The 144,179-nt window shown below is 43.2% G+C and overlaps 1 protein-coding gene across 2 annotated transcripts; it reads right to left on the bottom strand.

Annotated features, from left to right (window-relative positions):
• Positions 1–24,946: 24,946 nt before the first annotated feature.
• TH (tyrosine hydroxylase) lies at positions 24,947–100,421 on the bottom strand. Of its 2 annotated transcripts, XM_063438492.1 has the most exons (13): positions 100,319–100,421; positions 77,761–77,964; positions 75,894–76,068; positions 70,119–70,207; positions 67,646–67,713; positions 64,794–64,844; positions 61,816–61,961; positions 50,084–50,219; positions 47,968–48,037; positions 40,103–40,159; positions 28,937–29,032; positions 25,654–25,787; positions 24,947–25,205 (listed from the first exon to the last, which is right to left on the bottom strand). In XM_063438492.1, exons 1-13 carry the CDS (start codon positions 100,406–100,408, stop codon positions 25,046–25,048), a joined length of 1,476 nt encoding a protein of 491 aa, XP_063294562.1. In that variant the 5' UTR covers positions 100,409–100,421; the 3' UTR covers positions 24,947–25,045. The 2 variants fall into 2 exon arrangements, with proteins under 2 accessions (XP_063294562.1, XP_063294563.1); XM_063438493.1 differs by lacking the exon at positions 77,761–77,964.
• Between the last annotated feature and the right edge of the window lie 43,758 nt (positions 100,422–144,179).

Below are 144,179 nucleotides of genomic sequence, written 5' to 3'. Positions count from 1 at the left end.
GAAAATTCCTATTGGATATAAATGAGTCTGACTTTGTATAAATAGACTGTGTGACTGTAAATGGCAGATTTGTCGTGAGCCTCTAGTGATCTGATGCCGAGTGCCTCTTCGTGACCTGCCAGGATTTGTGCCTCAGTCCTGCTTTTTCCAACCACTGGTAGGATTTTGTAATGTGAGTCACATCTACTATCTGCCGGTTGTACACCCCGTGAAAATGGAACCTCCTCATTTTCTGCATTCTCTATCTGTTGTTTCAGGCCGCAGCCTGCTGCACATGTCAGCTTGTGGCAACTTGCCGTTATATATAATATTTAATCCTAGCTAAACGTGTTCTGTGATTAGAGGCGTTTATTGTTGTTATTATCAAACAGCCATGTAAGTTGTTTTTTTATTGTTATTAAACTTTGCTCTGTTTATTTGCCTACCTAACAATTTATGATGGGCTTGCTTAAGGCTTTTCTAAAAATAAATCTTTATTTCTTAATACATTGATTCCAGCATGGCTTCAACCTCGTTTCAACAAAAAACAGAACCCAAAAAAAGAAAACAAAAAAAGAAAAATTGCGGATGAAAGAAGAGTATTCAACAAAAAATGGATGGATGAATACTTTTTTGTCGAGACAAATACTAAGGCTCTATGTTTAATTTGCAGGGAAAATGTGTCCGTGTTCAAAGAATACAATTTGAAGAGGCATTATACAGAAAAACATGCTGCCAAATTCGAAGCTTATCAAGGAATGTGTCGTAAAGACAAATTAGCGGAATTGAAAAAAAGTCTGACATCCCAACAAGTTCTTTTTTTAAAGGTTAGCACTCAAAATGACTCTGTTATAAAAGCTAGTCATGTGGTAGCGAATCTGATTGCCAAAAAATCAAAACCTTTTACCGATGGTGAGTTTTTTTAAGCAATGTATGGAAAGCGTGGCAGATATTATTTGCCCAGATAAAAAAAAAAAGATTTTTCAAAAATCAGTTTGTCTCACCAGATTGTATCCAGGCAAATTGAAGAAATAGGAAAATCTATTGAAAGAGATTTGAAGACTAAAGCTGCAGATTTCAAATTTTATACTTTGGTGATAGATGAAAGTACTGATGCTACAGATACAGCTCAACTTGCCATTTTTATTCAAGGTATTGATAACAGAAATAATCTCACGAAAGAAATGGCTTCATTGGTGCCATTAAAAGACACAACTAAATCTCTTGATTTGTACGAAGTGGTAAAAATGATATTAAACCGATTTTCTGTAGCCCTTGTCAACATTTCCAGTATATCTACTAATGGCGCCCCGGCGATGGTTGGTAAAAGGGAGGGACTTACAAAATTGATAGAAGATGATGCGATTGCCGAGGGCAACTCACATTTGATGAAGTATCACTTCATTGTACATCAAGAAAAGTTAATGGGCAAAGGCATTAAAAATGGATAATGTCATGCAAATTGTCTTTAAAACTGGGCCAAGGGATTGAATTATCACCAATTCCAGGAGTTGCTTTAAAGTATGGATGCGGATTATGGGGACATCATTTATTTTTCTAAAGAAAGGTGGCTAAGTCGGGGTAACATGTTAAAAAGATTTTATGATTTGTGAAATGAAATCAAATCATTTATGGAATCAAACAGAAAAATTGTACCAGAACTCGAAGATGAAAAATGGCTCACAGATTTAGCATTTTTGGTGGATTTAACCGCTCATTAAAATGAGTTAAACATGTGTCTTCAAGGTGAAAACCAACTTATTACTGCAATGTTTCAAACCATAACAGCGCTTGAAATGAAACTTAAAGTATATGTGGCGAAACCAACCTCGCCACTATGAGCTGGAGAAGCCTGGTTGCTCGCCTGCTTCCTTTGGACTATGGACCAGACTTTAAAAAGCTTTATTATACCTGCAGAAAGGCATATTCGTGCCTTTCAGCCGGGGTGTTCGGTAGATTCCAGCTACCGAACAAACTACCGTATGAGGGACCACCTAGGAGATGGAGTGTGCCGTCAATTAACCGCCCAGAAGCTGCGGTTAACCGCAGCTTAATTGATGAACGCTGGGTGGCCTTTGTTCGTTTGCCGACCACGAGGTAGCGGCCATTTTAATCATGCAAAGGACCAGCGGTGTTCGGCGAGGATTCTATGGAACTATAAACGGACACTTAATTGCACGAACACCGCTGAGCCGTCTGTCGCCTGGGTCCTAATCGTACAAGGTTAACCGAACACTGGAATTCGGTATTTCTATGGGAATTGTAGTAACCCAGATAGCTATACCATGGAGCCTATTTGTGTGATTAAAGACTTTGGCTCCATGGCGATTAAACTGTATTTGTGTAGTCTGGGTGCCATTCACCTAACAATGTGCACCCAGACCTGAGCTATCTGGGGATATGTAACATGTCTGTGTTGGGTGGAATAAAAGTGACTTTATATATTTTAAAGCATAATACTGTATTTAGATCCCCACATGTGTAATGGAGTCTTGTCTTTGTCCTGGGAGATAATTGGATTACCTCTACAATTATCTCCAGGGCAGAAGGGAGGAAACCAGGATGCATTGTGTGAATGTTTACTGCTGTGTGTCTGTAATTGGTTTATGTCTGTCCTTTGTTACAGTCTTCCATTTGGTCCCCTAGGGGAGTGTCCACCAGGTGGGAGATCTGCATAAATACTGGGCAGGTAGCCCTGAGTAAATGAGTTGCTGTTTAACCCTGAAGCTGGAGTGTGTCTCTTTCTTGGGGGGAAAGGGGACTGTATGCCGACTGCCAGGAGTGTAAGCTGTTCGTATTGCTTTTCCTGTTCGGCTGCTTCCAGGGTTCGTGTGTCTGCTGGTCGAGAGTTGGTGAATTCATGCAGTTTGGGAGTTCGGGAAGTTGGTGCTTATAGTAGCTGCTGGTCTATGGAAAAGGGGATTATCGCCTAAACGGATTTTTCCCCTTTTATGCTGAAACGGTCCGTTACAATTGGTGGCAAGCGGCGGGATCGTTCCTACAACCAGAGGGACAGCTACAGACAACACCATTCCTGGATTACAAAGTGAGGGCAACGCCAGTACCCGTACAGCGCCCCTATCTACAAGGAACCAACTGCAGCAGAGCAAGCATGGCACCCAGCTACACTCAAGAGGCGTATGACAGAGAGGTCACCGCGGTACTGGCTCTATGCGGACCCAACCTCTCAGAGGATCTAATACAGCGTGTGAAGAAAGCAGTGCGAGAGTACTTGCCGTGGGAATCAGAGCGGGCCAGGGGGTTTGCAGACCTCCCTCCCCAGTGGCAATGTGTGGCCCAGGGAGCTGATGGTGTCGTCCATCCTCCCCAGCAGCCGTGTGTGTCCCAGGGAGCCGAAGGTGCAGTCCTTCCTCCCCAGCGGCAGGCTGAGTTACAGGGGGCAGAGGTTGTTGTTCCTGCCCCCCAGCAGCAAAGTGATATGCCAAGAAGGCAGTGTGAAGTGAAGGGAGAGGAGAGCAGCGTCCTCCCTCCCCAGCGGCAATGTGTGCCCCAGGGAGCTGATGGTGTCGTCCATCCTCCCCAGCAGCCGTGTGTGTCCAAGGGAGCCGAAGGTGCAGTCCTTCCTCCCCAGCGGCAGGCTGAGTTACAGGGGGCAGAGGTTGTTGTTCCTGCCCCCCAGCGGCAAAGTGATATGCCAAGAAGGCAGTGTGAAGTGAAGGGAGAGGAGAACAGCGTCCTCCCTCCCCAGCGGCAGTGTGTACCCCAGGGAGCTGATGGTGTCGTACATCCTCCCCAGCGGCCGTGTGTGTTCCAGGGAGCCGAAGGTGCAGTCCTTCCTCCCCAGCGGCAGTGTGTCCTGCAGGGAGCAGGGACAGTCAGTCTCGCACCCCAGCAGCCGGACAAGAGAATGAAAGGGGAGACAGCTGGTTCCCCTTTCCACCAGCAGAGAGAGTGCCAGGGAGAGGAACCTGCTAACCCCTCTCCCCAGCGGCAGTTTACCATCCAGAGAGAGGAGCTTGTTACACCCTCTCTCCAGCGGCAGCCTAACCCACCAAGGGGAGATGTTAAGCCCCACGACTGTGCAGATGGGACCGTAGTCTCTGTACTTACAGCCCAAGGGGTAGGGACGGTCGGTCCTGTCCCCCAGCCACAGAGCGATGTATCCAAAGGGGAGACAGTCGGTCTCCCCCTCCGGCAGCCGAGCTATGCACCTAAAGGGGAGACAGTCAGTCTCCAGCAACCAGGCTCCAACCAGACTACTTCCGTGGTAGTGCTGGCACCAGGACAGAATACCGCTGGTCTCTGCCCCCTCAGCAACCCACCAAGGCAGCCTAACTGTTCCCCACACAGTCATGGTGAGACACCTGGACCTGGACAAGTTTGTAATTTTTTCAGGTGTAGTACCCAGTTATTGTGGGGGGGCTGTACTAATAGTTGTGTTTTGTGGGTGGATTGCTGGACTAACCAGGGCACTGACCGGCAGGAGGTCAGGTACCCTGTTAGTCTAATTGGTAAAGGGGAGAAGTGTGGCGAAACCAACCTCGCCACTATGAGCTGGAGAAGCCTGGTTGCTCGCCTGCTTCCTTTGGACTATGGACCAGACTTTAAAAAGCTTTATTATACCTGCAGAAAGGCATATTCGTGCCTTTCAGCCGGGGTGTTCGGTAGATTCCAGCTACCGAACAAACTACCGTATGAGGGACCACCTAGGAGATGGAGTGTGCCGTCAATTAACCGCCCAGAAGCTGCGGTTAACCGCAGCTTAATTGATGAACGCTGGGTGGCCTTTGTTCGTTTGCCGACCACGAGGTAGCGGCCATTTTAATCATGCAAAGGACCAGCGGTGTTCGGCGAGGATTCTATGGAACTATAAACGGACACTTAATTGCACGAACACCGCTGAGCCGTCTGTCGCCTGGGTCCTAATCGTACAAGGTTAACCGAACACTGGAATTCGGTATTTCTATGGGAATTGTAGTAACCCAGATAGCTATACCATGGAGCCTATTTGTGTGATTAAAGACTTTGGCTCCATGGCGATTAAACTGTATTCGTGTAGTCTGGGTGCCATTCACCTAACAATGTGCACCCAGACCTGAGCTATCTGGGGATATGTAACATGTCTGTGTTGGGTGGAATAAAAGTGACTTTATATATTTTAAAGCATAATACTGTATTTAGATCCCCACATGTGTAATGGAGTCTTGTCTTTGTCCTGGGAGATAATTGGATTACCTCTACAATTATCTCCAGGGCAGAAGGGAGGAAACCAGGATGCATTGTGGGAATGTTTACTGCTGTGTGTCTGTAATTGGTTTATGTCTGTCCTTTGTTACAGTCTTCCATTTGGTCCCCTAGGGGAGTGTCCACCAGGTGGGAGATCTGCATAAATACTGGGCAGGTAGCCCTGAGTAAATGAGTTGCTGTTTAACCCTGAAGCTGGAGTGTGTCTCTTTCTTGGGGGGAAAGGGGACTGTATGCCGACTGCCAGGAGTGTAAGCTGTTCGTATTGCTTTTCCTGTTCGGCTGCTTCCAGGGTTCGTGTGTCTGCTGGTCGAGAGTTGGTGAATTCATGCAGTTTGGGAGTTCGGGAAGTTGGTGCTTATAGTAGCTGCTGGTCTATGGAAAAGGGGATTATCGCCTAAACGGATTTTTCCCCTTTTATGCTGAAACGGTCCGTTACAGTATAGCAAGCTCAGGTTCTGGAAAATAATTGTATACATTTTAATACGCTGGCTAAACACATGTATGGACGTAGCGGGGAATGTGAAGCAAATAAGAATAACAGAGCCTACCCCAAATATCCCCTGTCACAGATCACCCTGTCCCATTAATACTGCATTTCCATCAACTGATCGGTATACGAACCTAACCGAACAAGATTACCTAATTTGGTTCATATACCGAACTAGGTTCCCGAGCAACCAGACCCCCCAGAACTGTTGTGTGCCGCTTGTTGACCCACTTGACCTCTTTAACACCTTCCTTTTTTTTTTTTTTTTTTTTTCTTCTCTTAACACCTTCCTAAACTGCAAACACTTGAACATTCTAAGTGGTTGGCTGGGTGGCCGCCGTTCGTATGGCCGAACACGAGGTGGCGGCAATCTTGTTTTGTCGAACGCGTTCAGTGGGGTTTGGTCGTCGAGTGCATGGAACTATTATCGGACACTCGACAGCACAAACACCACTGAGACTTACCCTCATCCCTACGTTTGACTCTATTCGTCTTTGGAAAGCGGCATTTGGTGAAAACAAGCTCCTGAACAAGAGACACTGGGTGAACATACACACGAACAGTTTATTCATCTATGTAATTGGATTTTGGTACTCCGTTGGCGTGTCCAATACGTATGTGAGATCTGAGTGATTTCGACATATGTGGGGCGCTCAGAACCAGGCTAACCGGGGATATAGGACTTGAAGGGGTACGTCATTGTTAACTGTATATTTTGGGGTAATTGTTGTTATGCATGTCCTGGACCTGAGAGATAATGTAATGATGTGTGTGCTTATGTTCCTGTCCCCTCTCAGGTCCAGTGGGGAATGATCCTAGAATATGTCACCAGAAACCCCTTGCATGTGGACCTGCATAAAAAGCCAGCTGTGGCTCCATTAAAATCAGTTCTACTTTATTCTCAACACAGCGCCTCGTCTCGTGTTTGTAGGGACCAGCTATACAAGCTATACCTGCTTCTGTACTGCTTGGATTTATACCTTGGAATGCCTCAGCACTCTTATACTAGGGAGAAGGACATCTCTGGCGACAGAAACCCCTCCACTCACGGGGTGGCCGTTACATCCCTCAATAACGGCAGACACCGAATTTGGATAAAACAGGCCACAGCATTTATTAAACATAAGATTGTAGGACTCATGCAACCTTTATTAACTTTATCATTTAATTACAACCAGAGATAAATATATAAATAATCCATAACTTAACATATAATTATTAACACCTAGGCCCTTCACAAACTTCACATAAACATCCTTGTTAATGAATGAGACCACGTGCCTATGCACCAACTTGCCCACTGGGCTCTCATCTCCCCCCTCGTCCAAACCAAATTCCCTTTTCCTTTTAATGCTTACCACCAGCCGGCTTTCAGCTCATTGAGCACTTACAAGTTGGTAACTGAAAAGTTTACCCTACAGAGCAGGGGAGGTTGAGACCCAACCTTGTCCATATCCTGATCCTCAATGTAATAGCCCCCCAACACCTATTGGCAAGGAAATGCCCCCACCCCTAGCTGTGACATAGACAATAACAAACAGAAAAGAGGGTGGGTGGGTGGGAGGGAGGTTGTTTGCTGGCCCGTCTCACAAGAGGCACTGGGGTAAGATGATCCCTACACCACTCCCAAACACATAACCACTCCCATACACACATACAACAAATCACAAGTATCCATCCTCACACTCATAGCTGTGCTATCTCCCCAGGGCCTTGTATGGACATAGCAGGGAATGTGATGCAAAAAAGAATAACATAGCCTATCTGACCCTATCCTGACCCTCAACGTAATAACCCCCAACACCTATTAGCAAGGATTCAAGCCCAGCCAAACCACTCAAGGCCACCACTTCCTGAATAGCAAGATTAAAAAGGTTGAGCTCGACCTCTGTGAGGCACACGCCATCACCTTGAAATAAATTAGCCGCCTCCCGTTCGAACATCCTGTGGTGAACTGGGATCCCTTTTACACCAGAGACAAACTTAGAGACCGTCCTGTGACGAAGTGCCCTTCGCCACTTGTGCCTGGAGGGGACTACTGTCTAGCCTCCTGCCTTCCGACTATGGCCCCTGTGCTGATAGCTGTATTTTCTCCTGCAGAAAGGTTTATTTGTGTATTTCTGCTGGGACGTTCGGGACTTTCAGTATGTGAGTAGTGCTACCCCAGATATCTATGCAATGGAGCCTATTTGTGTAACAAAAGACTATGGAAAAGACTTTTGCTCCATGGCGATTGAACTGTATGTAGGTGATCTGAGCGCCATTTGGTAATAATGTGCGCTCAGATCTAAGCTATCTGGGGATATGTTGCATGTATATGTTTTATGTAGTAATTGTAACATTGTGTAATTTTATGTCTTTTTGTAACCATGTGGTTAATGGAGCCTTGCCTCTGTCCTGGGAGATAATTTGATTACTTCCCAATCATCTCCAGGATAGAGAGGAGGGATTGTGATGTCACGGTGGGAGTGTTTTGTTTGTATTGTCTGTGATTGGCTAATATCCAATATGTGTCCCATTGTTCCATCAGGTCCCCTAGGGGAGTGTCCACCTGGTGGACACTTACATAAATACCAGGCAGGTAGCCCTCAATAAACCAGACCTACTTGCACCTTTCTTGAACCCTTGGCTCATGCTTGGGGGAAAGGGATACCTACACTCTGGGGGTTGCTATAATCACTTACTCCCCAGAGTAAGCTCTTGTAAGAGCTTGATTTGTTCCTGCTACGGTCTCTGGATTTAGGAGAGGTTCACCCACTGGGAGCTGGATCCTGGTCGTGGATACAGGGTGGGTGAGAGACGGCGAGACCCCGGCGCAGCTGCATCGCTGGAAGTGGGGTCCGCAGTAATGATAGTGTTGGTTGGAGTGCTCAGAGTCCTCGGCAAGCGCTAGGAGCATCGATTGGCGGAGGTACTCGGTCGGAGTGCCAGCGGTCCGTCACACCTCCTATTTAATTTAATACTGCAGCGTCCCATGGCTCTCTGACTATGGGCCTGCTGCCAATAATTTCAGGAAATGACCTCTGAACACATGAGTCGCATGTCAAGAAACAGAACTAAGATGCGTGCCAAGTCCCTCATTATAGCATCCGACAACCCCCCATATAGGCATTGTTCCAAGATCATTACCCCCCCAGTTGTATAACTAGGGCGCTCGGTGAACCCAGAAGGTGGGAGAGTTAAACCAGCTCCGGGAGGAGCCAAACCCATTTCATACCTCGGGCTAAACCAACTAACCTCCGCTTCATGAGGCGTAAAACCCAAGAGCTCACCTCCCGGATGGAAGCTGCACATCTCCTGGCCCAGAATACAAATGAGTGCCCGATCTCCCAGACCCTGGGGGCAGTTGCACCTGCGGAGAGAAACATCAATTCAGGAGATGGGAAGGCCGGACATATGAAACAAAACGCCCAGATGCCCACCTCCCTATCCTCTGAACCGCTTGTGCCGGCATATCCAGCTTAGAAGCCTCCGTGACAGTGCCAATCTGAAAGGAATGCCCACAATATTCCTTGCTGTCAATCCCCATGCCCTCCAGCCCCAAGCAAAAGACCCAAACAAATTGGAAATGAAAAAGAAAGCTCCCATCCTCATGTACCAAAGGTGAAAAACAACTTATTACTGCAATGTTTCAAGCCATAACAGCGCTTGAAATGAAACTTAAAGTATAGCAAGCTCAAGTTCTGGAAAATAATTGTATACATTTTAATACGCTGGCTAAACACATGTATGGACGTAGCGGGGAATGTGAAGCAAATAAGAGGGCCCATGGATACCAGGCACATCTTAAAGTACTACCTAAGAGACGCCAAACCTGGGAGAGCACTCAAGCAAACGCATTTACCCTTCCTGAGGACATCCATCTTTGAGCGTTGGATCTTAAATGTAATTTGATCTGCAGCGCACTGGACATCGGCAAACAACACCCCACCACTGCAGTGTCTACTAGGGCTCACCAATTCCCCAATCCATAGAGCCCCAAAGAATGCCAGGGAATAGGCTAACACAAATAGACTGGCCTCAAAAACAGAGTAACAGACCCGAGGAAGCACTCCACACAATCTTGTCAAGAGCACAGCGGAGACTGGCCTTCTCACATCCGACGCCTCAAAAGCCCTGCCAGATGGGCAGCCGGGGTACCAAAACCACCCTGTTCATGCTCCCATGTGTCACATTCACACCACACCTTAGTGTATAGAGTCCACATGGCTCTGGAGACTGATCCACAGACCAATTCCATGAATCTCCCAGACCAAGCGACCACATCTCCACCTGGCATGGAGTCCTCTTCAGATCCGCACGCAGGGTGACCGCCCAAAATTCCAACCACTGCGAACGATAGAGAGAATCTGCCATTACATTGTAAAAGCCAGGTATATGCTCTATGGTTTTCAATACTATAACCCTGTTTTGTAAGCTTGTCTTACAATCTCCATGACTAGCTAATCTTCCTCATCTACGAATATAGTATCTGTTCTCTGTTCCATGTATGTACGTAGTGGGGAATCGCGATGCAGCATAATACATAAACCAACCCAAATCACCCCTCCCAAATAATGACAGACAACATAGTATGGATGAAACAGGCCACAGCATTTATTATAACATATGATAAATACTGTATAACACATCCATAATTTATTTAATATTCTCTTCTTTCTGTAAACAAAACGTTAAACATAAATAACCATAACTCAAGATATATATATATACTGTATATAACTTAACACACAGTGTCATACAGTGAACCCAACCATCCTTGCCAATAAACTGACCATGCTCCTATGTCTACTTCCTCTCACCTTCCCCCACGGCATAAAATCACTTCCTTCCAATGCTAACCACAAGCCGACCTTATCCACGCTCGATGGGCACGACATCCCAGGTAACCTAAGGTTAACCCTTTAGAGCAGGAGAGGTTGAGACCTGAAAACCTGTTCATTTCATTCCATATAATTAACCTAACCACCTCAAACTTATTTGGCAAGGACATACCCCCGGCTAGCTGGGACTAAATATACCACTGGGGTGGGTGGTAGGGAAGCTGTTTGCTGGCCCAAGTCCCAAGTAGCACTGAGGTAAGACCTCCCCCACACTAACTTACACAGAACATAATCCCACCCACACACTCTTTCCCAACCAATCCCATGCATCTATCCCCACACTCCTACATGTGCCCTTGTCCGCTTAGCTGCGCTATCTCCCCAGGGACTGACATGCCAGTCTAGCCTGTTTACTTAGCCTGTTATTATTTTTTTTTAAAAGAGAGATATTACTATCATCTTTCAATTGTAGTAATATACATTGTGTACATTGTGTTTTTGATCCATACATTACATGTTACGTCAATATTATTGCCGCAATAAAGAGATTGATATATAAAAAAATATATCCCAATAGTTTTATGTTGCCCTTTTTTAAAAATTTTATAATAAAAAATATTAAAAAATAAATTGCGTTTTATTTTTTGTATACATTAACTATCTCTTACATATTTTATATATAATAAAATGGCCCCGGGAAGCCAAAAGGTTGGACACCCATGATTTTTCTAAGGTATAAACATGTACCATTTTAATGTTAGCACACAGGGAGAGAGACAGAAACGCTGCTCCGTCTTATAATGACTGAGAGAGGTTGAGAAATTCAGGAGGGTATGTGATTCGATTTTAATGAAACTGCAAGTATATACTTTAATCTTATAAACTCTGCTATAAATTATTGTAATGCATTTTATATGTCTATATTTATATTTTTAGTTAATAAAAAAATCTAAAAAGACAAAACGTTATTGCTTCCAGGACAATCCTTATTTTATATTGAATTCTCAATTATTTATATATTTTAAATAGAGGAACTCTTACTAACCATATAATATTATGGCTAAGATATCTGTATGGTTAGCCCTGCTAAGTTCTATGCTTTAAGACATTATAATGGTAAATAGGGGAACTTAATAATGCAGAACAGCATTGGGGATAGCGCATCACCTTGGTATATGCCACATTTGATGTCCACTTGTGTTATTGTCCTGGAATTGGGTCCTAGAGTTGTTTTCCACTTGCCCATCGAGCTCTTGATGAAGGCTCTTACTGTCTTGTTGACCTTGTATAGAGCCAATCATTCCAGTATTCATGTGTGTGGCATTGTGTCATAGGCTTTCTTGTAGTCAATCCAGGCCGTGCACAGATTGGTCTGTCTGGTCTTACAATCCCTTGTGACTGCTTGATCTATCAGTAGTTGGTGTTCCTCTGGTGTTGTTTCCAGTCATCTTCTGAGCATTGCTCATGAACTGACACAGATGCGCATCGATCTTGGAGACTATGATGCCTGGCAGGACCTTCCATGTTGTGGGGAGGTAGGTGGGGATTAAATAATGTTGATTACCAACTGTATATAGAAATGCAGTGTTACTTGTGAGGTTATTCCCAAATATATAAATTCTCAAAAGCTTTTAAGTGGCATCCCATTATTATTGTTGGATATTTTAAATTTGCTCCACTGAAGTTGGATAATGTCTATTTTAGATCATTTTGTTAGTGCAGCCTAATAAACATTTTCCTTATTTATCTGCATTCTCTCTATTGTACTGTAAAAATATTAAATAATAATAAAAATAATAATCCTGTGCAAAGTTACAAACAGTTGGTCAATTCAAAAACAAGACCTGTTGCGCTTCATCATTGAAGCAGAGTACAGAGCGGCAGTACAAGCCTATCAGGAAGAAATCTGGATATTCCAGCTACGTCTAGACACGGACAGTACATGTGCAGTCCCATACTCATTCTTGACGCATGATATTGTCATTAAATATGAGGACCAGTCTATGGACTAGTGACCTTGAGCATCTTTTCATCATAGCACGTCCCTGACTTGCATGGGCAAGGATCTAGCTGCCTCCAGTATGGTAGATCAGAAGAAATGCCAATTGATGCCTACTAAAAACATTCTTCAAGTGACACTCCACTGCCCAAAATAAAAGAAAAATCACTATTTAATGGATACACCCTCAATGAAAACATGCATTCATGTAATTATGCATTTATACTTTTTTGGCATATCTAAAACTAGCTTGTAAAATCTGCATATCTCTTGTCTACAGCCTTTGCAAGCCCTCCCCTTCTAACCCCGCCCACACTTTCTGTGTCTCTCCAATCACAGACTTCCCAAAGCAGCTCAATGAGAAGTCTTTGCACGGCAGGTGCTCTGGGCAATAGCTGCCTCTTGAGTTTATTTCCCCTGAGCTAACCGAACAAGGAAGTAACAGGACTATTTCTATTGAAATCTGCCCTTTTTTTAATGATTATCTGCTACCAATAACGTCTGACTTACTGTTTGTTTGAATCGTATTTAAGTTCTGAGGAACCATGGCAAACAATTTAGACTTGGAGAAAATATTATTTTGCCAATATGCTACCGAGGAAGCTTTCTTTACAGTAGGAAGATTAAAGACTTATCTGTAGTGGTGGATTATTGGCTTCAGGGGCCGGGTGATGAATGTATTCTGGTACTAATGACATACGTACATTAAATAGAAATTGCAGACATTTACAAAACTACTTTTATGTTCATTCATAAGACAATCTGCACATGCATTTATAAGCTGATCTTGGCAGACATATATAAAGCCATCTCCCCACACATAAAATAAAAATCACATTTATGCTTTGGAGATAAATTTATTTTTCTTGCATGTGGTTAAGTTCCCAGAGCAATGATTTAGTTAGGAGGAACGTCATTCGGCAATAAATGTATCATAGATGGCAATCAAAGTAGGAAGTAAATGGGTATTGAAGGTTTGTACAAAGTAATTGGATTCTGGAGCCCTGTATAAAATAATCTCCTGGAGATATGCCATCGCTCCCTCTATTCATGTGTATATGTATTATGAAGTATGTTGACATGGATTAAGTGAATGCAATGCATGTGTCATGTGTGTGATATTAAACATATTTATTCGTGCACCGTGTGTCACTACTCCATTTAGGTGCCAACGTGGCACATCGCCCTGCTGTCATTCTGGCATCTTTTCTTAATGGACTTCTCCAGTCTGGTGGCTTCTGACTTGCATCATTTTGTGGATTCATTTTGACAATATCAGACACGGCCAGTTGGGTGTCCTAATTTGATATCTGCAATAGCATTTGTTCTGGGGCTATTTAAGATCCACAGTCTAGTCAGTGTCCTGTCAAGGCCTTACCTACCCAACAGTGTATCTTGATAGTTCTGCTGGGTTTTGACTTGGCAGTGTTTCGTTTATCGATTATCCTGACTTGTTTTCCTCAAACTCTGCCTTTTTATTTTAGTTTTGTGCATTTCTGTAAGCCTTGGCTTCAAGTTTACTCTCACTGTCTTTTGCCTTTATACATTAAGGCCAACCACTGTAAGAACCGATAATATGATAATTTGCACTGTTTGTCCTGGGTTGGTGTATTAGGTTATACACAGCTGTTTGACAGCAACATTTACGATACATGCATGTGTGAGTAAATGGGATACATACACACACACAGCGTACATTACACAAACATAATGTATGTTATTCGTGTATATGTACATATTTACACTGAGTTCTATGTTTGGAAGAAAATATAACTGCTGGGTTCTCTCCCAGTTGTCAACCTGCTTTGCGTGTAAGATCCCTTCAACCCAGGTTATTCAACATGAGAAGCAGGCAAGTGGTGGTCTCCTGGCTTCCTCCATCACCTCTTCATTATGTGAAGTATATTATTTCTGTGGAGAACGGACTCTGTTAGGTGTAAATAGACTCCGAGTAGTGTTTATAACATTGAAAGACTGGGAGGACAGGTGAATCTAGCTCTGTCTGTCAAACACAGCTATCCAAGGTTGATAGGCTTTGGATGGACAGTGCTAATCGTATAATCAATGGAACAACAGTGCTGGAAAACCTGAGATCCCCTAAAGACTGTAGTACCTTAACCACTTTGTTAATCTGCAGTGTTAACGGGGCCTTGAGTTTGCCCTTTGAATGAATGAATGGCAGAAGAAGCACTCCCTGACAGGATTACTATTGATCCAGCACGCAGAAATAGTATCACACCTAGGACTAAGGATAACGTATTACCGGACCTTAGAATGTCCGGACTTAACGTATCCAAGAAACCCGCGGCACCGTGACACTCCCAACAACTATATATTATAAAAGTACAGTACAAACAATCTGAGACTATCATAGTGATGTGGGTCTACAGCTGCTTATCTGTCTAGGCTGGCTATTTAAATGAAGCAGATGGCTTTATAGGGTCCGGTATGTGATTGTAAGCAAAGCAGGATATTCAGCGCTGTAGTAATTGATATGGTTGTTATTAAAAGCTGGATCAAAAGGAATATCTGATTGTCACTTTACAACAGAGAAGGGATATTTTAGGCAGGACATTTGGAATTTACACCCAGTAGTATCTTATCCTGACTTTTGGACCAAGCGCAGACATGGAGATGTGGGAAGCATTGAAATTGATGGACGTGCGTCTTTTTTGAACCTGACTGGTTGTTGGTGTTATTACCTAAATTAGGAATTGTTCAAAACTTGAAAACGGTATAGAACATTTTCAAGCAAAAATTGAAAGAGAACCTTTTCAGATGTTTTTCCAACGCACCTGTATTTACTTTAAATTTGTTGTTCTATTGTCTATTGTCATTCTTTAGAACTCTCTGTTTCGCGATAGCACAATTTGTAACATTAGACTGGTTTATATTGCTGACTGGCTACTGGGTACTGTGCTATATTCCCATGTATTTCGCATCCAATACCTGCATCTATATTACATTTTCATTTTTAACTATTTCTTCCCTCATGCAGAAAATTTGCAGAATTTTTTTGAAAACTGGTTGAAACCCTTTGAAACCAGCAGCACACAAACCGCCAAACATTTCAAGGACGTCCTGAGACCACAAGAAAGATGACCACGTATAAAGCAAGTAAGCCGTGAGCTCCACGCGCTCTCACTCATTGGGTTTGCTTGAGGATAAGTAGTTTTTTTCCCGTGAAGGAAAGGCAGCACACATCACTCTGAAAATAAAAGGTGATTTCCTGTTGCAAAATCGTAAATCCTATCCTAACACATTATAAAGATTTCCTATTGTGAGAAGGTAGGTGGGATTTCTAACAGATCCGCTCTCTGGAGGTAGACTGATTAACCACCTTAGGGATAGAGCAGCTCGGATTTTTCTTTTTAGACTCTAAACAAAGTTAATGACGCTTTAAGTAAACGTTTATGTTGTCAGGTGAACAGATTCTCCAAACTGCAATGTTGCAGGATTCTCTTTTTCTTAAATGAACCGGATTAATGAGAAATGGAAAACTAATATTTGCCTTGACGTCTGGAACTGAACCTACCAGAACGTTAAATCCTAAACACTTGTACAGTGTTAGTTATTATGGGATATAGGTTTGGCTCAGCTTTCAGTTTGGGGACTTCAACCAGGGCCACCTGTAGAGCATGTTAGTAAATAGCTATAGTTATATGGAGCTTACCGTTAAACTCTTACAGACCAATATTAATAGAAAGCAACTCGCGTGACTTCAGCTAATCTCAGGTGTCTGTGTGGTACCTACAGGTGCTGCAGTGAAGTTGGGAAGAAGTAAACACTAGTTACCTGAACTCTTTAGAACCAGAATATAGAGCGCCACCCGCCCAGTGAGGGCCTGCAAGGTAAACATGGTGAGTACCAAGAGTTGGGAAATGTAAGGGTTAACAAATCTCATTTTAATCATGATCCCAAATGTAATACTACCTTTAACACTAAACGTTATTCTAACTTTCACTAAGACCCCAAGAGTCATGAATCATCTGCATTCAAATCCGTAAGCCTAACCCTAAACTGAACCCCCGACCTGTACCTAATTAAAGCTTGCTAGAGCTGAAATGTCAAACTTGTGGGGTTTTAATGCTGTCCTTAATAGAAATATCCTCACTGTTGAATACTTCTCTCGTTGCCATCTGGGAATTAGTTAGAATGTGTAGATTTAGTCTATATTTCAAATAAGGTTTGATTGCAATTTGGTTTTGCAGAATGTTTGTAACAGCATATATTTTCTATATATTATATTTTTTAAATACTGTAACCACGTTATAAATATTAAAGGATCACTATAGGGTCAGGAACACAAACATGTATTCCTGACCCTATAGTGTTAATACCACCATCAAGCCCCCCTGGGCCCCTCATGCCTCCATAAATATAGCAAAATCTTACTGTATTCAAGCCTAAAGCTGTAGATTTGTATGCTGTTTGCCTCAGAAAAACAAGCAGTCTGCTGACTTCATCAGAAGTCGTAGCCTGATTCAATCACAGTGCTTCCCCATAGGATTGGCTGAGACTGACAAAGAGGCAGGTCAAGGGCAGAGCCAGCAAAATTCAAACACAGCCCTGGCCAATCAGCATCTCCTCATAGAGATAAATTGAATCAATGAATCTCTATGAGGAAAGTTCAGTGTCTGCATGCAGAGGGAGGAGATACTGAATGTTTGGATGCATTTTAGGCAGCCATGACCCAGGAAGGATCTCTAACAGCCATCTGAGGAGTGGCCAGTGAAACTATCACTAGGCTGTAATGTAAACACTGCATTTTCTCTGAAAAGACAGTGTTTACAGCAAAAAGCCTGAAGGTAATGATTCTACTCACCAGAACAAATTCAATAAGCTGTAGCTGTTCTGGTGACTATAGTGTCCCTTTAAGGTTGAATTGTACATTGTTATAATTACAATGACAGTTTTCTGTCTTTAATATAATGATGGGATAGAGCTCATTCTTTTTAATGTGTTTTCTAATCAGGGTTATTTACTAAGGTGGGAACTGCAGGGAATTTTACGTAAATTCAATGAGGATTTCAAATTCAAGACTGAATTAGCTGAACTGGAAGCAACAGTGATTTGGAAAGGGGTTCGGTTACTTGGCCTTATATTTGGAATTCCCTTTGAATTCCCAACAAATATCCTCTTAGTGAATATATCTGAATAAATGTGATATCATCGTCATTTGCAGCACTGTTAGGAATAGAACCAGGATGACGGTGGACCCCCTACAGGGGAAATGCCAGTAATGCAGCTAGTGTCACTGGCAGGGCTTTTACCAGAACTGTTGGAGCCTGTTGCACTATTGCACACATACATACACATGCACACACTACCACACATAGCTACACACATACACAGATATGCACTAACACATAAACACACCCATACACACACAAACTCTGGTCCACACATGAATATATCAATTTCTGGTTTAAACACTGTAACAGATGCCCTGTTACTGGACATTATTTTTATTTGTTTCGCCTAAATCAGTATACGAACCCAACCGAACAGATTTTGCCCCAGGTGGTTCATATGCAGAATGTTGTACCGAACCCTTGGACCACCCAAAGCAGTCGTGTGCCGCCAATTGACCCAAATGACCTTATTGACACTTGCTCTAACTACAACTCGGAATGTTCTAGGTGGTTCACTGGGTGGATGTCGATTCTTATGCACGAACACGTGGAGGAGGCTATCTTGTTTGGTTGAACGCGTCCAGTGGTGTTTGGTCATCGAGTGTATGGAACTATTTTCAGACACTCAACCACCCGAACACCGCTGAGACTTCCAGGATCACTTCGTTTTCCAGGATCACTTAGTTTCGTTCCAATTCATCCAAAAGAGGCGGCGTTCATTGAAAACCAGCTCCTGAACAAGCTTCCTCACGAACAGCTATTTGAGACATTTTCATTACATTTTGAAGTCCACGAAAGAGACCGGCCGCACAGCCTGATTTTATGGAACTATTCTGGGCAGGAGTCGCGTGTGCGGTCGGTCAGAAATAAGACTTCCATTTGAATCCCGAACCCCCGATCCGATCAGGGGATATACTTTTTATGGGGTTCATGTGTGATTTTAGGGTATTTTTAGAATGTCTAAATTCAGTATTTGACTCAATTATCTCCCAGGCAGAGGGGAAGGATTATATGCCATGTGTGGGAGTGCATTATATTGTAACTCTGTTATTATTGGTTTGTAAGTTTGTTTCACAGTCCCCAAAAAGGTCCATGTGGGTGTCACCCTTGCATGGGGACTTGCATAAAAGGCCAGTGTGTCTACCATTAAACCAGTTCACTTAACCCTTAACATACAGCCTCGTCTCGTGATTGTAGGGAACCGCTATACTGCTATAACCACTAGCTCTTATAAGAGCTCTACAGCTATATCTACAGCTATATCGAATTCATGGTCTGATGGGAAATCAACTGGAGAACATTGCACCGCTACTCAGACTAGGGGAAAAGGGCATCTCTGGTGGTAGATACCCCTGCTCACTCGGGCTGACCATCACAAACACCTTCTTGGCCTACCTGTGTGTTGGAGGAGATTAGTTTCCCTGGAGCCCAGTGGACCTGAAGGCACTGCTGGGATTTTATTATCCTCCTACACAGCTTCCTTCTCGAGCTGGGCAGAAGTTATATAATTTGCTGCCAGCGCTGCAGCGCAGGTGAGCAATGTGTTTTTTTTTTACATATCTTGATGGTCCACCTCAGAACTGGAATGTGCTCCAACTAGGAAGATACACATATCTCCCCAACCGGACCACAAACAACCAACAGCCCCATAACTAAGCTTACTGCACAATGCACTGGCCAATCCCACGCAAGGAAGCACGTGTTCATTGGCTGAATGTCCTCATTGCAGTTTAAGCACATTAAATGATGCTCTCATGGTGTACATTGTGTGGATTTGTTCTCTGGTATTCCCAGATGTAGGCCAACAGAGAGTAAACCCATCTCCAGTCACGCTGAACTCAAGACCACTGGAACGTATCTTGTCACTATTGTACAGACTGGAGACCATGCGTTCACCTTGATTGTGTACAGGCAGAGTAACAGTGTTCCCAAGTGTCCCTGTGCAGGAAGAACAGTATCCATCTGGGCCGTAATCCTTCTGTCGCTCCTTTCTTTCCTAATGTAACTTTTTTCGAAGACCTCCATATTGTTGGGTCTGAGTGTTTACCAACACTTCACAGCTATTTTTGTTTAAACTACAATAAATATGTTTAGAAATCAGTGTAAATAAGAGGCGTTGTTTTTTGTTCTGAATTACATTTTAATTGTGACTTTTTTTTACTTGTTACTCACCTAAATCTTCACTCACACCGCCGATCAAACCTCCACTCACACATTAAAACTATCCACCTGAAATGTTGGAAGGTATGTTACTCTGGTACATCAACTGTCCAAAAGGGGTTAGATCAACCATTTAATGAAGAAATTTTCATCAACTTCTTGCAAAGACATAGGAGAGACACAAAAAAGGCTCCATGTGGATCTCGTTCGCTTATGGGCCTCCTTTCTGCTGTTGGGCAAATAAAACCGAGAATATTTTTGCAATAACCTTAAACGATCCATCTCTTGAAACAATTTATAGCTCTATTAAGGCAGATCTGGTTACTATCCAGAAGCAGCATAAAATCAAGCTTCTGTTTTTTTCTATTTCTAATTTGTTCAGCAATATGCGACCTTTGCTCATGTTCTGCATGATCTAGAATCGGACGTCTTTTTTACTTGTCAATAGCAAATGCTCCAGCACCGCACCAATGTCTTAAATTCTCTGTAGCCATAAATCAAATTCTTCTAATCCCCAAAGGCATCGTAATAAGACCATCTCTCTTTTAGAGAGTTTTGAGCAAGAACGTTGAAAAATGAAAATGGTATTAAGGACTTAGTTTTTCCTAGAAAGCTCACCCTCCTCGTTGCCTGGGGGTGGGAATGACTTCCCCAACTTCTAAAATCGAGTGAGCTGAGAAGGACAGATTAGCGATAGATTCCCTTTTACTAAGCCTCTGGAAAGTTACTGATTCCCTCAAAGGTTACTTGGGAGCCACATCTAATTAGTGACCCTTCCTTCACCCCAATTCAGTGCTTCAACATGGAACTCTAAGAAGAAAACTTTTTGAAGATTATTTAGTCTTTGGGCTGGATGGAGATTGTAACCAGCTGTCAGGGATGAACGGCAAACAAAGGGTTTAAAACACAATTTGTTTTATAGTTAACATTGGCTTTGTTTTCCAGAGATCTTTCTAGTATTTTTTAAGTTTATCATCATTGGAGTGAAAGGTTGGTTTTTAATTGTGCCGTGTCACAGCCAACTAGAACACTAGCTGGGTTTGTGGAATTGGCTCACGACCCGTCAAACAACACCCCTCTTATTGGTCAGTGCCAGAACAGCCATTTTGTTGGGATAATTCTATTACTAAAGCAAATGATTGATATTAATGTGTTACAAAAGAAAAAGGCAACCAGTTGGTGCCGAAACGTTGGGGGAGTTGGTGACTTGTGTTTCTGCCTTGGGGCTTGTAAGATTTTTTTTTTTTGGTATAGTACTATTGTATTACAGTTTGCCTCTATTTCTGTTACATTGTCTATTTTTGTTTTTTGTCTGATGTTGTGATTTTTATTCTACTTAATAAAGGCGTATTGTACTTTATATATTGTAATGATTGAAGTTGTTATATACAAAAGGAAAAGCGACCACAAATACTAATACACACACACACTATCCTATTCTAAATCGGGCCAAAGATGGGTTGCAATCAGGGTCGGCGCGTCCTATAAGCCAACTAGGCGGCCGCTATTCTGGCACCCTCTATGAGGGACTAATTCTGTATTGCATGCCGCAGGTCATGGCACTGGGCGCTAGGGAGCACTTACATAGTTGCAGACTAGCATCCAGTGGCATGAACCTCCGCACGCAAAGACCACAGAGAACCGCCCCCCGCCCGTGTGTGTGAGCACGCGGAAGGGACAATGTGTGTCTGTGTCTGCTGGGGTCAGTGTGTATGTGTGTGTGTCTGTGTCTTTTTGGGTCAGTGTGTGTGTGTCTTTTTGGGTCAGTGTGTGTGTCAGTCTACACAAGTCATTTTATGTCTGCATGAGTCAGTGAATGTGTGTGTGCATTGGTCACTAATTGTGATTGTGTGGACCACTGAGTGTGAGTGAGTGAGTGAGTGAATGAGTGTGTGCGTGAGAGTGTGTATGAATGTATCAGTGATTACATTTTTAAATAATCAATACTTTTAAAAGAACACTATATTGTTAGAAATATATAAATATGTATTCCAAAAAACTATAGTGCATACCCTAAAATTATTTAAAAAAAAAAAAATGAAGGGGGGATTTACTTTTATTTATGTTTTTCAAGCAAGCACCAAGACTCCCTCTGCACGGATTGCCTACTTACCTCACTTAATGTCACTGATGGGACCACACTGGTCCAATCCAACGTTTCTCATACAGGAGCACTGAGGATCTGATGCGCATAAATGGAAAGCTCCATGCACTTCCACAGCGGAGGTGCCTCTGGTGTGACAGCTACTAGAGACATGTTTAACCCTTCAAGGTAAAGCCATGATTTATCTTGTGTGGTTAAACCTACAGGACTACTGCAGAGTGAATAGGGCAGCAAAAACCCTTCCCCCGGCCCTGGTTGCAATGTGGAGGAGACAGGGAATGGCTAGTATACACGGGTTGTTATAAGCAGGTGCTCTATAGCATTTCTAAATATTCAACATAGCTAACTTGAAATGATTCCATGTAATTCCACTGTGACAATATATTATGGCATAAAATGGTACGCCGTTAGCCATTAGGGGCTTTCCCTGTACGTATGGTTACAGAAATCAAGCATAACTTTTATTTTTTAACAAAAATGTGTCAAAATGAGTTTTAGTTCTGACACTGAAGATACTGTACATCTCCAAATGTAGAGCTAATACTCCCTCTAGTGGCTATTTTCTAAATCACAATGTAGCACCAATAGCGTGTTCAAATGGGAATCGTAAATAAAAAGCAATCCTAATATGAAAGCTGTTAAACTGTCTGGCTCCGATTATAGAAATTGATCCGGAAAAATACACCATCTGGAGGATGCTTTTCTAGACAAAATAGGTTTCTGTGTGTTTGGGTTCTGTTAGCATAATGCCACGTGTGTCTATAGTTTTTTCCCAAACATTTTAATCTTAATTTATTTTGAATATGAATATATAAAGCTACATTGGTTTCTATGCAGTATTATAGGTTTATGTCCCAGTTTATTACCCAGAATCTCGATATATATAGCACAGGGCATTGTGGTGGTGTGGAGCCTTCTTGGGATTTGTAAAGGTCACGGGTGAGAACGACAGCACAGAAAGGGTCCGAATATCAGATAATATTGCAGTTATTTGCTTTTAATTTTATAGATTGCCTTTTATTACTTACAGGGGAACACACACTTCCCATAATGTTTAGGTATATTCTAATATTAACAAATATGTGTTTCTGATATGAGAAAAAATAACATTAAATGTGAAAACCCATAGGAGTGCATTTAACTCTGTCTTGGAAATGAGTGAATAACCTCATAATAAAAGTGTCAGTTAACATTTAGAGAGCTTAGCAGGAGGAGGAACAGCAAGAGAGACAATGTTTCTACTCCGATGTAATGTGTGCCCACGACTGGACTGCCATATCGATTGGTAACTCACTAATATAAATTTAAAAGAATATAGAGCATTACATGGAAAAAGATTAACATTTGCAGTGATTATTTCCCTTAACTGAAGTGTGTCCATCACATATTTGTGGGTAATTCGTTTACCTTAAAGACCTTTTATAAAATACGTATTTTCCCATTTCCTATAAGTATAAATACTAGATTAACAAAATGGCACATTGAGTCATAAAATGATGGCTATAAAAATAAACCCTTTCACTTCTGTAGGGACAGGCGGAGGCTTTCATCTCAAAGTGTATATTTAAAATGGACAACACACGTGTCTACATTTGTCATCAGTTGCACCAATCTTTACAGAAAATGTTGCCATTACAGAAAAAGTATGGCACTACGCCACAACCGGCACTCGATGCCCTTTAAGTAGAAATGGTGCACCTCCCTTCAAGCATAATCATTAATAATTCATATTTTTCAGTAAATGACGGTCAGATACAACAATCATTTCAGAAACTGGATTATGATGTTATCTGTTTCACTGGTGCAAATATAGCTTCACAGTATGTAGCTTTCATTTGGTTGATGCTGATGACATGGCTGGGTCTGGTAGGAGATGATGCCAATGACATGGCCGGGTCTGGTAGGAAATTATGAAGATGGCATGGCTAGGTCTAGTAAGAGGTGACAATGGCATGGTTTGGTCTGGAAGGAGAAGATGCTCATGGCATGTGTGAGACACATAGGAGATGATTCTGATAACATGGTTTGATTTGGTAGGAGATGATGTTCAATGTATTGTTGTATCTAGGAGGTGGTGACACGGAGACTAGCAGGGTCCTATAGAAACAAAACAAGGTCATATTTTATTATTTAAAGAATATTCCTATACAATTCCAGACATTGTTGTTGGCTCAGTTTTTTTTTGGTTTTTTTTATTAGACCATCTTTGCAAAAGACAGTTTATGCTTAAAACTACATTACTTTTTCAGATTTAGACATACATCCACAGAAGATTTGGAGTTCATGAATGGAAAAGCGAGGATGGGATGCTAGGCATCTTGTGAGGGGTGGACAATACATGTTTAACTGTTTGTGGACAAAGACCGGTGTTTGTGAATTTTGTGCAGATATAAAATAAAGACAATTGTATGTCTAGAAGAGGCAATGTGTGTTTCAATCACGTTGTTTAAACGGTGCTGGGATGATACAGTGTATTTGTGTTTATACAGCATGTTAAGCGGGAACTATCACTTCCCATGAACTTTAATATTATCTCTACTTATCCATATGTTTAATAAATATTTATGTGTGAAAAATAAAATTAAATCCACACCTCTATGTCCTGGGCATCTCCATCTTAGCTCCCTGTCAATCATAGTTATAAGCTCTGTCCTTCACTGTTGACTGTCAACATAGAGAAAAGGAGAAATTAAACCATGTTTCTATTCCATTTGCAATGTTTGTCCTGGCTTTGCCTTGTCTGAACTGGATTATGAAGCAATGTGCTAAATATTTAATATAATACAATTTCATAAATATACATTTTGTTCAGTGGTACACACTCCACGGAAGGGACAGTTCTCCGTTGATAATCATAGTAAATTAATGAGAATCCTGGAGGTGTTAGAAAGCGGTGTGCTCAGTCATAGTGTTAACAGAAAATATGCAACAAGTGGTGGTGGTGGTGGTGCCATAGATAGGAATTCATTAGATGGTGGTGCCATAGATAGGAATTCATTAGATGGTGGTGCCATAGATAGGAATTCATTAGATGGTGGTGCCATAGATAGGAATTCATTAGATGGTGGTGCCATAGATAGGAATTCATTAGATGGTGGTGCCATAGATAGAATGTGTAAGGCGTTGATGCTGGAAGACTTATGAGGTATGTTAGGAAAGTATAGCAAGTGCATTGCTGAGAGTCTGTAACTCATCTCTCAGATCTTCCACAGAGTTTTGAATCCGTCCAGGAGAGTCCAGAATCTCGATGCTCACAGTGTATGGATCATAACGTACAGCAAATGGACGTTTAATGCGGGAAGCATAACTCCTGTCACAAAAAGAAATTACTTTTATTAGTCCATGGAACAAGCTAAGATATACTCATTGAAAAAGACCTCATTGAGGTCGAAACGTTGCAATAAATCTGCTTGAAGAACAATCACAGTGAGTGCCTGGGATTCTTTCCATTTGTATATATTTCTTGGGGCTTTTTTTGCTGACCCATGCTCAGTAGCACCCTGTGTTTAATTGATGTGACTGAGTGCGACCCTATTCCCTTTTTTAAGATATACTCACCAAACCCGAAGAAATGGACACTAAATTACCCGCAGTGAATACCACAACAAGCCCAAGCTATGCACATAATGTCCGGATTATCAATGATATTTCTCTAAAGGATTGACTTTGAAAAGTCCCATTTTAACCAACATCCAATACCATGTCATACTTATGTTTTCTACTATCATTAATTGCAGTTTCCATCACTTTCCCCCTACCTTAGCTTCTCTCTGGCATCTGCAAAACTTTCTGACACAAAATAAACTGGCTGGTAGTTCTGGTCCTGGTATGGCTGAACCGCTGCTTCATCTGGGGTGAAAGGCCGAACCTCTGGTTCATCAGACAAGGAGTGCTGTACAAAGGTGGAAACACATAAATTTACCTGTCAATACAGTACATTTAGATCATGAATGTCTAAACCGTTGGCCACAAACGTGAGTACACCCCTAAGTGGAAATGTCCAAATTGGACCCCAAGTGTCAAAATTTTGTGTGGCCACCTTTATTTTCCAGCACTGCCTTAACCCTCATGGGTATGGAGTTCACAGAGCTTCACAGGTTGCCACTGGAGTCCTCTTCCACTCCTCCATGACGACATCACGGAGCTGGTGGATGTTAGAGACCTTGCGCTTCCATTTGAGGATGCCCCACAGATGCTCAATAGGGTTTAGGTCTGCAGACATGCCTGGCCAGTCCATCACCTTTACCTTCAGCTTCTTTAGCAAGGCAGTGGTCATCTTGGAGGTGTGTTTGGGGTCGTTATCATGTTTGAATACTACCCTGTGGCCCAGTCTCCAAAGGGAGGGGATCATGCTCTGCTTCAGTATGTCACAGAACATGTTGGCATTCATGGTTCCCTCAATAAACTGTAGCTACCCAATGCCGGCAGCACTCATGCAGGCCCAGACCATGACACTCCCACCACCATGCTTGATTGTAGGCAAGACACACTTATCTTTGTACTCCTCACCAGGGTGCCACTACTCACGCTCGACGCCATCTGAACCAAATAAGTTTATAATGGTCTCATCGGACCACAGCACATGGTTCCAGTAATCCATGTCCTTAGTCTGCTTGTCTTCAGCAAACTGTCTGCAGGCTTTCTTGGTCATCATCTTTAGAAGAGGCTTCCTTCTGGGACGACAGCCACACAGACCAATTTGATGCAGTGTGCGACGTATGGTCTGAGCACTGACAGGATGACCCCTTTAACCTCTGCAGCAATGCTGGTAGCACTCATACATCTATTTCCCAAAGACAACCTCTGGATATGACGCTGAGCAAGTGCACTCAATGTCTTTAGTCGAACAAGGTGAGGCCTGTTCTGAGTAGAACCTGTCCTGTGAAACCGCTATATAGTCTTGCCCACCGTGCTGCAGCTCAGTTTCAGGGTCTTAGCAATCTTCTTATAGCATAGGACATCTTTATGTAGAGCAACAATTATTTTTTGGGATCCTCAGAGTTCTTTGCCATGAGGTGCCATGTTGAACTTCCAGTGACCAGTATGAGAGAGTGTGAGAGTGATAACACCAACTTTAACACACCTTCTCCCCATTCACACTTGAGACCCTGTAACACAAACGAGTCACATGACACCAGGGGGAGAAAATGGCTAATTGGGCCCGATTTGGACATTTCCACTTAGGGGTGTACTCACTTTTGTTGCAATCGGTTTAGACATTAAAGGGACACTATAGTCACCAGGACAGCTACAGCTTATTGCATTTGTTCTGGTGAGTAGAATCATTACCTTCAGGCTTCTTGCTGTAAACACTGTCTTTTCAGAGAAAATGCAGTGTTTACATTACAGCCCTAGGGATAACTTCCCTGGCCACTCCTCAGATAGCTGTTAGAGATCCTTCCTGGGTCATGGCTGCCTAAAATGCATCCAAACATTCAGTATCTCCTCCCTCTGCATGCAGACACTGAACTTTCCTCATAGAGATTCATTGATTCAATTCATCTCTATGAGGAGATGCTGATTGGCCAGGGCTGTGTTTGAATCATGCTGGCTCTGCCCCTGATCTGCCTCCTTGTCAGTCTCAGCCAATCCTATGGGGAAGCATTGTGATTGGATCAGGCCACCACTTCTGATGATGTCAGCAAACAGCTTGTTTTTTTTTTTTAGGCCAACAGCATGCAGATCTACAGCTTATGGCTTGAATACAATAAGATTTTTACTAGATTTAGGGAGGCATAAGGGGCCCAAGGGGGGGAGGGGGGCAGGGGGGGGGGCGGGAAAGCTAGATGGTGGTTTTAACCCTATAGGGACAGGAATGTATGTTTGTGTTCCTGAACCTATAGTGATCCTTTAATGGCTGTGTGTTGAGTTATTTTGAGGGGACAGCAAATTTACCCTGTTATACAGGCTGTACACATACTACTTTACATTGTAGCAGAGTGTCATTTCTTCAGTGTTACATAGTTACAGAGCTGAAAAGAGACTGGCGTCCATCAAGTTCAGCCTTCCTCACGTTTTGTTTTTGCTGTTGATCCAAAAGAAGGAGAAAAAAAAAACCCAGTTTGATGCAAAAAAATTCCTTCTTGACCCCAGAATGGCAGTCAGATTTATCCTTGGATCAAGCAGTTATTACCCTACATTGAAAGATTATATCCTTGAATATTATGGTTTTGCAAGTATGCATCTGTGTTGTCACATGAAAAGATATAATAAAATATTTACAAAAATGTGAGGGGTGTACTCACTATTGGGAGATACTGTATATATATTGTAATAGTAATTCTAATCTGTTTCTAATTTAGGCCCCAATTTATATTTTTGGCTAAGCTTAAAAAAAAAAACACTTAATATTTAAAAATATTTTTAATATTGTGATATATGTTTTGCATATGATAACTTTTTTTGCTATTTTAAATCATTTGAAAATCGTATCCAACAATATTAAAGTTGGCCCTTAGACCCAGATTTAATATTGTTCGCTAAGCTTTCCAAATGATTTAATATTTTTGAATAAACGTTTTAATATTATAAAAATATTTAAGTTTGTAATATTTTGATATATATATATATTTAAATTCATGATTAGAAAGGGGTTGTGCTCACAGTCAATAGGAAACTGGAATTGACCAACACATTTTAGAAATGCTTGGGGACCAACGAAGGAAGGAGAGTAGGACGGAGCATTATAGAGATTTGGAGAGCTGATTTAATGTGAGCGGATTGAAGTATTCCAAGCTAACCACAATGAATGGGCAGGCAAAATCTATAACCAGGAGGCAGATAAATGCCATGTAATATTTTAAAAATGACTTAGATTACTTATATATAAAATCATTTGTTTTGTTTTGTATTTTTCATTGAATTATGTCCCTTTACATAGTAAAAAGGCATCTATTTGGGTTTACATACAACCACACATTCAATGGAATGGTCTCACTAATGGTCGAGGGTATATATGAAGAAATGCATGGTGTATGTTAAATAACAATAATACATGTGGCTTCCGATGTATAAATGATAATTGCTCAGAGATGATCATACCAGCAGTTCTCCATATGATGACAGTAGACCAGCTCCGTAGGCTTTCAGTTCCCCATCCTGTTTACAGAGGCCGAATTCGACCGTGAACCAATACAGCTGCAACAACATGCATGGAACACATCACAATATATAAAACAATAGCTAAATATAAAACATCACAATATATCAAACAATAGCTCAATATAAAACATCACAATATATGAAACAATAGCTAAATATAAAAAATCACAATATATGAAACAATAGCTAAATATAAAAAATCACAATATATGAAACAATAGCTAAATATAAAACATCACAATATATCAAACAATAGCTAAATATAAAACATCACAATAAATGAAACAATAGCTCAATATAAAACATCACTATATATCACACAATAGCTAAATATAAAACATCACAATATATGAAAGAATAGCTAAATATAAAACATCACAATATATGAAACAATAGCTAAATATAAAACATCACAATATATGAAACAATAGCTAAATATAAAACATCACAATATATCAAACAATAGCTAAATATAAAACATCACAATAAATGAAACAATAGCTCAATATAAAACATCACTATATATCACACAATAGCTAAATATAAAACATCACAATATATGAAAGAATAGCTAAATATAAAACATCACAATAAATGAAACAATAGCTCAATATAAAACATCACAATATATGAAAGAATAGCTAAATATAAAACATCACAATATATGAAACAATAGCTCAATATAAAACATCACAATATATGAAAGAATAGCTTTATATAAAACATCACAATATATCACACAATAGCTAAATATAAAACATCACAATATATGAAAGAATAGCTAAATATAAAACATCACAATAAATGAAACAATAGCTCAATATAAAACATCACAATATATGAAAGAATAGCTAAATATAAAACATCACAATATATCAAACAATAGCTCAATATAAAACATCACAATATATGAAACAATAGCTAAATATAAAAAATCACAATATATGAAACAATAGCTAAATATAAAACATCACAATATATCAAACAATAGCTAAATATAAAACATCACAATAAATGAAACAATAGCTCAATATAAAACATCACTATATATCACACAATAGCTAAATATAAAACATCCCAATATATGAAACAATAGCTCAATATAAAACATCACAATATATGAAAGAATAGCTAAATATAAAACATCACAATATATGAAACAATAGCTCAATATAAAACATCACAATATATGAAAGAATAGCTTTATATAAAACATCACAATATATCAAACAATAGCTAAATATAAAACATCACAATATATGAAACAATAGCTCAATATAAAACATCACAATATATGAAAGAATAGCTTTATATAAAACATCACAATATATGAAACAATAGCTAAATATAAAAAATCACAATATATGAAACAATAGCTCAATATAAAACATCACAATATATGAAACAATAGCTCAATATAAAACATCACAATATATCAAACAATAGCTCAATATAAAACATCACAATATATGAAAGAATAGCTATATATAAAACATCACAATATATGAAACAATAGCTCAATATAAAACATCACAATATATGAAACAATAGCTCAATATAAAACATCACAATATATGAAACAATAGCTCAATATAAAACATCACAATATATGAAACAATAGCTAAATATAAAACATCACAATATATGAAACAATAGCTCAATATAAAACATCACAATATATGAAACAATAGCTAAATATAAAACATCACAATATATCAAACAATAGCTAAATATAAAACATCACAATATATGAAACAATAGCTCAATATAAAACATCACAATATATGAAACAATAGCTAAATATAAAACATCACAATATATGAAACAAAAGCTTAATATAAAACATCACAATATATGAAACAATAGCTCAATATAAAACATCACAATATATAAAACAATAGCTATATATAAAACATCACAATATATCAAACAATAGCTCAATATAAAACATCACAATATATCAAACAATAGCTCAATATAAAACATCACAATATATGAAACAATAGCTATATATAAAACATCACTATATATCAAACAATAGCTATATATAAACCATCACAATATATCAAACAATAGCTCAATATAAACCATCACAATATATAAAGCAATAGCTAGCTATATATAAAACATCACAATATATAAAACAAAAGCTATATATAAAACATCACAATATATAAAACAAAAGCTATATATATAAAACATCACAATATATGAAACAATAGCAATATATAAACCGATATATACACACATACACACACATATATACAAAGAAAAAAGTAATACTGTTCTCCTTGCAAAATATTTTCACGCCTGGTGCATGTCAGCATTAATTTAGAAAATAGCAAGAGGATAGCACTCCAAGATCTTCGTGGACAAAATTTAATTTTATCTTTATTAGCTCAAAGGTAAAACTTTTCAGTCTGTAGCCTCAGACTTTCATCAGGATAAAAGTGATAAAATGTTGATTTTTCACCTTTGAGCGAATAAAACATATATTTTTTTTTTCCACGTAAACTTTGGAGTGCTATCCTCTTGCTATTATATATATATATATATATATATATGAAGGCTTGGCCTGAAGTTGTGGGAGGGGCGTATGGACATTTAAAAGGGACTCCCCCCATTCCTAAATTACCGTGATTGGTCCGACGATCTGCTGCATCACAGACCGCCATTTCCCGCCAAGTAAGCTCTGGTATCCCGCTATTCTGGTAACCGTGGTGGTTTCTGCTAGCTAGTCGCCCTGCATGGAGAAAGAGGACCATAGGAGGGTACACTGAGTGGCGGAAAGAAGGGACAAATGGACTGGGGTTACGGATCCGTTATATGACCCCTGGGAGGGGGATGACCATGGGAGGGGACATTGTCGTTATGTGTGATCCACTCCTTGCATGGGGAAAACTATAAAGCCGAGTGTGGCCAAATAAAGTTGTTGTTGTACCCCTGGAACTGTGTGTCGTCCAGTTACTGGGGGCAAATGGGTCTCTTTATTTAGTAATAGCAGAGGTAACCAGCCGGATTACCCAGGGTCTGCTACATTATATATCAAACTATATACAATTCGTGAAGGTTCCTGACTCCTGCTTTGCTGGTTATTCCTTGCTTGGTGCTCGGCTGCACAACATACAAAACGATGAAACAAGGCCAGCACTTAAGGACTTGTAGAAAAAAAATAATCTTACAGTTTCTTCCAGTAAATCAACGTTTCAGTTCATTCATGAACTTTCCTCAGGACATAAAATTATTATCAATGATGTCCTGAGGAAAGTTGATGAATGAACTGAAACGTTGACTTACTGGAATAAACTGTAATATACATTTTTTTCTACAAGTCCTTGAGTGCTGGCCTTGTTTCATCGATTTTTATAAAACTTTATATATATATATACACACACACGATACCAGTAGAGAGCACTCAGGAGTTTTTCAAAGTAAATTTCATCTCTTGCTTTATTGAGCAATTACAAATTCACACAACGTTCCAGTCTGTAAAAGGTCTTGGAAAAAACTATTTTACAGACTGAAACGTTGACTGGAACGTTGTGTGAATTTGTAATTGGTGCTCTCTACTGGTATCCTATACAATTTGGTTTGAGACAGCACCAGAGCATTAAAAGAGCATTGAGTGCTGGGACGTATATATATATATATACCGTATATACTCGAGTATAAGCCGAGTTTTTCAGCACATTTTTTGTGCTGAAAAACCCCAACTCGGCTTATACTCGAGTCAATAGTCTGTATTATGGCAATTTGCATTGCCATAATACAGACTGGGGCTGCAGAGATGTAACTTACCTCTCCTGCAGCTCGTGTCAGCTCCCTCCTCCTCTGCGCCGTCCGTTCAGCACCTCGGTCAGCTCCCAGGGTAAATCTCGCGAGAGACGCGGCTCTCGCGAGACTTACAGTGGAAGCTGACAGAGGGAGCTGAACGGACGGCGCGGAGGAGGAGGGAGCTGACACGAGCTGCAGGAGAGGTAAGTTACAGCTCTGACAGCCCCCTCTCCCCCCACTGAACTGCCAATGCCACTGGACCACCAGGGAAGGAGAGCCCCCCTCCCTGCCATGTATCAAGCAGGGAGGGGGGAAGAAAAAAAATATAATAATAATAAAAAAAATAATATTAATTAAATGTAATAATAAGAAATAATAATAAAAAAATATATTAAAATAATTAAAAATAAAAATAAAATTGCTCATCCCCCACCAAGGCTCTGAAACACACACACACACACACACTACACTCATACACACACACACACTGCATTCATACACACACTGCACTCATACACACACTGCACTCATACACACACACACTGCACTCATACACACACACACTGCATTCATACACACACTGCACTCATACAAACACACTGCATTCATAGAGACACTGCATTCATACAGACACTGCACTCATACACACACACTGCACTCATACACACACACTGCACTCATACACACACACTGCACTCATACACACACACTGCACTCATACACACACACTGCACTCATATACACACACGCTGCACTCATATACACACTGCACTCATATACACACTGCACTCATATACACACACTGCACTCATATACACACACTGCACTCATACACACACTGCACTCATACACACACTGCACTCATACACACACACTGCATTCATACAGACACTGCACTCACACACACTGCACTCATACACACACTGCACTCATATACACACACTGCATTCATACACACACTGCACTCATACACACACACTGCATTCATACACACACTGCACTCATACACACAGACACTGCATTCATACAGACACTGCATTCATACAGACACTCATACACACACACTGCACTCCTACACACACTGCACTCATACACACACACTGCACTCATATTCACGCTGCACTCATATTCACGCTGCACTCATATTCACACTGCACTCATATTCACACTGCACTCATATACACACTGCACTCATATACACACTGCACTCATATACACACTGCACTCATACACACACGCTGCATTCATACACACACGCTGCACTCATACACACACACTGCACTCATATACACACATGCTGCACTCATACACACACTGCATTCATACACACACACTACATTCATTCTATACACACACTGCATACACACACACTGCATTCATACACACACAGTAAATAAATATTCTATTAATATACGGTAATTTTTTTAGGATCTAATTTTATTTAGAAATTTACCAGTAGCTGCTGCATTTCCCACCCTAGTCTTATACTCGAGTCAATAAGTTTTCCCAGTTTTTTGGGGTAAAATTAGGGGCCTCGGCTTATATTCGGGTCGGCTTATACTCGAGTATATACGGTATATATTTGTGGTCAGGGAAATAAGCCGTATTGATGATAGACCTTATGATTAACTAAAGTCGGTTGTGGTGTGCCGAAACCGATGTATGGGCGGGCCTGTAAATAAAGAGGGCCCACCAAGGTATAACTGAATAGAGGGAGTGGTGGGTGGGGTGACCAGCCGACGTCAGCCCAGTATAGAGGTAGGTATGAGTGTATATATAGGCCGGCTCAACCCCTCCCACAACTCCAGGCTCCGCCTTCCGATTTGTGGTCAGGGAAATAAGCCGTATTGATGTTAGGCCTTATGAGTAACTAAAGTCAGTTGTGGTGTGCCGAAACCGATGTACTGGCGGGCCTGTAAATAAAGAGGGCAAAAAGGATATTTAACCAAGCCACTTTGATACGTGACAAACCGTTACAATATACATCTAATCGCGATTGTATACTTAATTGGCTAATTCTAGAAAGGCTTGTCTTAGCTCTTTCATAATGTGTACCGGTACATTTACGCTTGAGGCAGCCGTTGCTGCTCTAAAGCGAAATGAATGGCCTGTGGAGGCTGATGGATCGCTCCCTATTTTTGAAGATTTGGGTTTTATGTCTGACATGAATTTAGACGTCAGTGGGTTGCCATGTAAGCGTAGCAGAAGAGTGGGCTTCTCTTGACCGTGAATTGCCAGAAACAGTGGTTTTGATGGTGTTGGTAGTTTCTGTTACGAGAGGTTGTGAGTTTAATGTGTCGGATAAGGCTCTGAACCTTTCCCCATCTATCGGATTGTCGTTTTGTAGTTTTGGGGCCTTTTAACCATAGCATGCCTTTAAAAATGTTTTAATTGGTTCGATGATAGGAAGTTACTGTGGCTGGGGTATGTGTTAGTGACATGGTATTGCATGCCTGTTAGATAAGATTTTATGGTATTGTGTGCGAGTTTTAGATTTAGGTGGCAAAAAGAGGTAAAAGCCATGGTATCTAATGTGAACGGGTTTTGTATCTAATATTCTGTGGTAAATCTGCTAAATAAAGTGTGTGCTCGATTGTAACAACATCTAATGGTTGCTGATAGTGCTGTTTGTGCCAGCATTCACCGGTGTGCCATTGGTGTTCTTACTCCAGGATGAGTTCCTGGAATAGCGGTGATCTGATTGGGATTTACTTGGCTGTAGGATGTTCTTGATAGAAACCCTGTAGATTGCAACGAGGAAGGGCGTGGGTTGCTGTGTTGTGCCTGCCTGGTATGTGTTCACAGACAGGTGGAAATGTTGTGCTACTGCTTATAATGTGAGCCTTCTAACTAGACTCATTATTGTCAGGGAAGAAGACCAGCCTTTGTTAATGATATCGCATGCTGTTGTGTTTGTCAGTGAGGCATTTTATGGCCTTCTCTGTGATAGCCACTTAGTCATGAACGCTGGCCAAAGTTATTGTTCATATTGTTTTGTATTTTTTAAACGAAACTGCAATTTACCCTGGTGATGTCATCGTTGTGATAAGTTTTATCGTTTTGACAAACTCATATTGGTGTTCAGCGAAGTCTCCCGAGTATGACACCGCCCGTGCAGTGGTTCTATGGTGTTTATGCTGCCACTATTGGGTATATTTCGAAAAGTGACGAAATACCATTAAACGATGGCAGAGTTGTAGTTTCTATAGGCCATGTAATGAGGGTAAATGACTAGCACTAATCCGGTGTCATATATACATTTAACAGCATATACGAGATAAACCCATAAACCCATATATACATTTAACAGCATATACGAGATATAACAGCCTTATAACATACATACAATTCTAATAATGATAACCTATATATTGTATGTGAAATGTGAGCCTGTTACGAGATCGTATAGTTGGCAGGTAATTACCTGAAACGTGGGCCCGTGTTGGTCTAGCGTTCATTTGGATAGCACGGAGGCAGATAAGGGAATAGTGACGTTGGAGAAGACAGATATTTTAGGTAATCAAAGCGATTTTAATGATAAGCTAAGATGAGAGTGTTTACTTGGAACGTAACGTGTGTTGATAATACCGGCATTGTTGTGACCTGTTCCAAACGCATTGGAAGTAAGCAACGCCAATGACCATTATGTAACAATATAATTAAAACAACATTTGTACTAGTTAAGATTAACGTTGTTTAAGCGAGTGTATATCCCCGATTTTGAGAATGATGATACTTAATCCAGTTTGTTGCGACACCTGGCCATATGGGGAACTACTATGATTTGTATGGTGAAAAATCAAAATGCTTAGGGAAGATTGAATGTGGGAAATTATGCTATGGCTGACTGACATTGACTGATTATTATAATGAGTTTACTGGACTACTGGCGTATGTCGTTCTAGGGCATGAACAACTTGTTTGGGGTATATGTAGTCTTTCAGCCGTGGCCAGGATGATAGTGCCTCCGCACTTTACGCTCAACCGTCAAACTAAAGCAAGGTCCAAGGCCTTGGAGGTGTTGGGGACAGAGGCTTCAACTGGGGACCTGGGATGACAGGGTTGGAGTATCTAGAGCGCTTGTAAGGGAATTTATGATGAGTGACTTATGCAAAGTTTGATGCGAATTGAATAACATGCCTTGTTTAGAGCTGGGTTGCTTACTAGTGCCGATAGCGAAAGTATTAACTACGTAGTGACTGGTGAGGCCCTGCCAGTGGCGGTGAGAGGCTCTACCTATGATTTGGGCCGTGTGGGCTAGTGGCTACAATGCATTGCAGCGGGTTGTTGGCCTCTCTGGGGCTGTAAAAGTGTCAATACGAGTGGCCATGACATGTGAGGCCCTGACTGTAACCCTGTAGAAGAGTATGCGAGGCACTAACTATGAGTTGGGCCATTGGACAAACCTCTGTGTAGAGGTGGGAAGTTGGCCTTGTAGAATGGTTGTAAAGGTAATCATGTGTGCATGAACCACCTGAATAGAATTGGAGAGAGAAGGACTGGAAAAAGATACCTGATGACACTACTGATTGTGCTCTGGCCCGAAAGAATTTAGAAGGGAAATGCAGTTATTATCAGAAGGGAAAATGTGCACTTTACGAACTGAAAGTGAAGAGGAGTGTCCGATTTTGATTCGACTTACAAATTGTATGAGTCGGTATTATAAAACGTTATAAATGTTAGGCTTTGGATCGCAAATATAACGTGTCCTAATATGCCTACAGGTATAACACTTCAAAACAAAAAAAGCATAAGAGTCAATATTCCGATGGATAGCTTGACACGTAAAGTAACTTGTCATAACTATGTCACTAAAATAGCGTTACATATGACTGAATTCTCATGGAGGACCTTGTGAGGTTCCAGCGTGCGGCGGTAAGTCCTTAGCAATTGACAAAGGTTTGAATTAGTATGCGGCGGTTGTAGTGTAGGTGCGGTGAGTATTTAGTAGACATGTTAATGGCTGCCCTGACTCGCATTTGTATTGATTACGTAGACGTGTTTGATTGGTAGTCGATGTACTTAGAACTTGCCAAATGTGAGTTTGACATCACCTGACGTTTGAAACATAATATTACTGTGACAGAAGGATGATCAGTACTACTGCTTGTATTTCACCCTTAATTAAAGAAAGAGTTAACCTGAGCGGTTTGAGCTGGAAGATACAATATTTGAGCTGGTAAATCTCACCGCATGGTATAAGTAGCACTGAGTACTTCTTCCAATGACAACTAACATGATGTAACATGGATATATAGTCGGTACTCCCCCTACTGGCGTAGACTTAGTGGTTGGTAAATTGTAAAACATAAATGTGTTCAGTTCTCTGTGATGAATGGTATTGTAAGCGTTCAGAATTCCGTATGTTTGTGTATGTCCCAGGGTGAGGTTAAATAGATATGATCCCGCAGCATGGTCATACTACCTGACAAATTGGGGACTAAGGAGATACCACTTGGGGAAATTAGCCAGAGTAATTTGCTAAAGTAATTAACGGCCTATTATAAGTTATATATGGAATGAATATTATTGAAGTAAACTACATAACTGGCTTGCAGCTACGAAATTGAATTATAGTGTGAAAATATGAGACCCATCGTGCCATTGTGAATTGCCGTTATCAAGGCTGACTAAGGTTGTTGGGACTGTGGGCCCAGTCACTGAGCGAGTGCCATAGTCTAACAAGTCCCCTGGTGCCGTACCGGATTGAGGAGTTATTCCCCATGAATTTAGAAGGACGAGAGCGTGTTGGTTTGAATAGGGACTGAAAAAATAAAATGGAGTTCTGCCTGGAATTGTATCATAACATTTTCCGCAATGACAAGAAGTAATTCAGGGGAGTATTGTTTTGTATTCTGGAATACATAATGCCGTGTGAGCATAGTTTAGATAATGCATTGCATTTCTGCTCGTTACCCCAGAATCCTCACAGTAACAGAAAAACTTGGTTAATCCTACTACTCTGTTACAGTGTGTAGGGAGTATCACTGACAGACTAAGTACATCCTGCTTATAACTACTTGTTAGCAATTTTATAGGTATAATTTGTAAACACGGATAAACAGCGACTCTTTAATATATAGGAACATCGAATGGAAGGGAAACCAGTATTATTATCCTGTGTACAGAACATTTAAACATGTAATTTGAGCTGCCCATGTGAGAGAGAAAAAAATTTTTTTTAGGTGTAATTTGGCCGTTTGAACAGTAGATGGCGGTGTTTGTGCAGGTTTGACTGATCGTTCGTTTGCATTAAGCCAACCTGGATCTGTTTGTTTCGTTTTGGTGAGAGTAAGTGGATACATTGGTTTGAATTAATGGTGTATGTGCTGGGGGAGAAAGGTTTGTGTCTTAGTTCGTGCGGTTTCCCGTTCGTTTGAAATCTAGTTTCCTAGAGTTCGTATTCCCTGAGTTCGTATGGGCGCGTGGGTCCCCTGTTCGGTAAAATTAGTGCGTTCGTATGTTTTAATTCGTGAATTAAGCAATTTCGTGTAAGAGTATTTCATTCAGTTTCCCGTTCGATTGTATGACTAGACGTATTAAGTGAGTATAGTATAGCCGTACGTAATTAGAGGCGTTCGTATGGGTTGATACGGTTCGTGCGTTTAGGACGTGTCACGTGTAATTCTATTACTCACTGTTTCCGGTTGCCTGGCGGCTAACCCGGAAGTGCGGCAGAAGTACCAGGAATGCGGCAGTGAGGTAGCCTGTGCAGTTGCGGACCGGCGGTAGTGTTTTGACTTGGTCAAGGAAGCTGGGAGCATGAAAGGAATCCGGTAAGCGCAAGGGAGATAGACCACGAGGGAGACTGTCTTCAGGAAACCGGAAGCGGAAGTGACCAGCCGACATCAGCCCAGTATAGAGGTAGGGATGAGTGTATATATAGGCCAGCTCAACCCCTCCCACAACTCCGGGCTCCGCTTTCCCATATATAAATAAAACATCACAATATATAAAACAGATGCATATGATGAGATGTCAGCGTAGAGATAGTTTTTCCATTGTAGAAAGTACATGATCACACCCACTGTAATGCACATATAACACTTTAGGTGCTGTGTACACTTCAATGTATACTGCAATTATACGGTACTTTACTTAACAGCTGCTTTCTACACAAATACACACAATGAAACTACACACTGTATCACTCTCTCTCAAAACCAAGACAATAGCTCTTCTGCTACCACATCGAAATATCCTAATCAGTTGCCTCTCATTAACACAAGTGTCTTATAAGAACACTCCAAACACAAACCAAGAACCCTCACAATGCAACGTTCTAATACAACAATTATGGAAATGTCTACAGATACATTACTTGTTTCTTACCGTCGCCAGTTTCTCGATCTCTTCGTCTGTAGCTCCAAGAGATGCCAAGCCTATATCCTGCAAAGAACATAAACGTTGACACTCACATTGAATTAACACTAAATTCTTGAACATTCACAAATAAGCCTGAAATCTACAGTTTTGGAATCAACAAAATTTAGACAGAGAGGTTTATTCAGTAAGTTGACTTTTGTAATTTTCCACAATTTCCAGTTTAGTGAATAAATCTCTGAGAATAATAAGGTGATCATAATGATAGAATGGGGTTTACTCACCAAATAGCAAAGTGTGGGGAGATGGCAGACAGTTTACCTACTTTTGGACAAAATTGGCTATATGGAAACATTCACTGTCTCAGTTATGTTGTTCTACATTTTACGACTCATTGCTTAAAGGGACACTCCAGGCACCCAGACCACTTCTGCCCATTGGAGTGGTCTGGGTGCCAACTCCCACTACTCCTAACCCTGCAAGTGTAATTATTGCAGTTTTTTATAAACTGCAATAATTACCTTGCAGGGTTAAGTCCTCCCCTAGTGGCTGTCTATTAGACAGCCACTAGAGGGAACTTCCTGCTTCATAGCACAGGAAACCTGTGCTAGAGCGTCGCTGGACGTCCTCACGCTGTGTGAGGACCTCCAGCGTCGCTTAAATCCCCATAGGAAAGCATTGAAATTCGTTTTCAATGCTTTCCTATGGGGAGACGTAATGCTCATGCGCGGCACTGCCGCGCATGCGCATTAGGTCTCCTCGGCCGGTGGGCGGGATCAGTCTCGCCCACTGGCCGACGGAAGAACAGGGAGGAGCGTCGCGGAGGAGACAGCGGCGAGGGACATCGCCGCTGCCTCAGGTAAGTGACTGAAGGGGTTTTCACTCCTTCAGTAACCGGGGATTGGGGGGTGGGAGGGAGAGGGACCCTCCAGTGCCAGGAAAACGGATCGTTTTCCTGGCACTGGAGTTTCCCTTTAATAAATAAATCCTCAATTCATATATTCAGTTTGAGAAGCACTGAAAAGGAATTGAGCATTTCTGTAAAGAGATGTGATTTCTTTTGCAGCTTGGTTGTCATGATTAACCTACATCCCAACAGTCCTGGCTTTGAACTCCAGTGCCAGGTTTATTCCCTTGTACCCCTTTCTGGGGTCACTAGAGAAAGATCCCCAATAAGCACAGTGCAAGCACCTTGTTAGTTAAATTGCACAAACTGATCGCATGGCGTTCAGCCCATATCAGAGCATTCAACAGCACTCTGTGCAAGAATGACCATGAAGGGAGCTGGCCACTATGTATTCAAGTCAGTCTTCCATATACCTCAGGCTGACTGCCCCACTTTGGAAAGATCCAACACATTCCCATGTGACTTGACATTGGCCATGGTGTGTGGCCAAAACATTGTCATGACGCCTTGATATTACTACTAAAGTATGCATTTTGAAGAACCTTGTGAGCCTGGACTTTGTATATATGGTTTCAGTGACTGTCTGGAGGATCTTCACCTCAGAGTCCTGGAGCACCAATTTATTACTGGGATTAAGCAATTTGGCATGAGTACAGTCCCCTATGCCTGTGATATTCATGGTATAATTAGAAAAAACTCTGAACTCCAAACTGTAACAGTCAGCCTTCAAAATTTTTATTTACAAAAATTTGTGAGGCACGGTTTAACAAAAATATGTACTACATATCAGCCTACTAGTTATATACCAGAGAATACCAAAAATATAACATCATGTCATTATCAAAATAGAATTTGAGACACATCCCATAAACCATAACTAGCCAGTTTCTTATATCAGGGCACCTTTCCTAGTCTTGGGGTACCATGGACACAAACACTAAAAATACCCAAAATAAGTTGAGAAAACACACTCTGAAGCAGAATATAATGGTTCCCCACAGAAGGAAAACCAAAATGGCGATACAATAGTATAGGTGGATCAATGTACAAATGAATATAAAACCGTGCAACTACAAGTACTCACAAAGATGGAGCCAGTATATAAACATGGCTCAAGTGTCGGGATTATTATTGATAAGGGTTGCCCCAGCCTTCCTCCTTCTGAGGTAGATAAAATGAATACCATTAAATTGGTTAATAGTAACAACCCCTGGACGTTGGGCTAAGGTAACATCCCTAGGATGTATTTGAAAACCAGAGTAATCTGAATGTACCTTTCCTGGTTAAATACTGTGTTATTATTATTAAAAATAATATCCGGAAGTATTACTTTACTGAGAGGGTAGTGGATGCATGGAATAGCCTTCCAGCTGAAGTGGTAGAGGTTAACACAGTAAAGGAGTTTAAGCATGCGTGGGATAGGCATAAGGCTATCCTAACTATAAGATAAGGCCAGGGACTAATGAAAGTATTTAGAAAACTGGGCAGACTAGATGGGCCGAATGGTTCTTATCTGCCGTCACATTCTATGTTTCTATTCTATTCTAATTTAAAGCAAATGGGAGAAAAGCGCCATAGCGTAATATTGAATGGCTACAAAACGTATAACTGAATGCACCCACGTGGTTTGGGGTTTACTACAGCCCCACACATAGGCATGGCTGTTTCCAAAGAATGTTAATTCCACTTGATACAATTAAAAAATCTAAATAAAATAGTAAATATAAGCAGTAAAGCCCAAAATGCGTTGGCCCGATCAGGCTTCCTCAGTTGAAATAATTTTGACTCTTCTGGTTTATATTCCCCTTCTAATTGCCACAGTTGTGTTCTCTCTCAGTGACTTCCAGACCACCTCTCATTTGTATTTGGAACGCAAACGTCATTCCCCTGATCAGATATGGATTGGATATTTTACTTCCTGGTTCACAAACCGATCAGCGAATTTCCTTTTCGCCTCTATGTGTCCTTGGAATGTATTGTGCGTCCCATCTATTCAATTTGGAAGTCCCAAATTACTGTATGTGACCACAACCATAGGGTGTGGTGGCAGCTTGTTTTTTCTATGTAGCTATTTGTATCAACTGATTTAAAACTATATATATTTTCATATTACCCTCTTGAATATAAATATTCACATCTAAAAAGTAATTTCTGAGGGCCTAAAAGTAGATGTAATGCCCTAACAATTGTTGTTATTAAGATGTCTCAAAAAAAGGTCCAAATCTCTAATGTGGTCTATAAAACATCGATAGGATGCAAGTTCATGTACCAAGCATGTCCTTAGAAAACATATATATCTTCCTAGTAAGCCATAAATAAATTGGCATAACATGGTGCTAACTTGCCTATCATTAATCAGCTTTTCTGAATATAAAAAGTGTCCTTAAATCAAAAATAGTTATTTAATTCTTACCATGTGCTCCTTTCTAAATTAAGATTTGGTTAAAAAGTGTTTAACTGCTTCGATATGTTGTGAGATATAATGCTGTATAAAGGACAGACATCACATCTCAGGAGGAAACAACTAGCTTCCCAATTAGTTTCTTCAAATACAAATGTGGGTGTTGTTATTTAGATATGCTGGGTCCTGAATAGCTCAATATCTATGTATTCAGAAATTTGAGATGACACGCAATTTATTTTAGATATGTTGGGCCTATCTGGAGAGTTATTTACAACTTTATCAAACTTAGGTAGGTAGCAAAATAAAGGAATCTCCGGGTTGAGGCCAAATCAATATTTTCCTCCTTTAAAATACCCATTGTTAACTTTTGCTTATATATATTCTTTACAATTCTTTTTAATATGTTCTGTAGGGTTTGTTAAAAGGTAATAAATGGCAACCTACCCCTCCTACACAGAGGAAACAGACCTCAACAATTGAGCAACATTAGATACCCCCACAAGGGAAGACAAAAACCGCACCCTTTTCTTTACCCTAAGATGGAGAGAGAGGAACCTCCCTACACCACCGGCTCATTGACGCCCGAAAGTAACTCCACATGAAACTCACCCGAACTCAACAATCTCGAGGTACCTACCTTACTTTTCCATTTCCAGTTGCATTAGCCCTCCTCTCCCAATAGAGCTCAACCATGCTCACTTTGACACAGCACTCTACAATTATAGGACAGTTACGAAGCCTGACCCTGCCCAACCACAATGGCACTACCCAAGTGAAACCGTAGTTCACGACCTCTACCATCAAGAAACCCTAAAGAGGACGCAGGTCCACCCAGAACTACAACACACAAACTCTGATTAGCCCTAGAATAGAACACGTACACAATTAAGGTCAAAACTACCACTAGGGGACAGGTCCCACCTCGCTCAATACACGCTGCACAATTTGAAACCTGCTTAAAGATTCAGTAATGGAATGCTGTATATACCTGCTGTACTGTCATCAACTGCACGCTCACTGTTGAGCACAGACTGTTATATGTTTTATACTTTGTGATTCACATTGCATTGCCCCATTATGTACTTCTGTTTCTTAGGAGAAAAAAATATCTAAAAATAAAGAATTGGAAAAATTGAAAAAAATGTGTAATAAAATGGTATTATCTAGAAGATATCGTTTATATATTTTTTTGTAAGGACAACTACTCCTCCCCCTTTCTCTGCTGGTTTTATTATATTTAATATTTTGTAAATCTTTGAGGGGCTTATTCTCACTCAGACAGATTCTGTTGCAATGGATTTTGTTTTTATTTCTTTTAATTACCATGGTTTCAGCTGTTTTCATTTCACCTGAAGTCCTACTTCTCAGGAGGAAGCTAAATTTCACTTTTAGATTTGTATGAATGGACGGACTAGGTTCCTTCACTAGTTGCGGAACTACCGCGGTCGCAGAGGTCGAAGCTGTGTATCTGTCTGTCTGTGTGTGTGTAGGGGGGGGCAGCGGGCAGTTTTTGCACCGGGGCCCCGTGGTTTCTAGTTACACCTCTGTCATTCATAGTTGCTTGTTTTCTTAAACACAGATGCCTTTTGAAATGGTTTTAGTCAATAAAGAATTTAAAAACATTTAAACATAAGGTTGGGGCAAATGTAAGGCCTTTTTGAAGGATTTCCACCAGAGCTTTTTCAAGTGGGTGATCAGTTAACTTGTTCCTTTCCCTCTTTTTCCAGCTGTCTGTGTTATTCTACTTCTCCTTCTTCCAAGGATCTTTGATGCATGATTGTGGTTTCTGTAAAAATCTCAAAAGATTTTAGGTGCAGCCCCTCTGAAACAAATTGACCTTGTTCTGTATTTTCCCGACTTTGAAATCGATTCCTAATAGGAATGGCTGGAGGTTTCAAGTTTTTTTCTCTAATTGAGCATCTGTGTGGAATGGTGGTCCAATCTTCATCTCTTTCTCTTTGGGAGACATAATCTAACTACCTCCCTGTAACGTATGGATGTCCTTACCCTTGGAACCTTTCTAGTGGCCGTTTGGTTGCCATCCAGAAAGTTGACTTCCAAACTCATTTGTGTAGTGGGTTTATTTATTTATTTTATTTATTATTGCCATTTATATAGCGCCAACAGATTCCGTAGCGCTTTACAATATTATGAGAGGGGGATTTAACTATAAATAGGACAATTACAAATAAACTTACAGGAACAATAGGTTGAAGAGGACCCTGCTCAAACGAGCTTACATTCTATAGGAGGTGGGGTGTAAAACACATTAGGACAGGAATTTACAATCAAATAAGGTGGGCTGCCCTTTAGGAGAGGGCAAGAGACAGGTATGTGAGGTAAGGGTTAGTCTTGGAGGCCATAAGCTTTCCTAAAGAGATGGGTTTTAAGGCACTTCTTAAAAGATGCAAGACTAGGGGAGAGTCTGATGGCGGTAGGCAGGCTATTCCATAGGAAGGGAGCCGCCCGTGAGAAGTCCTGCAAGCGCGAGTTGGCCGTACGAGTGCGGACAACGGACAGGAGGTGGTCACGGGCAGAACGGAGAGACCGAGAAGGGACATACCTATGGATCTGTGAGGAGATATAAGAGGGGCTAGAGTTGTTCAGTGCTTTATAGGTGTGAGTTAGTACCTTGAATTGACTCCTATAGCATACAGGAAGCCAATGTAAGGACTGGCAGAGGGGTGAGGTGTGAGAGAAACGACTAGAGAGGAAAATCAATCTAGCAGCAGCATTCATTACGGACTGTAAGGGTGCAGTACGGCTATTGGGGAGACCAATCAGGAGAGGGTTACAATAATCCATGCGGGAAATTACTAGAGCATGGACAAGCTCCTTGGTAGTATCTGGTGCGAGAAAGGGGCGGATGCGGGCTATGTTTTTAAGATGGAATCTACAGGATTTGGCAACATGCTGGATGTGAGGCTCAAAGGTGAGACCAGAGTCAAGTATGACGCCAAGACAGCGCGCTTGCAAGGATGGACTGATGTTGGTACCACAAACTTGGAGGGAGAGCGAAAGAGGAGGATCAGTATTAGGAGGAGGAAAGACAAGGAGCTCAGTTTTTGAGAGATTGAGTTTCAGAAAGCGGGAGGACATCCAGTCAGAGATGGAAGAAAGGCAAGCAGTGACACGTTGCAGGACGGCAGGGGAGAGGTCCGGGGAGGAGAGATATAGCTGGGTGTCATCAGCATACAGGTGGTAGTGAAATCCAAAAGAGGTAATAAGTTTGCCAAGAGAGGCAGTATAAAGAGAAAATAGAAGGGGACCAAGGACGGAGCCTTGGGGAACTCCAACTGAGACAGGGCAAGGGGAGGAGGTATCATTAGAAAAGGAGACACTGAATGAGCGTTGGGAGAGATAAGAGGAAAACCATGAGAGGACAGAGTCACAGAGACCAAGCGATTGAAGAGTTTGAAGAAGGAGAGCATGATCAACGGTGTCAAAGGCCGCTGAGAGGTCAAGAAGAATTAGTATGGAGTAGCGGCCTTTGGATTTAGCTGCGATTAGGTCGTTAGTAACTTTGATAAGGGCAGTCTCTGTAGAGTGGAGAGGGCGGAAGCCAGATTGAAGAGGGTCAAGGAGAGAGTTGGAATTGAGGAAATGAGACACACGGGTAAAGACAAGTCTTTCCAGAAGCTTTGAGGAAAAAGGGAGCAGGGATATGGGACGGTAGTTAGAGGGGGTGGATGGGTCGAGGGATGGTTTTTTTAGTATAGGTACTACAGTGGCATGTTTAAGGTCAGCAGGGACGATGCCAGAGGAGAGCGAGCAGTTGAAGATGTGTGTTAGAGAAGGCATGAGACAAGTGGAGAGAGATCTAATAAGGTGAGATGGGACAGGATCGAGCGGGCAAGTGGTGGGGCGAGAGGAGCAAAGAAGAGCAGCCACCTCTTGGTCAGTAGCTGGGGAGAATGTCTGAAGGGTAGGAAAGGCATGATCTATGTGTGATTGAGAAACAGGAAGGCAAGGAGGGGAGAATTCTTTCCTTAGCTGTTCAATCTTGTCAGTGAAGTAACATGCGAAGTTATCAGCAGTAAGGTTAGTTTTGGGGGTGGCCACAGCAGGGCGAAGAAGAGAATTAAAGGTGTGAAAGAGACGCCTGGGGTTGCGGGAACATGAACTAATGAGAGTGGAAAAATAGGACTGTTTGGCAAGGGCAAGGGCTGCACTGTATGAACACAATATGAATCTATAATGGAGAAAGTCTGATTGTGTACGAGACTTCCTCCATGAGCGTTCAGCACAACGGGAGCATCTTTGCAGGTAGCGCGTTGATTTAGTATGCCATGGTTGGGGGCGGGTCCTCCTCGAGGTGCTTGTTTGGAGTGGCGCTGCAGTGTTCAAGGCAGATGTAAGAGGGTTCATTTCTTTTTATAGATTTCATATTAGCAGAATGACCATTATATGTTTACTTTTTATTTTCTCCAGACATTTTTCTGTTCTGTAATATTTCTGTCCTTGGGTATGGACAAAAACACGTTTGGATTCTATACGAGTAAGCATAAAAATAAAAGCACTTTTCTTCATTTTGCACCTTCACACATTGTTAATTTGCATTACCTGAGAGAACTGAGCAAATGTTTTATCAGCCAACATAGGGACATGGCCAAGCAGCTCATGACAGCAATCCCTGCAGAAGAAAAAAAACAAAAATAAGAAATTTAGTGCATGGTTTATTAACGGCTAAGCAGGAGTAAAGAGTCTTAAGTTTACAAACTCCCAGCACACCTTCTTGCTTTCTAGATCTTGGGAAGATAACAGTGGAAGATTTGAAGATTGTACTTTGTTTATCAAGCATGCTTACTGAATGGGAATAGAAAAGTCAAAGCAAGGCGTACCTCGGGTGAGCAGGCAGACTATGGTTTGGCAAATGATATGGATTAAAAATTTTACTAACAAACTCCTGCCTTTGGCCCTGGGATACTGTTGCAGACCTGGGGTAACCCAACTGGTTACGTCCGCTATTAGTAAGTGAAGAGACCCATTTTCCCCTAGTAACTGGACGACACACAGTCCGGGGGTACAACAACAAGCTTTATTGGTCACACTCAGCTTTATACTCTCCCCATGCAAGGGGTGGAACACAAGTAAAAGACAATGTCCCCTCCCAAGGTCCTCCCCCTCCCAGAAGTCCGGAACCCTAGTCGCTTTGTCCCCTGTTCCCGCCAATTCATGTCCCCTCCCTTCTTGTGCGTGTGACAGGAACTCCAGTCCCTTTGTCCCGCCACCCAAATACAGGGTTTCCGTTCTACCCAGGATTCTCGGTACCTGGGAGTCCCAGCACGGGAAAAATTCCTGCCTCCTGGGCTCCCAGACACAAAAAGCCAGCCAAACCGTCATTGTCCCTACAGAATGTCCCCACCAATCTCAGGGACCCCCAAAATGGTAACTGGCATGAACACCCACCGCTCACAGGATCCCAGGGTGATCCTAAGTAAGGTAAGCGTCTCCTTTTAGGATACGAATGCTCTCCCTGGCTGGCGTTCGGCTATACGAACGGCGGCCACCCAGGGAAGTACTCATTAATTACTCTCCTTGTGGTTTCACACTTATGTTGCAAGTTGTCAATGTTCTAATTGATTGGTTCCAACACTCCAAGGGGCACTGGGAAGGTCCTCGTTTGGGAGCCGAACGAGGTGGGAAGCAATCTGCAAATGGTCCCCCTGGAAGGCGTTCGTCTAACGAATGGGCTGCCACACGACCAGGCTTCCCTTGCGGTTTGTGTTTTTTACACCTCGTTAGTGAGGTGTGAACATTCTAACTAAACATTTTAAATGGGGGTATTGGGGTGGTCCCCGTTCTGGAGACGAATGACCTGCATTCGTCCGCGGTCTCCTGAACAAAGAGCAGGTAAAACACACAAGTAATCACGAATACATGAGCAAATACACTACCACACTTCATGGTTTAGCGGTGATCCCGCTACAAATACTCATTGTCTACATGGATATAACGGAGAATCGCCCTGCCTTGTATCTCGAAAGTGGATTTCAATTTGAAAGCATAAAGCATTTAGCATTGGCAGTGTTGTTTAAATCCAGATATGGCTCACAGCTCTGGACCAGATAAGAAGGTCAGTATTCCATATGAAGTATGGAAATATGGACTTGGTTAGTAACCGGTCCTCCTTTCATGTGAAGGTAGAGGATGGAGTAAGAGCATTCATTGGCCTTGTTACTTTCACTACTCACCGAGCCCTACATTTTCTTTTTTGTTTGTTTTTCCAGTGAGAACAATCTGATCAAGCCGTCTCTGGTTATTATACAAGATCCTCTAGAAGCAGCAATTTGTGCTGTGCATTTGGGTTGCCATCACCCATTAATCTTCTCAATAGCAGAGCTATTAAATGCTACTTAGAAGAAATATAATGAACAGAGAAAGCTCTGGTCTTTGAGAGGAAAGTTAAACCCTGCACCCCAGGTGTTTAATAATATATGCTGCAAAGTAAACTGAACAAAATAGGGTAAATATGAGCATCTGAAAATTAATATTAGTGGAGATTTAATTTAAAAATCAATGTAAGCGGATATATAAAACCTTTTTCATATTGCAGCATTGCCTACAGCATTTTATACACATTGTCACATTGTCCACAGCAACAAATGTAATGTAAATGGCAAGACGACCAGTTCTCCATCAATGATCAGTGCTCCTTACATGCACACATACTACTTACGGCTCAGGGGAGTGCATGGGTGAAGAAGCGTGTCGGATGTACTGAGTGCACTGGAAAACACGAAAAGCCAAACTGGAGAGGAAATCCCTTGCGGATAGAAGACCAGCCACAGGACGCACTTGGAACCCTGTTCTCTCTGCAAAAAAAAAAAAAAAAACATTTGTTAAAATGTTTAGAGAAATATATATTAAATGATTACTCCAAGCATGGTGAAGTGGTCATGGTGCCTGTAGTCAGTAATGTGCTATGAAATATTGCACATAGAAAGCAGGTCCAGGCACTCAAGGTTTCTTCAAAAAGGCAGATTTATTGAAAACTGAATGTGCAATGTTTTGGCCTTCACAGGGGCCTTTGTTGACCTACTTTCTACTAATATCTACTAAATTTGCCAAACCGGTCTTTGATGCACCTGGTTTTCACTGTGAGAGTGCGGTATCCTTTATCTTTGAAGCAGCACATATAAAGTTTAACCTTTCTCCTGCCAGAGGTGTAACTCAACCTCCAGAATCTATATCGAGCCCGGAACCAGAGAACTAGGCTGACCAATGTCATTCCTGTGAATATTTACAGGCAGCCAATGACACCCCTATTCCCATGCTGCCCATATACTCAGCTAGACCATCCTGACATCCCTCCCCCTTCAGCAACCTCCAGCATCTATATCGAGATGGGGTAGCCATCTTTAAGTCCTCTTTGGCACGACTCATGAAACCAAATACTGTGCAGGTAATCAAGACCAAGCCCGTCCGGCAAAACGTATATCCTTACTATAGTCGACTATGCGTGGCAGAAGTCCAGTTTTTAGGCCACCGGATGGGGTGTGCGAAACAGAAACCCAAACCAGCAAAGGTTGAGGCCGTAGCTCAGTCGCCCCTCTCCCCGTACCAAAACCCAGATTCTAGGTTTCGCAGCAACGGCCAGCGACTATTGGACGTTTGTCCCAAACTATATCGCCCTGACCAATGTCTCACTGACCTGAACAAAAATGTATTTACACCACCAAGTAGTATGGGCTCCAGAGTGTGAGCAGGCATTCCTGCAACTCAAACACTCCCTTGTCAACAACCCTGTCCTAGCTGCTCCCAATCCATATAAACGATTTCTTGTTCACACAGACGCGTCAATGTTTGAGTTGGGATCAGTAGTGAGTCAGGTTGGAGAAGATGGCAGAGAGCATCCCACAGCTTTTTTAAGCAGGAAACTTCTACCCAGGGAGGTGAGCTACGCTACCATCAAAAAGAAATGCCTGGCGGTGGTGTGGGCCTTAATGAAACTCACCCTGCTCTACTCCGACCTCTGTTCCACCACGGACGACTGGGGAAACCTACACTACACTGACAAATGGGAATATGACTTAGGCGAAACCCTAGATGGTATCGACTAGCAAGTCATCTGGGAGGCAAACTCAAAAACCTCTATTTGCGTCACGATGCAAGAACAATCCTACAAGACCATGTTTTGGTGGTACACCACCTCCGTCCAATTATATCACATGAAAAAGACACCCACAGACCTCTGCTGGCGACACTGTGGAGCCAAGGGGACATACATACACATGTGGTGGTCTTGCCCCAGTGTGACATTGTTCTGGGGAGACATCCAAACACTGGCATCCCAGATACTATAAACCGATCAAACTAAACCCATGGGCATTCCTGTTGTCAAAACCCTTTGACAACTGGTCTAAACCAGAACAATTATCGTTTAATAAATTCACCCCAGCAGCCAGGCGGGCTTTAGCCCAAACCTGGCTTCGACCCACCACACCCCCCATAACCACAGTACTCCCCAAAATGAAAGAATGCCACATTATGGACAAAATGACTGCCCAAATACGTGGCTCCATGAAGACATTCTCCAAGACGTGGGAACCCTGGGAAAACTATATTGACAAACAAACAGGACAATATACCCGAAGGACGACCCACTAGACGACACACCGACCAAAAACCATGAACTTCTTTTCAAGCTACAGAAACACAACAATGTTAGCCTCACGAAACTACTGTTAATTATTGTTACTTGTGTTACATGTTGACAAAAAAACAACCTTTGACAGACAGTGAACATGCCACATGTTAAAGTATGACATTCCATGTACATATCTGAACCATACTCTGTCCTTTGCACAAGCTTACACACAGTGGATTATGTTTTTGCTATGTCCACTCAACTACAAATCCGACAGACTGAACATGCTCAAAACGGATTGTTGTAATAATATATGCATCTAACCTACCCATCTCCAATTCTGTAAAGTATTGCTTATAACACAACTTGCGGATTATGTTTCTGCTATGTCCGTTCAACTAAACATCCGACAGACTGTGAACATGCTCAAAACGTAATGTTGTTAAAATATATGCATCTAGCCATCCCTTCTCCAATTCTGTAAAGTATGGCTTATAACACACCTTATGGAAAACGGTTTCTGCGTAAGCCACTACATGCAATGCAATTTTACTCTCTGTCAATGCAAAAATAAATAATAAAAAAAAATAAAAAAAAGATAACCCCGCGAACAGCCAGGAAATTTGTACTGCTGCGTCCATACAGTTATGAGAATTGCGTTCGGGAGACATGAACTACCGAACAGTGGGAGCATTATCTCCCTAACAGCCAGGGAGTATTCGTCGGCATTCGGAAGATGACGGGTCGTTGTCTTGTTTTCTGTGGAACTATTTTGGGACATCACTTCGTGGCCGACTGGAATCGCCATTCTAATGAAGTTTTGATCAAACTACGGAGTGCTATTTCTACAAAGGAGGCGCTCAGACTCAAGCTATTCAGTGATATGACTTTTGTGGGGTTCCTGTATGATTATGGGGTATTTTTGGGGTGATTTATGATATTTTGTGTTAGTTCCTGTAACTGAGAGATATCTTGAGCTATCTTATTTAGAGCTCAACTATCTCTCAGAAACAGCGAATCTTGGGGAAAAAACCTGTGCAATGTTGCTATGTAGAACCCATGCCAGGGGTTCGTGCATAAAAGCTGTGTGTGGCCAAATAAAGATCAGCTGACTCCCAGAACTATGTGTCATCTACTTGCTGGGGGGGAGGGGGGAGAGGGAAAGGTCTTGGATTATTACAGCGTTTCTTTCATCTTCGAGGAAGGAATAGCGGAGATACCTACAGATAGTTTCTTTATTTGTAATTACACTGCCAAAAAAAGAAAAAGTACATCAAGCTATTAGGAAATACTGGCATATTTTACAGGATGATCCAATTTAAAAAAAAAAACCTCCTACCAATACAACTTCAAATTGTATATAGGGGATGTAAGAATTTTAGTAAGTAGCAGTATGAGGGATCAACCAAAGTTTTTTTTTTTTAAATAATAGTAAGGTTTTTTTCTGATGTGGGGGATGCTTAGCATGTAGGGAAACAAAACGTTAAAAGAGACGTAATCATTATTAAAGAATATACGGAAAAAGATTTCAACATTAAAGACCAACTTACATGTTTACAATTTATATTTTAAAATGTCCTTGTGGTTTATTGTATGTTGGGAGAACTACTAGATGCCGCCACACCAGGATCTCTGAACACATTAGGAATATTGTGGTGGCCACCCTGTCCCTGAGAGGAAGAGGGATCTCACCGCCAAGGATGTTCTTTTCCAAAGCACGATAATCCAAACACGGTATAGCTGGTATAGCTGTTCCCTACAAACATGAGATGAGCCTATGTTGAAGGTAAGCAGGAACTGATTTATTGGAAGCCAAAACTGGCCTTATATGCAAGTTCCCATGCAAGGGGTTTCTGATTACATATTCCAGGGGCATTTCCCACTGGACCTGAGAGGGGATTACAGTAAAAGCACAGAAATAATTACATTAGCTCTCAGGTCCAGGACATGCATAACAAAAACACCCTAAAATACATACTTAACATGTAGGTACCCCCTCAAGTCCTATATCCCTGCATAGCCTGGATCTGAGCGCACAACATTTCCGAAAAGCGCTCACTTCCCACCAACGCAGCAGAAATACCACCGGGGTATAGTTTAGAGCGACCGCGCCTGCCCAAAAGAGCTCCATAGATTCAGGCTGTGCGGTTGATCTCTTTCGGGAGTACCAAATACAATAAAAGCACAAATATAACAGTTCATGCGTACACTGGTCGTGTGCCCCTCATTCGGGAGTATGGTTCCAACAAACGCCACTCTTCCCAGACGAATAGAACCGAACGTGTGTGGATATGGAAGTTCCAGCACTGCTCGCACCATCGAGAATCCAATTATAGTTCCATGCACTCGAAGACCAAACGCCGCTGTACGTCGATAAAGATGGCCACCGCCACGTATTTGTACATAAGAATGGCGACCACCCAGCCGACCGCTTAGTAAGTTGTAATAATTGCGGTTACCGAGGTGAGAACAAGGGTCCATGAGCAACAACACAACTCCTCTGGGTGGTCTGGCCGTGCGGTAGTTTGTTCGGTATGCGAACTGCATGGGTCCCAGGTGTTCAGTGAATGTCCCATCTGCGCCAGTGTGGTTAGTGTCAGGGCTCTGCAGGCAGCTGTGAGGGGAGGCTGCAATCCTCTCGCAGCACTCACCCTCCGTCCGTCGCCGCCCGCGGTCCCCTCTCCCCTTACCTGTCAGCGAGCGGCGTCCTCTCCTCTTGACACGCCGCTCGCGTCCTCCTCTCCTCCTCCCAGCAGCAACATGTATAACGCTGCACGCTGGGAGCCGGCACTTATATCTGAGCGCCGGGGTCACTCACGTGACCCGGCATTAAAGCTACAGCACAATAATCACAGTGGGAGGTATAGATCCCCCACGTGTGATTGTTAATTCTGATTGGAAGTTATCCAATCAGAATTAAGCTCAGGATTTAAATACTTACCTTTCCTGTCTCTCAGTGCCCTGTTGTGGTCTTTGATACCTGAATTGCTTTTTGCTCGTGTGTCTCTCTGGTTACCGTATATTTGGCTTGTTATTCAGATTCTCCTGCTTTCTCCATTCCTTTGACCTCGGCTTGTTTCTCGTTCTCCTGTTTTCTGGCTCCCATTACTTGGCTTGTCTCCTGACTATTCTTAGTGTGCTTAGCCCGGCCATTCTAAGGAACGGTACTGCACCCTTTACTATCGGTGACCTGTTAGCGTGTTAGGTTCCCCGAATCGTGACAGTTAGGGTAGTTCTCCTCCTCTCCCGGTATCTCCGGCTGCTGTTGGAGTAGAAGGCCAGTTGCCTCCCCTCCCTAGGACGCTGGTTGCTGTACGGTGGAGGCCCGGGATCTACCATCACCTCCTCCCGGAACTCAGGCCGCCGCTGGGGAGAGAGACCAGTTGTCTCCTCTCCCTGTGAGATGCACTGCTGCTGGGGATATGGGCCGGGTACCCAGCATCCCTGTATGGCCGGTGGAGAGACCTCGGTCCCATCTCCACCTGCCATCTGTGGGTCTTCCCAGGACCGTTCTATAAGGTTGCTCACCTCTGGGGCTGGTTGGACAGAAGAGGGTACGGTGTCCAGGTAATCCTCTGGGCTGAGGGACGGTGGTTGGTCTAAGTTGAACAGTTGATGGTAACCCTGTTCTAGCTCCCATTCAATTGTGATCAGGCAGATGATATCTGGTTCTAGTCCAGTAGCATCAGGGAGCTCCAGTGTATCCAATCGCCATCCCCTGATGTCCCAATACCGGGACTCCTCGGTGCTGCCAAAGTCACTGTCCTCCTCCAATGCCTCCCATAACAGACCAGGGCCATCGTAGTCACTGCCCTCTGGCCTCTCACTCCAGAGGTGCCCGCCATTCAGGGGCACCTCTGGACCGAGTACCACCGTAGCGCCCGGTAAGCCTCATCTAGCCACAGTTCTTTTCTGATTAACCTCTGTAGTTCCAGCACCCACTCGCTCCGGGGCAGACACCCTAGGAAGGGCATCCGAAGCGCCGCTTGTTTCTGACTGCACTGTGCTTCGCTTGGGAGATTCTCTCCCCATGGACCTCGTGTCCACTCCAAGGCCTCCTGCCAGAGCTCTCGCCGTATCCCATCTCTCCAGGCCAGCTTATACTCGGCTGAAATAGGGCCACACTCCTGGGCCAAGGCATTTTGTAGTCTCCATAGGAACTCCTCCTCGTAGGGTGACGCTACCCGGGGGCTAGCTTGCTCCATCCCTTTGAGTTCCTCTGAAACCAGAGGCGCTGCAAAAGTGTTAGCATTGCCCTCAATTTTTAAATCCGTAACTCCACACTTTACCGGTGTCTCCGAGCTGCTGGTCCTCGCACTAGGATGCCATCCCACCGCTGCCACCAAATGTGACAGACAGCTGGCACTCCGACTGAGTACCTCCACCAATCAATGCTCCTAGTGCTCGCTGAGGACTCCAAACACTCCATCCGACACCATCAGCACTGCAGACCCCACTTCCAGCGATGCAGCTGCGCCGGAGTCTCGCCGTCTCCACCCACCCTGGACCCAAGGCCAGGATCCAGCTCCCAGTGGGTGAACCTCTCTTTCCCCAGAGAGCGTAACAATAACAGAACAGCTCTTACAAGAGCTCAGTGATCATAACAAGAGAGTATGACCAGCATAGCAATCCCTTGTAGCAGATTCCCCCAATAAGAGACAGGACTCAGATTGAGGGTGAAGAAGAACTGAGGTTTAATGACACACACTCTGCTTTTATGCAATTCTCCCATGTAATGGAGACGCCCACAAACAATTATGAATTACCCAATCACACACTGGTTACATCCCACGCATCCTTCCCTTAGCCTGAGAGGTAACCCAATTATCCGTACAGTTTAAAACATACTTTTTACCCAACTTTCATAACTCTAAAACTATACATCCAATATTATTAATCAGCACATTTCAAATACAGACATACCCAAAAATCATTTGAATCTGTTCAGCCGTTCGGGAGATATATATATATGTCACCTTTGACCGACCACAAGCACATTTTCATGCCCAAAAAGAGTTCCATAGAGTTGGGCTGTGCGGTCGGTCAATTTCACACAGAAAAATGTCTAAGTCCCATTTGAATGCACGAACGAGGTACGTGCAAATAGCCCAGTCTAACAGTGTGTTCGAATTGTCGAACGCACTTCGATTCCAGCTGAAGCGTCGAAGATCCTGAGAAGGTAAGGGTCAGCGATGTTCGCGCAAATGCGTAGCCGATTTTAATTCCACAGTGGCACGCACCGCTGACCGCGTTTGACTAAATTAAAATAGCCACCGCCACGTGTTCGGTTTTCGAATGGCGGTCACTTCGACTACTTCGGCACTTCGACTGCATCCGAAGTGCCAGTTTAAAAGTACAAATCCTTTCTCTGGGAGTTAACGGGCTAGCAACAGCACAACACAAATCCATTATGCCCAAATCTTGTATTTAAAGGGCCAAACCTCCCAGGGACCATAATCACATGGCAAGAGGCTGGCAAGTAGACCTCTCCAGGCACAAGTGGCGATGTTAATTTCGCCACAACTTGGAATCTTGAAATCTTGAAATCCAGAACATTGTCCACACATGTCACCAGTGCAGCAAAGGGCGTCCTCACGTCAGCCCGTCACCACCTGTCCTATCCAGTCCCAGGTTTACACTTACTAATATTGGCCAAGTATGCTTCAATTCTACCAACAATATAGTGAAACAAAATGTCTTGTTATTGTTCTTTATTGTCATATTCTTAGGAATCCAACATAAATTGCTCTCTGTGTTAAGTAAGCTATATAGAAATAGTACAGACGTCCTATTTTTGCATCAAATTTGGTCCAAAAATACGGATTGGCATGATTTCCTGACATTCCATGTATTTACTAAATGCTAGGACAACAACAAATTAAACCAAACCGTGTGGAACTTGTGCCGAATAATACTAGAACCAAATAATACCAGAACCAAAATAATACCAGAACCAAATGTAACAGATCGCCTGGCCCCCCGATTGGGTACCTCCATTTGACGGGTGCTCCTAGTGCTACCCGAGGGCTCCAAGCACTCCACTAGACACCATAAGCACCGCAGACCCCGTGAACAGCGGCATGCTTGGTTGGGTTCTTGCCATCTTCCACCCACTCTGGACCCAAGACCAGGATCCAGCTACCAGTAGGCAGACCTCTTAGTCCAGAGAGCAGGAACAGGAACAAGCTCCTACAAGAGCTTTGTGATTATACTCTGGGGAGTATGGTTCTCCAATCCTCCAAACATGAGCCAAGACTTCATGAAGTATAGAACAAGTCTAAAGGTTTATTGAACAGCTTAAGTTTTTATACAGTTTTTCTCCACAAGGTTGACGCCCAGGTGGACCTTGTGGGGCACAGAATTAACAAAATCAGAGTCTTACATGCAGATACTCCCCTACAATGTACACAATTCCTCCCCTCTGCCTGTGATCAGTGGTGTATCCTGGTTTTGTGCTGCCCTAGGCATCACAAAACTCAGGCACCCCATACCCCCTGCCCCACCTTCTAAATACACATACACACTGACTGACAGACACACACATTCACTGACAGACACACATACACTAGCTAACAGACATACATACTCACTGACAGACACACATACACACTAACAGACACACACACTCACCCTAACAGACATGCATACACACTAACTGACACACACCCACTAACAGACACACACATAGTAACACACTCACTGACACACACACACACACACACTAACAGACACACATAGTAACACACTAACAGACACACACACTCTCTAACAGACACACACACTAACGCACTCTCTAATAGACACACACACATAGTAACACACTCACTGACAGACACACACGCACACTGACACACACATAGTAACACACTCACTAACAGACACACACACTCTCTAACAGACACACACACTCTCTAACAGACACACACACTAACACACTCTCTAACAGACAAACACATAGTAACACAGTAACTAATAGACACACACACTAAAAGACAAACACATAGTAAGACACTCCCTAACAGACACACACACTAAAAGAACCAAACACACACTCACTAACAGACACACACACACTAACACACTCTCTAACAGACAAAAACATAGTAACACAGTAACTAATAGACACACACACTAAAAGACAAATACATAGTAAGACACTCCCTAACAGACACACACACTAAAAGAACCAAACACACACTCACTAACAGACACACACACACTAACACACAAAAACACTCACATTTAAAAAAAAATTCAATCCCCCCCAGCCTCCCTACCTTTGGGAGTGCTGGGGTGGATTCTCGTTTTCCCAGGGGTCCAGTGGGGCTGCTGGGCTGCTGGGCGCCCGGCCAGTTAGTGCAGTCGGCGAGGGAGCACTAATCCTCCTGTTCAGCTCCCACACGCGCCGTGTAGTAATGCTGGAGCCGGAATGATGTTATGCTCCGGCATCACTGCGGTGCACGCGAGGGAGCTGAACAGGAGGATTAGTGCTCCCTCGTCGCCCGCCCGGAAAGCTCTGCCGCTGCCAGCCTGGGGGGCTCTGAGGTGGCCAGTCGGCCAGCTCCTGGGTTTCCCAGGACAAGAGGCTGGCAAGGCAGGGCGATTGGAGGCGGCTTTTCTTGCCTCGCAAATGCCTTACTTGCCTCGGGGAAAATATGCCCCTGCCTGTGATACAATTAACAAAGACAATGGGCTAACTCAATTAACTCTAAACAGAAAAAAACTTACATTTTTACAAACCCCGAAAAGTACACCAAAATACAACATATCCCCACATCCCCTGATAGCTCCGATCTGGGTGAACAACATATCCAAAAATCACCCAGATCGGTTCAGGGGTTCAGGAATTTCCTGGAAGTCTTATTTTTGCCCCACCGTGCACATGGTCCCATGCCCAAAACAGTTCCATACACTCAACGGCAAAACACTGCTGGACAATTTAAGATGGCCGCCGCCACATTTTGGAATCTGTTCCAGTTAAAAGTCCAAGGGGCAGAAACAGTACTTTTGAACATGGGTTATCACAGGGCCCATAGTCCCAGGGTAGGAGACGGGCAAACAGGCCCCTCCAAAAACCAGTGGTGAAGTGGATTTCGTCACACCAAATAATACCAGAGCTGAAATAATACCAGAACCTTACTGAGCGTGCCACCAGCCTTATGGAGAATGCAATGGCTACATTATTATCAATAAGACCAGGCACTAGTCTAATGGTTCCCAACTCAATCCTTAATTACTCCAAGATTTCCCAGTTCTGTTCCTAGTAGGGATGCACCCAGACCAATATCTCAATGAAGTAATCTGGGTGCGATGTCCGGCCCCCTTAGTCCTGCAAAAGGAAATGTTTACAAGGTTAAGTCCACCTATAGTGGCTGCCCTCACCCTCCTCCACTCACAGAAACAGAGCCCAGGGCTCAAAGAGGGGTCCCAGATATGACACCCCTGGGATACTGTGAAGCCTTAATCCTGCTCTGACTGTATACTTGGGAAAGGTGTTAACTGCATATTCTAACATTATTACACTATATTGTGTAAGGTAGTGTCTATTGATTATTATTATTTATATAGTGCTAACATATACCACAGCACTTTACAATTCAGACATCCCAAGTCTCCCAGAGGCTCCAGGAGACTCCCAAATTTTGAATGTGACTCCCTGACACTCGCAAATCATAAACAAACAATCTGATATGCAAAGTATATCAGATTGTGTGTGTGAGATTTCCAGAATACTGTATATAATTTGCGCCTCCTCCCTCGTTAATACACACTAAACAGGGGCCCTTTAAGAGCCGACGGGCACCTGTGATATAAGCCAGCAGGGAGGAAGTGACAGCCTGTCATTTCCTCCCAACTTCACAGAGAGCCACACAGGGGAGAGGCTGGAGTGAGCTCCTACTGCATGCTCACTCCCATCAGCCTCATTCACGACCAGAACGGTGGCTGCAGATGTATAAAGTGTGTGTGTGTGTGTGTGTATCTGTATGTGTTTCGATTGTGTGTATCTAAATGTCAGTGTGTATGTGTGTGTGTGTGTGTGTATGGGCCATTATGTGTATGTACCAGTGTGTCAAGATGTTCATACATGTTTGGTGGCAGAGTGTGGTTCCCTCTAGCCCCAACCCTCACTCACCTCCCCCCAGCATGGAAAGGGTTAATAAACCTTTTCTTTACTCCATTCCAGCGCCAATGTTCCTTGTGTCTGTGTGTGTGTATCTGTGTGTCAGTGTGTTTGTGTATCTGTAGGTCAGTATGTGAATCTGAGTTTATGTGGAAGTGTTTGTATCTGAGTGTGTCTGTCAGTGTTTGTATGTGTGTATCTGAATGTCAGTGTGCATGGGCCATTATATGTACGTGCAAGTGTGTCAAGGTGTTCATACATGTTTGGTAGCCGGCCGTGTGTGTTCACTATAGTTCCATGTGGCCCAACCCTTCCTCACTCTCCCACCCCCAGCATGGAAAGAGTTAATAAACCCTTTCTGTACTTGCAACATTCCAGCACCAACGTCCCTTGGCACTGGGTCGGTGTCCAACTTCCTCTGGGGCGGCCTAATGTGCATTAATTGAAATCGACTAGAAGCAGTCTTAGTCCTGCAATCTAATTATTGCAGCTTCTCAAAAACTACAATGATTTACATTGCAGGACCACGTGTGACATGGACACTGCACCCAGAACACTTCAATGAGCTGAAGCTGGTGCTATAGTGTCTCCTTAATACGTTAATACACTAATCAGCCATTTCATTGTTAAAACATCAGCTTTTTACATCCATCCCACTCTCAGTAACCCCGGTATCTTGTCATGTACCCCTTATTGTCACCTTTTAGGAAGCCTGACACATCCTGTAGCTGTGGGATGTTGTTCTCACTGTACCCGCAGTGTGCCTCCAGGAGCTGGAAGGCCTCTAGGTGTTCCTTACATGCGTGCGTTGGGTACAGACTTTTCAGGGTAGAGTAGACCTCCCTCCTATAAAAAGGCAACACATGCTGGAATAACTCAAGAGAAATCTTATACAGGCAATAATTACACAAGTAACACAAGGAGAAATACTGTGTGTCAGAGCCGTATGGAGGTATAAATACCAGAGAGATACTGTGTGTCAGAGCCATATGGAGGTATAAATACCGGAGAGATACTGTGTGTGTCAGAGCTGTATGGAGGTATAAATACCAGAGAGATACTGTGTGTCAGAGCCGTATGGAGGTATAAATACCGGAGAGATACTGTGTGTCAGAGCCGTATGGAGGTATAAATACCGGAAAGATACTGTGTGTCAGAGCCGTATGGAGGTATAAATACCGGAGAGATACTGTGTGTCAGAGCCGTATGGAGGTATAAATACCGGAGAGATACTGTGTGTCAGAGCCATATGGAGGTATAAATACCGGAAAGATACTGTGTGTCAGAGCCGTATGGAGGTATAAATACCGGAGAGATACTGTGTGTCAGAGCCGTATGGAGGTATAAATACCGGAGAGATACTGTGTGTCAGAGCCATATGGAGGTATAAATACCGGAAAGATACTGTGTGTCAGAGCCGTATGGAGGTATAAATACCAGAGAGATAATGTGTGTCAGAGCCGTATGGAGGTATAAATACCAGAGAGATACTGTGTGTCAGAGCCGTATGGAGTTATAAATACCAGAAAGGTACTGTGTGTGTAAGAGCCATATGGAGGTATAAATACCGGAGAGATACTGTGTGTCAGAGCCATATGGAGGTATAAATACCGGAGAGATACTGTGTGTCAGAGCCGTATGGAGGTATAAATACCAGAGAGATACTGTGTGTCAGAGCCGTATGGAGTTATAAATACCAGAAAGGTACTGTGTGTGTAAGAGCCATATGGAGGTATAAATACCGGAGAGATACTGTGTGTGTCAGAGCCGTATGGAGGTATAAATACCGGAGAGATACTGTGTGTCAGAGCCGTATGGAGATATAAATACCGGAGAAATACTGTGTGTCAGAGCCGTATGGAGGTATAAATACCAGAGAGATACTGTGTGTCAGAGCCGTATGGAGGTATAAATACCGGAGAGATACTGTGTGTCAGAGCCGTATGGAGTTATAAATACCAGAAAGGTACTGTGTGTGTAAGAGCCATATGGAGGTATAAATACCGGAGAGATACTGTGTGTCAGAGCCGTATGGAGTTATAAATACCAGAAAGGTACTGTGTGTGTAAGAGCCATATGGAGGTATAAATACCGGAGAGATACTGTGTGTCAGAGCCGTATGGAGGTATAAATACCAGAGAGATACTGTGTGTCAGAGCCGTATGGAGATATAAATACCGGAGAGATACTGTGTGTCAGAGCCGTATGGAGGTATAAATACCAGAGAGATACTGTGTGTCAGAGCCGTATGGAGATATAAATACCGGAGAAATACTGTGTGTCAGAGCCGTATGGAGGTATAAATACCAGAGAGATACTGTGTGTCAGAGCCGTATGGAGGTATAAATACCGGAGAGATACTGTGTGTCAGAGCCATATGGAGTTATAAATACCAGAAAGGTACTGTGTGTGTAAGAGCCATATGGAGGTATAAATACCGGAGAGATACTGTGTGTCAGAGCCGTATGGAGGTATAAATACCGGAGAGATACTGTGTGTCAGAGCCGTATGAAGGTATAAATACCGGAAAGATACTGTGTGTCAGAGCCATATGGAGGTATAAATACCGGAGAGATACTGTGTGTCAGAGCCGTATGGAGGTATAAATACCAGAGAGATACTGTGTGTCAGAGCCGTATGGAGGTATAAATACCGGAGAGATACTGTGTGTCAGAGCCGTATGGAGGTATAAATACCAGAGAGATACTGTGTGTCAGAGCCGTATGGAGGTATAAATACCGGAGAGATACTGTGTGTCAGAGCCATATGGAGGTATAAATACCGGAAAGATACTGTGTGTGTAAGAGCCATATGGAGGTATAAATACCAGAAAGGTACTGTGTGTGTAAGAGCCATATGGAGGTATAAATACCGGAGAGATACTGTGTGTCAGAGCCGTATGGAGGTATAAATACCGGAGAGATACTGTGTGTCAGAGCCGTATGAAGGTATAAATACCGGAAAGATACTGTGTGTCAGAGCCATATGGAGGTATAAATACCGGAAAGATACTGTGTGTGTCAGAGCTATATGGAGGTATAAATACCGGAGAGATACTGTGTGTCAGAGCCATATGGAGGTATAAATACCGGAAAGATACTGTGTGTCAGAGCCGTATGGAGGTATAAATACCGGAGAGATACTGTGTGTCAGAGCCGTATGGAGGTATAAATACCGGAAAGATACTGTCTGTCAGAGCCATATGGAGGTATAAATACCGGAGAGATACTGTGTGTCAGAGCCGTATGGAGGTATAAATACCGGAGAGATACTGTGTGTCAGAGCTGTATGGAGTTATAAATACCGGAGTGATACTGTGTTTTAGAGCCGCTAGATTAGCGCTGTATAGGGATGTTTTGATTTAGAAGATAATGTAGAACATAGAAACATAGAATATGACGGCAGATAAGAACCATTCGGCCCATCTAGTCTGCCCAATTTTCTTAATACTTTCATTTCAGCCTGGCCTTATTGTATATCTAGGATAGCCTTATGCCTATCCCATGCGTGCTTAAACTCCTTTACTGTGTTAACCTCTACCACTTCAGCTGGAAGGCTATTCCATGCATCCACTACCCTCTCAGTAAAGTAATACTTCCTGATATTATTTTTAAACCTTTGCCCCTCTAATTTAAGACTATGCCCTCTTGTTGTGTACGTATAGATCCACTATCTTACCATGTTTCAATCTCCTCCGGCAGATATTCCACTCGGGGTATTGGATCACCACTATAAGGAAAGAAAAAAATAAAAGAAACTATAGATAATGGGGTAAAAGAAGAAATTAAAATCTTTCATGTCCACCACTGTTGGTAATGGGTGAAGAAATGGTGGTTGAGTAGGGATGCTCTACAACTGTAACTAGGGGTTTGAGCCCTAAATGCATAAAGATCAAATAACCCGAATGTGGTGAGGGACCGTGAAATAATGATTCCTAAAATACTACTTTTATTTGATATAGTTACAGTATCCAAAAAGGATATACCAAGATAATCCAAGTATGTGTATACTCCAAATTGGCAGGAGAATATTAAAGAATAAAAATAGAGTAAATATTAGAGGTGACAAAACAAAACAATTTGTATGTGTGGTATAATATGAAAATTACACTTACAGTAACAGGATACCTTATCCTAAAAAGGTATGATTAGGCTTAGTATAGTACTAGCTGGTTTCTCCTAGGAGGCATAAGGTGCTACAAGTAACAAACGTCAATTTTATACAATGTATGTTTGTTATCCGGAAAAGTATCCACTGATTTGACAGTGGTTAATAATGTATTAAATCCACCACTAAATGTCACTAGATACCCGTTCGCAACTTGGTCTAGCAAAACCCTATAGGGGATAAGCAATATGCCGTGTAGATTGAAATTTTACCAAATTTTGCCCACTGTTTTAGAACAGTGGAGACCTTTAGCCATTAACCCCTTAAGGACACATGACATGTCATGATTCCCTTTTATTCCAGAGGTTTGGTCCTTAAGGGGTTAAAGGGACACTGTAGTCACCAAAACAACTTTAGCTTAATGAAGCCGTTTTAGTGTATAGATCATGCCCTTGCAGTCTCACTGCTCAATTATCTGTCATCTAGGAGTTAAAGCACTTTGTTTATGAACCCTAGTCATACCTCCCTGCATGTGATTTGCACAGCCTTCCATAAACACTTCCTGTAAAGTGTAATCTACAATTTATCCTTCCTTTATTGCAAGTTATGTTTATTTTAGATTTTCTTATCCCCTGCATGTGATTAAAGTTCAACTTACAGAGGAAGAGATACAATTGTTTAAGGTAGATTACATCTGATTGAAAGTGAAACCAATTTTTTTTCATGCAGGCTCTGTCAATCATAGCCAGGGGAGGTGTGGCTAGGGCTGCATAGACAGAAACAAAGTTATTTAACTCATAAATGGCAGAGAACTGAGCAGTGAAACCTGACAGGCATTATCTATGCACTAAAACTGCTTCATTAAGCTAAAGTTGTTTAGGTGACTATAGTGTGCCTTTAAGTATATCAGCTTGTATGTGGGATAAGAGGGAGGGTGCACGTGCCGGCTGATCCCTGTGCTTGTCAAAGAGTTAAACAAGTAGATCTCTAACCCCACACATATTTGTCAGCTGGCACATGTTCCTTCCATGTCAGTTGGTCGGCTCAATAATAATACCACAATGCCCAGATGCTAGTAGTCCTAGGAGACCACAGATTAAATAAATCAATGCAGAGTCCCGAAATGGAGGAGTGAAGTTAAACCGTATGCCAGTAACAAGTTAGGATTAGATAATGAGGCCAATATGGTGTTAGAGAGAACGGAACCTATCTATTTCCTAACCTAAAGGAAAACCAGTCACCCGGCTCTTTTTGAAATGTTCAGTAGATGTAATGCTGGTGGGTTATTTAAGGTATCGATTCATTTGCTGTAGGTCCCATGCCAGTAAAAATGTATCACAATTTCTTAATTTAAAAAAATCCCATCGTTCTCAGCCAGTCAGAAATGGGTTCAGCATCGTAAGTAATGACAAGGTACTTCATGGATATCTGGGATGCTAAATGTAGCCATTACTGCCCTAGAGGTTTTACAGGAATATTTTATACCAGAAACCAGTATCACACGATGATACAACAAAAAACAGTACTAAGAAAAGGTCTCGAATTTGACAACATTTAGGTTGAAATAACCTCACTGAGGTGCTTAGAAATAATCTGTTAGTTTAAAAAAAAAAAAAAAAACTGTGCCTTAGAGGGGATATGATAACAGTATACAAATAATTTTGGTGCCAATACAAACCAATTTCTGGAAATCTATTCATAAACAGCACTATACATAGGACACAATGTCCCAGATTTAAAGTAGGAGAAAGGAGATTTAGTCTAAGGCAAACAAAAATAGTTGTTGTTCTTTTTTTTTTTTTTTTTGGGGGGGGGGGGGTTACCAGTAAGAACAATAAGGATGTAAATGTCTCTGCCTGAAGAGGTGGTATTATCAGAGTCTGTATAGAGGTTTAAACAGAAAGTGTATGAAAACTTGCAAAAACATGAAATTCAGGGATATCATTTTTAATTAGCACGGTAATAGTCTCTTGATCCAAGGAGAGATTGGACTGCCATTCTGGGGTCAAGAAGAAATCTGGTCCTAGTTTGTTGCAAAATTGGAAGCGCTTTAAACTGTTTTTTGGGGGGGGGGGGGGTTGCCTTCTTCTGGATCAAGAGCAAAAGCAGATGTGGGTACACTTGCATCCCCTTTGTTGTTAGCATTCACTATAATACTTAGTTAAATGATCTATTTAAAGAATATTAAAGCTCATTTTAAGTTAGCTGAAACTGTCTTAATATGTGGTCAGAAAAGGTTGACTCTCTTGGAGATGAGACATTGACTGTAGACCTTTGCTTATCTTTCTATTAGATATTATTATTATTATGATTATTATTATTATTATTATCATTATATCTTCATATTGAGAGACAGAAATACTCAATTGTAAAGGTCTTCTTATGGCTGTTTTGTATGCTCTCGCTCGGATGCCTTGTCTTACTGTTTGTAGCAGAAGGCAATATCCGCGATCATCTTCCTTCTTTTACGATACTCCTGATCAGAAAATCCCTGTTGAGACAATAATACGTTATGAGCCACAAGAGGGCAGTAGTGACAAATGAGGATCCATAATAGAATATTACATTGAAAACATTATTATTATTGCCATTTATATAGCGCCAACAGATTCCATATATGTGAACAATGATGTAATATATCAGAACACCTGGCAAGGGAAATATCAATGTGAAATGGGGTAAGTGCGGACATCACTGTTTATAGGCAGGGCCTGGCATCACAGAATGAGTCAGAGTTACCAACAGCCTCCTGGCCGATACCCCTGGGCACCCCATAATGTTTGTCAAATCCCAGCCCTGGGCAGCCCATAATGTTTTTTAAATCCCAGCCCTGGGCAGCCCATAATGTTTTTTAAATCCCAGCCCTGGGCAGCCCATAATGTTTTTTAAATCCCAGCCCTGGGCAGCCCATAATGTTTGTTAAATCCCAGCCCTGGGCAGCCCATAATGTTTGTTAAATCCCAGCCCTGGGCAGCCCATAATGCTTGTCAAATCCCAGCCCTGGGCAGCCCCTAATGTTTGTCAAATCCCAGCCCTGGGCAGCCCATAATGCTTGTCAATCCCAGCCCTGGGCAGCCCATAATGTTTGTCAAATCCCAGCCCTGGGCAGCCCATAATGCTTGTCAATCCCAGCCCTGGGCAGCCCATAAAGCTTGTCAATCCCAGCCCTGGGCAGCCCATAATGTTTGTTAAATTACAGCCCTGGGCAGCCATAATGTTTGTTAAATCCCAGCCCTGGGCAGCCCATAATGTTTGTTAAATCCCAGCCCTGGGCAGCCCATAATGTTTGTCAAATCTCAGCCCTGGGCAGCCCATAATGTTTTTTAAATCCCAGCCCTGGGCAGCCCATAATGTTTGTTAAATCCCAGCCCTGGGCAGCCATAATGTTTGTCAAATCCCAGCCCTGGGCAGCCCCTAATGTTTGTCAAATCCCAGCCCTGGGCAGCCCATAATGCTTGTCAATCCCAGCCCTGGGCAGCCCATAATGTTTGTCAAATCCCAGCCCTGGGCAGCCCATAATGCTTGTCAATCCCAGCCCTGGGCAGCCCATAATGCTTGTCAATCCCAGCCCTGGGCAGCCCATAATGTTTGTCAAATCCCAGCCCTGGGCAGCCCATAATGTTTGTCAAATCCCAGCCCTGGGCAGCCCATAATGTTTGTCAAATCCCAGCCCTGGGCAGCCCATAATGTTTGTCAAATCCCAGCCCTGGGCAGCCCATAATGTTTGTCAAATCCCAGCCCTGGGCAGCCCATAATGTTTGTCAAATCCCAGCCCTGGGCAGCCCATAATGTTTGTCAAATCCCAGCCCTGGGCAGCCCATAATGTTTGTCAAATCCCAGCCCTGGGCAGACATAATGTTTGTCAAATCCCAGCCCTGGGCAGCCCATAATGTTTGTTAAATCCCAGCCCTGGGCAGCCCATAATGCTTGTCAATCCCAGCCCTGGGCAGCCCATAATGTTTGTCAAATCCCAGCCCTGGGCAGCCCATAATGTTTGTCAAATCCCAGCCCTGGGCAGCCCATAATGTTTGTCAAATCCCAGCCCTGGGCAGCCCATAATGTTTGTCAAATCCCAGCCCTGGGCAGCCCATAAAGTTTGTCAAATCCCAGCCAGTACCACTGGGCAGCCCATAATGTTTGTAAAATCCCAGCCAGTACCACTGGGTAGTCCGTGGAATAGGCATAAGGCTATCCTAACTATAAGATAAGGCCAGGGATTAAGGAAAGTATTTAGAAAATTGGGCAGACTAGATGGGCCGAATGGTTCTTATCTGCCGTCACATTCTATGTTTCTATAAGGTTTAGAAAATCCCAGCAAGGGGCGTATTAGCCGTGAGGCAAACAAGGCATTTGCCTTGGGCGGCATTTTCCAGGGGGCGGCAAAAAAAGCTGCCTGGCTAACTGACAAGCCGGGAGGGCGGCGCTGGCGAGGGAGCACTTTCCCCTGAGCGCTCTGTGATGCCGGTCACCTGGAGGTGGAATATGACATCACATTCCGGCACCGGGCATCACTCTGCTGCGTGCGAAGGAGCTGAGCAGAGCACTCAGGGGAAAGTGCTCCCTAGCTAGCGCCGACCGCCCGACCGCCCAGCAGCCCCACTGGACCCCAGGGAAAGGGAGAACACTCCCCTCCACCCAGCATTCCCAAAGGTAAGGAGGCTGGGGGGGGGGGGTTAAATAAAAAAAAAGTGAGTGTGTTAATGTGAGTGAGTGTGTGTGTGTGTGTGTATGTCTGTTAGTGTGTGTGTCTGTTAGTGTGTGTCAGTGTGTGTGTCTGTTAGTGAGTGTGTGTGTCTGTTGGCAAGAAAAGGGTACAGGGATGCAGCGCCTTCTGGGTGTCCTTAAACTCAAACGTTTTGCAGAGGTTTTCTAAATAGTAAAGAATTGCCGGCTTACCGGGTGATCCAAATCCAGGTCCGGATCAAACTTAGTAACCAAGTGATGGCATTTGTCCAGTTCAGCAATTTTTGTAGGAAACCAGTGAACTAAAAATGCAAAGAGAGGTATTGGTTCTGCATCCAGACAATGCAATGCAATCTGGGTTACTGTAATAAGGTGTTACAGGGTCAGTGACAGAGCAATAAGGCATTCAGGAGCTGGGTTACTGTAATAAGGAGTTACAGGGTCAGTGACAGAGCAATAAGGCACTCAGGAGCTGGGTTACTGTAATAAGATGTTACAGGGTCAGTGACGGAGCAATAAGGCACTCAGGAGCTGGGTTACTGTAATAAGGAGTTACAGGGTCAGTGATTGAGCAATAAGGCACTCAGGAGCTGGGTTACTGTAATAAGATGTTACAGGGTCAGTGACAGAGCAATAAGGCACTCAGGGACTGGGTTACTGTAATAAGGAGTTACAGGGTCAGTGACAGAGCTATAAGGCACTCAGGAGCTGGGTTACTGTAATAAGATGTTACAGGGTCAGTGATACAGCAATAAGGCACCCAGGAGCTGGGTTACTGTAATAAGGAGTTACAGGGTCAGTGACAGAGCAATAAGGCACTCAGGAGCTGGGTTACTGTAATAAGGAGTTACAGGGTCAGTGACAAAGCAATAAGGCCCTCAGGAGTCGGGTTACTGTAATAAGGTGTTACAGGGTCAGTGATGGAGCAATAAGGCACTCAGGAGCTGGGTTACTGTAATAAGGTGTTACAGGGTCAGTGACGGAGCAATAAGGCATTCAGGAGCTGGGTTACTGTAATAAGGAGTTACAGGGTCAGTGATAGAGCAATAAGGCATTCAGGAGCTGGGTTACTGTAATAAGGAGTTACAGGGTCAGTGATAGAGCAATAAGGCACCCAGGAGCTGGGTTACTGTAATAAGGAGTTACAGGGTCAGGGATAGAGCAATAAGGCACTCAGGAGCTGGGTTACTGTAATAAGGTGTTACAGGGTCAGTGATAGAGCAATAAGGCACTCGGGGACTGGGTTACTCTAATAAGATGTTACAGGGTCAGTGATAGAGCAATAAGGCACCCAGGAGCTGGGTTACTGTAATAAGGAGTTACAGGGTCAGGGATAGAGCAATAAGGCACTCGGGAGCTGGGTTACTGTAATAAGGAGTTACAGGGTCAGTGATAGAGCAATAAGGCACTCAGGAGCTGGGTTACTGTAATAAGGAGTTACAGGGTCAGTGATAGAGCAATAAGGCACTCAGGAGCTGGGTTACTGTAATAAGATGTTACAGGGTCAGTGACGGAGCAATAAGGCACTCAGTAGCTGGGTTACTGTAATAAGGAGTTACAGGGTCAGTGGCAGAGCAATAAGGCATTCAGGAGCCGGGTTACTGTAATAAGGAGTTACAGGGTCAGTGATAAAGCAATAAGGCACTCAGGAGCTGGGTTACTGTAATAAGGTGTTACAGGGTCAGTGATAGAGCAATAAGGCACTCAGGAGCTGGGTTACTGTAATAAGGTGTTACAGGGTCAGTGATAGAGCAATAAGGCACTCAGGGACTGGGTTGCTCTAATAAGATGTTACAGGGTCAGTGATAGAGCAATAAGGCACCCAGGAGCTGGGTTACTGTAATAAGATGTTACAGGGTCAGTGACGGAGCAATAAGGCACTCAGTAGCTGGGTTACTGTAATAAGGAGTTACAGGGTCAGTGGCAGAGCAATAAGGCATTCAGGAGCCGGGTTACTGTAATAAGGAGTTACAGGGTCAGTGATAGAGCAATAAGGCACTCAGGAGCTGGGTTACTGTAATAATGTGTTACAGGGTCAGTGATAGAGCAATAAGGCACTCAGGAGCTGGGTTACTTTAATAAGGTGTTACAGGGTCAGTGATAGAGCAATAAGGCACTCAGGAGCTGGGTTACTGTAATAAGGTGTTACAGGGTCAGTGATAGAGCAATAAGGCTCTCGGGGACTGGGTTACTCTAATAAGATGTTACAGGGTCAGTGATAGAGCAATAAGGCACCCAGGAGCTGGGTTACTGTAATAAGGAGTTACAGGGTCAGTGATAGAGCAATAAGGCACCCAGGAGCTGGGTTACTGTAATAAGGAGTTACAGGGTCAGGGATAGAGCAATAAGGCACTCAGGAGCTGGGTTACTGTAATAAGGAGTTACAGGGTCAGTGATAGACAATAAGGCACTCAGGAGCTGGGTTACTGTAATAAGGTGTAACAGGGTCAGTGATAGAGCAATAAGGCACTCAAGAGCTGGGTTACTCTAATAATGTGTCTCAGGGTCACTGATAGAGCAATAAGGCACTCAGGAGCTGGGTTACTGTAATAAGGAGTTACACGGTCAGTGATAGAGCAATAAGGCACTCAGGAGCTGGGTTACTGTAATAATGTGTTACAGGGTCAGTGATAGAGCAATAAGGCACTCAGGAGCTGGGTTACTGTAATAAGGAGTTACACGGTCAGTGATAGAGCAATAAGGCACTCAGGAGCTGGGTTACTGTAATAAGGAGTTACAGGGTCAGTGATAGAGCAATAAGGCACTCAGGAGCTGGGTTACTGTAATAAGATGTTACAGGGTCAGTGATAGAGCAATAAGGCACTCAGGAGCTGGGTTACTGTAATAATGTGTTACAGGGTCAGTGATAGAGCAATAAGGCACTCGGGAGCTGGGTTACTGTAATAAGATGTTACAGGGTCAGTGATAGAGCAATAAGGCACTCAGGAGCTGGGTTACTGTAATAATGTGTTACAGGGTCAGTGATAGAGCAATAAGGCACTCAGGAGCTGGGTTACTGTAATAAGGAGTTACACGGTCAGTGATAGACAATAAGGCACTCAGGAGCTGGGTTACTGTAATAATGTGTTACAGGGTCAGTGATAGAGCAATAAGGCACTAGGGAGCTGGGTTACTGTAATAATGTGTTACAGGGTCAGTGATAGAGCAATAAGGCACTCAGGAGCTGGGTTACTGTAATAAGGAGTTACAGGGTCAGTGATAGAGCAATAAGGCACTCGGGAGCTGGGTTACTGTAATAAGGTATAACTGGAATAGCCCATCTTTACGTGTTGTATTTGTGTGAAGAAATAAATACAATGCTAGGTTTTCAAATCAGACAAGCTAATGAGACAATCGTTCCCCATACACTTTTGCTAGCATTAAAAGAAAAATGATCCAATATTTAGCTTTATGGCATATGGTATAATAAAGTGACACTACAGTCACCAAAACAACTTTATCTTAATGAAGCAGTTTTGGTGTATAGATCATGTCTCTGCAGTCTCACTACTCAACTCTCTGCCATTTAGGAGTGATATCACTTTGTTTCTGTTTCTGTAGCCCTGTAACCTCCCCTGGTTGTGATATATGGTATCATTGTTCCTTGGTATATTGTGCGTGAATATATAGTATCATTGTTCCATGGTATATATGTTATCATTGTTCCATGGTATATTGTGTGTGTGTGTATATATGGTATCATTGTTCCATGGTTTATTGTTTGTATACATGGTATCATTGTTCCATGATATATTGTGTGTGTGTGTGTGTGTGTGTGTGTGTGTGTGTATATATATGGTATTTGTTCCATGGTATATTGTGTGTGTATATATGGTATCATTGTTCCATGGTATATTGTGTGTGTATATATGGTATCATTGTTCCATGGTATAGTGTGTGTGTGTGTGTGTGTGTATATATATGGTATCATTGTTCCATGGTATATATGGTATCATTGTTCCATGGTATATTGTGTGTGTGTGTTATCATTGTTCCATGGTATATTGTGTGTGTGTGTGTGTGTGTATATGGTATCATTGTTCCATGGTATATTGTGTGTGTGTGTGTGTGTGTATATCATTGGTATGGTATACCATTGGTGTGGTATATATGGTATCATTGTTCCATGGTATATTGTGTGTATATATGGTATCATTGTTTCATGGTATATTGTGTGTATATTTGGTATCATTGTTCCATGGTATATTGTGTGTATATTTGGTATCATTGTTCCATGGTATATTGTGTGTGTGTATATATGGTATCATTGTCCCATGGTATATTGTGTGTGTATATATGGTATCATTGTTCCATGGTATATTGTGTGTGTGTATATATGGTATCATTGTCCCATGGTATATTGTGTGTGTATATATGGTATCATTGTTCCATGGTATATTGTGTGTGTGTGTGTATATGGTATCATTGTTTCATGGTATATTGTGTGTATATTTGGTATCATTGTTCCATGGTATATTGTGTGTGTGTATATATGGTATCATTGTCCCATGGTATATTGTGTGTATATTTGGTATCATTGTCCCATGGTATATTGTGTGTGTGTATATATGGTATCATTGTCCCATGGTATATTGTGTGTATATATGGTATCATTGTTTCATGGTATATTGTGTGTGTATATATGGTATCATTGTTCCATGGTATATTGTGTGTGTGTATATATGGTATCATTGTTTCATGGTATATTGTGTGTGTGTATATATTGTATCATTGTTCCATGGTATATTGTGTGTGTATATGGTATCATTGTCCCATGGTATATTGTGTGTATATTTGGTATCATTGTTCCATGGTATATTGTGTGTATATTTGGTATCATTGTTCCATGGTATATTGTGTGTGTGTATATATGGTATCATTGTCCCATGGTATATTGTGTGTATATATGGTATCATTGTTTCATGGTATATTGTGTGTGTATATATGGTATCATTGTTTCATGGTATATTGTGTGTGTGTATATATGGTATCATTGTTCCATGGTATATTGTGTGTATATTTGGTATCATTGTTCCATGGTATATTGTGTGTATATTTGGTATCATTGTTCCATGGTATATTGTGTGTATATTTGGTATCATTGTTCCATGGTATATTGTGTGTATATATGGTATCATTGTTCCATGGTATATTGTGTGTATATTTGGTATCATTGTTCCATGGTATATTGTGTGTGTGTATATATGGTATCATTGTCCCATGGTATATTGTGTGTATATATGGTATCATTGTTTCATGGTATATTGTGTGTGTATATATGGTATCATTGTTTCATGGTATATTGTGTGTGTGTATATATGGTATCATTGTTCCATGGTATATTGTGTGTGTATATATGGTATCATTGTCCCATGGTATATTGTGTGTATATATGGTATCATTGTTCCATGGTATATTGTGTGTATATTTGGTATCATTGTTCCATGGTATATTGTGTGTATATATGGTATCATTGTTCCATGGTATATTGTGTGTATATTTGGTATCATTGTTCCATGGTATATTGTGTGTATATTTGGTATCATTGTTCCGTGGTATATTGTGTGTGTATATATGGTATCATTGTCCCATGGTATATTGTGTGTGTATATTTGGTATCATTGTTCCATGGTATATTGTGTGTATATTTGGTATCATTGTTCCGTGGTATATTGTGTGTGTATATATGGTATCATTGTCCCATGGTATATTGTGTGTGTGTATATATTGTATCATTGTTCCATGGTATATTGTGTGTATATATGGTAACATTGTTCCATGGTATATTGTGTGTATATATGGTATCATTGTTCCATGGTATATTGCGTGTGTGTATATGGTATCATTGTTTCATGGTATATTGTGTGTATATTTGGTATCATTGTTTCATGGTATATTGTGTGTATATATGGTATCATTGTTCCATGGTATGTATACGTGTGTCCCCAAGATATAAAAATGCATGTTTTGCCAAGGAGTGCGGCTTACCTTTGTCCTCTCGAGTACTTCTCACATCTTCTGACACCCTTCTTATGGAACTCATGAGCGTGTTGAGATCTGAACGGTGTACCTCGCAACGCACAAAATATTCCAGATCTGCTGTGGCCCCTGACGCTTTCTTTGCTGGTCGTGTTTCGAGGTGCTGGATTTTGGCTTCAAATGTCTATAGAGTTAGTAAGGGGCTGGATTAATCATGGAGTTCAGTAAGAGGAGAATTATCTATAGCAGATCTGTGGAGACCAGACTTTGGGAGCCACCACTTTTTCAGAATTCCATTCTTCTTTCAGCTCCCAAAAAATGAAATACTTCATAGTTAGAACATTTTGACGGAACATTATGGCACCCACACTACTCACACACATATAACTTCATATTCAGTATTCAAACTGGGTTCTTATACATCATATTTAGAACTATCAGATATACAATCTAGTAGGACTCTAACACAAGGTGCTATAGGAGCAGAGTGTTGGGGTTTAAGGGTTAATTCTGCTGGTTTGCATTGTCTGGTGCTGCGGGCCATCCTGTGCTACCGCTCCTGCCCTGCTTATATGACAGGTATCTGCACATCAATACATTATCACTAATGTGACAGTACTGATTGCATTATCAGGGCCGAGAGAGCAACACAGAGCTAGCACATACAGAGGTAAATTATATTACGGTGGCCTGTCTCCTGATCCCAGCCAGAGGGCAGAACACAGAGCATTGCACTGGCAATCAACAACAGTTTAGACTATCATTGAATATTCGGCAAAAAGTATTCCACTTAAAAGGAAAAGTATCGAGCAGTCAGCGTTTGCCACATCAAATGCAGTATGACACGCAGGGCAACCCAGCCATAAAGGGAACATTATCGTTATTCGTTATTTGTAAAACACACAGACGTTGGCCCAAATAGCAATAGCTTTGTTAACAATTGCAGGAAAATTGAAGCATTTTTGGCTATTCTGCATACTGGCAAATACATAATATTTAATGATATAATCTTTCAATGTAGGGTAATAACTACTTGATCCAAGGATTAATCTGACTGCCATTCTGGGCAGGAATTTTTTTCCTAGTTTGTTGCAAAACTGGAAGTGCTTCAAACTGGGGATTTGTTGTGCCTTCTTTTGGATCAACAGCAAAAAACTGATGTGAGGAAGGCTGAACTTGATGGCCACTTTATCTTTTCAGCCTGTGTATCTATGTAGCTATATAATTCTGGACTTGCCATGTTCCCATTTTGCTGCGTGTGGCTCATGTCTTTTACCGCAGAACACAGAACAGGAAAATCAGATAATTAAGGATTATGTGAATGGAATGCAGAGAATTTCAAATTTTAGACCAAAATAAGAGAAATGTAAAAGAATAAATAAATTCTCAAACTTGGCTGTTTATTGTGTCCGCTCACACGTTTGTGAAGAACAATGAATGAAAGAGCAATGTTCCTCTTTAAATTAGACTCTGGACTGTACAGTTTAATTAAAGGGGAACCGTGATTCTTCTGGACTTTACACCCTACAGAAAGTACTGAAAATCCCTCGCAACTTGTGTTGGCATTGCTATAGCGAGCTGGACTTCTTTTCCTTTAAATGTAAAAACTAAGTTAAGATGAAGGCAGCCAGTGGCAGGATACTAAGATGAAGATTTCTACATTTAATTTCCTTTTCTCACCTCACAAAATATATATTTGTTATTACAGAGACGTAGCATAATATTAAAATGCTATGGGACAAAGAAGGACAGCAGGTTGTGGGCTGTAGGGTCACCGAGGTCACTCTCTGCTATGATACCCATAATATGTTTGCCAGGAAGATGCACATTCTATTTATTAATGGCCTCTATATGTCCATCAGTCCTCGTACTGTACCTCGAACACTTTGAGCGTGCGTGATAACATTGAAGGCTTGTTTCCTTTGATTGAGAAGAGCAAGTTGATGATGGCTTTTCCATCTTTTTCTTCAAATACCAAGGTGTCTGTGCATTCTGACGATTCCGCTGCCGCTGCTGCGGCCTCTCTCTCTTTCCGTGCATCATCTATCAGACTCTGTCTCCTGCCCAGAAAGCGTGGCGACTGAGGGCAAGAAAAACCATGTTAAGTCGTAGAGTAAAATATACCTGAAGCCGTCCCCAGCTCTCGTTAAATGTTCTTATTGCAAATGATGTTACCAAGAGCAACTCGTGAAATCTCAAGCGACCTAAACTAAGAGCTTGAGGGTCCCATCTAATAGAAATTGAGTTTAAACTGCTCTGGAATCAGAAATGTAATCTGTGTCATTGAATACTGCTTTAACAGCAGCCTATACCAGAGTATCATTTTATAAGCCATAAATATATATATATATATATATATTCTACTAATCATTTAGTGTGACTAAAATATTCAAAAATGTGGAGAAAATGAAAAAATATTTTTTTTAAAATGTGTACAATATTTTTCACTATTAGAGCAGCTAAAATATTTAAAAATAGATTATAATAAACATATCCCTATTTTGTAAATAGCTCGTATGTCTAGAGTTTTCATTTATTTTTGTTATGAAAAGTCACACATTGTGGAAACACTAAAACACTAAAAATAACACTAAAAAACACTAAAAATAACCGTTTCGAAATATTAACATTTACAAACTTAATTTCCTCCAAATTCAGGTCATTTTTTGTGATGAGCTTTTTGTTAGTTTTTTTTACTGTGTATTTTTTTTCTATAAAGAGCGGAGTCATTTTGAATTTTCTTTTAAATTATCATTATTTTTTTATTATTACCTTTGATCTTTTTGTAGTGCTTTACAAAAGTCATTGAGATCCCGTTGAGGATTTGTTATTAGCAAAGAATCCCTAGTGATTATGTACAATGTGAGATCTGGATATCAGACTGAGAAACACCCATGTTCTCTGTGTGCCCGAGGCGATCAGACCCCGGGCTCATTGCCGAGAATAGTGTCTGATTACACAGACAGGGATACACAGGGTGAAATGAAAGGGGTCTCGCAGGCCCCCCTTACCTCAGTAACTAATGACAACAGAGATAACATCACTGGGGAATGGTTCATGGCATAACGGAGAGGTTTATCGATGGTATTTTAATGGGATGAGACAGCACTCACTTAGGGTTAAGGAGCAAGTTCTCCTTTTTATGGGAGTGGGCAGAGCTGCGTATTATTTAATGCTGCCAAAATGAGAAAATAAAATATACAGTATGTATAGAAACAGCTCACTGTATTCCCTGAAGTACAAACATTATAATAGATCGGTATTACTCAATGGTTTATAGTTTGTTACATTACTGGTGACGTGTTCTTTGAAATGTGTGTGTGTGTTCTGCAATAAGCGTTACAGGAAGTGTGTTTTATTAATACAGTTAGAATTTTTTTAATTGTGAGACTATTAAATCCAGCATTTGACTACCCCGCTAAATTAAAAAGCAAAAAGGAAGACTTCTGACTGTAAAAAGGCGAGGTTGGTGGTACGGCCATGGCAGGATTTCTGATGGTAAAAGGCGAAGTTGGTAGTACGGCTGTGGGCAGGATTTCTGATGGTAAAAGGCGACGTTGGTGGTATGGCCATGGCAGGATTTCTGATGGTAAAAGGCGAAGTTGGTGGTATGGCCATGGCAGGATTTCTGATGGTAAAAGGTGAAGTTGGTGGTATGGTCATGGGCAGGATTTGTGATGGTAAAAGGCGACGTTGGTGGTATGGCCATGGCAGGATTTCTGATGGTAAAAGGCGAAGTTGGTGGTACGGCTGTGGGAAGGATTTCTGATGGTAAAAGGCGAAGTTGGTGGTATGGTCATGGGCAGGATTTGTGATGGTAAAAGATGAAGTTGGTAGTACGGCTATGGCAGGATTTCTGATTGTAAAAAGCGAAGTTGGTGGTATGGCCATGGCAGGATTTCTGATGGTAAAAGATGAAGTTGGTAGTACGGCTATGGCAGGATTTCTGATTGTAAAAAGCGAAGTTGGTGGTATGGCCATGGGCAGGATTTCTGATGGTAAAAGGTGAGGTTGGTGATACAGCAATGGGCAGGATTTGTGATGGTAAAAGGCGAAGTTGGTGGTACGGCTGTGGGCAGGATTTGTGATGGTAAAAGGCAAGGTTGATGGTATGGCCATGGCAGGATTTCTGATGGTAAAAGGTGAAGTTGGTGGTACGGCTGTGGGCAGGATTTGTGATGGTAAAAGGCAAGGTTGGTGGTATGGCCATGGCAGGATTTCTGATGGTAAAAGGCGAAGTTGGTGGCACGGTCATGGGCAGGATTTCTGATTTTAAAAGATGAAGTTGGTAGTACGGCTATGGCAGGATTTCTGATTGTAAAAAGCGAAGTTGGTGGTACAGCTGTGGGCAGGATTTCTGATGGTAAAAGGTGAAGTTGGTGGTACGGTCATGGGCAGGATTTCTGATTGTAAAAGATGAAGTTGGTAGTACGGCTATGGCAGGATTTCTGATTGTAAAAGGTGAGGTTGGTGATACAGCAATGGGCAGGATTTCTGATGGTAAAAGGCGAAGTTGGTGATACAGCAATGGGCAGGATTTGTGATGGTAAAAGGCGAAGTTGGTGGTACGGCTGTGGGCAGGATTTGTGATGGTAAAGGGCAAGGTTGATGGTATGGCCATGGCAGGATTTCTGATGGTAAAAGGTGAAGTTGGTGGTACGGCTGTGGGCAGGATTTGTGATGGTAAAAGGCAAGGTTGGTGGTATGGCCATGGCAGGATTTCTGATGGTAAAAGTTGAAGTTGGTGGTATGGTCATGGGCAGGATTTCTGATTGTAAAAGATGAAGTTGGTAGTACGGCTATGGCAGGATTTCTGATTGTAAAAGGCGAAGTTGGTGGTATGGCCATGGGCAGGATTTCTGATGGTAAAAGGCGAAGTTGGTGGTACGGCTGTGGGCAGGATTTGTGATGGTAAAAGGCAAGGTTGGTGGTACGGCCATGGCAGGATTTGTGATGGTAAAAGGCGAAGTTGGTGGTACGGCTGTGGGCAGGATTTGTGATGGTAAAAGGCAAGGTTGGTGGTATGGTCATGGGCAGGATTTCTGATTGTAAAAGATGAAGTTGGTGGTACGGCTATGGCAGGATTTCTGATTGTAAAAAGCGAAGTTGGTGGTATGGCCATGGGCAGGATTTCTGATGGTAAAAGGCGAAGTTGGTGGTACGGTCATGGGCAGGATTTCTGATTGTAAAAGATGAAGTTGGTAGTACGGCTATGGCAGGATTTCTGATTGTAAAAAGCGAAGTTGGTGGTACGGCTGTGGGCAGGATTTCTGATGGTAAAAGGCGAAGTTGGTGATACAGCAATGGGCAGGATTTCTGATGGTAAAAGGCAAAGTTGGTGGTACGGCTGTGGGCAGGATTTCTGATGGTAAAAGGCAAGGTTGGTGGTATGGCCATGGCAGGATTTGTGATGGTAAAAGGCAAGGTTGGTGGTACGGTAATGGGCAGGATTTCTGATGGTAAAAGGCGAAGTTAATGATACAGCAATGGGCAGGATTTCTGATGGTAAAAGGCAAGGTTGGTGGTATGGCCATGGGCAGGATTTCTGATGGTAAAAGGCGAAGTTGGTGGTACGGCTGTGGGCAGGATTTGTGATGGTAAAAGGCAAGGTTGGTGGTATGGCCATGGCAGGATTTCTGATGGTAAAAGGCGAAGTTGGTGATACAGCAATGGGCAGGATTTCTGATGGTAAAAGGCGAAGTTGGTGGTACGGCTGTGGGCAGGATTTGTGATGGTAAAAGGCAAGGTTGGTGGTATGGCCATGGCAGGATTTGTGATGGTAAAAGGCAAGGTTGGTGGTACGGTAATGGGCAGGATTTCTGATGGTAAAAGGCGAAGTTAATGATACAGCAATGGGCAGGATTTCTGATGGTAAAAGGCAAGGTTGGTGGTATGGCCATGGGCAGGATTTCTGATGGTAAAAGGCGAAGTTGGTGGTACGGCTGTGGGCAGGATTTGTGATGGTAAAAGGCAAGGTTGGTGGTATGGCCATGGCAGGATTTCTGATGGTAAAAGGCGAAGTTGGTGATACAGCAATGGGCAGGATTTCTGATGGTAAAAGGCGAAGTTGGTGGTACGGCTGTGGGCAGGATTTGTGATGGTAAAAGGCAAGGTTGGTGGTACGGTCATGGGCAGGATTTCTGATGGTAAAAGGCGAAGTTGGTGATACAGCAATGGGCAGGATTTCTGATGGTAAAAGGCAAGGTTGGTGGTATGGCCATGGGCAGGATTTCTGATGGTAAAAGGCGAAGTTGGTGGTACGGCTGTGGGCAGGATTTGTGATGGTAAAAGGCAAGGTTGGTGGTATGGCCATGGCAGGATTTCTGATGGTAAAAGGCGAAGTTGGTGGTACGGTCATGGGCAGGATTTCTGATGGTAAAAGGCGAAGTTGGTGATACAGCAATGGGCAGGATTTCTGATGGTAAAAGGCAAGGTTGGTGGTACGGCTGTGGGCAGGATTTTTGATGGTAAAAGGCAAGGTTGGTGGTATGGCCATGGCCGGATTTCTGATGGTAAAAGGCGAAGTTGGTGGTACGGCTGTGGGCAGGATTTGTGATGGTAAAAGGCAAGGTTGGTGGTACGGCCATGGCAGGATTTGTGATGGTAAAAGGCGAAGTTGGTGGTACGGCTGTGGGCAGGATTTGTGATGGTAAAAGGCAAGGTTGGTGGTATGGTCATGGGCAGGATTTCTGATTGTAAAAGATGAAGTTGGTGGTACAGCTATGGCAGGATTTCTGATTGTAAAAAGCGAAGTTGGTGGTATGGCCATGGGCAGGATTTCTGATGGTAAAAGGCGAAGTTGGTGGTACGGTCATGGGCAGGATTTCTGATTGTAAAAGATGAAGTTGGTAGTACGGCTATGGCAGGATTTCTGATTGTAAAAAGCGAAGTTGGTGGTACGGCTGTGGGCAGGATTTCTGATGGTAAAAGGCGAAGTTGGTGATACAGCAATGGGCAGGATTTCTGATGGTAAAAGGCGAAGTTGGTGGTACGGCTGTGGGCAGGATTTGTGATGGTAAAAGGCAAGGTTGGTGGTACGGTCATGGGCAGGATTTCTGATGGTAAAAGGCGAAGTTGGTGATACAGCAATGGGCAGGATTTCTGATGGTAAAAGGCAAGGTTGGTGGTATGGCCATGGGCAGGATTTCTGATGGTAAAAGGCGAAGTTGGTGGTACGGCTGTGGGCAGGATTTGTGATGGTAAAAGGCAAGGTTGGTGGTATGGCCATGGCAGGATTTCTGATGGTAAAAGGCGAAGTTGGTGGTACGGTCATGGGCAGGATTTCTGATGGTAAAAGGCGAAGTTGGTGATACAGCAATGGGCAGGATTTCTGATGGTAAAAGGCAAGGTTGGTGGTACGGCTGTGGGCAGGATTTGTGATGGTAAAAGGCAAGGTTGGTGGTATGGCCATGGCAGGATTTCTGATGGTAAAAGGCGAAGTTGGTGGTACGGTCATGGGCAGGATTTCTGATGGTAAAAGGCTAAGTTGGTGATACAGCAATGGGCAGGATTTGTGATGGTAAAAGGCGAAGTTGGTGGTACGGCTGTGGGCAGGATTTGTGATGGTAAAAGGCAAGGTTGGTGGTATGGCCATGGCAGGATTTCTGATGGTAAAAGGCAAAGTTGGTGGTACGGTCATGGGCAGGATTTCTGATGGTAAAAGGCGAAGTTGGTGATACAGCAATGGGCAGGATTTCTGATGGTAAAAGGCGAAGTTGGTGGTACTGCTGTGGGCAGGATTTCTGATGGTAAAAAGCAAAGTTGGTAGTACGGCTGTGGGCAGGATTTGTGATTGTTAAAGGCGAGGCTGGTGCTACGGCAATGGACAGAGGATTTCGGATATTCTCTTGTTTCAGTGTTATGTGCTGTATAACTAGTTACGTTTAGTGTAATGATATTGCCAGGGTAGCCGACCTGAAAGCATGGCTGAATTAGGAAATATTTATAGTTTGGCAAGTTTGACTTTCAACTTGAAATTGACTTTGAATCCACTTTGAATTCACCATGAATAACTTTGTCAGTTTTTGTCAATTTGCTTCTGACAAGTTTGACAGAAGACCAGGGGACAGTGCCCATAGATTGCTTAGAGTGTTCCTTTAAATGAATAGCATTCGGAGGAGGGGACACAATTCTATTATAGGGAAATCTAGAACTACAGGGTACCATCGAAATCTGATAATAATACAGAGTGATTCATGCCATGTGAAAGAGATACATTCAGAGTTATCCACTAAAGTTAGAATTCAGAGTGAAATCCGAGTGACTTTCAAATTAACGGCCAAAATATCCAAGCTGGAAGCACAGCAGACAGAGAGAATTTCTCCATTTTGGCAATTGTGAAATTCACTCTGACAATTCTCACTGTTGTGAATTATCCTGACTTTTATAGAATGATACAGAATATATTTATTGTATATATGATTCAAACAGGAATGGCTAAAATTAGAAATGCAGATTTGTGTAAACTACATCAAACATCTTCAAGAGTCTCAGCCTCAGGTCTGGGATTAAACAGGAAGAAAAGACAAAAATAGCACATCTGTATAAGAATGACCTTTAGTATCCCATATGAGCAGTGAATTACCGGTCTGTCAATCATTATTACAGTAACCCAGCTCCAGAGTGCCTTATTGTCCGTCACTGACCCTGTAACTCCTTATTACAGTAACCCAGCTCCAGAGTGCCTTATTGCTCTATCACTGACCCTGTAACTCCTTATTACAGTAACCCAGCTCCTGAGTGCCTTATTGCTCTATCACTGACCCTGTAACTCCTTATTACAGTAACCCAGCTCCTGAGTGCCTTATTGCTCTATCACTGACCCTGTAACTCCTTATTACAGTAACCCAGCTCCTGAGTGCCTTATTGCTCTATCACTGACCCTGTAACTCCTTATTACAGTAACCCAGCTCCTGAGTGTCTTCAGGGCCGGCGCTACCATAAGGCGGCCCAAGCGGCCGCCTTAGGGCGCACCGGCCGTGGGGGCGCAAAATCAGGCTGACCGGAAGGAGGGAAGCGCACTGCGCTCCCCTCCAACCGACGACCTGTTGTAGCGTGGCCGAGCGCCCGGTTCTGCGGGCGCGCGAGGGAGCACTCTCCCATGTGTGCTTCCTCTTCAGCTCCCTCGCGCGCCGCATACTGATACCGGAGCCGGAAGATGACGTCATCTTCCGGCGCCGGCATCCCTACGCGGTGCGCGAGGGAGCTGAAGAGGAAGCACACATGGGAGAGTGCTCCCTCGCGCCCGCCCGGGAGCCAGCCAGCCAGCCAGCCAGGAAGGGAGCCAGACAGCCAGCCAGCAAGGGAAAAAGCCAGCCAGCCAGCCAGGGAGGGAGCCAGCCAGCCAAGGAGCCCAGCAGCACCACTGGACCCCAGGGAATCCCTTCAGCACTCCAAAAAGGTAAGGAGGCTGAGGGATTAAATAAAAAAAAAAACATGTGTTAGTGTGAGTGTTAGTGTGTGTGTCTGCTAGTGAGTGTCAGTGAGTGACAGTGTGTGTGTCTGCTAGTGAGTGTCAGTGTGTGTGTTTGCTAGTGTCAGTGAGTGTGTCTGCTAGTGTCAGTGAGTGTGTCTGCTAGTGTCAGTGAGTGTGTTTGCTAGTGAGTGTCAGTGTGTGTGTTTGCTAGTGAGTGTCAGTGAGTGTGTTTGCTAGTGTCAGTGAGTGTGTCTGCTAGTGTCAGTGAGTGTGTCTGCTAGTGTCAGTGAGTGTGTCTGCTAGTGTCAGTGAGTGTGTTTGCTAGTGAGTGTCAGTGTGTGTGTTTGCTAGTGAGTGTCAGTGTGTGTGTTTGCTAGTGAGTGTCAGTGTGTGTGTTTGCTAGTGAGTGTCAGTGAGTGTGTTTGCTAGTGAGTGTCAGTGAGTGTGTCTGCTAGTGAGTGTCAGTGAGTGTGTCTGCTAGTGAGTGTCAGTGTGTTACTGTGTGTCTCTTACTGAGTGTGTTTGTGTGTGTATTAGTGAGTCTGTTTGATGTCTGTTAGTGAGTGTTTGTCAGTGAGAGTGTATGTTTTGTAAGTGAGTGTGTATGTATGTCTGTCGCTGAGTGTGTCTGTCAGTAAATGTGTGTGTCTGTTAGCTGGTGTGTATGCATCTGTTCGTGAGAGTGTGTGTGTGTCTTCAGCACTTACCTTTCTCTAGCGCCGGACTCCCTTGGCGCTGGGGATCCCTCCGCCTCTCAGCTCCGAATGCTCTTGCCGCGCATGCATTCAAACCGCCCATAGGAAAGCATTACTCAATGCTTTCCTATGGACGTTCAGTGTTTTCGAATAGCGGAAGCTCCTCTAGCGGCTGTCAGTGAGACATCCACTAGAGGCTGGATTAACCCTCGGTGAAACATAGCAGTTTCTCTGAAACTGCTATGTTTTCAGCTGCAGGGTTAAAACTAGAGGGACCTGACACCCAGACCACTTCATTGAGCTGATGTGATCTGGGTGTCTGTAGTGGTCCTTTAATTGTGTGTGCATCTGCATGCACTGGCGTAAATACCGCGGTCGCAGGGGTCACAGCCCTGCAACCCCTGCGACCAGGTGCCCGCCGCCATGTGTTGGAGGGGGCGAGGATATGAATGACATCATATCCCTGCTCCCTGTGTACCACACAGCGCGGCTGGCGCCCTGTGATGGGGCTGGGCTGCAGGACAGGACTCCAAGGAGCCAGACAGCATGCATCCAGGGGACAAGATTGAACTAGTATGTAATTGTGTATGTCTCTGTATGTGTGTATGTCTCTGTATGTATGTATGTAGGTCTCTGTATGCCTGTATGTCTTTGTATGTATGTTTCTGTATGCATGTATGTCTCTGTATATACAAATGTATGTGTCCGTATGCCTGTATGTCTCTGTATGTACAAATGTATGTGTCTGTATGCCTGTATGTCTTTGTACGTATGTGTCTGTATGCCTGTATGTCTCTGTATACCTGTATATATGTATGTGTCTGTATGTCTCTGTATGCGTGTATGTCTTTGTATGCCTGTATGTATGTATGTGTCTGTATGCCTGGATGTCTCTGTATGTATGTTTCTGTATGTCTGTCTATGTATGTATGTATGTATGTGTCTGTATGATGGTATGCCTCTGTATGTATGTCTATATGCCTGCATGTATGTCTCTGTCTGTGTCTGTATGTCTCTGTATGATTATTTCTGTGTTTGTATGATCCTTATTTTAAACGAGGGTGGGGGGCACCAAAATGCATCTTCGCCTGTGTAACTAAAAATCCTAGCACCGGTCCTGAGTGTCTTATTGCTCTATCACTGACCCTGTAACTCCTTATTACAGTAACCCAGCTCCTGAGTGCCTTATTGCTCTATCACTGACCCTGTAACTCCTTATTACAGTAACCCAGCTCCTGAGTGCCTTATTGCTCTATCACTGACCCTGTAACACCTTATTACAGTAACCCGGCTCCTGAGTGCCTTATTGCTCTATCACTGACCCTGTAACACCTTATTACAGTAACCCGGCTCCTGAGTGCCTTATTGCTCTATCACTGACCCTGTAACACCTTATTACAGTAACCCGGCTCCTGAGTGCCTTATTGCACTATCACTGACCCTGCAACACCTTATTACAGTAACCCAGCTACTGAGTGCCTTATTGCTCTATCACTGACCCTGTAACACCCAATTACAGTAACCCAGCTCCTGAGTGCCTTATTGCTCTATCACTGACCCTGTAACTCCTTATTACAGTAACCCGGCTCCTGAGTGCCTTATTGCTCTATCACTGACCCTGTAACTCCTTATTACAGTAACCCAGCTCCTGAGTGCCTTATTGCTCTATCACTGACCCTGTAACACCTTATTACAGTAACCCGGCTCCTGAGAGCCTTATTGCTCTATCACTGACCCTGTAACTCCTTCTTACAGTAACCCGGGTCCTGAGTGCCTTATTGCTCTATCACTGACCCTGTAACTCCTTATTACAGTTACCCAGCTACTGAGTGCCTTACTGCTCTATCACTGACCCTGTAACTCCTTATTAAAGTAACCCAGCTCCTGAGTGCCTTATTGCTCCGTCACTGACCCTGTAACTCATTATTACAGTAGCCCAGCTCCTGAGTGCCTTATTGTCTATCACTGACCCTGTAACATCTTATTACAGTAACCCACCTTCTGAGTGCCTTGTTGCTCTGTAACTCTTTCTTCCAGTAACCCGGCTCCTGAGTGCCTTATTGCTCCATCACTGATTCTGTAACTCCTTATTACAGTAACCTGGCTCCTGAGTGCCTTACTGCTCTGTCACTGACCCTGTAACTCCTTATTACAGTAACCCGGCTCCTGAGTGCCTTATTGCACTGTCACTGACCCCGTAACACCTTCTAACAGTAACCCAGCTCCTAAGTGCCTTATTGCTATATCACTTACCCTGTAACTCCTTATTACAGTAACCCGGCTCCTGAGTGCCCAATTGCTCTATCACTGACCCTGTAACTCCTTATTACAGTAACCCGGCTCCTGAGTGCCTTATTGCTCTGTAACACCTAGTTACAGTAACCCGGCTCCTGAGTGCCTTGTTGCTCAGTCACTGACCCTGTAACACATTATTACAGTAACCCGGCTCCTGAGTGCCTTATTGCTCTATCACTGACCCTGTAACTCCGTAATTACAGTAACCCAGCTCCTGAGTGCCTTATTGCTGTATCACTGACCCTGTAACTCCTTATTACAGTAACCCGACTCCTGAGTGCCTTATTGCGCTATCACTGACCCTGTAACACCTTATTACAGTAACCCAGCTCCTGAGTGCCTTATTGCTCTATCACTGACCCTGTAACTCCTTATTACAGTAACCCGGCTCCTGAGTGCCTTATTGCGCTATCACTGACCCTGTAACACCTTATTACAGTAAACAAGCTCCTGAGTGCCTGATTGCTTTGCCACTGACCCTGTAACTCCTTATTACAGTAACCCGGCTCCTGAGTGCCTTATTGCTCTATCACTAACCCTGTAACACGGTATTACACTAACCCGGCTCCTGAGTGCCTTAATGCTCTATCACTGACCCCGTAACACCTCATTACAGTAACCCAGCTCCTGAGTGCCTTATTGATCGATCACTGACCCTGTAACACCTTATTACAGTAACCCAGCTCCTGAATGCCTTATTGCTCTATCACTGACCATGTAACATCATATTACAGTAACCCGGCTCCTGAGTGCCTTAATGCTCTATCACTGACCCTGTAACACATTATTACAGTAACCCGGCTCCTGAGTGCCTTATTGCACTATCACTGACCCTGCAACACCTTATTACAGTAACCCAGCTACTGAGTGCCTTATTGCTCTATCACTGACCCTGTAACACCCTATTACAGTAACCCAGCTGCTGAGTGCCTTATTGCTCTATCACTGACCCTGTAACTCCTTATTACAGTAACCCGGCTCCTGAGTGCCTTATTGCTCTATCACTGACCCTGTAACACGGTATTACACTAACCCGGCTCCTGAGTGCCTTAATGCTCTATCACTGACCCCGTAACACCTCATTACAGTAACCCAGCTCCTGAGTGCCTTATTGATCGATCACTGACCCTGTAACACCTTATTACAGTAACCCAGCTCCTGAATGCCTTATTGCTCTATCACTGACCATGTAACATCATATTACAGTAACCCGGCTCCTGAGTGCCTTATTGCACTATCACTGACCCTGCAACACCTTATTACAGTAACCCAGCTACTGAGTGCCTTATTGCTCTATCACTGACCCTGTAACACCCTATTACAGTAACCCAGCTCCTGAGTGCCTTATTGCTCTATCACTGACCCTGTAACTCCTTATTACAGTAACCCGGCTCCTGAGTGCCTTATTGCTCTATCACTGACCCTGTAACTCCTTCTTACAGTAACCCGGGTCCTGAGTGCCTTATTGCTCTATCACTGACCCTGTAACTCCTTATTACAGTTACCCAGCTACTGAGTGCCTTACTGCTCTATCACTGACCCTGTAACTCCTTATTAAAGTAACCCAGCTCCTGAGTGCCTTATTGCTCCGTCACTGACCCTGTAACTCCTTATTACAGTAGCCCAGCTCCTGAGTGCCTTATTGTCTATCACTGACCCTGTAACATCTTATTACAGTAATCCACCTCCTGAGTGCCTTATTGCTCTGTAACTCTTTCTTCCAGTAACCCGGCTCCTGAGTGCCTTATTGCTCCATCACTGATTCTGTAACTCCTTATTACAGTAACCTGGCTCCTGAGTGCCTTACTGCTCTGTCACTGACCCTGTAACTCCTTATTACAGTAACCCGGCTCCTGAGTGCCTTATTGCACTGTCACTGACCCCGTAACACCTTATTACAGTTACCCAGCTCCTGAGTGCCTTATTGCTCTATCACTGACCCTGTAACATCGTATTATAGTAACCCAGCTCCTAAGTGCCTTATTGCTCTATCACTTACCCTGTAACTCCTTATTACAGTAACCCGGCTCCTGAGTGCCCAATTGCTCTGTAACTGACCCTGTAACTCCTTATTACAGTAACCTGGCTCCTTAGTGCCTTATTGCTCTATCACTGACCCTGTAACTCCTTATTACAGTAACCCGGCTCCTGAGTGCCTTATTGCTCTGTAACACCTAGTTACAGTAACCCGGCTCCTGAGTGCCTTATTGCTCAGTCACTGACCCTGTAACACATTATTACAGTAACCCGGCTCCTGAGTGCCTTATTGCTCTATCACTGACCCTGTAACATCGTATTATAGTAACCCAGCTCCTAAGTGCCTTATTGCTCTATCACTTACCCTGTAACTCCTTATTACAGTAACCCGGCTCCTGAGTGCCCAATTGCTCTGTAACTGACCCTGTAACTCCTTATTACAGTAACCTGGCTCCTTAGTGCCTTATTGCTCTATCACTGACCCTGTAACTCCTTATTACAGTAACCCGGCTCCTGAGTGCCTTATTGCTCTGTAACACCTAGTTACAGTAACCCGGCTCCTGAGTGCCTTATTGCTCAGTCACTGACCCTGTAACACATTATTACAGTAACCCGGCTCCTGAGTGCCTTATTGCTCTATCACTGACCCTGTAACTCCGTAATTACAGTAACCCGGCTCCTGAGTGCCTTATTGCTCTATCACTGACCCTGTAACACCTTATTACAGTAACCCGGCTCCTGAGTGCCTTATTGCTCTATCACTGACCGTGTAACTCCTTATTACAGTAACCCAGCCCCTGAGTGCCTTATTGCTCTATCACTGACCCTGTAACTCCTTATTACAGTAACCCGGCTCCTGAGTGCCTTATTGCTCTATCACTGACCCTGTAACTCCGTAATTACAGTAACCCGGCTCCTGAGTGCCTTATTGCTCTATCACTGACCCTGTAACACCTTATTACAGTAACCCAGCTCCTGAGTGCCTTATTGCTCTATCACTGACCCTGTAACTCCTTATTACAGTAACCCAGCCCCTGAGTGCCTTATTGCTCTATCACTGACCCTGTAACTCCTTATTACAGTAACCCAGCTCCTGAGTGCCTTTTTGCTCTGCCACTGACCCTGTAACTCCTTATTACAGTAACCCAGCTCCTGAGTGCCTTATTGCTCTATCACTGTCCCTATAACACCTTATTACAGTAACCCAGCTCCTGAGTGCCTTATTGCTCTATCACTGACCCTGTAACACCTTATTACAGTAACCCAGCTCCTGAGTGCCTTATTGCTCTATCACTGACCCTGTAACACCTTATTACAGTAACCCAGCTCCTGAATGCCTTATTGCTCTATCACTGACCCTGTAACACCTTATTACAGTAACCCAGCCCCTGAGTGCCTTATTGCTCTATCACTGACCCTGTAACACCTTATTACAGTAACCCGGCTCCTGAGTGCCTTATTGCTCTATCACTGACCCTGTAACTCCTTATTAAAGTAACCCAGCTCCTGAGTGCCTTATTGCTCTATCACTGACCCTGTAACTCCTTATTACAGTAACCCAGCTCCTGAGTGCCTTATTGCTCTATCACTGACCCTGTAACTCCTTATTAAAGTAACCCAGCTCCTGAGTGCCTTATTGCTCTATCACTGACCCTGTAACTCCTTATTACAGTAACCTGGCTCCTGAGTGCCTTATTGCTCTATCACTGACCCTGTAACACCTTATTACAGTAACCCAGCTCCTGAGTGCCTTATTGCTCTATCACTGACCCTGTAACACCTTATTACAGTAACCCAGCTCCTGAGTGCCTTATTGCTCTATCACTGACCCTGTAACACCTTATTACAGTAACCCAGCTCCTGAATGCCTTATTGCTCTATCACTGACCCTGTAACACCTTATTACAGTAACCCAGCTCCTGAGTGCCTTATTGCTCTATCACTGACCCTGTAACACCTTATTACAGTAACCCGGCTCCTGAGTGCCTTATTGCTCTATCACTGACCCTGTAACTCCTTATTAAAGTAACCCAGCTCCTGAGTGCCTTATTGCTCTATCACTGACCCTGTAACTCCTTATTACAGTAACCCAGCTCCTGAGTGCCTTATTGCTCTATCACTGACCCTGTAACTCCTTATTAAAGTAACCCAGCTCCTGAGTGCCTTATTGCTCTATCACTGACCCTGTAACTCCTTATTACAGTAACCCGGCTCCTGAGTGCCTTATTGCTCTATCACTGACCCTGTAACACCTTATTACAGTAACCCAGCTCCTGAGTGCCTTATTGCTCTATCACTGACCCTGTAACACCGTATTACAGTAACCCTGCTCCTGAGTGCCTTATTGCTCTATCACTGACCCTGTAACACCTTATTACAGTAACCCAGCTCCTGAGTTCCTTATTGCTCTATCACTGACCCTGTAACTCCTTATTACAGTAACCCAGCTCCTGAGTGCCTTATTGCTCTATCACTGACCCTGTAACTCCTTATTACAGTAACCCAGCTCCTGAGTGCCTTATTGCTCTATCACTGACCCTGTAACTCCTTATTACAGTAACCCAGCTCCTGAGTGCCTTATTGCTCTATCACTGACCCTGTAACTCCTTATTACAGTAACCCGGCTCCTGAGTGCCTTATTGCTCTATCACTGACCCTGTAACACCTTATTACAGTAACCCAGCTCCTGAGTGCCTTATTGCTCTATCACTGACCCTGTAACTCCTTATTACAGTAACCCAGCTCCTGAGTGCCTTATTGCTCTGCTGCTGACCCTGTAACTCCTTATTACAGTAACCCAGCTCCTGAGTGCCTTATTGCTCTGCTGCTGACCCTGTAACTCCTTATTACAGTAACCCAGCTCCTGAGTGCCTTATTGCTCTATCACTGACCCTGTAACTCCTTATTACAGTAACCCAGCTCCTGAGTGCCTTATTGCTCTATCACTGACCCTGTAACTCCTTATTACAGTAACCCAGCTCCTGAGTGCCTTATTGCTCTATCACTGACCCTGTAACTCCTTATTACAGTAACCCGGCTCCTGAGTGCCTTATTGCTCTATCACTGACCCTGTAACACCTTATTACAGTAACCCAGCTCCTGAGTGCCTTATTGCTCTATCACTGACCCTGTAACACCTTATTACAGTAACCCAGCTCCTGAGTGCCTTATTGCTCTATCACTGACCCTGTAACTCCTTATTACAGTAACCCAGCTCCTGAGTGCCTTATTGCTCTGCTGCTGACCCTGTAACTCCTTATTACAGTAACCCAGCTCCTGAGTGCCTTATTGCTCTATCACTGACCCTGTAACACCTTATTACAGTAACCCAGCTCCTGAGTGCCTTATTGCTCTATCACTGACCCTGTAACTCCTTATTACAGTAACCCAGCTCCTGAGTGCCTTATTGCTCTATCACTGACCCTGTAACTCCTTATTACAGTAACCCGGCTCCTGAGTGCCTTATTGCTCTGTAACACCTAGTTACAGTAACCCGGCTCCTGAGTGCCTTATTGCTCAGTCACTGACCCTGTAACACATTATTACAGTAACCCGGCTCCTGAGTGCCTTATTGCTCTATCACTGACCCTGTAACTCCGTAATTACAGTAACCCGGCTCCTGAGTGCCTTATTGCTCTATCACTGACCCTGTAACACCTTATTACAGTAACCCGGCTCCTGAGTGCCTTATTGCTCTATCACTGACCGTGTAACTCCTTATTACAGTAACCCAGCCCCTGAGTGCCTTATTGCTCTATCACTGACCCTGTAACTCCTTATTACAGTAACCCGGCTCCTGAGTGCCTTATTGTCTATCACTGACCCTGTAACTCCGTAATTACAGTAACCCGGCTCCTGAGTGCCTTATTGCTCTATCACTGACCCTGTAACACCTTATTACAGTAACCCAGCTCCTGAGTGCCTTATTGCTCTATCACTGACCCTGTAACTCCTTATTACAGTAACCCAGCCCCTGAGTGCCTTATTGCTCTATCACTGACCCTGTAACTCCTTATTACAGTAACCCAGCTCCTGAGTGCCTTTTTGCTCTGCCACTGACCCTGTAACTCCTTATTACAGTAACCCAGCTCCTGAGTGCCTTATTGCTCTATCACTGTCCCTATAACACCTTATTACAGTAACCCAGCTCCTGAGTGCCTTATTGCTCTATCACTGACCCTGTAACACCTTATTACAGTAACCCAGCTCCTGAGTGCCTTATTGCTCTATCACTGACCCTGTAACACCTTATTACAGTAACCCAGCTCCTGAATGCCTTATTGCTCTATCACTGACCCTGTAACACCTTATTACAGTAACCCAGCCCCTGAGTGCCTTATTGCTCTATCACTGACCCTGTAACACCTTATTACAGTAACCCGGCTCCTGAGTGCCTTATTGCTCTATCACTGACCCTGTAACTCCTTATTAAAGTAACCCAGCTCCTGAGTGCCTTATTGCTCTATCACTGACCCTGTAACTCCTTATTACAGTAACCCAGCTCCTGAGTGCCTTATTGCTCTATCACTGACCCTGTAACTCCTTATTAAAGTAACCCAGCTCCTGAGTGCCTTATTGTCTATCACTGACCCTGTAACTCCTTATTACAGTAACCCGGCTCCTGAGTGCCTTATTGCTCTATCACTGACCCTGTAACACCTTATTACAGTAACCCAGCTCCTGAGTGCCTTATTGCTCTATCACTGACCCTGTAACACCTTATTACAGTAACCCAGCTCCTGAGTGCCTTATTGCTCTATCACTGACCCTGTAACACCTTATTACAGTAACCCAGCTCCTGAATGCCTTATTGCTCTATCACTGACCCTGTAACACCTTATTACAGTAACCCAGCTCCTGAGTGCCTTATTGCTCTATCACTGACCCTGTAACACCTTATTACAGTAACCCGGCTCCTGAGTGCCTTATTGCTCTATCACTGACCCTGTAACTCCTTATTAAAGTAACCCAGCTCCTGAGTGCCTTATTGCTCTATCACTGACCCTGTAACTCCTTATTACAGTAACCCAGCTCCTGAGTGCCTTATTGCTCTATCACTGACCCTGTAACTCCTTATTAAAGTAACCCAGCTCCTGAGTGCCTTATTGCTCTATCACTGACCCTGTAACTCCTTATTACAGTAACCCGGCTCCTGAGTGCCTTATTGCTCTATCACTGACCCTGTAACACCTTATTACAGTAACCCAGCTCCTGAGTGCCTTATTGCTCTATCACTGACCCTGTAACACCGTATTACAGTAACCCTGCTCCTGAGTGCCTTATTGCTCTATCACTGACCCTGTAACACCTTATTACAGTAACCCAGCTCCTGAGTTCCTTATTGCTCTATCACTGACCCTGTAACTCCTTATTACAGTAACCCAGCTCCTGAGTGCCTTATTGCTCTATCACTGACCCTGTAACTCCTTATTACAGTAACCCAGCTCCTGAGTGCCTTATTGCTCTATCACTGACCCTGTAACTCCTTATTACAGTAACCCAGCTCCTGAGTGCCTTATTGCTCTATCACTGACCCTGTAACTCCTTATTACAGTAACCCGGCTCCTGAGTGCCTTATTGCTCTATCACTGACCCTGTAACACCTTATTACAGTAACCCAGCTCCTGAGTGCCTTATTGCTCTATCACTGACCCTGTAACTCCTTATTACAGTAACCCAGCTCCTGAGTGCCTTATTGCTCTGCTGCTGACCCTGTAACTCCTTATTACAGTAACCCAGCTCCTGAGTGCCTTATTGCTCTGCTGCTGACCCTGTAACTCCTTATTACAGTAACCCAGCTCCTGAGTGCCTTATTGCTCTATCACTGACCCTGTAACTCCTTATTACAGTAACCCAGCTCCTGAGTGCCTTATTGCTCTATCACTGACCCTGTAACTCCTTATTACAGTAACCCAGCTCCTGAGTGCCTTATTGCTCTATCACTGACCCTGTAACTCCTTATTACAGTAACCCGGCTCCTGAGTGCCTTATTGCTCTATCACTGACCCTGTAACTCCTTATTACAGTAACCCAGCTCCTGAGTGCCTTATTGCTCTATCACTGACCCTGTAACTCCTTATTACAGTAACCCGGCTCCTGAGTGCCTTATTGCTCTATCACTGACCCTGTAACACCGTATTACAGTAACCCAGCTCCTGAGTGCCTTATTGCTCTATCACTGACACTGTAACACCTTATTACAGTAACCCAGCTCCTGAGTGCCTTATTGCTCTATCACTGACCCTGTAACACCTTATTACAGTAACCCAGCTCCTGAGTGCCTTATTGCTCTATCACTGACCCTGTAACACCTTATTACAGTAACCCTGCTCCTGAGTGCCTTATTGCTCTATCACTGACCCTGTAACACCTTATTACAGTAACCCTGCTCCTGAGTGTCTTATTGCTCTATCACTGACCCTGTAACACATTATTACAGTAACCCAGCTCCTGAGTGCCTTATTGCTCTATCACTGACCCTGTAACACCCTATTACAGTAACCCAGCTCCTGAGTGCCTTATTGCTCTATCACTGACCCTGTAACTCCTTATTACAGTAACCCAGCTCCTGAGTGCCTTATTGCTCTATCACTGACCCTGTAACACCCTATTACAGTAACCCAGCTCCTGAGTGCCTTATTGCTCTATCACTGACCCTGTAACTCCTTATTACAGTAACCCAGCTCCTGAGTACCTTATTGCTCTATCACTGACCCTGTAACACCTTATTACAGTAACCCAGCTCCTGAGTGCCTTATTGCTCTATCACTGACCCTGTAACTCCTTATTACAGTAACCCAGCTCCTGAGTGCCTTATTGCTCTATCACTGACCCTGTAACTCCTTATTACAGTAACCCAGCTCCTGAGTACCTTATTGCTCTATCACTGACCCTGTAACACCTTATTACAGTAACCCAGCTCCTGAGTGCCTTATTGCTCTATCACTGACCCTGTAACTCCTTATTACAGTAACCCAGCTCCTGAGTGCCTTATTGCTCTATCACTGACACTGTTACACCTTATTACAGTATCCCAGCTCCTGAGTGCCTTATTGCTCTATCACTGACCCTGTAACACCTTATTACAGTAACCCAGCTTCTGAGTGCCTTATTGCTCTATCACTGACCCTGTAACACCTTATTACAGTAACCCAGCTTCTGAGTGCCTTATTGCTCTATCACTGACCCTGTAACACCTTATTACAGTAACCCAGCTCCTGAGTGCCTTATTGCTCTATCACTGACACTGTTACACCTTATTACAGTATCCCAGCTCCTGAGTGCCTTATTGCTCTATCACTGACCCTGTAACACCTTATTACAGTAACCCAGCTTCTGAGTGCCTTATTGCTCTATCACTGACCCTGTAACACCTTATTACAGTAACCCAGCTCCTGAGTGCCTTATTGCTCTATCACTGACCCTGTAACACCTTATTACAGTAACCCAGCTCCTGAGTGCCTTATTGCTATATCACTGACCCTGTAACTCCTTATTACAGTAACCCAGCTCCTGAGTGCCTTATTGCTCTATCACTGACCCTGTAACTCCTTATTACAGTAACCCAGCTCCTGAGTGCCTTATTGCTCTATCACTGACCCTGTAACTCCTTATTACAGTAACCCAGCTCCTGAGTGTCTTATTGCTCTATCACTGACCCTGTAACACCTTATTACAGTAACCCAGCTTCTGAGTGCCTTATTGCTCTATCACTGACCCTGTAACACCTTATTACAGTAACCCAGCTCCTGAGTGCCTTATTGCTCTATCACTGACCCTGTAACACCTTATTACAGTAACCCAGCTCCTGAGTGCCTTATTGCTATATCACTGACCCTGTAACTCCTTATTACAGTAACCCAGCTCCTGAGTGCCTTATTGCTCTATCACTGACCCTGTAACTCCTTATTACAGTAACCCAGCTCCTGAGTGCCTTATTGCTCTATCACTGACCCTGTAACTCCTTATTACAGTAACCCGGCTCCTGAGTGCCTTATTGCTCTATCACTGACCGTGTAACTCCTTATTACAGTAACCCAGCTCCTGAGTGCCTTATTGCTCTATCACTGACCGTGTAACTCCTTATTACAGTAACCCAGCTCCTGAGTGCCTTATTGCTCTATCACTGACCCTGTAACTCCTTATTACAGTAACCCAGCTCCTGAATGCCTTATTGCTCTATCACTGACCCTGTAACTCCTTATTACAGTAACCCAGCTCCTGAGTGCCTTATTGCTCTATCACTGACCCTGTAACTCCTTATTACAGTAACCCAGCTTCTGAGTGCCTTATTGCTCTATCACTGACCCTGTAACTCCTTATTACAGTAACCCAGCTCCTGAGTGCCTTATTGCTCTATCACTGACCCTGTAACTCCTTATTACAGTAACCCTGCTCCTGAGTGCCTTATTGCTCTATCACTGACCCTGTAACACCTTATTACAGTAACCCAGCTCCTGAATGCCTTATTGCTCTATCACTGACCCTGTAACTCCTTATTACAGTAACCCGGCTCCTGAGTGCCTTATTGCTCTATCACTGACCCTGTAACTCCTTATTACAGTAACCCTGCTCCTGAGTGCCTTATTGCTCTATCACTGACCCTGTAACTCCTTATTACAGTAACCCAGCTCCTGAGTGCCTTATTGCTCTATCACTGACCCTGTAACTCCTTATTACAGTAACCCAGCTCCTGAGTGCCTTATTGCTCTATCACTGACCCTGTAACTCCTTATTACAGTAACCCAGCTCCTGAGTGCCTTATTGCTCTATCACTGACCCTGTAACTCCTTATTACAGTAACCCTGCTCCTGAGTGCCTTATTGCTCTATCACTGACCCTGTAACACCTTATTACAGTAACCCAGCTCCTGAATGCCTTATTGCTCTATCACTGACCCTGTAACTCCTTATTACAGTAACCCGGCTCCTGAGTGCCTTATTGCTCTATCACTGACCCTGTAACTCCTTATTACAGTAACCCTGCTCCTGAGTGCCTTATTGCTCTATCACTGACCCTGTAACTCCTTATTACAGTAACCCAGCTCCTGAGTGCCTTATTGCTCTATCACTGACCCTGTAACTCCTTATTACAGTAACCCGGCTCCTGAGTGCCTTATTGCTCTATCACTGACCCTGTAACACCTTATTACAGTAACCCAGCTCCTGAGTGCCTTATTGCTCTATCACTGACCCTGTAACTCGTTATTACAGTAACCCAGCTCCTGAGTGCCTTATTGCTCTAACACTGACCCTGTAACTCCTTATTACAGTAACCCAGCTCCTGAGTGCCTTATTGCTCTATCACTGACCCTGTAACACCTTATTACAGTAACCCGGCTCCTGAGTGCCTTACTGCTCTATCACTGACCCTGTAACTCCTTATTACAGTAACCCAGCTCCTGAGTGCCTTATTGCTCTTTTTGAAACTTTTTCACGCTTTAAGAGTAGCCTTTTTTATTTGTCTTTTTTGGGTTGATTGTTTTTATGGTTATTAAATTCCCTGTGTTTTTTTTTTTGATATTTTATTTCTCTGTATTTTACATTAGATTCTAAATAAATTGTATTTTCTTTTTTTACTGAGTGTTTTGTTGTTGTGTTTTAACTCTGTAACATCTCTGTAACATGGTAAGTAGCCTGTTATTGTTACTAGTAATTATTATATCATTTAATATTTCTGCTAATTATCATTGTAAACTAAGACATTTCGAATCCCCATAGTATAATATTTATAATATAGTGCAATAGACTCGATCATTATTTCACCAAGTTACATGAAAGCCAAGCATTAATTATCACAGACAGCAGAAGTGATCAGTAAATGTAACAAGCATTCTGTGTCAATGTCTGGAACTCTGTGTATCATAAACAGGGGGACACAAAGTAGATCCCAACAGTTTCTTTTTAGCATCAGGCACTGTATGATTACACCCCCACCCCCACCCCACCCCATCCCATGTATTAAGAAAATAAACCACACAGTGCAGAGTGCACACAATGAGCAGAAAGTACAGTAAGCTAGACCCATAAGCTTGCACTCAGTGCACTCCTTACCAGTATAGCCTCGGCTTGTTTGGGGTCCAGTTCAGACACTGCCCTCCTGAAGCTCTTCCCAGCAGATCCAGATGTTTTGGGGGTCGGCATCACTAGGCTTTCAGCAGTGAGTTATGAGTCCCTGCTCCTGTCTGTGCCTTTTATAGGGCAGTCTGACGTCATTACTCCCCCCCCCCCACTACCATCACTACTCACTCAGCCTGAGGGAGGAGGCTGGTCATTGGGAATCTTCAGCACATCTGCCTGAGACCCCATGCACCTGCAGAGTATCTCACCAATCCCCCACTGCCCCCAGGAGGACAGACCACAAAACAACTCTCCCTTTTAAAGAAATTAAAACTCACCATTTTCCCTCAAGCAAACTTTAACTGCATCTCTCTTTGTAAATCACACCTGCTCTGGATTGAGAAAATCCCTTATTTCTGTTTGATTCCCAGTAGATAAGGAGCAATATCTGCACTCTATGTTAAAAGGGTTATTCTCAGTGCAAAGTGCTCAATATTAAGGGACATTTCCTCCAATGCATCACTTTGCCCCAGAATAGCTCCAGTTTGGCCCCTTGATAAAGATCTCCCAGACAATCCACTAAGGGGTGGTTTCCCAGGCCCCCATAGCTTGGCATGGTACAGGTTGAGTATAGCAGGTATACACAGAGGGACACACAGATCATTGGGAAGATGTATTGCACCTTAGGCTTTACATTAGTGTTTTGGGTGTTAGTCCTGGGCTGATAGAGGTGTCTGAGAATTAACTTCATTATCTTCTAATAAGATTAAATGAGAACAGCCCACCGCCAGCTGAGCATGATGGGAGTTACAACACAATAACACAATAACAGCTGAATGGCTGTGTTAGCTTGATGTATGTCTTAATAGAGCAATTCAATCTTGGGAATAGTTTATCAGTTTGTCATTACACGTCCCCTCCTATATGTCTTGTCAATTGTATCCACACAGTATGCATTGGTTTTTAATTGCCATTTTTATACATTTATAGGGATGCATATTGGTTGATTTATTATTTATATCCATTGCCATGTTATTTGTTATAATTGTCATTATTATTTATAGCACCATGTTGTGGTTTTTGTTAAATTGTTATTATTTATTAGCAGTACCTGCACCGATATATTGTACAATATTGTGAGCCAAACCTAATCTGTCACAAATGAATCTGGGCATTGTAAACCAAACTGCAATATCAGCTTTATTCACCCAAATCCTAAATGTCACTAATTGCAATCTGAATGCCAAAATGTAGGCAAAATAGAATTCACAAAAACAAAATAATAAATAAAAAATAAAACTTTGTGTCCACTGAATTAAATTGGAAAAAAGAATCCGGACCTGATGAAAGTTTCCTGTGAGATTTTAAAAGCTAAAGAATAGTGACATTTCATCGTTTCACCAAGACTCGAGTTCTATCAGTTTTGAATTCCTTTCGGCTATTTTGACGTTAAAATTTACCTGTAATTTCTGTTATTCTGTGACCCGTTCTGTCTTGGTCTCTGTGTCCCTGCGAATCCGAGAAATTCTCATTAGAAACGTGAGAGCAGGAAACCCCAATCCCGTTTATACACAAAGCAATAAAACTGGAAACACGCCGAATTGAGGAATTTTTCCAATTTGGCTATTTTGACATTAAATTTGAATTTCACTTTAGTGAATTTAAAAATATAAAAATACTTTCGAAGAAAGATCTGTGAATATTCTCCATCTCTGATAAAGTTACAGATTGGCTTTTAGCCTAAACTTTGCAGTTTGATTTCCAGGTCACGATTATTGAAAACATAGCGGGTTATTCACTAACGTTAGAATCCAAAGTGAATTTCAGCTTTAAGGCCAGATTAGTCGAACTGAAAGCACAGCTGGCTTACAGAGTGTCTCCATTTCAGCTACTTTTACCTTAAATTTGAAATTCACTTTAGTGAGTACAAACATTAAGACCTGCGCTCAAACTCCCATCACTCCCAGGCAGCAGCAATAACCATAGCACACATCAGCCCCAATATATGCTGTAAAAACCAAAGACAAAATGTTACCCGTGCTCTTATTCCAAATCCTTAAGTATATTTAAATAAATTGAGTTTTTTTAGAATTGTAAGCCGACCTGCCACATCAAGGCAGACCACTTAGGTGGGTCCTACACTGACTATTATCATGAGAGGGAATGCCCACCTGCCACGTCAAGGCAAACCTCTTAGGTGGGTCCTACACTGACTATTATCATGAGAGGGAATGCCCACCTGCCACGTCAAGGCAAACCTCTCAGGTGGGTCCTACACTGACTATTATCATAAGAGGGAATGCCCACCTGCCACGTCAAGGCAAACCTCTCAGGTGGGTCCTGCACTGACTATTATCATGAGAGGGAATGCCCACCTGCCACGTCAAGGCAAACCTCTTAGGTGGGTCCTACACTGACTATTATCATGAGAGGTAATGCCCACCTGCCACGTCAAGGCAAACCTCTCAGGTGGGCCCTACACTGACTATTATCATGAGAGGGAATGCCCACCTGCCACGTCAAGGCAAACCTCTCAGGTGGGTCCTACACTGATTATTATCATGAGAGGGAATGCCCACCTGCCATGTCAAGGCAGACCTCTCAGGTGGGTCCTACACTGACTATTATCATGAGAGGGAATGCCCACCTGCAACATCAAGGCAAACCTCTTAGGTGGGTCCTACACTGACTATTATCATGAGAGGGAATGCCCACCTGCCACGTCAAGGCAAACCTCTTAGGTGGGTCCTACACTGACTATTATCATGAGAGGGAATGCCCACCTGCCACGTCAAAAAAAACCTCTTAGGTGGGTCCTACACTGACTATTATTATGAGAGGGAATGCCCACCTACCACGTCAAGGCAAACCTCTCAGGTGGGTCCTACACTGACTATTATCATGAGAGGGAATGCCCACCTGCCACGTCAAGGCAAACCTCTCAGGTGGATCCTACACTAACTATTATCATGAGAGGGAATGCCCACCTGCCACATCAAGGCAGACCTCTGAGGTGGGTCCTACACTCAGGGCCTGCGCCACCTGTAAGGCGACCTAGGCAGCCGCCTAGGGCGCAACTTACCAGGGGGCGCCGGATCCCTGTCCCCGCTGCGCCTCCTCATGCTGCGCCGCCTGAGCGCTTTAGCAAGCCCCAGGTGGCGCAGCACTGCTGCATGGAGGGCGGCCGGGTTTGTGACCGGCAGGAGGGAAGCGCAGAGCGCTCCCTCCTGCCGGTCTCTCCATGTAGCGTGGCTCACTGAGTGAGCATTTCCTGTCATTCCGCCGACGGCCGTGTACAGGAAACAGAGGTTCCTGTCCCGCGTTCCGCGCCGCCCGGCCACGCTACATGGGCAGGAGGGGAGGGTAAGGACCACTAAGGGATGGGGGGGTATAAGGACCACTAAGGGAGGGGGGGGTATTAGGACCACTAAGGGAGGGGGGGTTTAAGGACCACTAAGGGAGGGGGGGTATAAGGACCACTAAGGGAGGGGGGGTATAAGGACCACTAAGGGAGAGGGGGGGGTTTAAGGACCACTAAGGGAGAGGGGGGTTAAGGACCACTAAGGAGGGGTTAAGGACCACTAAGGGGGGGTATAAGGACCACTAAGGGAGGGGGGGTATAAGGACCACTAAGGGAGAGGGGGGGGGTTAAGGACCACTAAGGGAGAGGGGGGGTTAAGGACCACTAAGGGAGAGGGGGGGTTAAGGACCACTAAGGGAGAGGGGGGGGGTTAAGGACCACTAAGGGAGAGGGGGGGGTATAAGGACCACTAAGGGAGGAGGGGGGGTATAAGGACCACTAAGGGAGGGGGGATAAGGACCACTAAGGGGGGGAAGGACCACCAAAGGGGGGTAAGGAGGGAGGACTACTAAGGAGAGGGGAGGAGGGTGATTACCACTAAGGGGGTGGGGGGAGTAGGGGAAGGTCTACTAAGGGGTTTGTGAGAGGGAGGACCACTAAGGGGTTTGGGAGAGGGAGGACCACTAAGGGGGGGAGGGGGGAGTGAGAAGACCACCAAGGGGGACTGCAGAGGGACAGGGGGCTAAGGGAGAGCACTAAGTGACAGAAGGGGAGAACACGGAGGGACAGAAGGGACAGAAGGGAAGGGGAAATCAATAATTGAGGGGAGAGCACTATGAATTTTTTTTTAAAAAAAGAAAGAGGTGTTCCCATCTCAGTCCCTATCCTACCCCACAAACCCTCTCTTTTACACTACACACATACACAATGCATTCCTACTCACACACAGACACACCCGAAACACACAATTCATCCCTTACGTTCTCTTACATGATTAATGCACCCCTTACAGACACACACTGCATTCAATTACATACACAGAAACAAACCTTGCACCCCTTACACACACACACACACACACACACAGAAACATACAATGCATTCCTTACACGCAAACACACACTACATCCCCTATAAACACACTACATCCCTTACACAAATTGCACACATAAAACATCCCCAACTCATGGATGGGCCATGTAGGTGGATTTATGGGTGGGCATTGTAGGCGTATGCCCCCTGGGGGCCCAGACCTTGAGCTGTGTAAGGGGCCCTAAAAAATGGAGCTGCTTCCTGTTCGTTAATTGTTGTGAGCACTGTTAAAAACAGTTTCCAGAGAGCCTCTTCTACACCAGACCTGTGGAGCCAGACTGAGCCCATCATCAGCCTCTTGTCCTCATCTGGTGGTAAGTAGGCAATCCAATATATTATTAGTGGCACTAATCTCTAATTTACCTCACATTAAATGGATACTATAGTCACCAGAAGCACTACAGCATAATGTAGTGGTTCTGGTGTCTATAGCCTGTGCCTGTAGGCTTTTTAATGTAAACACACTGTCTTTTCAGATAAGATACTTTGTGAAGACTGGCGTTGGCCCATATGGCAGAGCATATGGGCGGGGCATTGTGATGTCACATGGTGGGCTGGACATATGGGGGGGGCGGCAACATTTTTTTTGCCTAGGGCGGCAAAAATCCTTGCACCGGCCCTGCCAACACTGACTATTATCATGAGAAGTAATGCCCACCTGCCACGTCAAGGCAAACCTCTCAGGTGGGTCCTACACTGACTATTATCATGAGAGGGAATGCCCACCTGCCACGTCAAGGCAAACCTCTCAGGTGGGTCCTACACTGACTATTATTATGAGAGGGAATGCCCACCTGCCACATCAAGGCAAACCTCTTAGGTGGGTCCTATACTGACTATTATCATGAGAGGGAATGCCCACCTGCCACGTCAAGGCAAACCTCTTAGGTGGGTCCTACACTGACTATTATCATAAGAGGGAATGCCCACCTGCCACGTCAAGGCAAACCTCTCAGGTGGGTCCTACACTGACTATTATCATAAGAGGGAATGCCCACCTGCCACGTCAAGGCAAACCTCTCAGGTGGGTCCTACACTGACTATTATCATGAGAGGGAATGCCCACCTGCCACGTCAAGGCAAACCTCTCAGGTGGGTCCTACACTGACTATTATCATGAGAGGGAATGCCCACCTGACACGTCAAGGCAAACCTCTCAGGTGGGTCCTACACTGACTATTCACTTTGCTTTTTTCAGCTACAGGCAAAACAATCTCTAATGAGACAGAGAGGGGTATTTTTCTAAACCCTGCATATTTATTAACCCTTAATAGGGAACACATAGGATGGGCAGCAGCATTGTAACCTAGCTGTGTGATACAAAAGTGAATACAAATATACGAAAGGAAATGTATTTTTACTTCCAGTATGCCATTATCCAGCTATCTGATCAGCTTTCGATTTTCTTACACCGTACTCTTTTCTCCTTGTTCCCTCTCACCCTCCTCCCTGCTGTCTCTTTCAGTAATTAGTTTGTCAAACACAGTAATTAGCGCTGCTTTGCGAGTGGCGTTTTGCCGTCATGACTCTTTTCATCCACAAAAAAGACTTTTAATAACCTATAATGATGCAAAAGTGCAAAACTGCAGCAAAACACAACTACCCGGTGCTGTAGATTGTTAGCTCTACAGCCAAGACATGTTATTTGACATTTTTCAGGTAGAATGATCGTAGGGTTCATTGAATAAACTTTGCACTGTAGCAAATTGCGAGCTAATATAACCAGAAGGTGAGTGTAACGGGACTGGAGATTTTTTAGAAACCTGCTGTTTTAGCTTTTGTTCTTCATATTTTGATTTGCGCAAAGCTTAGCAGGTAGACTCCCATAATTTCTTCTTGTACGGGAGTGTTGTTATAAATGGTTCTTGCTTATAAACTTTGAATTGCCTTTTTATCAGCTTTAATTAACACATTAGTTTCATCATTTGCACTATAAAGAACTGCTCTAGAAGAATTCTATGAATACCTGCGTACTGCTTTACAAAGAGGTATAGTGATTACAAGCATAGATAGACAGGCAGCCAGTCTGACAGATATACAAGTGTATTCCTTTTGTGCTTTCCATGCGAAAGAGCTGTGCGTGGGGCAGGAGGGGTCAGCGAAATATGGTAGAGATAATGGAGTACAATCAGTATGACAGTATAATAACGTAGATCAATAACTGCACTTAGAGAGAGCGGAAAAGGTTACATTTGGATTTAGTGACAGCTAAAACAAGGAACTGAATGGCATCAATACACCCTCGTGGCACGAATGGCCTCTGTGAATTCCGCAGCGTGCGTCCTGAACTCCATCTTGTGGCATAGCTTTTACTGTTAGAGTTAATCACTACAGTGTGAACTAATCGTGAATTAATAGTGAATATAAAGTGAATTTACATTTTAATCCAAATTGCCAAACTGGAAAAAGCTGTCCTGAAGATATATTCCAGTTCAGCTATGTTGGATAAAATGTCAAATTCACTCTGAATCCCTGACAAATCACAGGGAACAATGTCAGGGCCTATTCACTAAAGTGAGACTTCAAATTGAATTTCTAATTGTGGACCAAAATAGGCGCAGCTTTTCAATTCTTATATTTCGGAATTCACGTTGAATTTTCAGTTTAGTGACGGACCCAGTGAGTGTGATCTGGGTTATTTATGTCTATGTACCTTTTATGAGCCAACAGTGGAAGCTCTGATAGCAAACCTTATCAAATAACCAACAGAAATGTTTTATCTTATTAACCATGGCAACCTGGAACTTTACTCTAAGTCAACAATAACTATATGCATTTAAAGGCAAAACACAGCCCAGCATGGGAAGAGCGGGTGACAGAAACGGTGCCGCCCATAAATCTTTTTTTGTTCCTTGAAATTATCCCATTTTAAAAGGGAAAGGCTATCTGTTCTATAATTGACATTATTTTTCTCTATGATGATCAGCTATATTAAAGGGACATTCTGGTACTATAACCATCTTGTGATCAGCACCAATCATCATAGACACATGGTCCTTTTTTGGACATTTAAGAGCTTGCTTCCAGGAAACAGTGCCTGGGCCAATAACGTTTGCTCTTCCAGCACCTTGTGGCTTTGCCTCTCCTGCCTCTGATTCCAGAAAACAGCTGAAGTTTAAACTCTTTGTGTTTTTGTGTCATTCGGCTGCTACTTTTGCCTTCGTGTTTCTACTCAATCCCACCAAGCACAACTCACTCAGCCCAAATATGACCGTGATAGATGTTACTGAAAACTGGATTACCAGATCTCTTCCATATAGAAGAAAAAATGCATTGATCCAACAATAAGGTTAACTAAATACTTTTATTCATCTGACCTAGACCTACAGCCAGGACAAAGAGCTGAGAGTATAAAGATCACTCACCCCTATAACTCTGGGCTCATGGAATTCTTTTTGCAAAATTAATTTTTTTTTAAATAAAATTGCAATCAATGGGTCACTATTTGCCATAGCTAATGATGTGCAAGTAAGTTGAGTTCCTGTCTCATTCATTATTATTATTATTCTCATTTATATAGCACCAACGTATTCTGTAGAGCATTGCTGTTTTATATGAGGATATAACCGTAAATAAGAGACAAATTGTTACATCGTTAACAGGAAGAAGTAGACTCTGCTCAACTGAGCTTACAATCTAGCCAGCAGCACAAATAAAAGAACAGACAATATAAAGAGATGTAATTATATTTATCAACCAGAAAGAAAAGTGCATTACGGAGAGAGAGCAGACAAGCAAAGAAATGTGAAGAGCTGAGGGAAGGGTGAGCGAAAGTAGTTTGGAAGAATATGAAAGCATCGAGAGCGGGAATATGAAGCTGACATTTGTGTGTCCAGAGCTCCCGCATCTCTGATATTTACTCAGGATTATCAGATTCTTCAACATTCTCGCTGTCTTCACTGCAGGGTTTACCATTTAACTCCTCATTGACCTCTGTTTGCAACCACTGCTTTGCTTAATGGCGTTAAATTCAACACTGTGTACATTTTTCTGCGTAACTGGATCAACGGAAGACAAGACACTTCTGCAAACACGCATACACTCCGAGCGTTCGTCTAGAGCGCTGAAGCACCTGGGGACATGCATTCTAATCACCCCACATCTGTTGGCACCCACCAGAATTTGGGAATCTGTCCATTGTGGGTTTCTAGTGTCCCACCCTGGGGCACCAAGTCTCCATAAAACAGAGGTATTCACCCAGGCACATTGCAATCCAGGGACAGAAATTCACCTTTCTGACCCCTCTTTAGGTCTCTGGTAGCACTTTAGCATTAGATTGTGTCGGCTTGTTGTGACTATCATGACTATCGCTGTGCACATGTGGCCACTAATGCAAAAATGCATTTTGTACCTCATGTTTAATCAGTATATTTAATGGATGCACACCCTAATGCAATGCGCTGTGCATGTATATCCCTGCTTATTATGCTATGTGTATAACTACAAAAAGTGCTTCTCTGATTTTAAATCAGACTACATAAATCTTAACAGGAAAAATGTTATTTTCTCCTGGTTGTGCATCCCAAGCATGACTTTGTAGAGTGTAAAAACTCGCTAAGCAGGTAGACCCATGGTCTGAGATGATGTTTATAGATTGAGGCATTGGAGTGCCTCAAAGCTGTGCCTTCATACGGCAGCCTAGCAATTACTCAGACAGTGTGTACTCCTCTTCATTTTGGAGCAAATGGACACATTACCATGCACAAGGGACACGGCGTGCTTTTAGTGGCTGCTAATCAGCACCGCAGTTATCTCAGCACCCCTGGAGAAAATGTCCTTGTAATCTTACCTGTTAGCTGTGGGGGCTTAATAATCACCACTAGTTAAGATTTACTACAAAGGCACATATTCACTAAAGGTCTTTCAGGATTAGATACTAGCAGAACTTATTAAAATAGTCTATTTATAATAAACTGTCTATACCGAGTGCTGGTTTAGTTTGTTCAGCAGTTTTTATTAATGACATGCATGTCATCCAATTTGCTAACTTTGGGGTCATCCGAGAGTTTAAAGAATGGCTTCCTATGTAGTGGAAGGCTCTGCTCTGATTGGCTGCTGGCATCACATGACAATGGTGCGACCGTTTCAAGATGGCCACTTCCACATGATACCCCAATAGATCTTCAGTTATCCCAGCTAGATTTACCATAGCGAGCTTAGAATGAAATGATCTGTTTGCATTATTGTTTTACATTGATTTATGTAAATATGTTTTAAGTGACAGTGCTACTCTAATCATCAGGAAACTATAATAAATCTCAATTTGTGTTCAGATGACATGTATATACACAATGTCTGTATCTGTTCACTTCAGACATTCAGAGCAAACATGGCTTGCTGTCTGTGATAACTGATAAGAGTGAGCTTTAGCAGTGACGCAAGACTCCACTCTGTTCATATTGTCATCAGTTAAATCTCATTAAAATCCTACAAATTCATAGGTACCCCATTATTACAACACTCGCAATAAGATAAAACCTCATTAATCTAACCCCTCGGCTATGACCGCTTTCACGGGTTCCCCATCATTATACCACTTATATTGAGATAACACCCCATTGATGTAACCCCAGTCAGATATCACTCCATTCTAAGACACCCAATCTTTATAACACCCTGATTAATGTCATTTAACCCCAGTCAGATATCACTCTATTCTAAGACAACCAATCTTTATAACACCCTGATTAATGCCATTTAACCCCAGTCAGATATCACTCTATTCTAAGACAACCAATCTTTATAACACCCTGATTAATGCCATTTAACCCCAGTCAGATATCACTCCAATCTAAGACACCCAATCTTTATAACACCCTGATTAATGCCATTTAACCCCAGTCAGATATCACTCCAATCTAAGACACCCAATCTTTATAACACCCTGATTAATGTCATTTAACCCCAGTCAGATATCACTCCAATCTAAGACACCCAATCTTTATAACACCCTGATTAATGTCATTTAACCCCAGTCAGATATCACTCTATTCTAAGACAACCAATCTTTATAACACCCTGATTAATGTCATTTAACCCCAGTCAGATATCACTCCAATCTAAGACAACCAATCTTTATAACACCCTGATTAATGTCATTTAACCCCAGTCAGATATCACTCTATTCTAAGACAACCAATCTTTATAACACCCTGATTAATGTCATTTAACCCCAGTCAGATATCACTCCAATCTAAGACAACCAATCTTTATAACACCCTGATTAATGTCATTTAACCCCAGTCAGATATAACTCCAATCTAAGACAACCAATCTTTATAACACCCTGATTAATGCCATTTAACCACAGTCAGATATCACTCCATTCTAAGACACCCAATCTTTATAACACCCTGATTAATGTCATTTAACCCCAGTCAGATATCACTCCAATCTAAGACACCCAATCTTTATAACACCCTGATTAATGCCATTTAACCCCAGTCAGATATCACTCCAATCTAAGACAACCAATCTTTATAACACCCTGATTAATGTAATTTAACCCCAGTCAGATATCACTCCATTCTAAGACACCCAATCTTTATAACACCCTGATTAATGTCATTTAACCCCAGTCAGATATCACTCCAATCTAAGACAACCAATCTTTATAACACCCGGATTAATGTCATTTAACTCCAGTCAGATATCACTCCAATCTAAGACAACCAATCTTTATAACACCCTGATTAATGTCATTTAACCCCAGTCAGATATCACTCCAATCTAAGACAACCAATCTTTATAACACCCTGATTAATGTAATTTAACCCCAGTCAGATATCACTCCAATCTAAGACACCCAATCTTTATAACACCCTGATTAATGTAATTTAACCCCAGTCAGATATCACTCCAATCTAAGACAACCAATCTTTATAACACCCTGATTAATGCCATTTAACCCCAGTCAGATATCACTCCAATCTAAGACAACCAATCTTTATAACACCCTGATTAATGTCATTTAACCCCAGTCAGATATCACTCCAATCTAAGACACCCAATCTTTATAACACCCTGATTAATGTCATTTAACCCCAGTCAGATATCACTCCAATCTAAGACAACCAATCTTTATAACACCCTGATTAATGTCATTTAACCCCAGTCAGATATCACTCCAATCTAAGACAACCAATCTTTATAACACCCTGATTAATGTCATTTAACCCCAGTCAGATATCACTCCATTCTAAGACACCCAATCTTTATAACACCCTGATTAATGTCATTTAACCCCAGTCAGATATCACTCTATTCTAAGACAACCAATCTTTATAACACCCTGATTAATGTCATTTAACCCCAGTCAGATATCACTCCAATCTAAGACACCCAATCTTTATAACACCCTGATTAATGTCATTTAACCCCAGTCAGATATCACTCCATTCTAAGACAACCAATCTTTATAACACCCTGATTAATGTCATTTAACCCCAGTCAGATATCACTCCAATCTAAGACACCCAATCTTTATAACACCCTGATTAATGCCATTTAACCCCAGTCAGATATCACTCCATTCTAAGACAACCAATCTTTATAACACCCTGATTAATGTCATTTAACCCCAGTCAGATATCACTCTATTCTAAGACACCCAATCTTTATAACACCCTGATTAATGTCATTTAACCCCAGTCAGATATCACTCCAATCTAAGACACCCAATCTTTATAACACCCTGATTAATGTCATTTAACCCCAGTCAGATATCACTCTATTCTAAGACAACCAATCTTTATAACACCCTGATTAATGTCATTTAACCCCAGTCAGATATCACTCTATTCTAAGACACCCAATCTTTATAACACCCTGATTAATGCCATTTAACCCCAGTCAGATATCACTCCAATCTAAGACACCCAATCTTTATAACACCCTGATTAATGTCATTTAACCCCAGTCAGATATCACTCTATTCTAAGACAACCAATCTTTATAACACCCTGATTAATGTCATTTAACCCCAGTCAGATATCACTCTATTCTAAGACACCCAATCTTTATAACACCCTGATTAATGTCATTTAACCCCAGTCAGATATCACTCCAATCTAAGACAACCAATCTTTATAACACCCTGATTAATGTAATTTAACCCCAGTCAGATATCACTCTATTCTAAGACAACCAATCTTTATAACACCCTGATTAATGTCATTTAACCCCAGTCAGATATCACTCTATTCTAAGACACCCAATCTTTATAACACCCTGATTAATGCCATTTAACCCCAGTCAGATATCACTCCAATCTAAGACAACCAATCTTTATAACACCCTGATTAATGTCATTTAACCCCAGTCAGATATCACTCTATTCTAAGACAACCAATCTTTATAACACCCTGATTAATGTCATTTAACCCCAGTCAGATATCACTCTATTCTAAGACACACAATCTTTATAACACCCTGATTAATGCCATTTAACCCCAGTCAGATATCACTCCAATCTAAGACAACCAATCTTTATAACACCCTGATTAATGTCATTTAACCCCAGTCAGATATCACTCCAATCTAAGACAACCAATCTTTATAACACCCTGATTAATGTCATTTAACCCCAGTCAGATATCACTCCAATCTAAGACAACCAATCTTTATAACACCCTGATTAATGTCATTTAACCCCAGTCAGATATCACTCTATTCTAAGACAACCAATCTTTATAACACCCTGATTAATGCCATTTAACCCCAGTCAGATATCACTCCAATCTAAGACAACCAATCTTTATAACACCCTGATTAATGTAATTTAACCCCAGTCAGATATCATTCCAATCTAAGACAACCAATCTTTATAACACCCTGATTAATGTCATTTAACCCCAGTCAGATATCACTCCAATCTAAGACACCCAATCTTTATAACACCCTGATTAATGTCATTTAACCCCAGTCAGATATCACTCTATTCTAAGACAACCAATCTTTATAACACCCTGATTAATGTCATTTAACCCCAGTCAGATATCACTCCAATCTAAGACAACCAATCTTTATAACACCCTGATTAATGCCATTTAACCCCAGTCAGATATCACTCTATTCTAAGACACCCAATCTTTATAACACCCTGATTAATGTCATTTAACCCCAGTCAGATATCACTCCAATCTAAGACACCCAATCTTTATAACACCCTGATTAATGTCATTTAACCCCAGTCAGATATCACTCTATTCTAAGACAACCAATCTTTATAACACCCTGATTAATGTCATTTAACCCCAGTCAGATATCACTCCAATCTAAGACACCCAATCTTTATAACACCCTGATTAATGTCATTTAACCCCAGTCAGATATCACTCCAATCTAAGACACCCAATCTTTATAACACCCTGATTAATGTCATTTAACCCCAGTCAGATATCACTCCAATCTAAGACAACCAATCTTTATAACACCCTGATTAATGTCATTTAACCCCAGTCAGATATCACTCTATTCTAAGACAACCAATCTTTATAACACCCTGATTTTATTAAAGACACGGAGGCTCCTATTATGCTTCTCTTTCTTTTATTTTCCCTCAGCAGCGAAGAGAGAAATGAGTGAAAAAGAGAAAAACATATCATTAACATATATACATATTCAACATATTCCACAGTGCTACATTGGGGAACCTCCCCCTTTTAGTATATAAGGTGTAGCACTCTCTTCCTCTTCCTCTTTCTTCGCTGCTCCCTCAGACCAGCTAAGTACATTTATTGACTATATCATTATACTGTCATCTATACCTACTCTGCCTGCAGTTTTATCTGCAGGGTTTGGTTCTAAGTTTTATTCATTCCTTATACTGTTTTTTCTTTCCTTTGGGGTGGGCTCTTGCCCCTCTTCACCCTGACCGGGTTTTGACCCGACCCGTTTTTCACCCGGGTCCCTGGGCTCCTCTGTGCCCCTGACTATCCCCCCACCCCACCCTTGTCGTTTTCGGCAACCGTTATATCCCGCCTTCCTTACTCCACGGCGGTCTTTCACACCTTCTCGGTTCCGCCGCGGGCGCGTTCTGCGCATGCGCGGACACTCGCGGCGGCCATTTTCTTGGTTTCCCGTCGCCGATAGTGCCGGCGGCCATTTTAAGCCTCATTACTCGGCGTGTTTTTGCTCCGAGGAGGCTGCTTGACCCCGCTCCTGCTCTTACCGGGTATTTTTTCTCTCCTGCTCTGTCCTTTGTGCGTGGGTTAAGCAATCCAGCACCTCTGTCCTTTAGCCTTACATTTACTGCTAGTTTGTTACCATGCAGTCTGCCTGTGGTGATTTGAATCCCCACCCTGTCCCACTTAAGGGTACCACAGCATCTGATTCCCAGGCCGACTCCAACCTTATAGGTTCTGAGGAATTCCAATCCCTCTTGGACACTACTATGTCCACCTCTATTAACAAGGCCATCTCCTCGGCCATGGGAGCTATGTCATCTAGTATCTCCCTATCTATCTCTCAGGCCCTTAGACAGGCCCTTCCCACCCAGTCGGGCACAGGGCCCTCTCCCAACTCCCTTGATGAGATTAGCCCAGGGCGCAAGGCGCCTGCCAAGCGCAAACACACCGCTGACCCTCCCCACACCCAGGTACAGCCTGGTTTGAATGACACGCCTCAGGCTGTCGATGATGGCGCGCAACAACCGCGCAGTAGAGCTACTGGCCGGGCTACGGCGGCCAGGGAATGGAAACGGGCACGTGCCCATGATTTATTGTCCGATTCGGACGAGGATGGGGACGAGGAGTCAGACAACCAATTCTCAGATCCCTACGGGGACGAGGTTTCAGGGGACGATGACCTACCAGGGTCACAATTCCCTTCCAGGCAAACCAAGGCCAAAACCCCTTCAGGGGCCCATGATGCAGAGCTAACCTCTGACGAGAAAGATGCCCTGGTCTTTGACCCGGACAACCTCAGGCACCCTCGCTCCGCGGAATGGGAGCCCGCGACCCATATAGCCCGATACCTGGCCCTTAGGGTACGGAAATCCCTCTCACAGGAGGGCCGGAACAAGCTGAGGGCAGAATGCCCACGCCCGATCATACCCGATGCGGTAGCCAAGACCCCTGAGGTAGACCCCCAGATTGTGCAGTTTCTGGGCAAGTCGGGTTGGAAACCCAAAAAAGGCCTGGACTACTCCATGCGGAACTGCCAGGATAAGTTCCTTGACACCCTGGGCCCGGTCACCAAATTGTATGAGCTGCTAGAGACGGCTCAGTCGACTGGGGCTCCAGTAGACTTTGAGGTGGCGTTCGGCTGGCTCCAGCGCCTGATTTGCATGATAGGCAACGCCAATACGGCCATGTCAACAGAGCGCAGGAAAGCCATCCTGCTTAAGATTGAGCCCAAGCTCGCAAGCATGGCCTCTAACGAGCCCGGTGCCTCCGCAAACGGCCTTCTATTTGGAGAATCCTTTGTAAAGGACCTAGGGTCTTACGTAAAGACATTCACGGCCTTGGACAAGGCCCAATCCTCCATTAAGAGGGTTTTTAGCCCAAAGGTTTTTGGCGGGGCCGGTAGAGGTAGGAGCCGTCTACCCGGCCGCAACCCCCGGGGTTTCTCAAGACCGGGCAGAGGCTCCTTCAACCAACAGAGACCGACCCAGGAACGGTCCTTCACCCCATTTTTCCCCTCGCGAGGACGGGCTTGGCATACCCGCGGCAGTCGAGGAGCACCCACGGCAAAACGCCCTTATGGTGAGTACCATGTTTCCCCTTTCTTCCCATATACAGGTAGGGGGCAGACTGACCCGGTTCGCCCGGGCATGGTCACTTGTCACGTCAGACAGTTGGGTGTTACAGGCAATAAGGGGTTACCAACTAGAACTAACCGCTCCCCCCATTCAGCCCTCTCCCCCAAGGGCGATTCACATGCCATCTGCACACTTAGATCTCATCTCTACGGAGATCAGGGAATTACAGGCCAAGAAGGCCATAGAAGAGATCCCTCTAGACACACCGGGTTTCGTAAGCGACCTTTTTCTAGTGCCCAAAAAGGGAGGCGGGGTACGCCCGGTTATCAACCTGCGGCCCCTAAATGCCTTCATACAATACAGGCACTTCAAGATGGAGGGCATTCACTGCCTCAGAGACCTACTCCTACCCGGAGACTGGATGGTCAAATTAGATTTACAAGATGCTTACCTAACGATCCCAGTAGCCTCGATTCACAGGAACCTACTCCAGTTCTGCTGGGAAGGCAAGAAGTGGCGTTTCACATGCCTACCTTTCGGCCTGTCCTCCGCCCCGTGGTGTTTCACGAAGGTCCTAAAACCAGTGGTGACCTTCCTCAGGTTACACGGAGTCCGCCTTATCATTTACCTGGACGACATCCTAATACTCTCCGGGACTCGATCCCTCTTACTAGAACACTTAGGGTGGGCCCTACACCTCATACAGAACCTAGGCTTCCTTGTAAATTGGAAGAAGTCGGTTCTGATCCCCTCTCAACAAATGGAATTCCTCGGATTCCGTATCGACTCCGTACTACAGGTTCTCTGCCTCCCAACAGAGAAGATGTCCAACATCAAGAGGGAAATAAAGAAACTGATGCAAAGGCCGGACATATCCCTACGCCAACTGGCGCGGGTAATCGGCCTGTTAGCGGCCTCTATCCAGGCGATTTTCCCAGGCCCGCTACACTACAGAGCCTTACAACGGCTGAAAGCGGCCTGCCTGAGAAGTGGCCACTCGTACGAATCTCACATTTCCCTGGACACAGAGTCGAGGGAGGAACTGAACTGGTGGCTAACCCACATGGAAGCTTGGAACGGCCGAGCGATCTTCGGGTCCACTCCAGACCTGGTGATCGAATCGGACGCCAGCTTACATGGCTGGGGCGCGCGCTGCGGCAATATATCCACAGGAGGCAGGTGGTCCACGGAGGAGTCCTTCTTACACATAAACTCTCTGGAACTGCTGGCGGCCTCGTTCGCCATTCGCAGTCTGTCTCCCAGAGGCATCTCATGCTCGATCCTCCTCAAGCTGGACAATGTCTCAGCCGTAAGATACATAAACCATCTAGGGGGAACCAGGTCTCGCATCCTAGCGGTTTTGGCCAGAGACTTCTGGAACTACTGCTTACAAAACAGCGTGTCCGTTACCGCGGAACACATCCCGGGCCTAGACAACTACACCGCGGACTGGAACTCCCGCTACCTGAGGGACTCGGGAGATTGGAAACTGCTACCGAAATTATTCCGCAGAATCTCGTCCCTGTGGGGACCTTTGAGCATGGATCTGTTCGCATCCAGACTCAACACACAACTACCGAAGTTCTGCAGCTGGAGACCAGACCCGGAGGCAGTAGCGACAGACGCTTTCCTCCAAGATTGGTCCGAGGGCAGGGCTTACGCCTTCCCTCCGTTCAACCTGATAGCTCGTTGCCTGGCGCACCTCCGGCGCTTCAAGAGCTCATTGGTACTGATAACCCCGTGCTGGAGATCTCAACCTTGGTTCCCACATCTGCTGGAGATGGCGATAGACCACCCACGGCTACTGCCGGACCATCCATCGCTATTGACCAACCCAGATGGGGAGAACCACCCCCTGGTGGAACAGGGCCTTCTCCGCCTCATGGCGTGGCTCCTTTCCGGGGACCCTGGGAGATCACGGAGGTTTCGAACACGACTGTGCGGCTCCTGGCAAACGCATGGGCACCTGGTACACGACAAGCCTATGCTGCAGCATGGAGACAGTGGGCCAATTGGTGCTTGGGACGATCATTGGATCCGATATCAGCCCCCGTGAAATCGGTACTAGATTTCCTTACGCACCTGTTCGAATCAGGCAAAGCCTTCCGCACGGTCAATGTTTTCCGCTCGGCCATCTCAGCCGGGCACGACCAGGTGGACGGCCTCCCACTGGGTCAGAATCCTCTGATTTGTCGTTTGCTCAAGGGAGTTCGTTTCTCACGTCCCCCCACATCCAGATACGGGTCCTTCTGGGACGTCACCTGTGTGTTCAGACTCATAGATGGCTGGCCCACTAACGTAGATCTTTCTCTTAAACAATTGTCAGCAAAACTACTGATGCTGCTTTGCCTTCTATCCTGCAAACGGGTATCAGACGTGAGAGCCTTGGACTGGCGAGCACGTTCATTCACCCCGGAGGGGGTGTCATTCGATATTTCACGAAGAACGAAGTCGGCCACCAAACAGGTCTGCTATCCACGGATACCGGGTTTACCTAACTTATGCCCAATAGCGTGCCTAAAAGAATACGAATCTCGCACCTCTACACTGCGCCCGTCCAATGACGGGCCTCTGTTCATCTCCCTGAAAAAACCCCATCTGCCGGTATCCACACCGACGCTGGCACGATGGATTAAATGGATACTAGCTACGGCCGGAATAGACGTCTCTGTTTTCTCATCTCACTCTGTTAGAGGCGCCATGGCCTCTAAAGCTTCGGCGGCCGGTTGCCGCTTGGAAGACATTCTGAAGGCTGCAGATTGGTCTACGGAATCCACATTCAGGAACTTTTACTTTAGACCGATACAACATTTTTCAGATAAAGTCATTGCTCAGCTTTAAACAAGCATAATAGGAGCCTCCGTGTCTTTAATAAAATTCCTAGATTTTACTAGTAGCATGACGTAAAGTCATGATTTTATTAATGACACGGAGGCGAGTATTATTCACTCCCTCCCTCCCTGGGTTGGAGGTGGTGATATGGTTTTCTATTGCATCCTATCCTTTCTGGACTATATCACGACTTACTCCTTTAGGACGGGTCTTCCTGGCCCATAGTCTATTTATTTTTGCTGTATAGATTTTACGCTCTCTGTCGTTTGGCTTAGTTTACTTTAACTTTAATTGATCATGATCATCGCACTTTATGTTATGTCTAGTTAATATGTCATTTATTCCTTTTCAGAAGTCATGATTACTATATATAAAGTGGAAAATATTACACCCAGTTGCAAGTTGAGATTTTACCATATTTCTCCCCTCTCTCATTTTAGCGTGATTCCAATTACTTATGGAACTAACAGGAGCTTCGCAGTTGACTCCGCATTTCCAGGAAGATATGTTCAGCTTCCCGAGTTTAAAGTTCAAATTCGAGTTCTAGTTCGGTTTACGGGTCTTCGGATCGCGACGAAAGAGGAAGAGGAAGAGAGTGCTACACCTTATATACTAAAAGGGGGAGGTTCCCCAATGTAGCACTGTGGAATATGTTGAATATGTATATATGTTAATGATATGTTTTTCTCTTTTTCACTCATTTCTCTCTTCGCTGCTGAGGGAAAATAAAAGAAAGAGAAGCATAATACTCGCCTCCGTGTCATTAATAAAATCATGACTTTACGTCATGCTACTAGTAAAATCTAGGAATTAATGTCATTTAACCCCAGTCAGATATCACTCCAATCTAAGACACCCAATCTTTATAACACCCTGATTAATGTCATTTAACCCCAGTCAGATATCACTCTATTCTAAGACACCCAATCTTTATAACACCCTGATTAATGTCATTTAACCCCAGTCAGATATCACTCTATTCTAAGACAACCAATCTTTATAACACCCTGATTAATGCCATTTAACCCCAGTCAGATATCACTCCAATCTAAGACAACCAATCTTTATAACACCCTGATTAATGTCATTTAACCCCAGTCAGATATCACTCTATTCTAAGACACCCAATCTTTATAACACCCTGATTAATGTAATTTAACCCCAGTCAGACATCACTCCAATCTAAGACAACCAATCTTTATAACACCCTGATTAATGTCATTTAACCCCAGTCAGATATCACTCCAATCTAAGACACCCAATCTTTATAACACCCTGATTAATGTCATTTAACCCCAGTCAGATATCACTCCAATCTAAGACACCCAATCTTTATAACACCCTGATTAATGTCATTTAACCCCAGTCAGATATCACTCCAATCTAAGACACCCAATCTTTATAACACCCTGATTAATGTCATTTAACCCCAGTCAGATATCACTCCAATCTAAGACAACCAATCTTTATAACACCCTGATTAATGTCATTTAACCCCAGTCAGATATCACTCTATTCTAAGACAACCAATCTTTATAACACCCTGATTAATGTCATTTAACCCCAGTCAGATATCACTCCAATCTAAGACACCCAATCTTTATAACACCCTGATTAATGTCATTTAACCCCAGTCAGATATCACTCTATTCTAAGACACCCAATCTTTATAACACCCTGATTAATGTCATTTAACCCCAGTCAGATATCACTCTATTCTAAGACAACCAATCTTTATAACACCCTGATTAATGCCATTTAACCCCAGTCAGATATCACTCCAATCTAAGACAACCAATCTTTATAACACCCTGATTAATGTCATTTAACCCCAGTCAGATATCACTCTATTCTAAGACACCCAATCTTTATAACACCCTGATTAATGTAATTTAACCCCAGTCAGATATCACTCCAATCTAAGACAACCAATCTTTATAACACCCTGATTAATGTCATTTAACCCCAGTCAGATATCACTCTATTCTAAGACAACCAATCTTTATAACACCCTGATTAATGTCATTTAACCCCAGTCAGATATCACTCTATTCTAAGACAACCAATCTTTATAACACCCTGATTAATGTCATTTAACCCCAGTCAGATATCACTCTATTCTAAGACAACCAATCTTTATAACACCCTGATTAATGTCATTTAACCCCAGTCAGATATCACTCCAATCTAAGACAACCAATCTTTATAACACCCTGATTAATGTCATTTAACCCCAGTCAGATATCACTCCAATCTAAGACACCCAATCTTTATAACACCCTGATTAATGCCATTTAACCCCAGTCAGATATCACTCTATTCTAAGACACCCAATCTTTATAACACCCGGATTAATGTCATTTAACCCCAGTCAGATATCACTCCAATCTAAGACACCCAATCTTTATAACACCCTGATTAATGTCATTTAACCCCAGTCAGATATCACTCTATTCTAAGACAACCAATCTTTATAACACCCTGATTAATGTCATTTAACCCCAGTCAGATATCACTCTATTCTAAGACAACCAATCTTTATAACACCCTGATTAATGTCATTTAACCCCAGTCAGATATCACTCCAATCTAAGACAACCAATCTTTATAACACCCTGATTAATGTCATTTAACCCCAGTCAGATATCACTCCAATCTAAGACAACCAATCTTTATAACACCCTGATTAATGCCATTTAACCCCAGTCAGATATCACTCCAATCTAAGACAACCAATCTTTATAACACCCTGATTAATGTCATTTAACCCCAGTCAGATATCACTCCAATCTAAGACAACCAATCTTTATAACACCCTGATTAATGTCATTTAACCCCAGTCAGATATCACTCCAATCTAAGACAACCAATCTTTATAACACCCGGATTAATGTCATTTAACCCCAGTCAGATATCACTCCAATCTAAGACAACCAATCTTTATAACACCCTGATTAATGTCATTTAACCCCAGTCAGATATCACTCCAATCTAAGACACCCAATCTTTATAACACCCTGATTAATGTCATTTAACCCCAGTCAGATATCACTCCAATCTAAGACACCCAATCTTTATAACACCCTGATTAATGTCATTTAACCCCAGTCAGATATCACTCTATTCTAAGACAACCAATCTTTATAACACCCTGATTAATGTCATTTAACCCCAGTCAGATCTCTCTCTATTCTAAGACAACCAATCTTTATAACACCCTGATTAATGTCATTTAACCCCAGTCAGATATCACTCTATTCTAAGACAACCAATCTTTATAACACCCTGATTAATGTCATTTAACCCCGGTCAGATATCACTCCAATCTAAGACAACCAATCTTTATAACACCCTGATTAATGTCATTTAACCCCAGTCAGATATCACTCCAATCTAAGACAACCAATCTTTATAACACCCTGATTAATGTCATTTAACCCCAGTCAGATATCACTCCAATCTCAGACACCCAATCTTTATAACACCCTGATTAATGTCATTTAACCCCAGTCAGATATCACTCCAATCTAAGACAACCAATCTGTATAACACCCTGATTAATGTCATTTAACCCCAGTCAGATATCACTCCAATCTAAGACAACCAATCTTTATAACACCCTGATTAATGTCATTTAACCCCAGTCAGATATCACTCCAATCTAAGACAACCAATCTTTATAACACCCTGATTAATGTCATTTAACCCCAGTCAGATATCACTCCAATCTCAGACACCCAATCTTTATAACACCCTGATTAATGTCATTTAACCCCAGTCAGATATCACTCTATTCTAAGACAACCAATCTTTATAACACCCTGATTAATGTCATTTAACCCCAGTCAGATATCTCTCTATTCTAAGACAACCAATCTTTATAACACCCTGATTAATGTCATTTAACCCCAGTCAGATATCACTCCAATCTAAGACACCCAATCTTTATAACACCCTGATTAATGTCATTTAACCCCAGTCAGATATCACTCCAATCTAAGACAACCAATCTTTATAACACCCTGATTAATGCCATTTAACCCCAGTCAGATATCACTCCAATCTAAGACAACCAATCTTTATAACACCCTGATTAATGTCATTTAACCCCAGTCAGATATCACTCCAATCTAAGACAACCAATCTTTATAACACCCTGATTAATGTCATTTAACCCCAGTCATATATCACTCCAATCTAAGACAACCAATCTTTATAACACCCTGATTAATGTCATTTAACCCCAGTCAGATATCACTCCAATCTAAGACAACCAATCTTTATAACACCCTGATTAATGCCATTTAACCCCAGTCAGATATCACTCCAATCTAAGACAACCAATCTTTATAACACCCTGATTAATGTCATTTAACCCCAGTCAGATATCACTCCAATCTAAGACACCCAATCTTTATAACACCCTGATTAATGCCATTTAACCCCAGTCAGATATCACTCCAATCTAAGACACCCAATCTTTATAACACCCTGATTAATGTCATTTAACCCCAGTCAGATATCACTCCAATCTAAGACAACCAATCTTTATAACACCCTGATTAATGTCATTTAACCCCAGTCATATATCACTCCAATCTAAGACAACCAATCTTTATAACACCCTGATTAATGTCATTTAACCCCAGTCAGATATCACTCCAATCTAAGACAACCAATCTTTATAACACCCTGATTAATGTCATTTAACCCCAGTCAGATATCACTCCATTCTAAGACAACCAATCTTTATAACACCCTGATTAATGTCATTTAACCCCAGTCAGATATCACTCCAATCTAAGACAACCAATCTTTATAACACTCTGATTAATGTCATTTAACCCCAGTCAGATATCACTCCAATCTAAGACAACCAATCTTTATAACACCCGGATTAATGTCATTTAACCCCAGTCAGATATCACTCCAATCTAAGACAACCAATCTTTATAACACCCTGATTAATGTCATTTAACCCCAGTCAGATATCACTCCAATCTAAGACAACCAATCTTTATAACACCCTGATTAATGTCATTTAACCCCAGTCATATATCACTCCAATCTAAGACAACCAATCTTTATAACACCCTGATTAATGTCATTTAACCCCAGTCAGATATCACTCCAATCTAAGACAACCAATCTTTATAACACCCTGATTAATGTCATTTAACCCCAGTCAGATATCACTCCATTCTAAGACAACCAATCTTTATAACACCCTGATTAATGTCATTTAACCCCAGTCAGATATCACTCCAATCTAAGACAACCAATCTTTATAACACTCTGATTAATGTCATTTAACCCCAGTCAGATATCACTCCAATCTAAGACACCCAATCTTTATAACACCCTGATTAATGTCATTTAACCCCAGTCAGATATCACTCTATTCTAAGACAACCAATCTTTATAACACCCTGATTAATGTCATTTAACCCCAGTCAAAGATCACAACATTTACGGACACCCCATGAGTGAAGCAAGTTGAAGATTCCACCTATAAATCTAGCCCCAGTTAAAATAACACTTTATCAGTCTAAACTCGGACAGATATCAATAAGTCTTCTGCATTATATGAGCAACTAAAAATGGGCTAGGCTTTGGAGTTTCAGGGAGACAGAGCCATCCATGGCTATTGTAGGAATGAGAGCTGAGTGTCGCTCATTGTTTAATTTCTAGGAGTCGGGCAGTGTATTAGCCAGTGGCTGCCCAGCACCAAAACAAGCAGTGTGGGTTATTAGTAACACCATCACACATAGTAGCACCGCCTGCCTGCTTGATGGTTCTGAGTGGAAGCAGGAAGGATTGGAGTGCAGGCTGGGCAGCACAGCTCTCCTGCTCTCCTAACACTTGACACCAAGTACAGATCCTTCTACCTACCTCTCTGAGTAAAGTAGTCAGAAGGAGGCGGGAGTGAAATTATTACTTGTGCGTGTGTGCGTGTGAGTGTGTGAGTGTGTGTGTGTGCGTGTGCGTATGTGCGTGTGGGTGTGTGCGTGTGAGTGTGTGAGTGCGTGTGAGTGTGTGAGTGTGCTGATGTTTATATTGGTATCTGATATTGAGTGTTTGAAATGGGTGCGTGTGTGCCTGCATGTGTGTTAGCATGCATTTATCATAGTAAAGTGATATGTCATATGGTATTTCTAAGCAAAACCGCCATTCAAATAAGAATTAAGATTCCACAGGGCCTTCAGCAGGTTACATGATTCAGGGCCCCAGTCAAACCCATGGGCCTTAGCCAGCTGCCACTGTCACTGTATGGTTCATTCTGCTCTGAATACATCTAGGAGGTACAGCCAGTACTCCAGTAAAGGCATTTTCGGTAAATACAAATTTCTCTTCTAATCAGACCCTGACATATCTGAATAACATTATATCTTATATGAGATCATGCAGATATGTGTTAATATCTGTGTATCTCTCTGTGTGTAACGAACGCGGATACCGAACTGCTAGAGCTTGAGTGATTATAGCTCACAGTTCGGGTGTTGATTCGAATGTTTCTCTAGATGAATTACAGCAATTATATTTTCCCAGCAAAGTAGGCAGATACCCAAACGTCAGCCCTAACTAGATGAAGGGTATAACAGGAATGCTTTATTCAGACTTACCGCCTGGTTTATATGCAGTTAACAATTTACAGGGTTTATGTTGACATATTCCAGGGGCATTCCCCACTGGACCTGAGAGGGGACAGTGACAAAATACATTGACTCTCAGGTCCAGGACACTCCTACTGACAATAATATAATCTCTCTGCAAATACAGTGATTAATCCGTGATTAGTCCAGTCTACCTCAGAAGCCAGGATGCGGAATTCTATGGCATAATCTGAGACAGAACAGTTCCCTTGTGTGATACACATTAGAGCAGTGAAAGCATTGTTCTCCCTTCCCAATGGTTCAAATGTTAATTTGAACTTCACAAGGAATTCTTGGTAATTATGGGCAAAAGTCCATATCACTTTCCCACAATGGATTGGCCCAAGCTAAGGTTTTACCTTTAAGTTGGTTTATTAAGTACCCGATTTTAGCTCTATCAATGGGGAAGGACACAGGTGAGGCTTCAAAATGGTACTCAATCTGATTAAGGAATCCCCGACATGCTTGAGTTTAACCTTCAAAATGCGGGGGTGGAGATAGGGTAATAGGGTTTAACTAGACCTTAGAATGGCCGGACTCTCCCAAATGCATACCCACTCCCATACACACATACAACCAATCCCAAGCATCCATCCCCACACTCATACATGTGCCCTTGTCCACTTAGCTGTGCTATCGCCCTAGGGCCTTGTATGGACATAGTGGGGAATATGGAGCAACTAAGAATAACAGAGCCTACCCCAACTCTCCCCCTCCAATAATGACAGACACCAAATTTGGATGAAACAGGCCACAGCATTTATTAAACATAAGACTGTAGGACTCATCCAAACTTTATTAAAGTTTCCTTTATGTGACGAGAGCAATCTCGCCACATTGCATTGGAGAAGCCTGGTTGCCCGTCTGCTGCCTTTGGACTATGGCCCTGGGAGATTGGGCCCTTTCAATTCAGTATGATAGGAGTTATGTATTTTTGTATCCTTTTGTGTTTTACTGGTAACATGTGCTCAATGGAGTCTGCCTCTATCCCTGGATATAATTGGATTATTTTCCCCATTGTCTCCAGGATAGAGGGCTCTGTAAAACCGGTTTGGGCCAGATAGCCATGCTGCCAGCCAGGCCCCAAAATATACTTTACTAACTTCTGAACCCCTGGTCTGATTCATGCCATTTTTTGATATGTTGTTCCTCTGAATGGATTGATTGTGAATATATATTTGTTTGTGAATGTGATGTATATTTTAGAAGTTATGAATATGCTGTAAAAACTGTATTTTTCCTGCCTGTGATAAATTACATTAACCCATTGTGTTCAGTAATTATATCACAGGCAGAGGGGAGGATTGTATGTGTTTGTGCTGGATGTGTTTTATGTTTTACTGTACGGGATTGGTTACATGTTGTCCCTCCCTGTGGGATGTCCCCTTGCATGGGGACTTGCATAAAAGTCTGTGAGTGTTAATTAAAACAGACCACTGCTTGACCCGCAACACGGAATTCTGTCTCGTCTTTGGGGGGGATTTACTGTATGCTGTTAGAGACTGATTGCCAGGAGTTTAAGCTGATTGTCTGCTTTTCCTGTTCGTCTGCCAACAGCTATTTGTGAGGTTCCAGTTCGGGAGGTGGAGTGCTATTTTGTATCCAGTTCGGGAGTTTGGTGTTCTGCAGTAGCTGTGCGTGTATATCTGGAAGGGAAGATCTACTAAACGGCTTTTAACCCCTTTTATGCCTGGGGTGCCGTTGCACTTTAATTTTACCAAAGATAAATACACAAATAAATACAGAAAAATAAACCATAACTTAACATATAAATAACCACCTAGGCCCCTACAGACTTAGCTTACATAAACGTCCTTGCCAACGAACGAGACCAGGTGCCTAAACACCAAACTTGCCCACTGGGTTCTTGCCTCCCCTTTCGTCCAAACCAAAATTCCCTTTTCCTTGTAATGCTTACCACCAGCTTTTAGCTCGGTCGGCACGTCCATTTGGTAACTGAAAATGTGTGTGTGTGTCTGTATGTATGTATGTATTTATGTGTGTCTTGTGTGTGTGTGTGTGTCTGTCTGTGTGTATGTATGTGTCTGTATGTATCTGTCTGTCTGTATGTGTGTGTGTCTCTATGTATATATGTGTCTATGTATGTATGTCTGTATGTATGTGTCTCTGTATGTGTGTGTGTGTGTGTCTGTCAGGGGGGACTGGGGTGAAAAGAGGGAGGAGAGTAAGGGGGGAAGGGGAGGAGGGGTAACAGGGGGGAAAGGGAGGGAGGGGGGCCATTGGATCAGTTTCACACCGAGGCCCCATGGATTGTGTGTACACTACTGAGTTTACCATTCCACAATCCGCATTGCCCCATAAAATGTCAACACAAATAGACGGTCTTCAAAAACAGAGTAACAGACGCAAGGAAGTACCCCACACAATCTTGTCAGAAGCACAGCAGAGACTGGTCTCCTCGCGTCCGTGGAAGCAGCCTGACGCCTCAAGCCTTTCAGCGCCTGGCACACCACAAATGCCTTAGTAGAATCTTCCCCCCCACGCATCTTAAACAGGAAGCTAAAACCTGAAAAACGAGCGGAGATCGCAGAGGGAGACTTACCCTCTGATTCCCAGTGATCCAAGAGTTGCAAAAGCCCCTCGAGGCAGTCAAGTGGGGTACCAAAACCACCTAAATCGTGCATGGCCCTGTAGACTGATCCACAGACCAATTCCATCAATCTGCTTGACCGAGCAACCACATCTTCTCTGGGCACGGAGTCCCCTCCAGATGCGCCTCCACATAGTACATGTCTTTAAAAACACAACCCAGAAGATGGTGACATTCTGGATACACAGGCAGCAAACAGAAAGCCGATTCCACGTCGGCCTTGGCCAACAAGGCCCCAGGGCCCGTGGCCCTGACAATGCCAACTGCCACGTCAAAGGACGCATAGGACACCCGACAGAAGAGACAGTTCAGAAGAGATGTCATCATTCACCGAACCCCTGCAAGGATACGACAAATGAGGAATCAAACGGTATTTCCCCTGCTCTTTTTTGGGGACAACGCCCAGGGGGGAGACCCGCAAGTCCGACAAAGGGGGGTCACGAAGCTCTGCTGAGCGGTGGACCAAACTGACCGAATCTGACTAAGAGGGAAACCCTACAGGCTTGCATCACCTGTTCCCACTGATCCAAAAAGCCCCGTCAGAAATCCCCTCAGCGAGGCAACCCCTGACTGTAATGAAGAAACACTACCATACTCACCAGTCGATGACTGAGGGGCCACCCACGGCAAAGGATTTGACGAAGATCCAGGCAGGATAGAGGTAAGTTCACTTTCAACAATGTTCAGCCTTGCAGGAGTTCCAGCTGCCACCTGCTGGGCAGTCCCAAGAACAGCAGCCAGATCCTGTGAGAAGAGCAGCGGAGAGGAGGTAAGTTCACACCCCGCAGAGGAGGGATGCCGAGGTAAGTAGCCAGTGTAGAAAGGGGGACCAGCAGGGGACACAGAAGGAACTGGAGGTAGGGGGGTGAGAGAGAGGGCAAGAAAGGGGAGCAGATAAAGGGTGGGAACATAAGGGTGCTGAAAGGCAGAGGGGGCCACAGAGGAGGGGGGGCAAGAAAAGAGGACACCGGAGGGAGAAGGGACAACGGACAGAAGGGGGGAGGGGGACCCAAGAAGGACCACCCCAAAGGTGGCACAACTGCGGGGCCCATTTATCACCGCCAGCCTGGTCACAGGTCAACCACGTGGCACCCAGGAAGGCTTCTCTGACATCCCAGGCTGTCTGGGCTGCGCAGGCCGTCTTCTGGCGCCCCCGGCCCACTGTCCAATGCCAGGGGGCATGCGGTTAACTTCAGTGGGATCAGTGCCTTGGGCCTGGGCTCCAGCTCCTATAACAGGCCAGAGGTGAGGCATCAGGGCTTAGGTGAGCAGGTGGGCGGGGGCTCTGGCCCGCGCTCGTGCGGCCTACAGGGACTGTAGCCACATGGGAGGCCCCAGCAGAGTCCTGACAGTGGGGGGGGGGGGCTTCAAATTGCTCACAAACGTGCCTGCCACCATCCAAGGCAGCTGCAGCTCTGAGGGCTGCTTCCACATCCATCATCAAGCAGAAAGTTCCCAAGACCCAGGACAAACAGGAGCAACAGAGTCAGGGTAAGTTGTTTGCTGGCCCGTCTCCCAAGAGGCACTGAGGTAAGATGATCCTTACCCCACTCCCAAACCCATAACTACTCCCATTCACACATACAACCAATCACAAGCATCCATCCCCACACTCATACATGTGCCCTTGTCGACTTAGCTGTGCTATCTCCCCAGGGCCTAATCCAATAAAATGCCTCAAAACTAATTTGGACAGCACTTATTTTCCTTATAGCAGGAGTTCCTCAGAGTTAAATGTTCTTTATTTAGCAAATCAGCAAGATAACCTGAATGCAACTGAATGTGTGCTTCATCTCCTGGAGACAAAAATGACGGGAAAATGCCCCAAAACAAAAAGGAACTGCACATGGCTACAGAACAAGCCTGGAAAGCATTGTCTGGTGAATGGTGATGGGTGATCCCTGTGACGAAAGTACTCTTGTCACTGTTTTTTGGAGGGGCCTGCTGGCCAGCCTCAGGACTATGGGCCCTGCAATATACCTTGCCCAATGCACTTTAAAAGGCTCTGTTCATGTGAAGTATGTCCTTTTGTACTCCAGACAGCGAGACCAACCGTTAGCCCTAATTCACTGGAACTGTTTTGGGCATGGGACCATGTGCACGTCAGTCAAAAAAAAGACTTCCAGGAAATTCCTGAACCCCTGAAATGATCTGGGTGATTTTTAGATATGTTGTTCACCCAGATCAGGGCTATCAGGGGATGTAACATTTATGGTGATATGTTGGGGTACTTTTGGGGTTTTGTAAAATATGTGTTTTTTCTTCCTGGAGATAATTGGGTTAATACAGTATCTGACTCAATTATCTCACAGGCAGAGGGGAGGGATTGTATGTCTGTTATGGGAGTGTCATACATTTAATTAATGTTCTGATTGGTTTATAAGCTTTGTGTCCCTGTCCCCAACAAGGTCCATGTGGGCGTACATCTTGTTTGGGGACTTGCATAAAAGGCCAGCTGTGGCTTCCATTAAACAGAATGCTTTACCCCTTAATGAAGTCTTGGCTCATGTTTGGGGGGATTGGAGAACTGTATACACTCTGGGGATTGCTATATCACATTACTCCCCTGAGTATAATCACTAGCTCTTCTAAGAGCTGTTCCTGCTACGCTCTCTGGACTAGAAGAGGTCTACCCACTGGAAGCTGGATCCTGGTCTTGGGTCCAGGTTGGGTGGAGTGTGGCGAAAACCCAACCAAGCTGCAGCGGTTCGTGGGGTTTTCGGTGGTTATGGTGTTCCAGTGCAGTGTTTATGGTACTCGCAAGTACTAGGAAGCAGCGGTTGATGGAGGTACCTGGTCGTGGTGCCAGGCGGTCCGTCACAATCCCCAAATACAGATACAGGGCAGCTGGAGTTATAAAAACAAGAGAAACTTATAACAGATCTTACACATTAAGCTCAGAGCTTAAAACATAAAGCTGCAGTTTTTTTCAGTATATACAGCGGGATACAATAAACAGGGCTCTGTATTTCCATTTGCCTTAGCGAGTAGAGAATGACTCAGAGTGAGTGTACGACAGACCATCCAGGCTTGCAATGGCAAGGTACTTTTAACGTTTAGTGTAGGGCTCTAAGTCCCTCTTGACCCCAGAATGGCAGTCAGATTAATCCTTGGATCAAGAAGCTATTACCCTACAGTTAAAAACTTAAATCCATGAATATTCTGTTTTTGCAAGTAAGCATCTAGTTGCTGTTTAAACATCTGTACAGACTCTGATAAAACCACTTCTTCAAGCAGAGAAGTCCACATCCTTATTTTTCTTATGGTAAAAAAAACTTTCCTTTGCCTTAGACTAAATCTTCTTTCTTCCAGTCTAAACACGTGACCTTGTGTCCTATGTAAAATCCTGTTTGTGAATAGAGTTCCACACAATGATTTATATTGGCCACAAATATATTTGTATTATGTTAAATCCCCTCTGAGGCAATGTATTTCTAAACTAAAGAGGTTTAAATTTGTAAAATGTTCCATTCTTTTTATCAATTTTGAAGCCTGTTTCTGCACTTTTTTTAGTGCCATATTATCCTTCTTTAGAACAGGTGCCCAAATTGCACAGCATTCAAGGTGTGAGCTTACCAGTGATTTATAAAGGGGCAAAATAATATTCGAATGCAAATAACTAACTTGTTATGCATGACAATACCTTACTGGTCTTAGAAACTGCCAATTGACATTGAACATTGTTGCCTAGTGTCAGGCATTCTGCCTGCTTACCTGTCCGCACAGCTCAGAGTGCCGCAATCCCCTCCGGCATTCCATCGAACAAACTACCGAATTCAGCGTTCACTGAACGCGGAATTCGGTAGACCGAATGCGGTGCACATAAAGGACATCAGAGGTCAGATTAGTTCATTAACCCAGCCATTCTAAGGACCGGAATACAGATTTTCTTTTAGTGATTCTGTCTGTGTGTTCAGGTCCCAGCATGTCCTGACACCTAGTGTGTTGTCTATAACAATTCCCAAATCCTTGTTTTGTTATCCCTAATTTTCTACTATTCAGAGCAAGCATGTCAAACTCGCATGCGGCCCACAAGGACCATCTTTGCGGCCCGGCGACCCGCGAGTGCATTCTCAGTGTTATAGCAGAGTAGGCACATGCCTTCCCCATATTGCAGGTGCCTACTCTGCTAACATTTACCCATCCCGGGAGGAGGGCCGCGACTCAGCTCAGCCAGCTCCTCACTGCTCCCACTCACGCGCCGACTGAAGTGAAGCCGGGCGTCGGAATATGACGTCATATTCCGGCACCCGGCATCACTAAACCGTGCGCGGGTGCAGTGAGGAGCAGATAGAAGGACCCCAGTTAGATGCCCCCCCCATCGGCTCCATAAGGTAAGGAGAAATAATGAAAAGTATGTGTGTGTAAGTGTGTGAGTGTGTGTCTGTCTGTCAGTCAGTGAGTATGTGTGTGTCTGTGTCAGTGTGTGTGTCTGTCAGTAAGTATGTGTGTCTGTCAGTGAGTATGTGTGTGTCTGTGTCAGTGTGTGTGTCTGTCAGTGAGTATGTGTGTGTCTGTCAGTGAGTATGTGTGTGTCTGTCAGTGAGTATGTGTGTGTCTGTCAGTGAGTATGTGTGCGTCAGTGTATGTGTGCGTCAGTGTGTGTGTCTGTCAGCAAGTATGTGTATATCTATCAGTGTGTGTGTGTGTGTGTCTGTCAGCAATTATGTGTGTGTGTGTGTCTGTCAGTGAGTGTGTGTGTGTGTCTGTCAGTGAGACTGTGTGCCTGTCAGTGTGTCTGTATGTGTGTGGCTGTCAGTGTGTCTGTATGTGTGTGGCTTTCAGTGTGTCTGTATGTGTGTGGCTGTCAGTGTGTCTGTATGTGTGTGTGTGTGTGTGTGTGTGTGCGGCCCACATAAACTTAAACATTGTTTATATGGCCTGTGCCACACTTTGAGTTTGACATGCTTGATTTAGAGTATAAGCTTCTTGTGCATTCTTTAAACCGAAGTGCATAACTTTGCATTTTTTTTACATCAAATTTCATCTGCCATTTGAGTGCTTAGTCTCACAGTCTATCTAAATCCCTCTGCAGAAAAGTAATATCTTGCTCACATTGTATTACTTTATAGAGTTTTGTTTCATCTGCAAACACTGAAACATGACTTTCAATGCTTTTTTTCAAGATCATTTATAAACATGTTAAATAGAAGGGATCCCAGAACAGAACCCTGAGGGACACCATCTACTACCTCTGTCCATCTTGAATATGTACCATTTATGACAACTCTCTGTACTCTATTTTTAAGCCAATGTTCTACCCAAGAACAAGAATTTTTATCTAGTCCAGAGATTCCCAACCCGTGGTACGCGTACCCCCAGCGGTACAATCCAGTGCCCCTAGGGGTACGCAGAAAAAAAACTGGTAATGACGGCGGTGTAGGCCGCCACATGGACTAGGAACTGCAAAGGTAAAGGTCCATCAGGTGGCCCATGCACTTAGGGCCACCCAATGGCCATCTGCCACGGGGGTCAAGTTTGTGCGTTGTGGTGCTTTAATAGCGCAACCTGGCCCCTTCTAACCTGCACGGAGTGCTGGGAGGAAATGAGTTAGCCGGGCACTTCCTACCAGCTAAAATAGAGGGGGAGGAGAAAGACCTTACACCCATCAGCCCCAGCCATAGAAGCAAACCCTCCAGCACCTAAAAGAAGAAGAAAGTGGAGGGTGGCTAGAATTGTGACTTGTATGTGTCTTTTTTTGTATCTTTACATCAGTATGTGTCGGTGTGTGTGAATCTGTATGTGTTTCAGTGTGTGTGTGTATCTGTATGTGTGTTAGTGTGTGTGTATCTGTATGTGTGTCAGTATATGTATCTGTATGTGTGTCTTTGTGTGTGTGTGTGTGTGTGTGTGTATCTGTATGTGTGTGAGTGTGCCAGTGTGTGTGCATCTGTTTGTGTCAGTGTGTGTGCATCTGCATGTGTGTCAGTGTGTGTGTATCTGTATGTGTCAGTGTGTGTGTATCTGTATGTGTCAGTGTGTGTGTCTCTGTATGTGTCAGTGTGTGTATCTGTATATCTGTCAGAGTGTGTGTCTGTTTATCTGTCAGAGTATGTGTATCTGTATGTGTGTCGGTGTGTTTGTATCTGTATGTGTGTCAGTGTGTATCTGTGTTTCTGTATGTGGTTGTATCTGTGTGTCTGTACATCAGTATGTATGTCAGTGTTGGCATCTGTGTCTACGCAACTGTATATGTGTCAGTGTTTGCATCTTTGTTTGTGCAATTGTATGTGTGTCAGTGTTTGCAACTGTGACTATGTATTTGCATGCATGAAAGTGTGTGCCTGTACATCTGTATGAGTCAGTATGTGTATATGTGTGTCTGTATCTGTAAAGAGGGTATGTATGTAAGTAGTAGTATAGATCAGGGTGTTGCAGTGGATGTTATCTACTTGGATTTTGCCAAGGCATTTGATACGGTTCCTCACAATAGGTTAGTCTTCAAACTAAAATAAATTGGTCTTGATGATTATTCTTGTTCTTGGGTAGAACATTGGCTTAAGGATAGAGTACAACGAGTTGTCATTAATGGTAAATTTTCAAGCTGGACAAAAGTGGTAAGTGGTGTCCCTCAGGGTTCTGTTTTGGGACTGCTTCTGTTTAACATGTTTATAAATGATCTTGAAATAGGCATTGAAAGCCATGTTTCAGTGTTTGCAGATGACACAAAACTTTGTAAAGTAATAAAATGTGAGCAGGGTATTGCTTTGCAGCAGAGGGATTTGGATAGATTGGGGGATTGGGCACTACAATGGCAGATGAAATTTAACGTAGAGAAATGCAAAGTTATGTATTTCTGGGTCAAGAATTCACAAGCTACTTACACCCTAAATGGTAGTGAACTAGGGATAACCACACACGAGAAGGATTTGGGAATTGTTATAGACAACAGATTAGGCAGCAATATGCAATGTCAATCTTTAGTTGCTAAGGCCAGTAAGGTTTTGTCATGTATAAATAGGGGCATAAATTCTCTAGATGAAAATATAATTTTGCCTCTTTATAAATCGCTGGTAAGACCACACCTTGAATATGCTGGGCAATTGTGGTCACCTGTTCTAAAGAAGGATATCATGGCACTAGAAAAAGTGCATGGACGGACTACAATATTGATAAAAGGAATGGAGCATTTTAGTTACAAAGAAAGGTTACAACATTTTAATCTCTTTAGTTTGGAAAATGGTGCCTCAGAGGGGATATGATAACATTATACAAATATATTCGGGGCCAGTACAAACCATTATCTGGAAATCTATTCATAAACAGGGCTATACATAGGACACGAGGTCACACATTTAGGCTGGAAGAAAGGAGATTTCATCTAAGGCAAAGAAAAGGGTTTTTTACAATAAGAACTATAAGGATGTGGAATTCTCTGCCTGAAGAGGTGGTTATATCAGAGTCCATACAGATGTTTAAACTGCAATTGGATAAATACTTGCAAAAACATACAGGGATATAATTTCTAACTAGTGGGGTAATAGCTGCTTGATCCAAGGAGACATCTGACTGCTATTTTGTGCTCAAGAAGGAATTTTTTCCTAGTTTGTGGCAAAATTGGAAGCGCTTCAGACTAGGTCTTTTTGCCTTCTTTTGGATTAACAGCAAAAACATATGTGAGGAAGGCTGAACTTGATGGACGCAAGTCTCTTTTCAGCTATGTAACTATGTAACTATGTAATATGTGTGTCAGTGTTTGCACCAGTGTTTCTGTGTATCTGCATGTGTTTGTATATGTATGTCTGTGTATTGCATGTGTGGCAGTGTTCGAATCTGTGTGTTTGTACATCTGTATGTGGGACAGTTGACGTATCTGTATGTGAGTCTGTGTGTGTATCTGCATGTATGTTAATGTTTGTATCTGTATGTGTGGTAATGTTTGTATTTGTATGTGCATTTGTGTCTGTATATATGGCAGTGTTTGTATTTGTATGTGTGTCAGGATATGTATTAGTGTGTCTGTGCATCTGTATGTGTGTCAGTGTTTGTATCACTGTGTATGTGTACCTGCACATTTGTCAGTGGTTGTAACTCTGTCTGTATCTGCATGTGTCATTGTTTGTATCTGCATGTGTGTCAGGTGGGTGTGTATCTGTATCTCTGTATCTTTGTGAGTGTGTCATTGCCTGGATCTGTGTGTATCTGTGCATCGGTATAATTGTTTGTTATTGTGTCAGTGTTTGTAGCTGTGTCTTTGTGTTATAGTGTGTATATGTATCTGTCTGTATGTCAGTGTTTGTAGCTGTGTCTTTGTGTTATAGTGTGTATATGTATCTGTCTGTATGTCAGTGTTTGTAGCTGTGTCTTTGTGTTATAGTGTGTATATGTATCTGTCTGTATGTCAGTGTTTGCATCTGTGCATCTGTGTTTGTATTTGTGTCTTTGTGTGATCTGTCATTTTGTCTCTGTGTGAGTGTGTCATTGCCTGGATCTGTGTGTCTTAACATCTGTATGTGAGAAGCCGGGGGAGCCTAGAGAAGCATCGAGAGCATGGGGCAGAGGAAGAGCAGGGAGATGTTGGGCAAAGGAGAAGAAGGGAGAGCCTGGAGCAGAGAAAAGCAAATATATTTGAATTAACAGCGACTATATTATTAACAAACATTTCACTAATATAAGGGGTACAATGTATGGAAATGGACTGCCAAGGGGTACTCAAGTAAAAAAAAAGATTGGGAACACTAATCTGTTGTGTGGAACCGTATCAAACGCCTTGGCAAAATCCAAATAGATCACATCCACTGCAACACCCTGATCTATACTTCTACTTACTTCTTCGTAGAATGCAATCAAGTTAGTTTGACACGACCTGTGCTTCATAAAACCATGCTGATTTTTGCTGATAACCATGTTCTTCTCATGGAATTCTTGAATATTATCCCTTAATAACCTTTCAAATATTTTACCAGCCACAGAAGTTAAGCTCACAGGTCTATAATTTCTAGGCAAGGAATTTGAACCCTTTTTGAATATAGGAACCACATCTGCCTTCCGCCAATCCTCCGGAAAACTTCCTGAAAGAAAAGAATCTTGAAAGATTAAAAACAGAGGTTCACTTATTTCCACACTTAGTTCCTTAAGTACTCGTGGATGAATACTGTCAGGCCCTGGATCTTTGTTTATAATAACTTTGTTTAGTTGCTACAGCACCTTGTCTTGAGTCATCCAATCACAATTTTTCTGCAAGTTTTTTGCAGAATTTTTTTTGGAATATCTATAACCATAGGTCCTTCCTTCATATATATAGAGGATGTGGCAAAACTAGCCACTGAAGACTGTATTTCCATTAATGTGATGTTGTAGCTTTAAGGCTATCTGAACGGAGTATATTCACTTGTCTGTATTTGATGCGTACGAGAGCATTCGTATGCTGGTGGCACGAAAGCCGCCAGCATTCATACAGTAGTTCACGAACAGTGAATTTCAACACTGTTCGTGAAACAAACAAACTACCGAATGGGAGACCACACACAGGAGGTCGTGTGGCTCCCATTAAGTATCGCAACATTGTATATTTCGGTAGTTAATGGGTGTTCAGGGTGGCCACTGTTCGGATACCGACCACCCTTGTAAAGTCAGTAAGGAAACCCTTTGCATAGGGAACCACATAAATACTGTGACCTGTGATTAAAACCTGAGATGACTCCAAGCCTATGTGTCGTCTAGTTCTTGGGAAGGAAGGATTTATACAACGCTACCGGGATTATTGTATGCTGTACTTATTTTACCTGGATTATTCTATGCTGTTCCTGTCTACCAGCGGAGATATTGTGGATTATACTACCTCTCCACTACAGAGGAGAAATAGTTATTTAAATTTTTTGCCTTTCCTTGGCCTTCATGAACACAATTTTTTTTTTATTTTTTTTTTAATTTATGTACGTACTTTAAAAATGCTTAAGAGTTGTCTTTGCTTTCATTGGCTATCACTGTCATGTTTGGTAGGGAACCCTAACTCAGAGACAGGACCCAACAGACAGAATTCAATACCAGTCCTTAGAATGGCCTGGTTATGCAAAAGGATAGTCAAAGAACAAGCCATGGTCAAAGGGAAATAGAGAGACGGAATACGAGGAGATAAGTCGAGGTCAAGGAGCAGAGAAGACAGAGTAAATGTAAGACAAGCCAAAGATCGGTAACCAGAATATCCAGACAAAGTACAACATGCTATTGGGCTAAGTAAAGACCACAGCAGGGCACTGAGGCAAGGGGGGGTTAGCTTATAAACACACAGGGTGTGTCTGATTGGCTAACCTCCAATTAGTGTTAATCACAACATGTAGGAGGTGTTTTTTTCCTCTCTTGTGATCTCTGAGGTCATCACTGTGTGCCGGTTCACATGGCCATTCGATATATTGTAAAGCTGCCCTTCACGGATGAGGTCCATGAGTGGTGGTAAGGAGGTATTGGGTTGGGAGATGTAGAGAAGGATGTCGTCTGCAAACGCGCTTGTTTTGGTTTCCTGTCCACAAACCTCTCTACCGCGAATATCTGGGTGGTCTTTAACAGCATTTAAGAGGGGCTCTAAAGCTAGCATGTATAACAGGGGTGAGAGCGGGCACCCTTGCCTAGTTCCATTATTAATCTTAAAGGGACAGGAGAGAAAGCCCACTTGCATTACTTGGGCCATTGGGGCTGCATACATGGCAAGAATTTGTGTATTAACCTTTGCAGGAATGCCATATTTGTCTAGTACGCGCCTCAGGAAGGACCAGCTGAGGCGGTCAAACGCTTTCTCTGAGCTAGGAGCAGTCCACCTCTGCCGGCCCTCTGGAGCTTCTCGAATACCAGGGAGAGTTTGCGCGTATTGCCTCCCCTGGACAAACCCCGTTTGGTCGTCTGTTATCAAGGTCAGTAGGATGGGGCTCAGTCTAATAGCTAGGATCTTGGCATAGATCTTCGCGTCCGTGTTCAGGAGAGAGATGGGGCGGAAGTTTTTGTGCAGGTCTGCAGGTTTATCTGGCTTCGGCATAGTGACTATTGTGGCTAGTAACATCTCTGCTGGGAGGTAGCCGGTTCTAGCAACCTCTAGGTATACTCTGAGGAGGCGAGGTGCTAAGTCCTCTGCGTATGTTTTATAATAGGTGTTTGTCAACCCGTCAGCACCCGGAGATTTGCCAGGGGGCAGAGTCTTAATAGTGGACCTGACCTCCTCGAGCGTTATAGGTTGTAGCAGCTGCTCAGTTTGAGTCTCAGAGATGTGGGGAAGATGAATAGCGGACAGGTATCGGGAGATGCCTGTGTTATTTGGGTTGTGTACCGATGCATCCTGGTGGAGATTGTAGAGTTTCCAATAGAATTTCGCAAACTCTTGGCTAATGTCTTCTGGAATTATTCGTTTCTCACCCTCGTCAGTGGTGATGTGGGCTATCTTAGTTGTGACGTACTTATTCCGGAGCCTAGAGGCCAGGTATTTTGACGCCTTACCGCTATTGTGATATGCATTAGCTAGCAGTTTGTGCAACATGTGTTTAGTCTTTTCCATGTTTAAATCCGCTAGTCGATCATACAATTGGGACAGCTTAGTTGCCATTTCTCTTGTGGGTCGTGTTTTGTTTAGGGAGGTCGTAAGGGCAATTTGCTTGTGGCAATCTAGTGTGCTAGCACATTGGCGTTTTTTGAGAAAGGAGGAGCGGTGTATAAATAGGCCTCTAATGACCGCTTTATGAGCAGACCATGTAGTAGAATCAGTCACTTCAGCGTTCGCGTTAGTTTTAAAGTAGTCCTGGATTTCTCCACGGACAGTAGCTGCGAAATCTGGGTCCGAGAGCAAAGAGTCGTTAAGACGCCACATCCCTCTCCCCTTAAATTGGAACTGATCTAACAGTTCCAGGGTGACCGGGCCATGATCTGACCATCTGATCACTACGATCGAGCATTTAGAGAGTTGGGCTAGTGAGGCTTTGTCCACCAGGAAGGCATCTATCCGGGTGTATGTGTTATGTACTCTGGAGTAGAACGTGTAATCCCTCTCAGTGGGATGGAGAGTCCACCAGGCATCGTCTTCTTTTACCTGGGGTATTCAAACCTTTAACATTGTAAGTAACAATTTTCATACTTAAGTTGGTAGATTAAGTAGGGCCCTGTGAAGGTCGTACGTTGCTACAACAACCTGGACATGAGTCACCTGAGTCTCTCGGGTCCGGGAGTAAAGATATTTAGGGACACACAAAAGCCTTTGTAGCATTTGAATATGTGTTGTCTGTGGTACACTCGGGGCGTATTGCTTCTAGACCCCGAGGGCTCGGGTTTCGGTACCACTCCCATCTTAGAGTGGGGTTGGGGGTCAACAGTAGTGCTGCTAGTGGGGAAGGGTGAGAAGGGCAGTGTAGGAGGGGGGTCCAAAGATACATGGGGTAAAAGAACTTGGGGGTAAGATACCCAACTGGGTTCACCTACAGTGAACCAGAAAGTGCCAAGGTAATCTTGGACGCTGATACCAGGGAGCGTGGTAGTGAGCATCGGCATAGTGTGAAGCAGCTCACCTGTGGAGTTAAGGCACAAACTGTATAGCGATTGGGTAATAGACGTTATACAACGTTGCGGGTAGATTATTTTTTTTTTTTGTATGAACGTCGGGAATGGGCTTACATAGCCAATACATAATACTGAGAAGTCTCCTGTGACTCTTGGTGACTGCTACTGGGATGGTGGGCTCTACAGTTTACGGTCTGGGTAAGGTAGGCGGGGCACACCTGTTAGTCAGTGAGGTCGGAGTGCGCTGATGCCGCAGAGGGGGTCTCTGGGCTGAGCGGCAGGCAGCTGTTAAAGCTAGGACTTATTAACCATGAACTAATAAAGGTAGTAATGAGCTAATCGTAGTAGCCAGTCAGCACACTAAACAAAGGAGTTATCAATTACCATGAACAATGAAAGGAATAGGGAGCTCACGGTACTAGCCTGTCAGTACATTAAACAAGGGATGTATCATTAACCATGGACAATAAAAGGAAAAGTGGGCTCATAGCAGTAGCCAGTCAGCATAATTAAACAAGGGAGCTATCATCCCACAGTTGAGTAACAGATACTTGCTGCAGTCAAGCCGCCTTCAGGTGAGTGTCCAATCCGGTGACATCCGCGGTACTTTGTTGGATTGTCCCTCCATGGCAGCGGGTGGAACAAGTCTCCAGGCCTTGACCTTCTCCATATTGACCTCTAGGGATGACACTCCGTGAATCGCATTCTTGTGGCTTCGCAGTGAATCCCCATCTGTAAGCTACACCTTGGGCTCGTAGTGCAGTCGTGAGCGGTGACAGGCTATTCCGAAACTGGAGGGTCACGGCAGAGAGATCTGTGAAGCTCTTAAGCGATTGGTGGGGTTCCGGCATCTTTGCTGATCTGCAAGCTCGCACCAACCTTTCCTTAGTGTGGAAGAAGTGCAACCGGACAATCACATATCTAGCTACAGTGCTGGGTAGGTGTTGTGATCGTCGGAGCCTATGGGCCCAGTCAATTAGGAGCTGGTCCGGGTGGATCACATCTCTAGCTGCAGTGCTGGGTAGATGTTGTGGGCATCGGAGCCTATGGGCCCTGTTAATTAGTAGCTGGTCCGGCTGGATCTCTGGTGTAAGGGCTTGGAAGATATCCAACAGGTAGTTATTGAGTGCAGGAGGAAGGACCGATTCAGGAATACCTCTTATGCGCAGGTTATTCCTCCAAGCTCGGTTTTCAATATCTGCCAGTTTCAGTTTGTGCTCATGGAGAGTTGCATCAATCTCCTGGAGTATGTCCGCGAGGCTGTTGTGGGCCTCTGCAAACTCATCCATCTTCTTTTCTACTTGGGAGGTACTTTGGCCCACATCATGGAGTTCCTTCCGGAGTTCCGTGGTTATTTGCGTAGTTATTTGCGTTCTTAGGTTAGCTTGAATAGTTTTGAATTCAGCCATCATCTGGCGCATGGTCGCCGCGGTCAGCGGCCTCTCATCCGGCATCGAGCTGGGAGAGGCTGGGGGAGAGAGAGACTCCTCTCTGGCGTATAGCGCTCCGCCATCTTTGAGCGAGCTGTGGCCTCCCGCGCTTTCGGTGGAAAGGTTTTATTTAGGAAAAAAGATGCTCTATCCGCTTTAGAAGCTTTTAGAAGCTTTGGATTTTTGTCTCTGTGACATATTGTGGTTTTCCCGTTCATGGGGAGTAGTATTTGCTTTGCAGAACGATTATTTTGTGCTCTGTCTCACTCCAAACACAGGAGCCTCACAGACTTGCGTCCATGCAGTTCAGGTGCCAGGCAACGCCCCCTTTGCAATGTTTAAATTGCCAAGTCCCAAAGTGCATTATATAGTCTCTCTATAGCATTTCCAATATCATGTGAAATTGTTTCATTGAAATTCCCTCTATCTGAAAGCTTTGTATCAGGTATTGATATAAGGGCTATTTACTAACAGGTTTATTCAAATAAGTGAACATTTCATTTAAGGCCAAAGTCCCTGAACTGAAAGACATTTTTTACCCACTTCAGATATTCTGACCTTAAATTTGAATTCGGTAATATAATCTTGTTTATTTAGTTTTTTTCCCTTCATCCATTATGAAAGCATGTTAAATATGTTGGAAATAGAAAGGGTCATCCAGATCTCCCCAATCCTTCATATAACCTTTTTATTAACGGTTACGTAAACTCCTGCTTTATGGCAATTCTCCTAAATAAATGTCTGTGGTCCCCCCATATAGCATTTAGCAGAACGTAGCAGGAACATTATATGATCAGATGTATCAGTACATTAATGGTCACATGGATTAAATGTGGGTTTACATAGCAACCAAGCATTTATATATATAATATTTATTTGTTTTTTCATTTTCTTTCAGTTAGCATCATTTACAGTACAATGGCCCCCAAGATTGCATGATAGCAGGATTTACGTATCTCTATAACTGTCCCTTATCGTTATCAACTCCCCAAATTCCTTTTGGCATAAAATATGAGAAATAGTTTAAATGCTATGATTACTACAGATAATATATAAATAAAATGAATTATACTGATTAATGTACATGAAACAGAGGTTGTGTACTTTGTTAACATGCCAACGTCCCCTTGATGGAGTGTCACTGTATCAGTGTGATGCAATGATTAGACACAGATTACTCATGGGTTAAAAGCTGTATAGCAATTAATGGCAGAGGTAAAAGGTAGAGCACTTATGTCTGTGTTTCTCTGCAATTGTACAATGTCCAGGGCTTTGTATAAATGCACCTGTATTGTAAGCAATGTTCCTCCCTTTTCATGGCTTCTACAGTGTTAGAGCCCTCAGCTGAAAATAGACCAATCTAAATTCCTTTCATTTTGTCATTCACTGCTGGCTCTATCAAATTCCTGAGTTTGAAATCAGTCTGTTTGACAAATGAAACATAACTTGAGAATGGGCGAGCCTTTAATAGAAGACAATAAAACGACTTATCCCAATCACCCTTACTATATACTAATATATTACGATAACCGTCCTCCAATAAGTCCCCCGTATGTATCATTCTCAATAACGTATAGTTATGTAGAAATTCATTGTAAATTCCCATTAATGAAAAACTGTTGAGTTTATGACATTCCTATTCATTAATCAGCAGTCACATGATATCCTCATTCATTCAGCACCTTCGTTCACAAAACAGTTTCATTCATAATATTCACCTGACTATGTAACACTGTAATTCACAAATATATCCAGTCAGTA

This window comes from Pelobates fuscus, chromosome 12, assembly GCF_036172605.1.
Source record: "Pelobates fuscus isolate aPelFus1 chromosome 12, aPelFus1.pri, whole genome shotgun sequence".
Taxonomy (NCBI): domain Eukaryota; kingdom Metazoa; phylum Chordata; class Amphibia; order Anura; family Pelobatidae; genus Pelobates; species Pelobates fuscus.
This window is presented reverse-complemented; position numbering and strand designations above follow the sequence as displayed.

Excerpts from the sequence above, each read along its gene's own strand:
- TH (XM_063438492.1), bottom strand. The coding sequence starts at position 100,408 with ATGCCGACCCCCAAAACATCTGGATCTGCTGGGAAGAGCTTCAGGAGG. Across the intron at positions 70,208-75,893 it reads AAGTACTCGAGAGGACAAAG|TTCACTGGTTTCCTACAAAA; the intron begins GTAAGCCGCACT and ends TTGCATTTTTAG. Across the intron at positions 67,714-70,118 it reads ACCTGGATTTGGATCACCCG|GGATTTTCTGATCAGGAGTA; the intron begins GTAAGCCGGCAA and ends TTGTCTCAACAG.